The 144,179-nt window shown below is 36.1% G+C and overlaps 13 protein-coding genes, 1 long non-coding RNA gene and 1 pseudogene across 17 annotated transcripts in view; 8 read left to right on the top strand and 7 right to left on the bottom strand.

Moving 5' to 3' along the window:
- HPR (hydroxypyruvate reductase) overlaps window positions 1–1,190 on the bottom strand; it is a 3,080-nt gene extending 1,890 nt beyond the window's left edge. Inside the window, exons 1-4 of the mRNA XM_022048022.2 lie at window positions 905–1,190; window positions 714–797; window positions 482–622; window positions 63–184 (exon numbers count right to left, since the gene is read on the bottom strand). Of these exons, the coding sequence (XP_021903714.1) occupies window positions 63–184; window positions 482–622; window positions 714–797; window positions 905–1,027 (470 nt within the window). The 5' untranslated portion in view covers window positions 1,028–1,190. The remainder of the gene's footprint in view (window positions 1–62; window positions 185–481; window positions 623–713; window positions 798–904) is intronic.
- Window positions 1,191–4,800: 3,610 nt separating this feature from the next.
- LOC110819070 (uncharacterized) lies at window positions 4,801–7,305 on the top strand. The gene is made up of 2 exons (XM_022048151.2): window positions 4,801–5,451; window positions 6,374–7,305. The coding sequence occupies exons 1-2, from the start codon at window positions 4,801–4,803 to the stop codon at window positions 7,160–7,162; spliced, it is 1,440 nt and encodes a 479-aa protein (XP_021903843.2). The 3' UTR covers window positions 7,163–7,305.
- Window positions 7,306–11,486: 4,181 nt separating this feature from the next.
- Window positions 11,487–13,632, top strand: LOC110819067 (uncharacterized). The gene is made up of 2 exons (XM_088222024.1): window positions 11,487–12,305; window positions 12,624–13,632. Exons 1-2 carry the CDS (start codon window positions 11,641–11,643, stop codon window positions 13,375–13,377), a joined length of 1,419 nt encoding a protein of 472 aa, XP_088078150.1. The 5' UTR covers window positions 11,487–11,640; the 3' UTR covers window positions 13,378–13,632.
- A 520-nt stretch (window positions 13,633–14,152) lies between these two features.
- LOC110819066 (uncharacterized) lies at window positions 14,153–17,634 on the bottom strand. Of its 2 annotated transcripts, none has more exons than XM_088222023.1 (2): window positions 17,471–17,634; window positions 14,153–16,099 (listed from the first exon to the last, which is right to left on the bottom strand). In XM_088222023.1, the coding sequence occupies exon 2, from the start codon at window positions 15,996–15,998 to the stop codon at window positions 14,316–14,318; it is 1,683 nt and encodes a 560-aa protein (XP_088078149.1). In that variant the 5' UTR covers window positions 15,999–16,099; window positions 17,471–17,634; the 3' UTR covers window positions 14,153–14,315. The 2 variants fall into 2 exon arrangements, with proteins under 2 accessions (XP_088078149.1, XP_021903840.2); XM_022048148.2 differs by having other exon boundaries at window positions 14,153–16,068; window positions 17,471–17,633.
- Window positions 17,635–28,139: 10,505 nt separating this feature from the next.
- Window positions 28,140–29,705, top strand: XTH10 (xyloglucan endotransglucosylase/hydrolase 10). Its single transcript, XM_022056222.2, has 4 exons — window positions 28,140–28,555; window positions 28,664–28,764; window positions 28,876–29,069; window positions 29,251–29,705. The coding sequence occupies exons 1-4, from the start codon at window positions 28,351–28,353 to the stop codon at window positions 29,651–29,653; spliced, it is 903 nt and encodes a 300-aa protein (XP_021911914.1). The 5' UTR covers window positions 28,140–28,350; the 3' UTR covers window positions 29,654–29,705.
- Window positions 29,706–30,311: 606 nt separating this feature from the next.
- On the top strand, window positions 30,312–32,717 carry LOC110825730 (uncharacterized). The gene is made up of 5 exons (XM_022056217.2): window positions 30,312–30,640; window positions 30,748–30,849; window positions 31,949–32,019; window positions 32,117–32,179; window positions 32,273–32,717. Exons 1-5 carry the CDS (start codon window positions 30,577–30,579, stop codon window positions 32,573–32,575), a joined length of 603 nt encoding a protein of 200 aa, XP_021911909.1. The 5' UTR covers window positions 30,312–30,576; the 3' UTR covers window positions 32,576–32,717.
- Window positions 32,718–33,151: 434 nt separating this feature from the next.
- LOC110825731 (tail-anchored protein insertion receptor WRB-like protein) lies at window positions 33,152–37,023 on the bottom strand. Its single transcript, XM_022056220.2, has 7 exons — window positions 36,381–37,023; window positions 36,204–36,283; window positions 35,807–35,877; window positions 34,130–34,200; window positions 33,955–34,036; window positions 33,631–33,680; window positions 33,152–33,469 (listed from the first exon to the last, which is right to left on the bottom strand). The coding sequence occupies exons 1-7, from the start codon at window positions 36,495–36,497 to the stop codon at window positions 33,401–33,403; spliced, it is 540 nt and encodes a 179-aa protein (XP_021911912.1). The 5' UTR covers window positions 36,498–37,023; the 3' UTR covers window positions 33,152–33,400.
- A 354-nt stretch (window positions 37,024–37,377) lies between these two features.
- On the bottom strand, window positions 37,378–38,126 carry LOC110825732 (pathogenesis-related protein 1-like). Its single transcript, XM_022056221.2, has one exon. The coding sequence runs from the start codon at window positions 38,079–38,081 to the stop codon at window positions 37,569–37,571; it is 513 nt and encodes a 170-aa protein (XP_021911913.1). The 5' UTR covers window positions 38,082–38,126; the 3' UTR covers window positions 37,378–37,568.
- Window positions 38,127–70,773: 32,647 nt separating this feature from the next.
- LOC110819020 (basic form of pathogenesis-related protein 1) lies at window positions 70,774–71,265 on the top strand. The gene has a single exon (XM_022048103.2). The coding sequence runs from the start codon at window positions 70,820–70,822 to the stop codon at window positions 71,249–71,251; it is 432 nt and encodes a 143-aa protein (XP_021903795.1). The 5' UTR covers window positions 70,774–70,819; the 3' UTR covers window positions 71,252–71,265.
- Window positions 71,266–75,512: 4,247 nt separating this feature from the next.
- LOC110818978 (pathogenesis-related protein 1) lies at window positions 75,513–76,230 on the bottom strand. Its single transcript, XM_022048043.2, has one exon. It carries the CDS (start codon window positions 76,185–76,187, stop codon window positions 75,696–75,698), a length of 492 nt encoding a protein of 163 aa, XP_021903735.1. The 5' UTR covers window positions 76,188–76,230; the 3' UTR covers window positions 75,513–75,695.
- Window positions 76,231–82,396: 6,166 nt separating this feature from the next.
- Window positions 82,397–93,843, top strand: LOC148253272 (uncharacterized). 2 transcript variants are annotated; one of them, XR_015821613.1, is made up of 3 exons: window positions 82,510–82,948; window positions 83,018–83,546; window positions 93,744–93,843. It is a non-coding gene; the product is annotated as an uncharacterized LOC148253272 (long non-coding RNA). The 2 variants fall into 2 exon arrangements; XR_015821612.1 differs by lacking the exon at window positions 93,744–93,843 and having other exon boundaries at window positions 82,397–82,948; window positions 83,018–83,387.
- Window positions 93,844–96,288: 2,445 nt separating this feature from the next.
- On the top strand, window positions 96,289–98,124 carry LOC110818989 (branched-chain-amino-acid aminotransferase 2, chloroplastic-like). Its single transcript, XM_022048057.2, has 8 exons — window positions 96,289–96,396; window positions 96,562–96,738; window positions 96,845–96,976; window positions 97,150–97,245; window positions 97,339–97,455; window positions 97,568–97,663; window positions 97,754–97,866; window positions 97,950–98,124. The coding sequence occupies exons 1-8, from the start codon at window positions 96,289–96,291 to the stop codon at window positions 98,062–98,064; spliced, it is 954 nt and encodes a 317-aa protein (XP_021903749.1). The 3' UTR covers window positions 98,065–98,124.
- A 4,713-nt stretch (window positions 98,125–102,837) lies between these two features.
- LOC110819065 (branched-chain-amino-acid aminotransferase 6-like) lies at window positions 102,838–120,787 on the top strand (annotated as a pseudogene). The gene is made up of 6 exons (XR_015821425.1): window positions 102,838–102,880; window positions 119,674–119,819; window positions 119,922–120,053; window positions 120,162–120,257; window positions 120,437–120,555; window positions 120,641–120,787. The product of XR_015821425.1 is annotated as a branched-chain-amino-acid aminotransferase 6-like (transcript).
- Window positions 120,788–130,023: 9,236 nt separating this feature from the next.
- On the bottom strand, window positions 130,024–136,385 carry TBL13 (TRICHOME BIREFRINGENCE-LIKE 13). The gene is made up of 6 exons (XM_088222031.1): window positions 135,317–136,385; window positions 134,315–134,492; window positions 132,185–132,325; window positions 131,799–131,919; window positions 130,612–130,746; window positions 130,024–130,456 (listed from the first exon to the last, which is right to left on the bottom strand). The coding sequence occupies exons 1-6, from the start codon at window positions 135,732–135,734 to the stop codon at window positions 130,193–130,195; spliced, it is 1,257 nt and encodes a 418-aa protein (XP_088078157.1). The 5' UTR covers window positions 135,735–136,385; the 3' UTR covers window positions 130,024–130,192.
- A 309-nt stretch (window positions 136,386–136,694) lies between these two features.
- LOC110818954 (putative pectin methylesterase CGR2) lies at window positions 136,695–143,978 on the bottom strand. The gene is made up of 7 exons (XM_022048005.2): window positions 143,579–143,978; window positions 141,359–141,506; window positions 141,129–141,168; window positions 140,929–140,970; window positions 138,427–138,801; window positions 138,247–138,302; window positions 136,695–137,121 (listed from the first exon to the last, which is right to left on the bottom strand). The coding sequence occupies exons 2-7, from the start codon at window positions 141,485–141,487 to the stop codon at window positions 136,969–136,971; spliced, it is 795 nt and encodes a 264-aa protein (XP_021903697.1). The 5' UTR covers window positions 141,488–141,506; window positions 143,579–143,978; the 3' UTR covers window positions 136,695–136,968.
- Window positions 143,979–144,179: the final 201 nt, after the last annotated feature.

Below are 144,179 nucleotides of genomic sequence, written 5' to 3'. Positions count from 1 at the left end.
AAACTACAACATGAACTAAATCAATAAAGTAATAGCTTCTGAAATTATATTGTAACTCATACAGATGAGGAAGCCATCCATCATATAATCCTGCTCTCATAAACTCATCTGCTTCAACTATCCTTCTTGCTGCTGATAAAGACAGTGAAGCTGCCAACTCTGCCGTCGTCTCAGTGAGCACTCCCTACAAACGCATGCGGACTGGATTATACCATCATCTTTTTCTAACTATACAAAATGGATCTCCATATGCACCAAACTGAGAACCTATACTCAATAGTGGGTATGACTACGTGTGATATAACTTATATATAAACTACCCATCAACGTATAGAAACTTGTTAATATCAAAATGTCTCTGAGACATTTGATCAAACGTGTCATATTCATCCATTTCTCTTTTCCCGGCTACCCAGCTGATAGACATAATTACAAGAAATAAACATAGAATTATTGATATCCCACGAGAAAAAGAACTTACAGGAGTGTTACCAATCGCAACACCATACTTGTTTGCAGCATTAACATCGACATTGTTGTAGCCAACTGCCATGTTACTAAAAGCTTTGCCTCCAGCTCTACTCAGTGCCGCAAACAAAGTCTCTCCCCAATCCTCCGTTAGCTGAATTTAATACATAATCGGAAAACTTCTCATAAACACAAAGGAAGAAGATTCACAAAGCGATTTGACCAAAACAGTCATAGCTGATTACCTGTCCAATTACTCCATCGCATCTATCACCGATCAAAGCAATGATATCCTCAACGGACAATATTGTTTTCTTTTGCGTGCATATCTGAAAATGTAAAGAAGAAAAGGAAACAAAACCCAACTTTACAGAGCTTGTTCAACGAAAAGAAACAACAACGGAGTGCATGAGCTCAGGAGAATAAGAGAATTTACTTCAACGCGACAATCTTGTTCGATCAACAGATTGATCCAGCGAGTTCCGGGCATAGGCTTGGTGCTGACAACTCTGTATTTCCCGTTTGGGTTCCAGACTTCAATAGAGACTGGTTTCGCCATGATAGCGAGGGCGTTCAAGTTACACAGAGTACGTTGCAAGAAAGCAGAGGAAAGGGAGCCTTTAAAATTTTCCGGTTTTTGCGTTTGACTACGCTGTGCCAGTGCACAGGATAGAAGAAAAGCTTCAGCTAATCACATGTTTCGGTTGAATTTAACTGTTGACTCAGAGGAGTTGACTGGCTCGTCTTAAGAGATGCAGATTTATCAAATGAATCCGTTTGTAGCTTGGGTTTGATCCTTCAAGATAGCGCGTGACTGTTTAAGAGCTTACGTGGCTTGCAGCGAAATGTGGTGTTTCTGGACCTCTTATTAGGAATAAGATAATGGTGACGTGGCTTCTTGTATGAGAGCCACGTATGAAACATCTATCTATTTGTTAAATGACGAGAAAGGGCATTAGTCCTTTGGATAAAATGAATCTATTGGGTTTTATAGGGACATTTTCGTAAATTTAGGGAGCAATCTTGAAGTCTTGCTTAACAAGGGGAAGGTAAAGATTAGGTTCGAACCAGGGATGGTCTAAGGCCGTCTTGAGCCCAATTGGGCCCATGGATCGGATCAAGTTCACGGGTTGTTCCAGCCCATCCACGACTGAACCTTTCTCAATTGGCACGGCTAGCATGCCAAATTATGAAACCATTTTCTAAATTTTATATTATCTTTTTACACTAATGAAGTTAGAAGTTATTCTTGAGATTTATATCAAACTCTTGGGAGGAGAAATCATCACATGCCAGCTAGGGATGACAATTTCAACATGTCATCTTTTTTTATTGAATAGTGGATTTCGGATTGAATTCGGATTTATTCTACTAAAATTTGTCCTAACATACCTCAATATATGTATGACTATATTGAATTTTTTTATAAATATAAATATATTTTTATTTTTATTAATAAATAAATTTGTATTAAAAAAAAATTGTACTGTTAAACCATATGTGATACAAGAGTTAAAAAAATTTTGAACTTGTCATGTTTTCATCTTTATCCACCAATTAATTACACTTAATTTAAGTTATAAATTTTATAAAATTATATAAATTTAGAAAGGAATAAGCTAATTCATTTGTTATTAATAATGAATAAGATTTTGATAATCCTTGTAATCATGAATATTATTTTATTAGCTTTGAAATAAAAACACATATAGTAATTCTTTAAAACTTACGAGATTTTGACTTTAAACTCACTTTTTATTACATGTAATAACAAACAAATCTCGCCATAGCTTGTTGACACAAATGCTTCTTTAATTGCTAAGAGTTCAACAATCTTAGAATTAACAATCTCAATCATCTTTGAAACAGTACATCTTATTCACAATTTCATTTTTTTTAAAAAAAAACACAAAAGCATATATAGGATCTAGTTTGTCTAGAACCAAATTACCATTGTCAATTTTCAATAAGTTTTCTCTAAGTGAAACAAGTCATAAGTAGGCTAAATAATAGTTATCTCTATTCAACTCGATCATTATTAAGAATATAATTAATAATGAAAGTATTTTTATAAATAACTAGATTACCTGAAATTCAAACCACCTTAACATCATATTATAGATATATGAACTTTTTCTTAAACACAATCATATTCATAGTTAATCAAAAAACACAAAAAGAAAAGAAAAACAAAAAATTTTCCCTTATTGTCTCATTTATACATAAAAGCCTCAAGACATAAAATTTCAAAGGACTTGGTCCTTGCCCATTTTGCCCCTACCACGATAAGCAACTAAATGAAACTAATCAAATCCACTTATTTACGAGATAGTAGAATATGAGAAGTTGTTTTCTCTTTACAAAAAAGACACCTATGATGAACAACTAACTTAATTGAAAATTATGAAAATAACTTAACATACACATGCAACTTTTTAAGGTTTGCCATATAAAAATATTTTTTTTGAAAAGTCTTGGTTTGCTAACACCTAATCCGTTTATTGGATTAACACCTTGGTAATTGACCATACCTAAGCCTAAAACCAATTAATTGACCATGTTTAACACCTTCGTAAGTGAACAATTCTTGGAAACAAAATTTTCAAAAACACATACATTTAATTTGCCAATTTTTTAATAATTTAGCTCTCATCTAATACCTACACAAAATTGACATTTAACCTCAATAATTACACTATGTAAAATATATAACCTTCTTAATCTTAGTAATACTCCTCGTGTCCTGAATGTTATACTTAGAACAACATATAGAGAAAAAAAATTTTAGAAGAATCACACCCATAAAAGTCACATATTAACTCTTTTCACTAAAAATCTCCTTCATTGTAAACCTTTAAAGCCACTTATGCAAAAACTTTTTATTTAAATCCAAATTTATTATCCAAATATTTGTTAGTATATACTACTTACAAATTTGTAAAGTAAATCCTCTTAACCCCTCTTTATCACCCCGTAGAAAAGCTTATCATCACACATTCTACCCTTTTGGCTACTCCTTTTTGGTATCATAAGCAATAATATTAAATAAATTGAAAAAACACTCATCACCTAGGTTTATCAACGTCACTCTTACTTTAGTTGATAGGTGACCACCTTACATATAGCTAATCTACTCCTCAACCTATCAAATATCAGTTGTCATGTCTCAGTTGAAGTTAAGTTTACCGCCAAGAGAGGTCACTAGTAAACCTAATACCTAAGTTTCATTTTATTTTCATAAAAGTTAACATTTAAAATTATATTGGCTCTTAAACACTTTAAGAAGTCTTAATGGTTACTAACTCTATTTTCCTAATCCTTGCAAAACAAAATAAAGTTCTATAAAAAAAAAAAAAAAAATCCCTCCAAGTTGCACATTACTCAACACTCTCAAACTTACCATCTTTTAAACCATAACTATTAAACATTTGATAACTATATTAAATTAGGAATAAGCAATTGTTCTAAATTATATTGAAATTGAACTTAAGAAAAATTTATGACTGAAGATTATATTGTACTAGACTGCGTTGTTCAAATATTTTATTTTTGTATATCTTTTCGTACTTATTTTGATTTTTACGTATTAGTTGATAAGATATGTATATCATTACGAAATAAACTTTAATTTCTTAATTAAGAACATGTAGTTAATCTTACACAATGCAAATAAAGTTTTTTTTTTTTGTAATTTTATAACATATAATTGAAGAATAAAATTTATTGCTTAATATATCTGGTCTTAATGACGGTACATATGTTATTCATAGTGTTCTTGCACCGGTCTTTACAATCTCTTTCTGCAAATAATTACTACATAAATGGATTGAGTAATTTATCGGAAATACATTATGGTAATTATGAGTAATTTTTTATGCTCATGAAATGTAAGCATATCATATATTCATATAGATATATATACACACACACATATATAGTAAAACATATATTTCGAGGCTCTAGCTATAGTAAAGATCTTTCCTCTTCAAACATTAACACAATATTTTTACAAATATTGGTAATTAAATTGATTAATCATAACCAAGAAAACGTCCAAAGGTGAACCATATAATCTGCAATTAGTTTTCATATAGAAATTATAATCATGCATTTACATAAACAGATTTTATAACTTACATATCTTGGATTAATCACATACATAAAATAATAGAGAATTAAAACACAATTATTAGTGCCAACCTAACTAGTTAATTTTAATTCAATGAATGGAAATTTAGCCCCCTCTATAAATACTTGCACATACATGTTTCCTCTACACCCATCACAAACACCAAAATAATCATACACAGTGGACCCGACTCTGCAAAAAAAATGGCGAAGAAGACGGCAAGCATGGGACGCCAGAGAATCCCAATAGCCAAAATAGCAAAGAAAAGCCATCGACAAGTCACCTTCTCGAAACGGCGAGCAGGGCTTTTCAAGAAAGCAAGTGAGCTTTGCACACTTTGTGGAGCCGAGATTGCCATTGTTGTCTTCTCACCAGCATGCAAGGCCTTCTCTTTCGGCCATCCAGAAGTGGAATCTATTGTTGATCGCTTCCTCACTAAAAACCCACCACCAAATCAACCCACTAATGCAGCCCATCAACTTGTTGAAGCTCATCGAAACGCCAACGTCTTGGAGCTCAATTCCCATTTAACTCGGCTTCTAGGCCTGTTAGCAGCGGAGAAAAAGAGGGGAGAAGAGCTTGAGCTTGCGAAGAATGCTAGCCGGAGACATTGCTGGTGGGAGAATCCGGTGGAAGAATTAGGGTTGAATCAGCTGCAACAGCTGAAGAATGCGTTGGAGGAGCTAAAGAAAAATGTGGGAAGACAAGCTAACAGGATTTTGGTTCAGTCTGCAAATCCTTCGGCGTCGATGGCAATGGAGGTCAATGATAATAGTAATCATTATGAGTACAAAGTGAATGAGATGAATCAGAAGATGATGAATAATATTAATGGTGGTTCAACATTTTCTCATGTCTATAATTTTGGTTATGGACATGGGTTTTATGGTTGATCTAAATCAAGAGCTATAGCTAGTATCTCACTAGTAATTTTTTTTTCTTTCTTCTAGTTTTTATTATAATTTAATAATATTAATAATGAGTTAAGAAATATTAAGGTTAATTATTTTATTAACGATAATTTATTAAATTGGTTAATATGTTGGGATCTCATCATAATAAGGGAGATAATACATATAATAAAAGCCATTATAATTTTAAATATATTATTCACTCTAAAAAATAATTAGAAATGGAAAAGTTACTCTAACAATTATTTAATCAAATTTAGTGTACATGTACACTTTTGTACACATTTGTAATAAAATATAATGATTTTATTGTAATTATGATTGTAAAATGGTAGTCTGTTTTCATCATTCTTCCTCTTTTTGCCAAAACTTACAAAATGTGCTTATCAATTATATGTAGATATGTAATATAATCATATATGTGGTGTGTGTATATTATATTATATTTTAATTATACATCAAAACTATGTTATTTGATTTATTATTAGGAGAAATCAACATTAAAAATAAAAAATAAAAAAATTAAATCCAAGTAAAATCTTATACTTTTTATGTTATAGTTTCCTTTTACTAATTATGGGCCGGACTCAATATTTAGAAACCTAAAAAATGTATGGTTTTATTCTGACTATATTTGGAAATATCATACTTTCTAATGATTATATATATATATATATATATAATTGAATCAAGGAGATATGAAAATAATTAATACAGAGTTGAATAAGTTATTGAAATTAAATTAAATCTTAATTTTAGTTACTGATTGATTGATTTAATTTCTTAATTAATGGGTGTTATTAATTACTAAAATTCTCTCCTTTTTTATGTTATATTATTTGCATGCAAAAATTAGAAACAACTAAACTTTTCCTTCTTCTTCTCTTCCGCATTGAATTTGATCAGTACTGCTGATTCTACCAATATGAAGAAAATCATCAGCAACAACAACAACAACAACAAAATCAAGACAAGCAAAGGTCGGCAAAAGATCGAAATAAAGGAGCTACAAAACAAGAACGCAAGACAAGTCACCTTCTCCAAACGCCGCACCGGTCTTTTCAAGAAAGCCAGCGAGTTGTGTGTTCTCTGCGGCGCCGAGATCGCCATAATCGCTTTCTCCCCCAACGACAAGCCCTTCACGTTCGGCCATCCCAATGTTGACTCTATCGTAGACCGCTACCTCGCCGACAACAACCACACCGATGATGATTATAACCAGTCGGAGGGCCAAGAAATTAGTGAGACGATGACCCTTGATCCGTCTCTTCAAGAACTGAACAGAGAGTATGAAGAGGCGATGGAAGAGTTGAAGGAGGAAAAGAAGCGGGCGAAGAAGATAGAGGAGGTGAAGAAAGAGAGTGGCGAAGGGTTTTGGTGGGATGAGAGTGTTGATGGACTAGAGTTAGATGAGCTTGAGGAATACGTGAAGGCATTAGAGGAGTTGAGGAAGAAAGTGATAAACAGAGGTAAAGAGCTAGTGATGATGGAGGATATGGCGGTGGCAGGGATAGGGAGTAGTACGGATGTTGTTGTTGATCACCAGCAGATGAGCACTGGTTGCGGGAGCAGCAGTGTTATTGATGATGGCTGCAGTAATAATGGTGGTTTTCATGGATTTAGTTTTGGTTTTGGAGACATTATGAAATTCTGAATAATCTGTCTGCAAATTTCGTTGTCTTCCAAAATAAAATGTTTTGTCTATCTATGGGGTGTTATTAGTTAACTTCATCAACAGAAATAAGACATTTACGACTTGTTACAAATGTGCGCGCGCGCGAGAGTTTATATATACATATGCGTAGTTATACACGTGTGGATTATTTCCCTTTAAGTTTTTAAACTAAAATCGAAAATTCAAGTATTTATGAAATTTAAACATTTTTTAAAAATAAATATTCAGTATTTTGTGTGTATGTAAAGAAAAATGTAAATTCATATGTATATATTGAAAATAATATCTTTAAAAACAATCTTCTCAACTATAGAAAGTAAGTAAATCGGACCAAATTGAAATTAATTTGTTCGGTTTGATTTATAATCTAATATCTTTATATAAAAAAAAATTATATATATATTTTTTTATTTAAAGATTTTTTAAACTTTAAAAAAATGACAAAATACTATTTAATATGTCTAATATGACTTATGAAATATGTGAGATATACAAATTATATCTTTTCATTTTTAAATTTATTGACATGGTGTCCATGTTGGCATCCATGTGCATGACATACCAGATTTTTTAACCCATTTCGCACCTCTTTTCTGTTGTCTATAATCTCTCCCTTAATTTTCATTCTTCTTCTAAATGTCTCCTTGACTTTACCATCATAAGTCACGAGTCCTTCCTTCTTCCTCCTACTCTAAAAATCTAAAAAATAAAATAAAATTGTAGAGCAGTTGAAGAAAGTGCTAAAATGGCTACAGTCACTGCCAAACTTGCTCTTAATAAACGCACACATGCCTCCCTCCTTTGCGTAAACTGTCCTTATTCACGAAATCATTCCATAGACCAAGAATCTAAATACATCCCAACAATCTCATAACAAATTATCTTAAATGCTTTAAAAAAATTATTCGTTAAAGAATATCAAATAGGAGCATATATTTGATTCAGATCATTTTTATTGAAAAGAAAGTTAACTACATTAAGATTAAGAAACACATATTTTTTTACCACCTACTAGTACTAATTCTCATCATTAACATGTGCCTGTGAAGGTTCCTTTTTCTATCTACCTCACCCAATTTTGCCTCTAACTTCACATGTTTTTTATTGACTCTTTTTTTTAAAAAAAAAAAAAAATCTTCCCTCTTTCACGATTTCGTCCCCTTTTCATTCTAGATTTTGACACTCCTCCAAATCTTTCAACTCTTCTTTTTTTAAAAGACCTAATGCCTCAATTTTATTTAGTAAATTCTAAATAGAGAACCTTTGTTTCTTATTCTAGTCTCTATAAAAATCTAATAGTGACTTTTTTTTTCCACTTTTCTCTCTCATCTCCCCCTTAGAATACAAGTTGCAATCTTCAATGCCATTGACAGGCGAACACTCACGATCTTGGTCATATGTTCTAAATCTTCACGAGGTTCTCATAAACTCACAAATTATGCGTATATCACGAATTCAAGATTCCTCGACCACAATCTTTGTCCTTACTCGTATAAAGCCAGCTCATGTTGTTGTCAACCTTCTATTTCTTCTCAAGCTCTCTTGTTGCAACAATAAATTTTTTCTCTTTGTTTCGTGCCTTTTTTTCTCTTGTGCATTTGTGAAGAATGAAGTTTTTTTTTTTTTTTCTTTAATTTAAGGCAAGGAGGAGAAGGAACGCTTTGAGATGGCATGGCCTTATAAGAGGTAAAAAAAATTGACATAATGCACATCTTATTACCAATATGGCCATATTGTTAAGAAGTTGTGGAGTTCATTTAGTTTATAATAGCTTATTTTCTTACTTGAGTTATAGTTAGATAATAAAATTATATGAGTCGTAAAAGTAATTGGGTATTGCTAAAGCTTTGACAACAAAAAATTATTTATGAATTAGATTCAATGTACACTTTTGCTTTTTTTTTTTTTTTTTTTTTTAACGTGTGTTTGATGCTTAAGTATTTATAACACATTCATTTTTTTTTTTATTATCTAACAATATTAATTTTCATTTTTGGATTTGTTAAGAATTTTTGAGTAATGTAAAGATTACAGATAATGGAGCTCATGTTGTAAATTTTAAGTTTTGAGTTGAAACTTTTTATATAAATATAATGATGTAGTTAACTTTCAGTAAAAATTTATTCTCACTTTAAATTCAATTTAATAATATTATAAATGAACTTATAAATTTTATAAAATTTATGCATTTTAATTATATTTACCATTTTACATTCATAATCCTTTGTTTTAATGATTAAAGTAATTATGTTTATGATTTAATTAATAGTATAAATATAATATTTAAATTTTATACTGCTAGTAGACACTTGGGATAGAAACGAAAAAGAACAATTACCATCATTTATAGATCCAATATATACTAATGGAAAAATCATTGATATGAGTGAATGATTTTTACTAATAGATTCTTTTATTTTTTTTTTACGTCCGAATATTTATTTCGATGGTCTATATAATCATTAGTATAAATTTTGTGAATAAAATGGAGGAAATTTTAGTTGGTATAGTTTCAGGTTAATTACTTTTAACTAAAATCTAATATCATAAGTGACCAAGTTAATTTTAACCTAAGGTGTACTTTTTATTTATTTTTACCAAGTCTTATATTTGCTAGTTTATTTACAAAATTGAATTGATTAAGTGATTTATTGATATTGGATCAGTTAATTGTCTACTTCAGTTCAATTTTAATAAGAATAATGCTATACAGCAGGTATAAAAATTTCACACAAAAAAAATCATTTAAAATATGAATTTTTAATTTAATTTAATTTTTCTTAAATAAAAAATGCCAGATTTTTCAATTTAAAATATTCATCTGACATAAAGGTTGGAATCCCTGCATAATTAAAGAAATTAAATTTTAATTAAAACGGGTAATTATGATTAGTGGGTCCCTTCAAGTCTAAAACACATAAATAAATCCAACGGGTGGTTAAAAGTTTATTTGGGTCAGCCGCGACGTGGTCACAGCTGTTAACCATTTGGGAACTGACAGCTTTGCTTTTAGATTGCGTTGTAAACAGTACGAGTGATTATCTATCAACTTCTTTCCTGAAAACGGAAATTTAATTAAAAAGTCCCTCTACTATTTAAATTTATTTATATTGGTCCCTCTATTTTTCTTCTTATTCAAATACAAGTTTTAATTCGCGTATAAAAAAAATTACTGATGTAATAGACACGTTACATTCAAATTATTAATATATATATATATATATTATGCTAACGTGGCTGCCCGCATGGATATAACAATGACAGTGTTAATTTTAAGGACTAATCCACGTTAATTTTGAAAATTTAAAGATGCACTTCAATTTAAAAAAAATAAATAAAAATAATTTTAAGTAGTACGTGGGCTTTTTCATTATTTTCTAAAAGTAAATTATTATTACTTATAAACAAAGCGTACGTGGGGGTTAACTAGAAACGACAAAGGGTATATAAGGAAACGACACGAGGCCAGAATAATTTTTGACGTTGATGCTTCGTTCGCTGGAAACTGTTGTACGTGCGCCAACTTTGGTGCCAGCTCACCTGCTTTTGTATCCATCCGACGCCGTAGAAGACACCATGACTCGATTCTATTATTAGTCTAAGCGGACCCACCTTATCATCATCGCCATGATCGAAGCATGATTCATTTTGGTGAAAACAATTTCCGTCTCTGATCATTCAAAGTATTAAATAAAGTTTCCAACTGTAAATTTTAAATTGTTTCATTTCTTCCAAAAATTATTTTTGTTGTAGTCGGCTCATAATGTAAGAAATAAAAAAGTAGAGTTGAAAATGATACATGTGTCTCTTGTATTTGGTTTTTATATTTGTCACAATTTCGAAGTTTAATATTAATTAATAATTTAATAATATTTAAAATTACAGTTTAATAATAATAAATTGAATTAATAAAAATTATTGTGTTATATAATACTTTTAATAACAAGGAAGAAAATTGATATTTGTTGCAAAAGAATATTTTTATATATAAATGATAAATTAGATTTTATGATTAACCTTATTAATTTATATCTTTATTTATTTTTATAAAATTTGGGTCAACCGAATTCAAATGCTGCCAATTTGACAATTTATATATATATATATATATATATATATTTTTTTTGGGCAATAAATTTTTAAAATATCTTAGACAGTGAGCGTATTGGTGGCAAGTGAAACTGACCTCACCATATCATCTCTCGTCTATCTATCAGATGCTACGCACACGCCAGCTGGCATTACAGCCTGTTTTTCCTAATCTCTCTCTCTCTCTTGTTATGGAATCCAGTTTATATTTTCCATCTTACTGCTTTTAAAGTTGGTAAACTTAATCTCTTCAAAACCCAAAAACCCCATACCAGATCCTCACTCCTCCCTTGCTCCACATCTCTTCACAAGAACTAGATCACGTCAATACTCCCCTTACCCAGATTCTGAAACCATACCGGACATCCATGGATCCGTGCCCTTTTGTACGGGTCCTCGTCGGTAACTTAGCCCTTAAGTTTCCTGTTTCCTCCTCTAAACCCTCTCTCTCGAGGATTCACCCATCTTCAACCCCATGTTTCTGCAAAATCAAGCTCAAAACTTTCCCCGATCAGATGGCCACCATACCTCTAGTCCAGCAGCAACAGTTAGACCATGATCAATCCCACATCCAAAGCCATGAATCTTTCAGCGCCTCCAATCCCATCTCTCTCGCCGCCTGCTTCACTTTCAACAAGACCCAGACCGACAAGTTCGTTGAGAAGCAAGTTGTGTCCAATAAACACCCGGTTCTGTCAATTGATGTCTACTCTGCTCCCGATGGCGCGTCTTGCGGGATTCCATCTGGGAAGTTGCTGGGGAAGGTCTACGTGCCGCTGGATCTTCGAGGGGCGGAGTCCAGGGCTTGTGTGGTGCACAATGGTTGGGTCACTTTGGGCGCAAGCAAGAAGGGGTCATCGGCGGAAATGCATTTTACCGTTAAGGTTGAACCAGACCCAAGGTTTGTTTTCCAGTTTGGTGGAGAGCCTGAATGCAGTCCTCAGGTTTTTCAGGTTCAGGGCAGTGCTAAGCAAGCTGTTTTCACTTGCAAGTTTGGGTTCCGGAACGCAGGTGATCGAAATTTGAGGTCCAGGTTGGTGCCTTCTATGGATATTCATGTTCTTTTGTAAGTTTTAGTATTGTTTGGATGATGGGAAACTTGTGGAATGATAACCAAAGCCACTAAGACTGTTTAATCTTGTCATTAAGGATATATAACTTTCTTATTATGCTTAATCCTTCTAAAATAGTAGAAAGTAGCAATTTTGAAACACACAACTCAAGATTGAAACTGAAAAGTCTCTACTTTTTTTTTGGGGGGGGGGGGGGGGAGGTTTGAGAAATCTTCTTTTAAGTTGCTAATTTGTTGAAAACTAGTCTTTCTAACTGGGGACTCTTAAAATATATGCAGTTTATCAATGTCGGAACCAAGCACTTCAAGGAGCTGGCTATCGTCTCTCACAACCGAAAAAGATCAAACTTCTAAAGAGAGAAAAGGATGGTCTATTACCATCCACGACCTCTCGGGCTCCCCTGTTGCTATGGCATCAATGGTGACCCCCTTTGTCCCCTCACCCGGATCAGATCGAGTCAGTCGGTCGAACCCAGGTGCGTGGCTGATCCTCCGCCCTGGTGACTGCACCTGGAAGCCATGGGGTCGCCTCGAGGCCTGGCGCGAGCCTGGCCGCGCAGATGCTTTAGGATACAGATTTGAACTTTTTCACGGCACGGTTCTCACCAGTAGCACAACAATGACCGTCGCTAATTCAACCATCAGCGCAAAAAATGGCGGAAAGTTCACGATAGACATGACCAACAATATTAACACGACGCCCACCCCTCTGAGCAGCCCACATGGGAGCTTCGATTTCGGGTCGGGATCGTGGTCAATATCGGGTTCCGGGTCAAGACCGGGATCAGGGTCAGGTTCAGATTTCTGGTTCTTGCCACAAGCAGTACGTAGAGGGTTCGTAATGTCATCAACGGTGGAAGGTGTGGGGAAGTGCAGCAAGCCAGAGGTGGAGGTGGGGGTGCAGCACGTGACGTGCACGGAGGATGCGGCAGCTTTTGTGGCGCTGGCAGCAGCCATGGACCTGAGCATGGATGCTTGTAGGCTGTTTTCTCAACGGCTAAGGAAAGAGCTGAGACAGCAGTTTGTCGTTTAATGTGTAAATGGTTTGTCGTATAGGGGAAGGGGGGATGAGTCGGTGGTGGTGGTGGGTAACTGATTGACTGATTAATTGGTTAGGCGTTGGATTCTTTTTGGCTTCTGGCAACTAACAGCAGTTTTTGAGTTGGATCATCTTTTTTTATTGTTTTTTTTTTTTTAAATTATTTTTGTGTACAGAGTGAGAGAATTACAGAGCACCAGAATTCTTTTTCCTCATTTTATTTATTTATACTCTTTATTGGGATCTCTATATTACTGCATTTTGAGAATCCTATGTTCTTGGGAAATATCCATCAACATAACAACCCAAAAACAGTAATTACTCTGATTAAGTTTGCACAGAAAAAAATGTGATATAAATCCTACAATGTACACCTCTACATATAGATATATAAATATATATCAGCTACAAGATGAAACACCCCGGACTGTTTTGGCATGTGGGCAAAAGTCAAAGACTTTCCACACACTTTCTATTTGCCTTCTTTTTAGGCTGCAAGGGAAGATCTGAGATTCAGAATGGTATAACACCTTCATTTGTTTCAAGCCAAATATATAAATAAAAGTCAACAATATCAAAACCCTCTTTTTCCTTTTCAGCCATGTTTAGAACATTCGCATCCCCAATTCCCAATTCACTTCTCATCTGATCCTAGTAAATTTCACATCAGTTCATATACCTCCAAATTTCCTACAGAGTTATTCGGTATGAAGGCCGACCTCACACAATGAGTGAAGGAAAAAACAAAAGAACAAACGACAAAAAAACATCAAGAAAAATATGGACATCAAGGATGGAGAAGTTAATGTACAGATTTCATCTTTTGATCATATTAAATTGCCTATGTTCTTGATATAGTAACACCACTGGTGTGAAAACAGAAGGATAGTGTAAACCTTTGAAACACTACTCAAACAAACAACTCTAATATCTCATTCTGCTGCAGCATCTTCATTTTCATCACCTTCTGTTCTTATATCTGGCAATGTATCCAGATCTGTGCGAGCCTCTTTCTCCTCTATAGGGATGGTAGTATCAGATGAATCAATTGGATCGTGTTGAACAGCATCTGTTGTCTCCTCTGCTGCATAAGAGGGGACCAAGCTGTCATCTGCACTGCCTGATTCTTTGTCACTGTGTTCCTTCTCATTATTTGTTAAATTGGTAGTCTCCTCAGTAGCTGAAGACTTAGAACTCTCATCCCCTTCAGCTGTTTCATTTGACCTTGTACTCTCTTCTAACATAACAGACCCTGAATTGGTGGTTGAATTTGATAATTCTCCGGTTATTGCATCTGGATTTCTGGATTCTGTGGAACTTGTTGAATTGGCATCAGTTAGATTGTTATTAGCCTCAGTCTTATTCAGTTTACTCATTTGCAAGTTGTCCTCCACAGAAGTTGCACCAACTTGTGTTGTATTTAGAGCTTGAGTTGCATCCAACAAAGTTTCAGCTCCACCGTGTGCTGAACCAGATGTTCCTGTACTGGATCCTGTTGAGTTCCTGTCATTTTCAGTACTCAGTTCAGTCACGTTACTTCTTGAATCAGAATGGTTATTGGATTGAGTTGTCTCTGTCAAATTCAGAAGCAAGTTGTTCTTAGAGTCAGATGATTTATTACTGTGATCCTTCTCTTCAGTGTTCATTGTGTTCAAAGAACTGCTATTTTCACCATCATCCACTTTTAACTCTGAGTTGTTCTGGTCCTTCCTATTTTCCTCGGTGTTGTTAGATGCATTCTCCTGTTTTAGAATATCAAATTCCATGTTCTGCTTAGAATCCTCTGAACTTTTTTCCTCAGTTTCATTTTCATTCTTCACTTGTGTATCATGGGACACTGCACTAGAAGCATCATCCGCCTTGTAATGTTCTTCTCGAGCCTCGTGAGTATTTCTACCACCTCCATCTTGATCATCATTCTCTGATGTATTCTCATTCTCATTCTGCCCCTCTTTGTCTTCACTTTCTTTTTCATCTTCCTCCCCTTCTCTCTCTTTCTCTTCTTCCATAAAATCATCTTCACGATCAGTTCCTCCCATTTCCTCTTGATCATGTTCGATAACATCTTCCTCTCCACCAACTCCTGCCTCATCTTCCATCTCATCAACCTTATTTTCTTCTTCCACTTCTTCTTCTTGGTTTTCTTCTCCATTATTTTTTCCTACTTGCTCTTCTTCCTCGTTCTTGCTTGCTCCTTCTTGGTCCTCCTCTTCATGTTTGTTTTCTTCTTCTTGCTCCTCCTCTTCATGTTTGTTCCCTTCTTCATGTTCCTCTTCTTCACGCTTGGTTTCTTCTTCATCCTGCTCTTCTAGTTCATGCTTATTGCCTATTCTAATTACAGTTTCTTCTTCCTCTTCCTCCTCATGCTCGTCATTTTTGGATACTCCGTGCACATGAGGGAGGTCCTTCCTCCCAAACTTTGGAATCCTGTCTTCACCTAGTGACCTGACCGAGGCTTTCACATCTTTCTCATCAAATTCCTTCTTCTTATCATGGGAATGCTTGACTTGATAGATTAACCAGAAGCAGACCCCAAGTAACAGACAAATTTGCAGTGCATGTTTTAGCTTGATTCCTTTGGATCTTTGGTTTCTACTTGGTGATTTCTTGATCATGATGCCTTTAACTGAATCCTCTTTCTTTATATGCTTCCAATGTGTATTATAACTGCAGCTAGCCTACTTGCTAGCAATTATTAAGAAACAAAACGTGATTCCTAAATCAGTAGACGAATCAAGCAATTTAAATTAATAAAAAGGTTCCATGTTTCATCTGTTGTCCAACTAACTAACTTACATAAACATCTCATAGCTAACCCATCTCAAGAGCAAAGTAACTTAACCAAAATTCTAATATTTTCTACACCAAAATTCGAATTTTTTCTACCAAGAGAAAGACGATTCTGCATTTGAAGATCATCAAAGACCTTAGTTGATTATCCAGGCAACGACTACACATTGAAAATAAAACCTCATTTGATAACAGTACCCTGTTAATTTATTTCCCTATTCCCTTTTTCCATCCAAAAAAAAAGCTGAAGCAGCGTGAAAAATAGATTAAGAAATTAGCCTATTTTAACGTGAGCCATTTTGAAATGATTTTCTACAAAGTTACCAAAATGGAAAAGACTGAGAATTTATTTATTAAAAAATATATTCACAACTCTCTCTTGTTGTTACATCATTGAAGGAGATTGATCACCCGTATATCCCTCTTTAAGTTTCTATAAGTAACTAAGACATTTGACATCCCAAAGACTAACATTAACACTCAGCAATTGAAACGAACTAAGATTGTAAGCATTAAGAATAGCAACAAGATGGCATGTTTCTGGAGACAGGTCTTCTTTATTCCTCGAAAGACACTGTTTCGACTAACTTTCCTCAAGACTTGCCATTCAAAAAACATAAAACTTTTGTTCTGTGTCATTTTTACTATTTCCTCCTTATATAGATAGTGATCAATAACAGTAAAGGAGTTTTAATTCTTGTAGTATTCTCAGTTTCTCACTCCACCGGAGAGATTTAGAACCTTAAAACAACAATTTCACGATAAAAAAAATTCCTTTGCTACCAAACACAAGACCATCAATCCAGCACATCTTAGTATTAGAAAAAGGAGTAATGTTCACGCAAGCAAGGGAAAATTGGAAACACAAAGGTAAAATTAATCTGAAGTGGAGGCAATCCTACATCCGTCATTCCAAATTGCCCGAAACGAAAGAAAATACTTTTAGAGCAACTTAAGGAGAGTACGGAAACAGAAGGAAAAAAACGCGGTAAAGCGAGATTCTATAATCAACAAACAAGCAAACCCTAGAAATGCACAAACCACAGTCAAGACGAAAGCTCCACAACACTTTAAATAATCAGCCACAGAACCTGATAAAGTAAGTATCGGAAACGAAAATCCATCTTTCAAAATAGATTATTAGCACAGTATGGAGGAAACAACACAGAGACGAAACAGTGAACCCGCATGGTAACGGTAAACAGATATACGCAAGAGTTGGAGACCAGATTTGATAGAGTAAGTGAAAACGTGGAAGCGACGGTCAATGATGAGGTTTATAAAGCAGAGAAAATACCTGGAAGTTCTCTGAGTTGTGTAGTTGGAGAGAAGAAAATGCAGTGGGTCTGCACAGTTTCTTTCTTCCTAAGAGTGATGGGATCGGGATACAATTCGAAAAGCGGAGTATATCAGATGACTCGCGTACAGTATAATAATCTACTCGCCCCTTCATTAGTTGACGGTCTTCAGTTTTACACGGTCAAAGGGAAATCTTTACATGGGAGAAAATGTTACCGAGTTGAAGTCCTCTTTTTCGTTTAGGGTGTGTTCCCCCGCACTCCCCTTTTTTGTTGTCCCCTCAAAAAAAGCCTATATTCAAAAATTTATTGGAATTTTATTTTAACTTGGATGATATAATTTTTATTAAAAATAATACTAAATTTTATATAAATTTATCATGAAATTATTTTATTAAAAAATAACAAAATTTTTCAAATAAATTAGCTTAATTCATTCTATTAATATGTTTTTTTTTTCTTTCTAAACAACAATGTAGAAATAAAATCTAAAACATAATTATCAATCATGTTTAAAGCTATGTAGAGTTTAATTTTAAAAAATCAAATCGAAATTGACTGTTCGGAATAGAAAAGTTTTGTTTAGATAAATTATAATTTAGTTTTTAATTTTATATTTTTAAGAACAAAATTTTTGATTTAAATCCATTCAAATTGAGTAAACTAATATATAAAAAATTAATAATGTTATGAATAAAAAATTTTGAAAATGATAGAAAGAATATTTTATTAACAATAAAAGATATTTTTTAAAAAATAAATAAAATAGTTAATTGTAATTAGTGTTATAAAAAGATTATTGAAATGATTATTCATTTAATAAGCGCTGTGTTGATTAATTACAAATGAGGAAACATGTATCAATTAAAATTTAAATGAAAATAGGAAAGACATGAATGTCAGCCAGCCAGCTCTTTGATGTTTGTATTTAGTGACATCTCGTTTGAGTTCGGACAAAAGCTGTGATGTCGATGTGCTTCTCTTTCTAATAAGGATATATCAAATTGTCAATTATTTAATATGCTTATATACATGTATGTATGTATGTATGTATATATATATATATATATATATACATAAACATATATTGGTAATTCTTTTTAGCCGAAAAAGGAAATCAATATGATAAATCAAAACATGAGAATTTTAAGGATATTGAAGAGTGGCTAAAAAGAAGGTTCTCAAAACAAATAAGAATTTAACAAGTATTATCAATGCTTTCCTAATTAAGGGCTGAATAATTTTATTGCCAATTAAAATTTATTCACATTAAATGAGTTTTTTACATAAAATATTAAAATACTAAATATATATTTTTAACATTTAAAATAAAAAAATTAATATATAAATAATATATTTAAAAATTAATTTTCTTTTTTTAGCAAATTCTAATCCACTTAGGTCCAAGACCGGATTGAATCAAAACTTTTTGATTTAGTCCCTTCTGGATAAATTATATCAGTTCAATCATTGGTTTAAGAAATTTTTTCTATTCAATTTTTGGTCGATCTGATTTTCAGATCAATGTTCATGCTTACCTTCTAACGCGGGAGGGTATAAAAAGGATCGAATCAACTACTTAAATTTACTCAACGTATGCAATACCGAAACTATAACCGTTAGAATAACTTCTCCCTCTAATTGAATTTACAATCTTAAAAGGAAAGTAAAAACAAAGACTCAAAAAAATAAATAAGAAAATGACAAACATCACAGACTTACCGACAAGTTGATTCTCGCTTTTTGGCTCAATAGGACTTCTGAAGACTCCTGCTTCCCGAAAAACTTAAGAAGAAAAGCTGAAGCTCACAAGAATTCTCTCAAATTTATTCTCAAAAGATTTTGTTTACATCATAGAACAAATGTCTATTTATACCATTTTTCGGATAATTTAGACGAGTAAAAAATTTTGAGATAATTAATAAAATAATAACCTAAATAAAATCATATCTTAATCTATGATAATTATATAATAAAAATAATTATTCTATCCTAAATAAATTAATTAAATAATCCTAAAGGATATAATTACAGTAAAATATTAATTAAAATAAACTTATATTTATCTAATATAAAATCCATTTTAAACATACGTAGAAATTAATTTTAAAACATGGATAATTTAAAAAGAGGGTCCCAAGCTTTTTAAAAATATTTTAAAATAATAAAATAAGTAAATATTAAATAATTTAAAAAGGAAAAAAGGGTGCCGGCCAGTTTGGGCTACCTGGATGGGCTCAGCCAGGCCAGTCTGTGTGGGTTGCGCGGGAGAAGGCCCACGAGAGTCGCAGACTGGGATTGGGCTGTTTGGGCCATCCACGGACCCGTCCGCATGGTTGGTTCCGCGTGGGCATAGAGGGCCACGTGCGTAGGTGCTCCCGGGTGCTTGTGCGTGCGGTTCATGCGGGCACGCGTGCGTGTTCGTGGGCCGCGCGGGCTGGGCCACATATCTGACACATATTTGGGCCTCATTGCTTGTGTGAGGGTCTTTAGGACTCTACATCGAAAAAGTTGCTTGTCTCCGATTTTTCTACAGGACATAAAGTCACCTTGGCTGTTTTTCCACGGAATCGAGGAACACCGGCAGAGGTGTGGGCTAAGTATCCCATACATGCATAGCAACACATGTGTGCCTTACGGGAACCCAACCCAAACTACATTTGGGCTTTCTTTTTGGGGTGAGATTCTCGGACCGAGCCATTCCTTCTCGGTAAAGCTCGTTACCCTTTGGGTTTTTGACATCTTATGGTGTCATTTCTTCCGTGGCCGGGAAGTCTATTTGTTGGATTTAGTCTTACTATTTAATACTTGGTCTGGAATAGAGTAACTTAGAGTATTACTACCCTGTAATTATTTTCTCTCGTTTCCTAGAAGTTCATCTACACTTGCTATAACAGCCCCGAAATTTAAATGAAGATGTATGTATTAAAAATCTTAAATGCGGAAGCGTAATAAAAATTTTGATTAACATTCGTTACACAATAACAAAAAACATACTCAAAACATAAAAGAATAAGCTAATTAAAAGAGATACTCAAAATAAAAATTATAAATAGAGCTATAAAGTCCTTAGGCGTCTAACTCGCCGTCTTCCTGCGGAACGGGCTCGGGAACTACGTCTTCCTGATCTGAAATGGTTAAGTAAGGAATGAGCTACACTAGCCCAGTAAAGACATTACACTATCTCACTGCCACAGAAGTAAAGGTCGGTAGAAAATAAAAATGACCAATGGAGCATAATTTATAACAAACTCATTTATTAACATTAAAACCTTTACTGTCCACTTACCTCGGTGAGATTCATAAAAATAACCTATGAAAACAATAACATGATAATCATCATAAAATCATATACACTTTGTAACAGAACACATGTCCTACTTTTTCACTTCAATAATCAGACAATAAATTTCCTCTTCTACCAGCCTACTAGTATCCATGGGGATCCGTAGGGGGTTCCCCCTACACGTGAACCATTAACATTAATAACCTGATTCCAGGGTCGTCCCCATACCCCGTCCAGTATGGGCACCAAAATCATAAACCTCAATACCCCGTCCGGTATGAGGGTGAAACGGGCCATCCCCATACCCCGTCCAGTATAGGTGCCAAAACATATAAGGTCTCCATACCCCGTCCGGTATGAGAGACCACGTTCTAGGTAGGGTTCCCTACGGACCCGGTCCGTCCACGATCTCCCAAGATATCTAGTCAGACTGTCCATATTATCCACTTATCAATTCACATAACCTTTTTGTCATTTTCTTTGGTCTCAATCATCCAATCATACACAAACATGTAAACCAGTAATTGACACCAAACAAGATAACACAGTATCGGGTTCACCATAATACAAACCATAATAAAAAAAACCACGATTCATGCATAAGAGACCATAAAATAATTACATCAAATATCATACTGTATTTAATACTGAAAAATAGATCAACCAACAACTGACCAATAATGTACCAGATTCGGGCTCCATTAGCAACCTTAATCAATTATACATCTATAAAGTCTCAAAATACCGTTTAATTATTTATTAAGCTTTAATACCGTGATAGGAGGTAGGGTGAGAGATCCTTACTTGTTTCGGGGTTTGAAATCCACTCTACAGTGCGCCTACGGGCTGTCCCTAATTTTCTTGAATTTTTTTTTCTGGAAAACTAAAACGTACTACCGGTACCTGCACGTGTCCCAAAAAATTCCAAATCAGACCTAGGGCCCCTTTCGGCCAATATCGGAATTCCGGCACGGCGGCGGCGACCCGCCTCGTGGTGGCCGTTTTTGACCGAATTCGGCCAAACTTGCATTGATTCCTGTGATAAAACAACCCTAGGGCCCTCGGTGGGCCAAAAAATCATGAAAAACCGAGACTTACTGGAGGCGGTACTCTCGGGTGCAGCGGCTTCTCCGGCGTGAGTCGCGTTTTGATATTTTGCTCCAGTCAACCTGTAGAGAAAAGAACGGTGATCACAGTGGTATAAAAATTGCATCGAACGGAGATCGGGAAGGGGCTCATCGGAGGCAGAAACAGAGGGAAGTCGCGACGGTGCCGCTGGACTTCAGCGGGGTTTTCCGGCCAATTGGCCGGTGGTTTTGCTCCGGTTTGGCCATAGGCGGATTCAGCATCGAAAAATGAGCCGGGGGAGAAAATTGACCTCGATTGGTGGTCGGAAAATTCTCCGGTGCGGCGGCGGCCGGCTCTTTCGGCGTCTGGTTCTTTTACTCCAGCGAGGCACTGACGGCTAGGGTTTTGTGGTCGGGTGTGAGTGATGTTATTTATACCATTCGCCTTTTAATCTCAACCGTCCATCAAGATTAAATCTGAACCGTCCGATTACGATTTATTTGGGATTAAATCTGGACCGTCCATCGCGATGCGATCTGGACTGTCCATGCCTGATTGAATCTGGACCGTCCGTACGTGTGAGATCTGGACCGTCCGTGCACGCGGGAACGGATCTGGACTGTCCGATCGCGAGCACGCAGATCGCCCACGTGGCCCGTCCTGTGTCAGCGTTTCCTTGCCATGCGGCGTGTCCTGGTTGGTCGGGGCTACTTACCGGGCTGCTGACGTGGCACAACTTTTTCAAATTACGTTTTGACCTCCGGTTTCTGATTTTTTTTTTCAAAAATACCCCTAGAATCCAAATTTTCACCATTTTTTTCCAAAATCAATTTCAATTAAATCCAAAAAATAATTTTACCCTATTTTATCATTATTATTATTTTTATTTTCATTAAATTAAATTAAATTAAATTAAATTCAATTGAATTAAAATCTTATAAATTAAATATATAAAAAAATTAAACTAAAATTCAAATACAAAAATAAAAATAATAAAAATAATAATTTGGGTATTACACTTGCCCACTTTTTGCACTCATCTAGTTTAGGTGTGTTATCAGTGGGTATCGTGTCATCCCCCCTTTTTGAGAGGATTCATCCTTGAATCTGTAAAGATTATAAATATTTCATCTAAAGTCAATAAGAACTGAAGATTTACTAAACATTCGACCGGATGCTCGGGTCGTTCTTGAATGAAGAGGCAACTTTGGTCCAGATCTGGATTGTGGTCCTTCTTCGCCTGTCTCTTAGTGAATTCCTCGTATGATTTTTTTAATTTTTACCTGATCCTCATAAGCGTCCCTTCTTGGCAAAGGTGTTTAAACATAGGTGCAGTTACCAATTCGGATAAAGTACTGATTCTTTTTGTCGGCATAGTTGACATCACGGTCATATTGCTATGGCCTTCCTAGCAACAGGTGTCCTGTTTGCATGGGAACTACATCGCACAATATCTCATTCGTGTAGTCACCAATAGAGAATGAGACACATATCTGCTGGGTGATGTCAATCTTTTTGTTATCATCCAATCAGTGCAATTTGTAGAGAATAAGGTGTTGTTTGCACGTCAACCTACTCGATCCACCAGCAAGGTACTGGCAATGTTAGCATAACTACCTCCGTCAACTATCACACTACAGACTTTTCCGTTAACCAAGCACCTAAAGTGAAAAATAGTCTTCCTTTAACTGTTGCCTTTAGGCTTAACCTGTATGTTTAGTGCTTGTTGAGCTACAAATACATCTTCCTGTACTGGTCGAGCTATACTCTCTGCATCCACTAATGATAGATCTTCCTATTCATCATTGTTTTCGTGGTCATTGACGATATCTCCATCATCTCAGATAATCATGACATGCTGATTAAGACATTGGGATGCAATATGCCCCAATCCTAAAGACTTGAAACATTTAACAGTGCTTTGCCAAATGGTTGGTGCCTTAAAATTAACTGTTAGATTGTCAGGGGGTTATTTACCCTTACTGTCGTCCACTTTCTTATTTTCATCTTTTCGAGTATATCTTTGGTATCCCTAGAGAACATTACTAGCATAAACTTGATTAGGTCCTCTACTATTCAATTGCCTTTCAATCTTGGTGGCCTTCTGCACCATCACGTCCAAGTCGACATAGTTTTGGAGTTTAAGGATGTTGGCGATATTCTTGGTTAGACCCTCAAAAAATCGAGCCATTGTGGCCTCCGGCCGCTGGTCAACTCAGGCGTTAATCGTGGTTTTTTCCATTTCCTTATAATATTCTTTCGTCGACTTAGAACCTTAGGTTAGGTGTTGCAATCTTAGTTCATATTCTTGTCTAAATGAGCTAGCATAAATTGCTTCCTCATGATGGATCTCACTTTTCGTCATGTGGTGATATGTAAGTCTTCATCTCGTTCCTAGAGAAGAGCTAATTGATCTCACCATACTGAAGCATAATCGATAAACTCAAGGGTGGCTAACTTGAGCTGTTTCTCTTCACTGCAGTTGCAATAACTGAAAATATGATCGACCTTCTATTTCCACTCGAGGTAGACTTCGGGGTCATTCTTCCCTTGAAAGGCTTATATCTAGAACTTGAAGTCATGAAGGTCTCCGTCTGCCTTTTTGCAACGGCCTCCCTGTTTGTCATTAACATTGTCGCCACACGATCTTGTCTCGTCACAAACTATTTGGTGTCTGGTGCGATTGCGATGTTTGCCTTGCTCCTGGTGATCCATATAGGCGGCCATGTTTCCCAATCAAACATTTAACTGGACGAACATGTCCATAATTCTCTTTTCTAAGGTGACTAGTTTGCTGTTGGCGCTTTGGTGAGATATTGCGAAGTTCCAACAAAGATAAGAGTTAGTAAAAACAATATCTTTCCCTCACATTCGCTTGTGTTTACCTCGCAATCCCTCGATTGACAACTTCGTCTATCAAGTTGAGTGTTCGTTATTAGAATCACTTAAATCAGGTTTGCACATTAGTTCTTATGACACAACAGGGAGCCCTAAAGGATTCTAATTTCTATAGAAGCTTAGAAATAAGCACAAAGAAAAAGGAATGGTGTTCTTTGCGCGTTAAGCAACTAATAACCATTAGTCGCATAATTATGTAACAAAATAATTGTGAAATAAAGAACGAGATATAGATCACAAAGAATGACAAGTTATATTGATGCGTAAGGATCCGACCAATCCCGATGGATAGAATCAGTAGGTGTATCTTCCTATACTAACCCAAATTTGTCGACTACGCTCTACGATTGGTTAAGTTTCTTTATGCAACATTGATGCATATTACATAAATGCAATTCGAAAATTAAATGTAAATAGTGTGCGGAATGAAAATAAAAGTTTTCACTCACATCAGTTAGGCAATGTACTTTGTCTTTGATTTCTCAAAGGATTTCCGTTCACCAATTAGGTGGTTATTCTGCTTTTGTGATACAAAATACAAATAATGTGCCAATTGCCTTATGAGGTGCAATTTAAATATTTTTTGGTATTTTTGGTATATAATTTTTTTTGACTAACAATATAAACTACTTGAATTGAACGGATAGATATGAATTCAAGTAGGATGCAATATGAACAAATAAAAAATTAATGTGAATTGTTAATAAACAAAATATTAAAGCAAATAAAGATAGATTTAAGTTTCTAGAAGCCAAAACTCTAATACCATATGATGTGGAAGGATTTGAGGAGGATCGAATTAACTCTTAAAACTCACTCATCGTATGCAATACCAAAATTATAAACACTAGAATAACCCCTCCCTTTAATTGAATCTACAATTCTAAAAGGAAAGCAAAAACAAAGATTTGGAAAAAAAAACAAGGAAAGAAAAAAAACCATGTACTTATCAACAAGCTGATCCCTGTTCCTTAGCTCAACAAGACTTCTAAGACTCCTGCTTCCTGAAGAACTTGAAGCTATTTTTAGCAAAAATACTAAAAAGAAGAAAAGTCGAAGCTCTCAAGAATTTTATTAAATTTATTCTCAAAAGTTTATGTTTACATCCTAGAGACAAATGTCTATTTATAACCTTTTTCGAACAATCTAAATGAGTATAAAATCTTGAGACGATTAATAAAATAATAACTTAAATAAAAAATATAGGATAATTACAAAATAAAAATAATTATTCTATTCTAATTAAATTAATTAAATAATCTTAAATGATAGAATTATAATAAAATATTAATTAAAATAAACTCATATTTATCTCATGTGAAATTCATTTTAAACACATGTGAAAATTAATTTTAAAATATAGGTAATTTGAAAAGTGGGTCCTAAGCCTTTTTAAAAAATTTTAAAATAATAAAATAAGTAAATATTAAATAATTTAAAAAGGGAAAAAGGAGGTCAACCGGTCTGTGCGGGTTGCGTGGGAGAAGGCTCGCGAGAGTCGTGGGTTAGGCTTGGGCCGTCCGTCGGCCTATCCGCATGGGATGTGTGTGCGCGGTTGGTTTCGTACGAGCTTAGAGGGTCGCGTGCATGAGCACTCCCAGGCGCTCGTGTGCGCAGTCCGTGTGGGCATGCATGCGTGTTCGTGGGCCATGCGGGCTAGGCTGCATATCCAACACACGTGGGGGCCTCCTTGCTTGTGTGAGGGCCTTTAGGTCTTTGCGCCAAGAAAGTTGCCAGTCTTCGATTTTCCTGCAAGGTATAAGGTCGCCTTGGCTGCTTCTCTACGGAATCGAGGAACACTGGTGGAAATGTGGGTCAACTATCCCGCATGTGCATTGCAACACGTGTACCCTTTGGGTACCCAAACCCAAACTACATTTGGGCTTTTTTCTTGGGATGGGATTCTTAGACCGAACTGTTCCTTTGCGGTAAGACCCATTATCCTTTGGGTTTTTAGCACCTTTTGGTGTCATTTCTTCCTAGTCCAAGAGCTCTGTTTGTTAGATTTGACCTCACTATTTGATATTTTGGTCGTGAATAGAGTAACTTAGAGAATTACTATTCTATAATTGTTTTCTCTCGTTTTCCGAAAGTTCATCTACATTTGCTTGCTTCTTCTACTACTCTGATTTAAGTGTGTTGTCAGCGGGTATCGCGTCACCTTATATCACAATACCTATAAGAGCAATTTGGTTTTTTCCTTAATTCATAAATGAAAACCATAATTTTACTTATTCCGCATAAATGAGTTTAGAAATTCTCCTTATTTGTAATTAATGTGGTTTAAAATAGATGGAAAAAAAAGGGTTATAAATTTAAAATAAATTTAAAACGTGTATGCATTTAAAGATGTACTTGCACTTTACTTCCTCGCACTGTCCTATCCTTTATATAATTAATAAAATTTTATTTTTATTTTTAATTATACTTAAATTAATCAAATTTTGATTAATAAATATTTAATATTTTACAATTATAATATTATTTTATATTTTTATTGAATAAATTATGTTTGGAATTTATTTTAAATGTCATTTTTGTTTTAACCAGAACTTACATTTTTAATTTTAACTTATATAAATATTTTAAGAGATTAAAAAAAAAAAAAAAAGATAAATGAGGCGGGTGGTGGTAGAAAATTTTACCTGCTGGATAGGTAACAAATTAAAAATTTTATTAACAGAGCGATTGGTGGGTAAGTAAATTTTTTAAATAGACATATCCACCCATGCCCATTTTTTTACCTAAGCTGGGGACCAAATTTTCTTGTCCAAGCATCCTACGTTTCTTAAGCTTGCTTTCAAAGACAGTTAATCATGATGATCAGATACATATACATATACATATATATATATATATAGTTAGGAGGGGAAAAGTTAATTAAAGTTAATTTAAATTTTCAAAGGAATCTACCATATGGATTATTTTAACTTGTTGAAATTATCTTAATTAATCACCCACTTTATATAAGCTGTGTATATGAACAACTACTGAATAAATATTCTGGCCCTCCAAAAACAAAGAGAACTTATTAATTAGTAAACATTAACAAGCCATGAAACTGTTTTTGGGTTGGACTGAAGCATATACATTATATATATATATATATATATATATACAAGCCTGCCAAAAGGAGGGAAAGAATAAACTCAAGTCCTCCTTAGATGAAAGATCAAGTTATTCTAAAAAACAAATGAACAATTAGAAGAAAGTTCTTTGTCAGTTGATCACTTTCCTTAACTTTCTGCTGGCTCAGACAGCAGTGAAAGGCTCTTGTTGAGAAAAGCCTAGCTTGCTGAAGGGTATTCTCAAAGCTTGGCATATAACATAATGACATATGTACATGTATATATATACCAAATAATATAGTTGGTTACATATATTAATGCTAAAGGGTATTCTCAAAGTTCTGAAGGACCAATAAATTTCTGCAAGAAGCTAAATTAATTATTTATTCCTTTACTTCCCCCTAAAGATATTCTTGCTTAAACAAACAAATCATACTAATTCCATTCACATCATTATTCAGTACATATATATAACTATATATATATATATATATATATATTTCCACCAAAGACCCAATCACATGCACTCTTTCAGTCTTTTTTAGATTTAACAGAAACCATGAACAATAATATTAATTTTCGATATTTCAAATCCATGTTCTTCCCCATCAGCCTCCTTGTCATGATTTCATCTCATATGTCAAAAGCTTCTGTTGTCTCCACCGGAGATTTCAATACGGATTTCTTCATCACATGGTCTCCTAGTCATGTGAATACTTCTGCTGACGGCAAATCAAGAAGCTTGATGCTCGACCAACAATCTGGTATACCTCATAATTTTTACATATTAATTATATATATCTATATATACATCAAATATAAGTTAATCAATGCATTTGTTTCTTCCTAATTATCTGATTAATAACTTGTAGGAGCTGGTTTTGCTTCAAACCAGATGTTCTTATTCGGGCAGATTGACATGCAAATTAAGCTAGTTCCTGGTCATTCTGCAGGAACTGTCGTGGCTTATTATGTAAGTGATAGTAAACTTTTCTTCTTAATTTTTACACATTGATCAAATTACATGAACATGGATATATATTCACTGATGTTATATATATATATATATGTATGTGGAATTCAGTTGACATCAGACCAGCCCAATCGAGATGAGATAGACTTTGAATTCCTGGGAAATGTGAGTGGCCAGCCATACATCCTTCAGACCAATGTTTTTGCCGATGGGTTTGATAACCGTGAAGAAAGGATTTATCTTTGGTTTGATCCAACCAAGGACTTCCATACTTATTCTATACTCTGGAACCTTCACCAGATTGTGTAAGTCAATCTTACATGTACGCATATACAATTAACTATTACATTGGTGCAACCAAGTTAGACTTTTGTTGTTTTCTTTCCCCAATTTGAGCTTGTGAGTTTGAATCAGTCTCGTCGTTAGATAATTATGTTGTGATTGATGTATATGAGTAAGTTAATTGAAAACTATACATTCGTGTAGATTCATGGTAGATACGATACCTATAAGAGTATACAGAAATCATGCGGACAAGGGAGCTGGATATCCGAGGTGGCAGCCAATGAGCATAAAGATCAGCCTATGGAACGGAGACAGCTGGGCGACACGCGGTGGACACGACAAAATTGATTGGTCCAAGGGACCTTTTATTGCTTCATTCAGAAACTACAAGATAGATGGGTGTGTGTGGGAAGGAAATCCAAGGTTCTGCAGAGGAGGAAGCAATAGGAATTGGTGGAATAAAGAAAGGTTCAGCAGCCTTACAAGGATACAGAAGAGATGGTTTAAATGGGTTAGAAGGTATCATATGATATATGATTATTGCCAAGATAATAAAAGATTCCAAGACAAACTACCCACAGAGTGTTCTCTTCCCAAGTATTAAAGAAAATTATTTGTCTTATTATATATATATATATATATAATCTTTTTAGTTATTAACCAGTATTTGTATGCATGGGATGTATAAATATTCCAGTGGGTAATTCTTGTTTTATATATATATATATATATAGATAAAAGAATATCGTAACCACCTTTTGTTTTAAATCTAATCACATCTTTTTACATTTATATTATAGAATTTTATTTTTATAACTGATAATATTTATCTGTCAGTGTTAAATAACTTAAAATTTTAATTTAAATTAAAACTTATTACATAATAGTTAAAGTAAAAAAAAAAAAAAAAAAATTAAATTTATTCTAAAAAATTATACTGATTTCATATCCATTGTAGAAAATCCACAATTAAATTAAGATTGATTCCAACATATTCTTTATTAGAGACAGTGGAAAATATTCACTACGTATTTAAGTACAAGATAATTTTATTTTGATGCATATATATTTTTAAATATAAATTAATTATGACTCAACATAATATAACTTTAAATGAAAATTTAGGTTATTATATGTAATATAATATGATATATATTATGATTTATTTAATTTTAAAACCATTATTTAATTTAGATATATATAGGGACTAAATTTTAAATTAAAAAAAAAAATATATATATATAAAATAGTGAGTGAAAGTAAATTATTCATGCGCGGGGCTGGAGTAGAGAAGTATTCTAACCCCTAATTCTAATATTCGACTGATGAGTTGCAGCGCCGCAGGGACTGAAACTCGAGACCGTCACTCGCCCTAATTTTCAAATCTCCGCATTGGTATCGGAATTGCGGTGATTAATTTGTATTTCAAACGGTTGTTTTGCTAACTTCTATCTGTTTACGGCTTCATCTTCTCCGTTCACTACGCGCGTCCATTCTAGTTTCCAGCAGAGGAGCAGAGCTGCAACCATGGAACCTACAAGCAAAGATCTACTGCACTTAGAGCATAAGAATTCTTCCTCTTTACCTCTTGGTACTCTTTTTTTTTTTTTTTTTTTCTCTCTGTACGTCAAATTTTAATTTCTCGGAACAATAGAATTTATGAACTATAACTCTCACTCTTTGTTTTTGTTTGTACAGAATCAACCCTTCTTGTTTGTAATAAGAAAAATTCAATTTCACGGTCCAATAAACCAGTCTCTGATAACAGGCCAACCATCTCTTCCGTTCCCAAAAGTCAAGGTAACCCATCTCAGTTTTGTTTCTCTCTTTATTTGAATCCTCGAATTGTCGTATATGCCTTGTTTACCTTCCTCTTTTTATTTGAAAAGTGCTTGAATCAAGTTTCCTTAATATATACATATAACTAAGTTCTCGTCAAAAGAAATTACTGGGTTGAGCAAAGAATTTAGAAATCGAATTCACATGAGGAGGTTCTCAATTGTTGAGTTGCTTTGTTTTTAACATAATGGTTTCTATGATAGTATATTTTGCCAAAGGAATGGTTTGTAGTTGTTCAATTTATTGAGCTGAGGTTCAGTATTGAAAGCACATGAAAACAAGTGTGCTCACTCTGAATCCATGTTCTATGTGAATCTATAGAATAACATTTTGTTTTTTTTGCTCGCAGCAAATGTAAGATCTGTTTGACTTATTTGGACAAAGTAGTTTCTGTGTCTTAACTTTGTGTATATAGGATGTGATTGATACTATAAAGTTTGAACTGCCATTCGTTCGTATGAAATCTATTCCTTTTTTTTTTGTGGGTGTTGCTATGGCACCTCCTAGGCACTGTGACTAGTAAGTTAGTAATTCTTTGTACTAATAACTAATGTTCGTAGTCAGAAAATTAACAAGAAGACCTGATGCCTTCAAGGCAGCATAGGATTTATTTCTCTTCTTTGATACTCTTGTGAGAAATAGGTCCCTCTTCCTCTAGAGATTTCTTTGTTTCTCATGAAATAAGTTCCTTTTCGGGGACGAGAAAGCAAGTTGTGAAAGAATATGGTTTCATCTTCTGCTTTTTATATAAAAAGAAAGAAAAGAAAATGTTCTGATATGTCGTTAGTTTAAATTTCCTGGGTGGTCAAAACATTTGAGAAATTATTATTCTTGGAGAAAATGCTAGATGCACTACAGGCAGTGTGGAAAAAACGCAAACGTGAATAAGAGATTTAAGGTAAAACTCTTCATCTGTGTTGTTGCATGTATGATGATAATTACTAGCCATTTCTCACTGAACTAGATTTCCAATTCTTGCCTAAAACAAAAAGAAACAGTATAAGATGGATGTTAAAAATATATTTGTTGGTAACTAATAAATTTTCTGCAATATTTGCAGTTCTTGATAGAGTAAAAGATTTCTTGGGAGTTATGAAGGAAGCTAATAGAAGGCTGGAACTTGGTGCAAAGGTTTGTGGGTGACAGTATATTACCTGAAGGTAGACCTTAGTCTGCTTTTCAACGATATGCTTATAACTTCATATTTGCTATGTCTCCTGAAATTTAGGATAACTCTGAGGCCTATGACATTGAAGTGCTTTCTGGAACTGAATCTGGAGTCATTGAAATGGTAATATAACCTTCCTTGGACCAACCATGTCCCCATTTATAGTGACAGCTAATTGCTGGGATCCATTTAATATGGATACATTGTCAATAACAGGATTTGATGCTGGGTGTAGCTGATCTTCATACCCCTGAGGCTGTGGCTGCTGCAGAATCAGCAATAGCTGATTCTCATCCAGTGATTTCTTTCCCTGCTTGCAGTAGTGAAACGGAATCAGATGATAGCAGTGATGATAATGACGACTGTGAGGACAGTGATAATGATGGTGGTGGAAACAGTAAAGAGAGGGGTTCACCTGCGAATGGCAAAAGCGTGCTGGCAGGCGAAGTTGATTCCTCGAAAAAAGCTGCAGGAGACAGACGGTCGAAAAAGCGGCCGAAGATTGTCGAACTCTCATGAAACCGATTTAGTTGAAAGAAGTTAGTTAGGAAATCCAGTTTTGGTTGAAAATAAAAAAATGTTTGGAGAAAATGAGTATCCATGGTATCATTAACAAATTGTGAGATGTTAGACACGTAACAAGAAATGAATTATTTTCTTATGGTGGTGTTTTTTTCCTGTGTGTATTGTGTTATTTCTACTACGCCTGGGAGGCATGGTGCCTCTGCAGTATGTTGTTTGCTAATTTTAAACAACTGCAAGAGTCAAGATTGTAAAGGGCTTAATTATAACTCTGGTCTTCATTTGAGATACTGAGCGAAATATATAATACTTCCCATAAACTTTACAACGACAACAACTTAAACCTCTTGACTAGGCTATTAATCCTGGTGTAGTTTTAACAGCATTAAACTTTTTCTTTCTTTTGGTAAGCATTGCATTTTTGTTTTAAAATGAAAGAGCAACAAATGGAAGAACAAATTTTGTTCTTAGCTTTAAAAAATTACATACTTTCAAATAGCGTGGTCAATTCTGTTGGTGCTTCTAATAGTTATTTCAGGTTCTTCACAAAATTAAACACGGACAATATCCACATAACAAAGCGCAGCCACACCATAATTTTATGCTTCATTTTATTCTCATCTTCTTCCCAAATAATTAACAAGAATTTTACAAACTGACAACAAAAGAAAAACGAATCTTGTAGATTTGGTTGAAGAAATCACTTGTTTTTCCCTTTTCAAACATCAAGAAAAAGAGAAGAAAACTATCAATGCTGCTCCTGCTTATCAACGTCAGTAATTCTCTTCATGGTGAAGATTAGCAGATTTTTGCAGTCTTTTACTATTTGCAGAGTTGGCTCAAAAATTTGCTAACTCTAGTAGACAATATCAACCACGGTATGATCCCAACCTGCAAGTTATACGAAATAACTACACTTTGAAAAGAGGAAAACTCCTTAGTGGATCACCTTTTTAAGCTGCTTCTTTATAAGAGGCATACTACAAGAATAACTAAATAACTCCATCTCATTAGAGCATGAAACTAAAAAAAAGTGTTTCAATTGTGTTTACCATGACATAGTCGTTCAGCGAACCTCCAGCTCCCCAAGATAACACGTGCCCTGCAGAAAAGAAACATATATTGCATTATTGAACAATGAAATTACAGTAACTCTCTTCCCTATTTTATCTTACACATAATCGTTGTGCTTATTTGTAAAACCAGACACCACAGCATGCAAAAATAATTGCAGGATTTCGGCACATCTTGACACATTATTGTATGGCCACACACCGAAACATAGGAAAAGATTAAAAATCTAACAACAATGAAAGACTCTGAATTAAACCAAAAAAGAAACTACAATGAAAGATTTGGTGCCAATTGTACATTACCAAAGGGTTGCACCAATTGCCGAGATATGGCAGCAACAGGAGCCCTCCAAAACCAGTAAACCAACACAATATATGTTACAACCTATACAAGCAAATGAAGAAATTGCTTCAAGATATCACCAAAGGAAACAAAGCCAAATTATACCTAAAAAATTTTCAATATAAATGGGATTACCTTTGAAATAAACAGGATTTTCAGAGACAAGTCATAGGACCCTTTGATTACTTGGGTATGTACTTGCTGACCTGGAATTCCAGTAAATGTTTAGAAGCTTCCATCAATATGCATAAAAAAAATATACAAGTTATTGGCTTCATAATTGCTGATAAACAGATAGAAACTCATGTTCATAATGGATCAAAACCTTCTCTATACAAACTTATCCCTCAAAGTCCCTCCACTTAATATTCAGAACTGAAGCATACAATTCATTTGTAATATAGAGTTCTCATTGCCCTTCATATTTTAATGCAAAGAGATTTTGAAGTTTAATTCTAATCAATATGCATATATAGCTAAAACAATATTATCAAACTTATAAAATCTTGCAAAAAAATTAAACTCTGATTCTTGACACTGGTTGCAGATTTCATTCTGGATATGTTCATTTTTTATGAGCTATTATACCTGCTGGTTCTTTTACTTTTAGATAGTACCAACATTACTCAAACACCCTCCCACTAAAATTTTGAACTGGTTCGTGGTGTGTGTTCACTTGGATTCATTTTAGTTCAGTCTGGATCTCAAACATGGAACCCAAATTAAGAAGAACTCAGACAAGTTGGTTGACTAGGATTCTAAATATAGGGAGAGCAAAAGGATTCGGAAAGGGAGACTGAAAAGTTTATATTTTAACAATTTTTTCTTTCAAAAATGAGATTAATTATAGGTAAAGTGGAACAGGCATTTGTCCATGTAAAGAGTAAGAGTCCATCAAACAAAATTTTCTTTCTTGGAACTTAAAAAATACATTGTTTATCTTCTTCAGAGACATATAGTACATTTACTCGGTTCTTTAAGAATTTAGAACATGAGTATTGATATTCTTGTTATAGCTACAAAAAGGATTTAAATCCTGTATTTGATCCAATACAACAGAATGTATTACTAAACTATTATTTAACAACCAAATAAAGAACCTAATAAGTGGTTCACCAATACTTGAGACCAAATAACGTAGAGACTAAGCCTACGTCTTTCAAGCACAAATTTAGTATCTAATCCTATGTAGTACCTACACTTAGCATCTATAGTATTTCGTACCAATACCCTGCACCACAATCCGGACATACCATATTTTTATCTCAAACAAAAAACAATCCAGACATACCACAGTTTAGGTAATTGTACTTTTAGAAAATACAGCCAATAATTACAAAGGTATGCTAAACAAATTATTGGAAAGAAAGCTATAACCAGCTGCATGTCTGTCATCTGCGTTAGTTGTATTTTTACTTTCTGATTTTAATTAGTTCACAGTACTCTCCAAAGAAATAGACTCTCTTCTAACTTCTTTCTCTAAACTTTTTCTTTTGAAACAGAAAAGAAAATATGAAGGCAAATAAGTATAGTCCTTTCTCCCATTATGTACCCAGCGCAATTTTCACGGTAAAAAAGCTTAACAAAAAATTAGCTTCTAGAACCTAACAATCACATAAAAAATAAATGATATAATAGTTTCTGCAATCATAAGAAAGTACCTGTCAATCAATGATTTTTCTTCAAACATTTCCATAAATCCAAAACAACCAAGTAGATTGTGCAATAAACCAGAAAAAAACATTAGCTTCTAAAATATATATAAACATCTTGTGCGGGCTAATGTATACTTGTGAATGCAAACAAACTTACAGTTTGCAAGTTCCTTCTCCTTAGCAGCTGCTATCCTCCTAAGTTTTGCAGCTTGTGCAAATGTTGATGGCCTGGAATCAACAGGGAAAAGAATGCATCTCTTTCGTCATTCCATATTATAATGCTACCACCATTTTCAGGAGCTCAAAATTTAAACCAAATGAAGCTACTGTGTCAACATAATTTTCCATAAGTGATATTCCGGACAATATTATTAAAGTTAACGTAATAATAACATCCATAATTAGGAATAGGTGATACTTCAGGCAACATAATTTGGCAAAAATAAATATATCCAAATAGATGCTTTAGATATCATAATACCTACTAAAATCAGTAGCGCATGCATGTTATTAAGATGAAATGAAAATGAAATTCAAGTCAAGAAATGACTCACTGTGACAAGGAGCTTGCCTCTATCAGGAGTTGCTTTATCTCTGCACGCAACTGGATTTCCGTTTCATTCTTTGATCCCCTCTGCCGAGGAAGCCAGAGTCAAATCAAATGAAAGTAATTTCTAAACACGATTCATCTAATCAGAATGATTAATTTGACAAGAACATGGCCAAATTACCTTCTTCAATTGCTCGAGCCACCTGGAGAGGAAATGGAAGACAAGAACGATGAGGAAGACGAGAGGTGCCGCAAGAGAGCTTCGACGTTGTTCTACGGTTTCTCCTTCCTCTCCCATGCTTACGTACGTGAGATTGCTCTAGGTATGTGTGAACGGTCTGTAATTCCTCCTGGGGCTTGTTTGCTCGTCCTTACACAGACAACGGAGATCTAAGACCGACCGACTGGGGGAATGATATCGGGTTTGGGTCGGGTGGACTCTACTCGATTATAAATTGGGCCGAATCGGGTGGAGTCGGCCCATAGGTTCGTCGAGTATAAAGACCCATTACAAGAAAATTGATACGAAATCACTTCAAAATTATTACTATATGTTAAAGTCCGTTGATAAGTCCCTTACGAACTTGACCAAATATATATATATATATATATATATATATATAGAGGTTAGGTTTAATTTTGGCAGAATAGGACAAAAGATTGATTGCAATATTCCAAGTTTGGCAGCATATATACCATGTTAGTTTTTTCTTTTGACGAAATGTCAATTATTACATCTCATCAAAATCCAAATTCATTTTTATTAATCTTCTTGAATGTGTATATATATGCACTAACATCTCTATCAAAGAAATATATCTGTGCATCCCCGAAGAAATCAAGACCTACATATATATATATATATATATCTTACTTAGAAAACAAGAACCTAATACATATATATATATATATACCTGTCACTATTTTCATAACATTACTAAAAGGTTTTAATTCACATGCAAATTAATTACTACTTAATTAGGAATTGTGTCCCTCTTTGTTAATTATGCTTTCATAAAAATGTATATATAATTCAAAGAGATAAAAGTTAGGTTAAATTTAAATAATTTTGATAAAAATTTATATATTTTAATAATTAAGTTACACAAAATACACAATTTAACTTAAATTTACACTCTTATAAATAATAAAAGTGCAATAAAATTAACCCGTTAAACTAATAATAATTCATCACCGAAAAGTTGAATTTATGGTATATAAACATACAAGTCAAGAATCTAGTAAAATTACAACATTAAAAAATAGTAGTTGTTCGTTACACACACATGATTTATTAAATAATACACGTACAACTTTATCTTAAATTTTAAAGATCTCAGACTTATTCAGGTTCATTTACTTAAATCATTTAAACTACACTCTTCAAATTACTCAAGTCCAAGAAACCAAAAGGACGTTGACCATTAAAATTACCAGGAGGATCATAGTTGCAGCTGATGATAGTTCCGCCATTGTTGCACCTAGCCCTAGCGCACCCAAGACGAACGGAGTTACGCCACACCACTTGAGTGTAGTGGCCACAAACCTTGCCAGGAGCACAAGTGTTTGAATTATAATCGTAGAAAGGTTTCTCATCCACCCACATCTTTACAGCAGCCGTGCCGGCGAGATCAGGGCTGCCCCACGCCAGGTTCTCGCCGTAGGGACCGCTGGAATGCACGAGCCTGCAGGTTGATTTGAGTTGGTTGACGTAGTTTTGAGCAAAAGCCGCCACTTTGTTGTCCCATCTCATGGGTCCAACACCGTCCCTGGCACGAGCCGCGTTGTGGGCGTTGAGGAAATCTTGTGGTGAGTTTTGGGCATGGCAGATGTTAATCGTGGCTAACAAGGCTACAACTAGTGGAACATACATGATCGCCATTGTTTGTTTCTTTGTTGTGTGGTTAATGTTATTGGTTAGGTGTCTATTTATATATGTATAATAGCAATATGTTGTGAATTATTTATTAGTTTTTTGATGGCTAGATATATAACCCATGAAGCCGCCCATATGGGTGCGTGAATTACTTGCTCATCATCATCTGGTATACGTATTACTATTTTTTATTCAATTAATCGATGACTTCGCTTTTATTATATTACCTACTGACGGAAAATAGGACCACGTTCACTGCATAATCTACAATCTCGTGCATAGAAAATACAAAGTAGCGAACTTACGTATGATTAATTTGACCATATACATGGTTATTCTTTACTTGTGTAACTTTCTCCTAATTATTAGTTATAATTAATTAAGGATTTTGTTTGTCTCAATATTATAAACACGAGAATCGTCATTGTCATTTTACAACCACTTAGAAATTCCGCATATACTGCACATCATTCATACAATAAGTTCATAATATATATATATATGCATAATTCAAAATTTATCATATAACCTAACATCCCATGTAATAAATATGGTAATTATATATATAGAATATGAAGTCAAAATTTAGAGTTCAATAAAATAAAACAAAATATACATGCACATGAACTCTTTTACAGGTTCTGCTTGTCTGGTAGCGGTTCTTCCTATTCTTTCTCATTTAAAAAATATCAGAGTGAAATTTAATGAGTTTCACCAATTCAATAAGTATTTCCGTTCTTTCAACCCAGATAAGATTTAATGCAAAATACAAAATATGAGACAAATACAATAGGAATATTTTTAATGCAAAATTTTATTTATTATTTTCACTATTTTCATATGTTTTGGATCGGATTTCTGAATTTTACTCGAATATCATTTACAATCCTCGAAGTATATCCACATACTCTCGAAAGAACATATATACACTCGAATATCAATTATAATCTCAAAATAAAACCACATACACACGAAAGATCATATATACACTTGAAATCTTATTTTTAAGGTTTAATTGCGTGATGCTATTTATGTCGTCATCGATGAGAGGCAAAATGGATTCCCCCATCGTATGGATAACACACATACATATAATTTCACAATGGTCACAACAGTTACATTTGCTAGGTGACTCATAGTCACAAACACCTATCCACGTCTGCATTAGATTTCAAACTCTATCCATGTGTAGGTTCACTATGCCCGCTGAACTCCAACCACACACACACACACTCTCTCTCTCCTCATCAACTCGAAGATGTTCAGGGTCCGTACCCTATTCACTCACATTATCTCATTTCTAAATTCTTATTTACTTCCCTTTCCTTATAATTTCCTCTTAATTTTTATTTAAATTGATCATTTCACAACCATAATTATTCCTTCAATTTTATCTATTTCCTTGCAGTATTTTATTTTCTCTTTTTCTCGAATTTTTGTTTTATTGGTGATTTTTTTATTTTAATTTATTTCTTATCACACTTCAATTATTCTTTAGTCTTGAGTTTGTTTTCTAGTTCCATCTCCTCATAAATTTCAATAGCTTAGGGTTCACTTGTCATAAGTTCGGGTTTTGTTCTTCATCAAAAATTGAGTCAGTATCCGTTCTAATTTTATAAATACATACAAAATTAATAAAATACATGCATAATTCCAAAATCCTAATATAGGTTCAGAATCAGAAATACTTACAACTCCTTTACGCAATAGTCTTCCCAGATCTGCCTGAACGTCCTAATTTCCTGTACACGCATGACACAAATTAATTACTGTAATTTAAATACTAAACATAAGCTAATTTCAATCATAATAACTGGTTTCAATGACAACCCAATGGGATGCCTGGCTCACCGCATAAGGGTGAGCAATTCACTTCCTTAGATTTTCGGTTTCCTAACCCAGAAATATCGGGTTCCGTACTTGAGGAAGACTCTTCGATTTTTTGTGTGGTGAATCGGATTTTCATACCCGAGGAAGACTCTTTAGCTTCCCGAATGGGTGAATCAGGTTTCTATTCCTAAGGAAGACCCCTCGGCTTCCACTAGTGGGTCGGTTTCCCCACACCTGAGGAAGGCTCCTCAGTTCCCAAGCGAGTGGGTTACGAAGCCGAGTTCGCGCGACCAGCCCGACACCGACTGCCCGCCTCTCGTCGTTCAACAACCAACCAAACATAGAAAAAAAGATTACCTTCTCGGCGTGGTGCGATTCGACCTTGATTTTGACTCTGAATGATTTCTCTCGGTTACCCCGTGACTTTCTTTGCTTGCTTTAGATTTAGATGACAAATTTCATGCCTAAAAATCGGTTAGTGTAAAATAGGAAAAGATTGAAGGAAAATAGGGGAAGAAAGATGAAAAAGATAAAACTTTTTACCTTACTTGCCTCAGTCTCTACCGTTACACGACGTCTCTGCTCGATTTCTTTTCCTTCTTCTTCTTTTCAGCTTCGGCTTCCACCACTCTCTTTTCTTATTTTCTTCCCTTGCGGTGGCCATTCTTGGCTCCCCTTTCACTCTCCCGCTTAGCTACTCTTCTTATCCTCTCCCTTTTTCTCCAGCCACCCTCTTCCTTTCCTCTATTTCTCTCTTCCTCTCGGCTCCACCGCTCTCTCACCTCTTATCTTCTCTCGCACCTCCTTTCTCTCTTTTTCGACTTCTCTCTCAAATGAAGAAAAATCATAAATTTTTTCCTTTTATACCCGTCCTTGCCAGCCATTGGATCTCACAAGCTCAATCTGAGTCGTTTATCTTCAGTAAAACTTTAACTGTTTGATCTTCTCAGATGGTTCGATCAGGACTGTCTATTCCCTGATTTGTTTTTGCCCCCTTTCACTTCCGCTTATTTACATTATTACCCCCCCTTTTCTTACTTGTTTTCATTTAAATTCTTAAAATTAAATAAAACTCCCAAAAATTTAAAATTTCCTTCATTTAAATCCTAATTCTTATTTTATTTATTTACATTTATTTTATTGATTTAGACTGAATGTTACAATTCTTCCCTCTTTACAAAAATTTAGTCCTCCAAATTTGCTATATCTCTAAAGCAAGTGAGGATATTGAGCTCGTATCGAGTCCTCAATCTCCCAAGTAGCTTCCGCTGGTGAATGATGTTGCCAGAGTACGTTGACCATTGAAAAAGTCTTGTTCATCAATACTCGCTCTTGCTTATCCAATATGTCTAGGGGTATCTCTTAATAGGACATCTTTTTCAATAGGAATATCTTCATGTTGAATTACATGCGACAGATCAGGATGATATTTACATAACATGGATACATGAAATACATAATTGACGTTAGCCAACTCTGGTGGCAATGCTAATTGGTAAGCAGTAGTTTTAATTCTCTATAGTATTTTGAATGGTCTAATGGGTTCAATTTGTTTTTTGATTTTTTTCGACCAACTGAGGCCCCTTAACATATTTTTTTCGCAGTGATGGGTATAAAATCGGTCGAAACCGATCAAAATTGGCTAAAAACGGCCAGGCTGAGGCAAACCGCCACTGCGGGCGGCGGTGCCGCCGTGCCAGAATTTTAAAATTGGCTGAGAAATGTTTTTAACATTGATTTTGGATTTTTTGGGGTATTTTAAGGTACGTGAAGCGTGTTTTAATCTCTGCAGAAAAATTCAAGAAACTCAGGGACCACCAGTAGGCGCAGCTGAAAGTTTGGTATTTTAGACACTGATTCGAGTAAGAATTCATCGCCTTATTCTCTGTTATAGAATTAAAGTTTAGTAATTGATAATATGCTATTTTGTGTAATTTAGAAGACTTTGAGAATAATTATAGGTTACCAATAGGGCCAAAAATCGGTTAGTCATTTATTTGTTGTTATGTTTAACTGATAGTTGAATTTATAGTTTTAAATACACAATGATATACTGAAATGATTAATTGATTCAATTGTACTTTTTTGATATATATTGCTTGTCTTGCGTGATTTATGATTGATTTGTAAAATTGGTAATTAATATACAAATAAAAAATTAATCGGTAACGTGAATTAATGAATGGTAGCTTTACTGGATATTCTGAGAGATGGTGGACAGACCAGATACATAAGGAACCCCTACCATGAACGTTGTGTCATACTTGATGGGATATCGAGAATTGGTATTTTTGGCGCTCATACCGGACGAGATATGGGAACGACCCGTTTCATCCTCATACCGGATATAGTATTGAGAGATGATATTTTTAGCGTTCGTACCGGACAGGTAGTTGACAATGTTGACTATTAGTTCACGCGTAGTAGGACATCCCTATGGGCCTTCAAGATACCAGTAGGCAAATAAAAAAGGAAAGTTATTGTTCTTGCTAACTTAAATATAAGATTGGAATGTTATTTAAGTTATTGTTTCTATAGGTCGATTTTGAAAATCTCACAACGATAAGTATATGCAATAAATTATTTTCATTATGATAAATGAATTTACTTAAATCAAGAGCTTTATTGGTTGTTTTTATGATTTTTACGAACTTTTAGTTTATGTATCGGTGAGCAGTGTGATATTTTTACTGAGCTAGTATAGCTCACCATTTCATTAACTATTTCAGATCAAGAGAATCAACACCCAGATCCCGATCAATAAGAGGGTTATGAATAATTCACCACTTGGACTCCCTTCAAAAGCTAGTGAAGGTCGTGCTAGAATACTCAGCATATTGCTTTTTATTTATTTCCTTAATTTTGTTTTTTTTTTAGAAAGTTCATTCCCGTATCCCTATTGGAAATTTTAAATTATTGTGTAAGGAATGTAAACTCTAAGCTTTATTGTTTCGCTTCCGTATTTAATTCATGACTTTATTTTCTTTTAAGTTTCGGGTCTTTATAATTGCTCGAGCCCCTTCTACGATTGTTTGCATAACTCTTCTGTCTACTTTGGGCAATTTAAAGATTTTTCTTAATTAGGATAATTTTTGATGTAGTTTCTTCGACTAGTTCAGGTCCAATTAATTTTCTATCTCTGATATCTTCGCAACATATAGGAGATCTACAAGGTCTGCCATAAAGTGCTTCATATGGAGCTGGACTAATATTAGACTGTTAACTGTTATTATAAGCAAATTTGATTAATGACTGAGGATCATCCCAATTTCCTCTCATCTATAGTATAGAAGCCGTAAGCATATCTTCTAATGTCTGGATGATTCTTTCTATTTGGCCATTTTTTATGGGTGAAAAGTACTGAAAGATAATGTGGTGCCTAGCGCCTGTTGAAGACTTGTCCAAAATTTAGAGGTGAAACAAGCATCTCGATCTGAAACTATATACACCGGAATGCCATGAAGTCTAATAACTTCTTTAATATATAGCCTGACAAGTTTTTCTAAAGGGTATGTAGCTTTTATTGGTATAAAATGTGCTGATTTCGTTAATCTGTCCACTATCACCCAAATAGTATCATGGTTCAACCTGGTTATAGGAAAACCCATCACAAAGTCTATAGTGATGTGTTCCCACTTCCATTCTAGGATTGGTTGAGGTTGAAGTAATCCCCCTAGCTTTTGATGTTTAGTTTTGATCCTCTGATAAGTGAGACATTTATTAACAAATTCATAAATGTCTTTCTTCATTCCTTTCCACCAATATTAAGGTCACAAATTCTGATACATCTTGGGGATGCCTGGGTGTATGATAAATCTAGAATTATGTGCTCCATCTAAGATGAATCTCTTCAAGTTTGGGTCATCAGGAATGCACAGTCTTCCTATGAATTAAAATAATCCACCATCATGAACTCTGAAGCTAGGTCTTAAACCCTGTTCAGTTTCTTTCCTCAAGGTTCCTATAACAGAGTCAGTTTCTTGAACATCTTAACTATCTGAATCAACTCTGGCTTGATTCTCAAGCTGGATATATACATTCCTAATTTCTGAACACCCCATTATAATTCTTGTAAAATCTCTAGAGTTTTTCATTAAGAAGCTATTAGTTTTACGATCATACCGAAGGTGCTGCGACTCAGTGCATCAGCCACCACATTTCTTTTCTCTAGATGGTCGGATATCTTGCAATCATAGTTTTTAAGAAGATCCATCCATCTACGTTGGCTCATGTTCAGTTTTCTCTGTATGAAGAGATATTTAAAACTCTTGTGATCAGTATAAATCTCAAATGTCTCTCCATACAGATAATAATGCTAAATCTTAAGGGTATATACAATTACAGCTAATTCTAAGTCATGAATCGAGAAATTTCGTTCATGGTTCTTAAATTGTCTTGACCTATGAGCGATGACTCTACGATATTGCACCAAAACACCATTCTATTATGAAGTAAAAATTCATTTATTAGGGACATTAAATACAACCTTTTTGTTACGATAGTCTAAAGCCGCATAATGAGCTGTTAGCTAATCTATTCCTATAATTACATCAAAATTCCTCACATCTAGAAGTACTAAGTCTATCTTGAGTTCCTTACTAGCTATCTCTATTGTACAATTTTTATATATAACATCAGAAAGTAATACATTTGTGTCTGGTGTGGATATCATCAAGATATGTTTCAAATAAACAGGTGTAACACTCAATTATGGTGCAAAAGTATGTGACATGAATGAGTGTGTGGAACCAGGATCTATTAACATCCTAGATAAGTTTTTAGAGACAAGATACATACCTTGAACGACGTCTGAATTTGCTTTAGCATCTGATGCAGTAAGGGTATACACTCGTCCCCGTTTTGGAGCTTATGTCTATTCCTTCATAAGTGGGCAGTTACGAATAAGATGTTGTTAGCCACCACACTTGAAACAAGACTGAGTGACATGGTGACACGGCTGATTATCATGATTTTTCCTGCAAGTATGACAAATCGACAAGGTGCCGATGGTGGTCTAGGAGATATTTCTGTTATCATTCTAGACCTTTTATCTTGTGAAACAAACACTAGAGTCAGCCTTATCAGAGGTACAACAGGTCTAGAACTACCCACTCTTAAGGATGAACCCCTAAGTCTACTTTCTACTATCGCGGCTTTTGCCAAGGCTTCATCATAAGTATTCAGCTTTAAAATTGCAAGAGAATCTTGAATTTCTAGGCATAGCCCCCACTAAAACTTTCTTGCCCTTTGTCCTTCATCAGTTAGAATTATCGGAGCAAAATGAGTCAATTCAGTGAATCTCCAAGCATACTCAACTACTAACAAGTTCTCATAAGTTATCTATATAAATTCTAACTCCTTATGATGTGTAAGTCGTGCAGGAAAATATTCGATGTTCAATGCCCCCAGAAACCATTCCCAGGTGATGGGAGTAGGTAAGGTGGTCTGTCTGAATTCCTACTAATGATCAGTTTTTCCTACAAGAAGGTATGTAGCAAGGATCACCTTCTGTTCAGTACTCACCCTCAAAACTCGGAATGTTTTTTCAACTGCCTTCAACCATCCTTAGCTTCAATAAAATTCTTTATACCAGCAATGGTAGGAGGATTAAGTCTAATAAACTTCCTAATGATCCATAACGGGTAGTTCTGGATTATGTGGAACCAGTACTAGGAGAGGACCAAGTATCCCTTCCCTAGGTTGATTGGGAAGCTCCTCTACCATGTGAAACAACCGATCAATTTGTTCCTATAAAGACATAATTGGGAGTTTGCCCTGGTGGAGGTTGTCTACGTCTTATTTTATAACCCTACATCTAAAAAAGAATGGATTAAAACATTCTAATATAACCTTTCCTGCTCCTCAACATCCCAATAGTTGTAAGAAACCACATTTAACTCTACAACCTCATGCATAAGGGATGATTCTAGGAATGTGGGCTATAATACCACCTTTAACACCCAAAACTCGATATGAGGCGTAATTTCTACTTATGCCATTTTTATACAATGGACCCATAAAATATGCATATGTATAGCTCAAAATTTATCATACAACCTAACATTCCATATTATATATACAGTAATTATATATACAGAACATGAGGTCAAAATTTAGAGTTTAACAAAATAAAATAAAAAGTTCTTGAATATGCGCAAAATATACATGAACAGGAACCCTTTTATAGGTTCTACTCATCTAGCAGCTGTTCTACATTTTCTTTCTCATCTGAAAAATATTAGGGTAAAATTTAATGAGTTTTATCAACTTAATAAGTATTTATGTTCTTTCAATCCAGATAAGATTTTGTGCAAAACACACAATATGAGATAAATGCAATAGTAATATTTTCAATGTAAAATTTTATTTATTATTTTCACTATTTTCACATGTTTCGAATCGAATTTCTGAATTTCACTTGAATATCATTTACAATCCTTAAAGTTTATCCACATACTCTCGAAAGAATATATATACACTCGAATATCAATCATAACTTTAAAATATAACCACATACACACGAAAGATCATACATACACTCAAAATGTCTTTTCTAAGGTTTCATTGTGCGATGCCGTTTATGTTGTCATCGATGAGAGACGAAATGTAACGGCCCCGGAAAATATTAAAAAAGAAATGAGTATTTAAATATATCGAATGCGGAAGCGAGATCAAAATTTCAGTTAACATCCCTTACACGAAAAAAAACCCAAAAAAACGTACTTAAAATATAAAAGGTTAAACTAACTAAGAAAGAAAACTCGAAAATAAACTATGCGTATGACTACAGAGTCTCTAGGCATCCCCTTCGTCGTCCTCCTGCGGAACGGGCTCGGGAACCATGTCTTCCTGATCTGAAATGGTTAATTAAGGAGTGAGCTACACTAGCCCAGTAAGAACATCACGATATCTCACCGTCACGGAGATAAAGGTGGGTAGAAAACCACAAAAAGACCAATGGAGCATAATTTACAATAAACTCGTTTATTAACATGAAAACATTTACCATCCACTTACCTCGGTGGAATTTATGAAAACAATATAAGAAAAATAATAACATTATCACAATCATGGAATAATATAAGCTGTAAAACATAGCACTTATCACGCCTTTTATAATTCAATCATTATACAACATATCCTTTTCTCATTTACCAGCCTACTAGTATCCATGGGGGTCCCTAGGGGTCCCGCTACCCGTTAACCTTTAACATTCATAATCAGTTTCCAGGGCCGTCCCCATACCCCGTCCGGTATGGGCGCCAAAACCATAAACCTCAATACCCCGTCCGGTATGAGGGTGAAACGGGCCGTCCCCATACCCCGTCCGGTATGGGCGCCAAAACCATAAGATCTCCATGCTCCGTCCGGCATGTGAGACCACAATCCCGGTAGGGTTCCCTACGGACCCGGTCCGTCCACCATCTCCCAGGATATCTAGTCAGGCTGTCCCCATCATACAATTATCAGTCTATACAATGTTTCATTTCCCTTTTTCCTCAATAAGCATCATCAATTCACATTTAAACAAGCAAATCGTAATTCATGCCGAACAGACAACATACAGTATCAGTTCTTCAGTCATTCAACCCATAATTAATAAAACAGTAATATATGCATTCGAAATTATAAAATGAACACATCAAACCCCATAATGCATTTAAAGCTGTAAAACAGTGTAAAACATGCCAAACAACAGTAAATCATTAATCACACTAGACTCGGGCTCCATTAGCAACCTTAAGCAATTTCACACATGCGTTAATTCAAGAAATACCGTTTTATCATTTTGAACTTTAATACCGTGATAGGAAATAGGGTGAGGGGTCCTTACTTGTTTTCGGGATCCGAATACGATTCACAGTGCGCCTGCAGGCTGTCCCTAATTTTCTCTGAATTTTTCCCGGGGAACTGAAACACGCTAACAGTACCTGCACGTGTTCCAAAAAAAATCCAAATTAGGCCCAGGGCCTCTTTCGGCCCAAATCGCAACTCCGGCACGGCGGCTCCGCCGTGCTCCGGCGACGGCGCCGCCGCTGGCGGCGGCGAGTCGCCTCGGGTTGACTGTTTTCGGCCGTTTTTGGCCGAATTCGGCCACACTCGCATTGGTCCTTGTCAGAAAACAACCCTAGGGCCCTCGGGGGGCCAAAAAATCACGGAAAAGCGGAGCTTACCGGCGGCGGCGCTCTCGGGTACGGCGACTCTCCGGCGAAGTTCGTGTTTTGGTGATTTGGCTTTGGTCAACCTGTAGAGAAAAGAATGGTGATCACGGTGATATAAAAATTGCATCGAACGGAGGCCGGGAAGGGCCTCGTCGGAGGCAAAAATCGAGAGGGGGCGCGGTGGCGCCGCTGGGCTTCGGCCGCGTATTCCGGCCGTTTGGCCGGGATTTCGGCTTCGATTTGGCCATAGGAGGAATCAGTGGGGAAAAACGAGTCGGGGGTATGAAATTTACCTCGATCGGCGGTCGAAAATTTCCCTGGTGCGGCGGCGAGTGGCGGCGGGTGGCGGCGGTCGGCCTCTGGTTCGTCTTCTCCGGCGAGCGGCTGGCGGCTAGGGTTTTTGGTCTGGTGTGGGGGTTCTATTTATAACCCCTTGCCTTTTGATCACAGCCGTTCGTTTCGTTTTAATCTGGGCTGTTTGTTTTTGATTGAATCTGGGCTGTCCGTGCGTTTGAATCTGGGCCGTCCGATCGCGTGATTGATCTGGGCCGTCGGATCGCACCCACGCGGATCGCCAACGTGGCTCCTTTCAGAGTGACGCGATCTTTCCACGTGGCAGGCCCCGGTTGGCCGGGACTGCTGACCGGGCCTGCTGACGTGGCTGCTGACGTGGCCCCCCCCCCCCTTTTTTTTTTTTTTTTTTTTTTTTTTTTTTTTTCCTCCTCCTTTCCGGGTGCTACAACTCTCCCCCCCATAAAGAAATTTGGTCCCCAAATTTGCCTCATTACTCTTGATCAAACAGATGAGGATATTGGGCCCTAAATTCTGATTCCAGCTCCCAAGTCGCCTCCCTAGGCGTGTGGTTCTGCCACAAGACTTTTACAAATGATATTTCCCGGTTACGGAGTATTCTGCTTTCTCGGTCCGTGATACTGACCGGTACTTCTTCATAAGACAAGTCCTCTCGGAGTGAAAGCGGTTCATGAGCCACGACATGAGAAGGGTCCGGATTGTACTTGCGCAGCATAGATACATGAAACACATTGTGAACCCGGGAGAGCTCAGGGGGCAGTGCAAGTCTGTAGGCAGTGGTACCAATCTTGTCTAAGATTTCAAAGGGTCCAATGTATCTGGGGTTTAATTTTCCCCTTCTGCCGAACCTACTAATTCCCTTGAAGGGGGTGACTTTAAGAAACACCCGGTCACCTTTCTCAAAGGCCAGGTCTCTCCTCCGGGTATCAGCATAGCTCTTTTGCCTACTCTGAGCTGTCTGGATGTTCTTCTTGATCTTAACTATCTTGGACGTGGTTTCTTCCACTAAATCCGGGCCAAACAATCTTCTATCGCCCACTTCCTCCCAACAAATCGGTGACCTGCACGGACGCCCGTATAGCGCCTCGTATGGGGCCATGCCGATGCTTGCTTGGTAACTGTTGTTGTAGGCAAACTCTATCAGGGGTAGATGGTCGTCCCAATGGCCTCCGGAGTCAAGGACACAAGCTCGGAGCATATCCTCCAGCGTACGGATTGTCCTATCTGATTGTCCATCGGTTTGGGGGTGGAAGGCAGTACTGAGGGACAGCTTTGTTCCCATAGCTTGCTGGAAACTATTCCAAAACCGAGAAGTGAATCTGGGATCCCTGTCGGATACCACTGTTACTGGGACCCCATGCAGTCTGACTATTTCCCGGACATACATTCTTGCCAACTTGTCCAACGAATCAGTCATTCTGATGGCCAGGAAGTGGGAAGACTTAGTGAGTCGGTCAACAATTACCCATATGGCATCGTGTCCCGATCGTGCCTTGGGTAGTCCCGATACGAAGTCCATGGTGATGTGTTCCCACTTCCATTCTGGAATCGGTAAAGGCTGAAGCAACCCCCCTGGGCGTTGATGTTCTGCTTTGACCTGCTGATATACCAAGCACTTAGATACAAAGTCGGCTATATCTCTCTTCATCCCATTCCACCAGAATCGGGGTCGCATGGTTTGGTACATTTTTGTACTTCCTGGATGCATGGCGAACCTTGAACTATGGGACTCTGTCATGATGTCTCTTTTTAATTCATTGTCGTCTGGGACACACATTCTGTCCTTGAAACGAATCAATCCGTCGGCAGAGATCTGAAATTCTGAGTTCACTCCCTGTTCTGCATCCTTCTTGCGGTTTACTAGGGCGTGGTCGATTGACTGGGCTTCCTTTATTCTTTGGATTAGCTCGGGTTGGACTGCTAGGTGGCTCAAACATGTGGCCCTCTTCAGATCTTGCAGTCGAACCTGCTGCGTAGCCCCAATGGACCTGCATTCCGAAACCATCAGATGGGCTAGGGTGCCTGCACTCTTCCTACTGAGGGCATCGGCTACTACGTTGCCCTTACCTGGATGGTATAGGATGTCACAATCATAGTCCTTGAGGAGTTCCATCCACATTCTCTGACGCATGTTGAGATCCTTCTGAGTGAAGATGTGCTTCAAGCTCTTATGATCGGTGTAGATCTGAAAGGTCTCTCCATACAAATAATGGCGCCAGATTTTCAAGGCGTGTATGATTGCGGCAAGCTCCAAATCATGGGTAGGATAGTTCTTCTCATGATTCTTTAGCTGTCTAGACCCATATGCTATAACCTTTCCATGCTGCATCAGGACACAACCCAGGCCCAGATAGGAGGCATCACTATAAACTGTATACCCTCCTGATCCACTCGGTAGAGCCAGCACGGGTGCAGTAGTCAGTCGCTTCTTCAATTCTGAAAAACTCCTTTCGCAGTTCTCATTCCAATCAAACTTTGCATTCTTCTTTGTGAGTCGGGTTAGAGGGGCCGCTAGACTGGAGAACCCTTCGACAAACCGGCGGTAATAACCCGCCATCCCTAGGAAACTGCGAATTTCCTTAACTGTTGTCAGCCTTTTCCAACCAAGTACCGCTTCAACCTTTTCGGGGTTCACCGACACCCCTTCCTTCGATATAACATGTCCTAGGAAGGCGGTTTGCTCGAGCCAAAATCCACACTTGCTCAACTTTGCATACAACTTCTTTTCCCTGAGTACCTGGAGGACTTGGGCAAGATGATGAGCATGTTCTTCTCTACTTTTTGAGTAGACTAAGATATCATCGATGAACACGATGACAAATTTATCCAAGAAGTCTCTGAAGATTCTGTTCATTAGATCCATAAAGATGGCCGGGGCGTTGGTTAGCCCAAACGGCATAACCAGGAACTCATAGTGTCCGTACCTGGTTCGGAATGCCGTCTTGGGGATGTCTTCTGCTCTCACTTTTACCTGATGGTAACCTGATCGTAGATCTATTTTAGAAAAGACCTGTGCACCCTGCAACTGATCGAAAAGGTCATCAATCCGGGGGAGAGGGTACTTGTTTTTAATTGTTACCTTGTTTATCCTTCTATAATCAATACACAGTCTCAACGTTCCATCTCCTTTCTTTGCAAAAGTAACCCCGGCACCCCATGGGGAAATGCTGTGTCTAATGAAGCCACTGTTTTGTAGCTCAGTGATTTGTTTCCTTAGCTCTTCCATCTCGATGCGGCTCATTTGGTAAGGAGCTACCGAGATGGGTTGGGTTCCTGGCTGTAAGTCTATGGTGAACTCGACCTCTCTGTCCCCTGGTAGACCGGGCAGTTCATCCGGAAATACGTCTGGAAAGTCTCGGACTACTGGAATCTCTTGGATACAAACTTCCTTCTTGGGTTTACCTAGTTAGGGAAAATACAATATCAACGCACTGGGAATTAAGAAGAAAAGAATTTGTCATTAGGGAGAATCAGTACCGAATAATTTTATTAACTTGTAAATGGCTCCTCGTTGGGAGGATTAAATACAATCTTTTTATTAAAGCAGTCTATGGTGGCGTGATACGCCGCCAGCCAATCCATTCCTAGGATTACATCAAAATCCCCTGTGTCTAACCCTATCAGGTCTACCCTCAATTTCCTATCTGCTATCTCCACGGCACATGCCCTGTAGACAACCTCTCCTAGTAATGTCTCCCCCCCAGCGGTAGATACAAACAATAATGAATCAAGTCTATCAGGTGGTACACAAATTTTGGAAGCAAGAACATGTGAAATAAAAGAATGTGATGCACCAGTATCAAACAAAATATGAGCAATGTGGCCAGAGATAGTATACATACCATGTACCACGTCCGGGTCTGCATCGGCATCCTTCTGGGTAAGGTTGTAAACTCTGCCCTGGATTGGAGGCGTCCCTTGATTCTGGTTCCTGGGACACTCCCTCGCATAGTGCTGGGCACTGCCGCATATGTGACAGGTGTTGTTGAGGCGGTAGCAGGGTCGGTCCCCATGATCCCTGCCGCAGTACTGGCAGATCTTCCCACGAGCTGCCCCCATAGCCTGAGGAGGGCCCTGAACGGCAGGCCTGGGTCTCTTACTGGGTTGGACAGGCATGGTAGGCGCTGGCCTGCGGAGCGGGGCTGAAGGTCGGGAACTTCCCGTTAGCTGAGGGCGGGTGTCGAAGCTCCTTTCTATGATCTGCGCCTTTGCCAGGACTGCCGAATATGTCTCGAGCTCCATCACCAACAAGTGCTGTCTGATCGCCGGGCGGAGACCCCACTGGAATTTCCTGGCCTTTCGGCCCTCATCCAACAATGTCTCCGGGGCATGTCGGCCCAGCTCCAGGAACTTGCGGGCATACTCCGACACTGTCATATTACCCTGGACCAACTGAGCAAATTCAATTTCCTTTAAATGTTGGATGTGCTTAGGGAGATACTCCGCATGGAAAGCCGCTAGGAACTGCTCCCAAGTAACTGGTACAGGCAGGGTGGCCCGCTTGAGCTCCCACCAGCGTACTGCTTCCCCTACCAGCATGTAGGAGGCAATGGCAGCCCTCTGCTCAGGAATTACTCCCAAGGTCTCAAAGGCTCTCTCAGTCTCCGCCAGCCAGTATTGGGCCTCTTCAAAAGAGGATCCCCCCGAAAAAGTAGAAGGGTTCAGTCTCCTGTACCTCTCTATGAAGCCAGGGTCGATCAAGGAGGGAGCGGGGTCCCGAGGTAGAGGGACTGGGGCCGGCTGAGGGTGAACTGGGGGACCCTGTGGTGGCGCCTGCTGATGGGGTGGGGGCACTGGAATGTGCTGTGGCGGTACCTGTTGGTACCGTGGCTGTGGTACCGGGTCGTACCGCGGCTGTGGTGCCGGGTGGTACTGTGGAGGAACAGACTCCTGCCGGGGTGGCTCGGGATCAGCCTGCTGTAACGGGGGCTCAACCTGCGCTAGCGGAGGAGGTCCGGGTAACTCCCTTCTCTCCTCTTGCCTTCGCTGAGCAGCTACGAGAGCTTCCACCATCTCATATAATCTGTCCAAATCCTCCCGAAGCGAATTATCTTGGGCCGCTCGGTTTAGTGGGGGCCTTCCTCTCCTCATTTCTGTGTACCTGCATTTACAAGGAATGGTTGAGTAACGACCAATCGGTGAGTATTTCTTTAAAGGACTATAGTGTAAGGGCTGGGTCCGAGGAAATGCGGCTCTGATACCAACTGTAACGGCCCCGGAAAATATTAAAAAAGAAATGAGTATTTAAATATATCGAATGCGGAAGCGAGATCAAAATTTCAGTTAACATCCCTTACACGAAAAAAAACCCAAAAAAACGTACTTAAAATATAAAAGGTTAAACTAACTAAGAAAGAAAACTCGAAAATAAACTATGCGTATGACTACAGAGTCTCTAGGCATCCCCTTCGTCGTCCTCCTGCGGAACGGGCTCGGGAACCATGTCTTCCTGATCTGAAATGGTTAATTAAGGAGTGAGCTACACTAGCCCAGTAAGAACATCACGATATCTCACCGTCACGGAGATAAAGGTGGGTAGAAAACCACAAAAAGACCAATGGAGCATAATTTACAATAAACTCGTTTATTAACATGAAAACATTTACCATCCACTTACCTCGGTGGAATTTATGAAAACAATATAAGAAAAATAATAACATTATAACAATCATGGAATAATATAAGCTGTAAAACATAGCACTTATCACGCCTTTTATAATTCAATAATTATACAACATATCCTTTTCTCATTTACCAGCCTACTAGTATCCATGGGGGTCCCTAGGGGTCCCGCTACCCGTTAACCTTTAACATTCATAATCAGTTTCCAGGGCCGTCCCCATACCCCGTCCGGTATGGGCGCCAAAACCATAAACCTCAATACCCCGTCCGGTATGAGGGTGAAACGGGCCGTCCCCATACCCCGTCCGGTATGGGCGCCAAAACCATAAGATCTCCATGCCCCGTCCGGCATGTGAGACCACAATCCCGGTAAGGTTCCCTACGGACCCGGTCCGTCCACCATCTCCCAGGATATCTAGTCAGGCTGTCCCCATCATACAATTATCAGTCTATACAATGTTTCATTTCCCTTTTTCCTCAATAAGCATCATCAATTCACATTTAAACAAGCAAATCGTAATTCATGCCGAACAGACAACATACAGTATCAGTTCTTCAGTCATTCAACCCATAATTAATAAAACAGTAATATATGCATTCGAAATTATAAAATGAACACATCAAACCCCATAATGCATTTAAAGCTGTAAAACAGTGTAAAACATGCCAAACAACAGTAAATCATTAATCACACTAGACTCGGGCTCCATTAGCAACCTTAAGCAATTTCACACATGCGTTAATTCAAGAAATACCGTTTTATCATTTTGAACTTTAATACCGTGATAGGAAATAGGGTGAGGGGTCCTTACTTGTTTTCGGGATCCGAATACGATTCACAGTGCGCCTGCAGGCTGTCCCTAATTTTCTCTGAATTTTTCCCGGGGAACTGAAACACGCTAACAGTACCTGCACGTGTTCCAAAAAAAATCCAAATTAGGCCCAGGGCCTCTTTCGGCCCAAATCGCAACTCCGGCACGGCGGCTCCGCCGTGCTCCGGCGACGGCGCCGCCGCTGGCGGCGGCGAGTCGCCTCGGGTTGACTGTTTTCGGCCGTTTTTGGCCGAATTCGGCCACACTCGCATTGGTCCTTGTCAGAAAACAACCCTAGGGCCCTCGGGGGGCCAAAAAATCACGGAAAAGCGGAGCTTACCGGCGGCGGCGCTCTCGGGTACGGCGACTCTCCGGCGAAGTTCGTGTTTTGGTGATTTGGCTTCGGTCAACCTGTAGAGAAAAGAATGGTGATCACGGTGATATAAAAATTGCATCGAACGGAGGCCGGGAAGGGCCTCGTCGGAGGCAAAAATCGAGAGGGGGCGCGGCGGCGCCGCTGGGCTTCGGCCGCGTATTCCGGCCGTTTGGCCGGGATTTCGGCTTCGATTTGGCCATAGGAGGAATCAGTGGGGAAAAACGAGTCGGGGGTATGAAATTTACCTCGATCGGCGGTCGGAAATTTCCCCGGTGCGGCGGCGAGTGGCGGCGGGTGGCGGCGGTCGGCCTCTGGTTCGTCTTCTCCGGCGAGCGGCTGGCGGCTAGGGTTTTTGGTCTGGTGTGGGGGTTCTATTTATAACCCCTTGCCTTTTGATCACAGCCGTTCGTTTCGTTTTAATCTGGGCCGTTCGTTTTTGATTGAATCTGGGCCGTCCGTGCGTTTGAATCTGGGCCGTCCGATCGCGTGATTGATCTGGGCCGTCGGATCGCACCCACGCGGATCGCCAACGTGGCTCCTTTCGGAGTGACGCGATCTTGCCACGTGGCAGGCCCCGGTTGGCCGGGACTGCTGACGTGGCCCCCCCCCCCTTTTTTTTTTTTTTTTTTTTTTTTTTTTTTTTTCCTCCTCCTTTCCGGGTGCTACACGAAATGGATCCTCCCATCGCATGGATAACACACACACGCACACAGAATCTCACAATGGCCACAGTAGTTACGTTTGCTAAGTGATCCACACTCATAAACACTTATTCACGTCTGGAGTAAATTTTAAACTCTATCTATGTGCAGGTTCACCATGCCCATTAAACTTTAAGCACACACACACATTCCCCTCTTCGACTCGGACTAAACGAGAAGGTGTTCAGGGTCCGTACCCTATTCACTCACATAATCTCATTTCAAAATTCTTATTTACTTCCTTTTCATTCTAATTTCCTCTTAATTTTTATTTAAATTGATTGTTTCACAATCATAATTATTCCCTTCAATTTTTATTTATTTCCTTGTGGTATTTTATTTTCTCTTTTTCTCGAATTTTCATTTTATTGGTGATTCTTTTTAATTTAAGTTTATTTTTTTTATCACAATTCAATTATTTCTCAGTCTTGGGTTTGTTTTCTGCTTCCATCTCCTCATAAATTTTAATAGCTTAGGGTTCATTATCATAATTCCGGGTTCTGTTCTTCATAAAAAATTGGGTCAATATTTGTTCTAATTTTAAAATACACATAAAATTAATAAAATAAATGCATAATTCCAAAATCCTAATCTAGGTTCAGGATTAGAAATACTTACAACTCCTTTATGCAACAATCTTTCTGGATCCACATGAACGTCCTAATTCCCTATACACGTACGACACAAATTAATTACTATAACTTAAACACTAAACAGAAGCTAATTTCAATCGTAATTACGAGTTTCAATGACAACCCGATGGGATGCCTGACTCACCGTGTAAGGGTGAGTAATTCGCTTCTTTACAATTTCGGTTCCCTAACCTAGAAATATCGGGTTCTGTACTTGAGGAAGACTCTTCGACTTCCCGTGTGGTGAATTGGATTCCCGTACCCGAGGATGACTCTTTGGCTTCTCGAATGGGTGAATCAGGTTCCCATTCCTGAGGAATACCCCTTGGCTTCCATTGGTGGGTCGGTTTCCCCACACCCGAGGAAGGCTCCTCAGTTCTCGAGCGGGTGGGTGACCAAGCTGAGCTCATTTGGCCAGCCAAACACTGATCACTCACCTCCCATCGCTCAATAGCCAACTAAACACAAAAAAAAAGATTACCTTCCCGGCGTGGTGCGATTCGGCCTCAATTTTGACTATGGATAGCTCTCTCGGCTACCCTGAGACTCTCTTTGCTTGCTTGAGATTTGGATGAAAAATTTCACGCCTAAAAATTAGTTAGTGTAAAATAGAAAAAAAAAAGATTGAAGGAAAATAGGGGAAGAAAGATGAAAAAGATGAAATCTTTTACCTTGCTTGCCTCGGTCTCCGCCATCACACGGCTTCTCAGCCCGATTTCTCTTCCTTTCTTCTTCTTTTTAGCTTCAGCTTCCACCATTCTTCCGTCTCCGCCACTCTCTTTTCTTCTTTTTTTCCCTTGTGGCGGCCGTTCTCGGCTCCCCCTTTACTCTCCCGCTCAGCTACTCTTCTTTTCATCTCCCTTCTTTTTCTTCGACCTTCCTCTTCATTTCTTCTCTTTCTCTCTTCCTCTCGGCTCCCCCGCTCGACATATCTCCTCTCTTCTCTCTCACATTCTCACTCTCTTTTTCGGCTTGTCTCCCAAATGAAGAAAAATCCTAAATTTTTCCTTTTTATACCTGTCTTCCCCAGTTATTGGATTTCACAAGCTCGATTTGGGCCATTTATCTTCAATAAAACCTCAACCGTTTGATCTTATCAAATAGTTCAATCAGAACTATCCATTCTCTGATTTCTTTTTACCCCATTTCACTTCCACTTATTTATGTTTTTATCTATTAAGACTAATTAATAAATTAGTTAATTACACTGTAACCGTTTTTATTTTTTTTTCTTTTGTTTTCTTCTGCTACAGTACAACACAAGTATATATGTATTCCTGTAAATAGCAACTTCTTTTGTTTTCTTCTGCTACAGTACAACACAAGTGGCAATATATGTATTCCTGTAAGCAGCAAAACATTATTCAGAAGGAAACATTTTTCTTTGTCATTCTGCTCTTTCTTTGTTCTATTTTTGCTCTTTCTTCTTTTCTATCATGGTATCAGAGCAATGAATATTTAACCAACTTTTTTTAGCTCAGTGATTAAGCTGCAAAACATTTGATCTCCAATGGCTAGAGATCAGTTCGATGACCCCCAAAACCCGTTCTTCCTTCACAGTGCCGACCACCCCGGTTTAGTTTTAGTGTCCAATCTTCTCAATGGCAACAACTACAACACATGGGAGAGAGCAATCAGGATAGCACTGACCGCCAAAAATAAATTGGGATTCATAGACGAAACCTACGATCAACCGAATAACAAGACTCCCATGAAAGTGCACAATCCATCTGGACTGATTTGCAGCTCCGTTATCAGCAGAGCAATGCACCGCGTATCTACCAACTGAAATAGAGCATGAACAACCTTGCTCAAGGGTCACTCAGCATCAACACATACTACACACGAATGAAAATAATCTGGGACGAACTCAAAACTTTTCAACCAGCTCCAACCTGTCAGTGCGGAAACATGAAGGTGTGGAATGATTATCAGGAACAAGAGTTTGTCATGACTTTCTTAATGTGATTAAATCCCTCCTATGCTGCTTTAGAGCCCAAATTTTGATGATGGAATGCTCTTCGTCCATTTTGAAAGTCTTCTCGCTGGTGGTGCAGGAAGAATGGCACCGTGCAATCGGGTTAGACACACACGCAGAAACGGGTCACAGTTCCGGATCCTCTGTTGCCCTAACTCAAGGAAGAAGAAGACCCACCTGTTCACACTGTGGACTTGTGGGCCACATTGTGGACAGGTGTTACTGCCTGCATGGCTACCCACCAGGCCTCAAGCCTAAGCCCAAAATATATTTTAATGATGGACCTGTCCAAGTCCAAAACCGGACCCGCAATGCTTCAGCTGTTTTTAATGAGGGGTAAGTCCAAACGCAGGCCCAAACCCGCAACCCTCCAACTATCTCTCGGCCCACTCCTGGAACCAGGTCTCTCAACTCAACTGGCCCCCAATCCAGGCCCGGGTTCTTCTCTGCCAACAAAGCCTTGGCCCATGAAGGTTTTTTTTTTTCAGAACACGCTTCTTCTTCCTCCTCGGGCACGCACTCGATTGCAAGACCAGTGCAGAATTTCATTAATTCCTCCGCCTCTGTCAACGACTGCTTACCAGTATCTAATTCCACTACTTCTGTCGATGACTTAAGCACATCGCAAATTCAAAACATTATTGCTTACCTAAGTGCACGTCTTCACCAACCGAACTCCGTCATCTCTCCGGACAACCTATCTCTCTCCACAAGTCACGCCACTCCTGATCCTCACGCGGCAGGTATATCCTACACACCCTTTTCCCTTTCCAACTTCACACACACATTTACCTCTAGATGCTGGATCATTGACTCTGGAGCCACACATCACATTTGTTGCACACCCACCCTTTTCACAAACCTTAAAAATGTGCATCCTATCCCAGTCACTTTACCAAATGGTAGTTCAGTGTTAGTCAATCAAGTTGGAAGTATACTCCTCACTGACACTCTAACTCTACATGATGTTCTCTTTGTCCCTCATTTTTCCTTTAACCTTGTCAATGTCAGCATGTTGACCACTACCCACAACTGCACAATTAATTTTTCTCTTCATTCTTGTGTCATCCAGGACCGCACTCGGGACTTGTTGATTGGGAAGAGTATATGCATTGGCAACCTCTACTACTTAACGACTAGATGTTTTCCTTTTCCTACTGTTCATTATGTTTCCACTAACTCTAAAAGTAGCCTATGACACTTTAGATTGGGTCATTCTTCCCATGTAAAACTTTAGTATATTAATGAAGACTTACAAATTTCGAATATTTCTCATTGTAAAATTTGTCATTTAGCTAAACAACATAAATTGTCTTTCGTTTCCAACAATAGATTATCTGACCATCCATTTGATCTAATCCACATCGACATTTGGGGTCTCTTCTCTCCATCCACTATCGAAGGGTACAAATATTTTCTTACAATTGTTGATGATTGCACTAGGACTACTTGGGTGTATCTCCTTTGTCAAAAGTCCGACGTTCTTACCATTTTTCCTGAATTTTATACTCTCATACTTATACAATATAATATTTTCATTAAATCTGTGCGATCTGACAATGCGCACGAGTTAAATTTTCATTCATTTTTCAAGTTAAAAGGTATTGTTTCTTATCATTCTTGTGTTGAGACTCCCCAACAAAACTCTGTTGTTGAACGAAAATATCAACACATTTTGAATGTGGCACGTGTTTTACTGTTTCAATCCCATGTTCCCCTTGTGTATTGGGGCAATTCCATCTTGACTGTTGTTTACCTAATCAACCGTACACCTTCCCCCTTATTATATAATAAAACTCCATTTGAACTATTAACTCAAACAAAACCTTCCTATGATCACTTGCGTATCTTTGGTTGTTTGTGCTACTGCTCAACTATTGATGGTCATCGCCATAAATTTTCACCTCGTTCTAGGGCTTGTGACTTCCTTGGTTACCCTTCGGGTTACAAAGGATATAAACTTCTCGACATCGAGAGCAACCAAATTTTCATCTCACGTAACGTCATTTTTCATGAACATATCTTTCCGTTTCTTTCATCTCACTCACCAGATCCCATTCATAATGATTTTTTTTCATGCTCGTGTTTTGCCTCTTCCTCTCCATACGTCTACACACTCCTCAGGTTCTCTTAATACACCTGTTCGCTCACAACATGAGTCCTCCCAAACACTTTCATCTCGCCCACTATGTATAACACGACCACCTTCTTATTTGTCTGACTATCACTGCTACTATACAGATACACATGCACTTTATCCCATTTCTTCGTTCCTTACTCATACCAAACTTACACCCCAATATCACAGCTTTATTTGTGTCATTTCATCCCACACTGAGCCTACCAAGGCTAACCAGTCCGATGTTTGGATGAATACTATGAACGTGGAGCTACGTGCCTTAGAGAATAATAACACTTGGTCCATTGTTTCCCTCCCTCATGGGAAGAAATCCGTTGATTGCAAGTGGGTTTACAAAGTTAAATATCAAGCTAATGGGACCGTAGAAAGACACAAAGCCCGTCTGGTTGCTAAGGGCTACACACAACAATTTAGCATAGATTTCCTTGACACCTTCTCTCTTGTTTCCAAATTGGTTACTGTTAAGATTTTGCTTTCACTAGCTGCTATACATGGTTGGCGCCTGACTCAGTTGGACGTCACCAACGCTTTCCTTCATGGTGACCTTCACGAAGAGGCTTATATGACTATTCCTCTAGGCTATTCTCCTCGAGAGGGGGAGACTTTTCCACATCAACCTGTTTGCTGCCTACACAAGTCAATCTATGGGTTGAGACAGGCTTCCCGACAGTGGTTTCATAACTTCTCACAATTATTACTTCAAGAAGGCTTCCATCAGTCACAATGTGACCATTCCCTATTTGTCAGGCAACAAGGTAAAGCCTTCCTAACATTGTTGGTGTATGTCGATGACATTGTTATTGCTAGTAATGACGATTAGACTGTCGAAGAGCTCAAAACTACACTCAGACAAAAATTCAAAATGAAAGATTTGGGGACTCTTCGATATTTTCTTGGACTTGAAATTGCAAGAAATGACACTGGAATCACCTTATGCCAAAGAAAATATACGTTGGATCTATTAACTGAGACTGGATATCTTTGTTGTAAACCCTCATCTATTCCTATAGATCCTAATATCAAGATGTCTAAAGATGATGGCGAACTTCTGAGTGATATCACCAACTATCGATGACTGATTGAAAAATTGTTGTACTTGACCATCTTTCGCCCTGACATATGCTACTCTGTCAATAGATTGAGTCAGTTTCTGGCTGCTCCTAGAACCAGTCACCTTCAAGCCGCTTTACGGATTCTCCAGTATATCAAGAGGACACTTAGACAAGGTCTTTTCTTTCCTTTATCATCCACCATTCAGATTAAGACCTTTTCTGATGCTGATTGGGGCACACGTCTTGACACTTGAAGATCCCTCACTGGTTATTGTGTTTTTTTTTGGGTCTTTATTAGTCTCATGGAAATCAGAGAAACAGCAAGTCGTTTCTCGGTCATCTGCTAAAGCCGAGTATCGCTCCATGGTCAACACTACTTGTGAAATCGTTTGGATTCTGAAATTATTACGAGATTTAAAGGTGCAACACCAAGGTCCTGCATTACTTTACTGTGATAATCAGGCAGCTCTACACATTGCTTCAAATCCAATGTATCATGAAAGAATAAAACACATTGAACTTGACTGTCATTTTCTTCGTGAGAAGATTCAAGATGGTACCTTGAAGATGATGCACATATCCACTCGAAATCAACTGGCAGATTTAATGACAAAGATCCTTCATCCTACGCAGTTCGACAATTTGTTGAGCAAGATGGGTACAATAAATTTGTACTCTCCATCTTGAGGGGAAGTATTAAGACTACTTAATAAATTAGTTAATTACACTGTAATCGTTTTTATTTTTTTTCTTTTGTTTTCTTCTGCTACAGTACAACACAAGTATATATGTATTCCTGGAAGCAACAACTTCTTTTGTTTTCTTCTACTACAGTACAACACAAGTGGCAATATATGTATTCCTGTAAGTAGCAAAACATTATTAAGAAGGAAACATTTTTTTTTGTCATTCTGCCCTTTCTTTGTTCCATTTTTGCTCTTCCTTCTTTCTATCATTATCCTCATTTTTCTTACTTATTTTTATTAAGGTCATTGAAATTAAATAAAAACCCCCCAAAATTTTGTTAATTTAAATCCTAATTCTAATTTTATTTATTTATTTACATTTCTTTTATTGATTTAGGCTGAATTTTGCATTGTTTCATATCTTAAACCCAAATCTTTAATGAACTTTTTAAGTTCATATACCAACTTAGGAATAGTTGCATCTTCGAGAAGTAAGTCAACCAAAAATTCAAGTAACATACCAAATAACTTACTATCCCATCCATTCATACCATTCATTCATATTGAACAAATGAACATTACATGATAATTTTCAGAATTTTGTGCACTCTATACTTCTTGGTTCACATCTTGAAGTAATTAGTAAAACTTAGTTGCCTTTGAATTAGGTTCTTGGTTTTCAGTTTGTTGAATATTTTCTTCCATAAATTGTGGACTGAAATCTATACAATTTTATAGTGGTGGACTATTTTATCTCTTTCCAATAATTGTTTATATGTCCATGTAATAATTGAATATAATTTCACGCTGAAGCTTGGAGCATTTATGGCAAGGGCACTTTTGACAGAAATAAATTTCCGGACACAGATTGAAGCTGACATAAGGTCATTTAGAGGTCTGCTTCTTGGGTTGTTTTTTGTAACTACAGGTACTTCCATTGACATGCGAGTAGTTTTAGGTTCCTACTTAATCCCTAATCAATATCTAGTGCTAATTTTGCATTGCTTTGAATATAATTTGTTGTGTTTGAGTTAACACTACTCCTACCTTGAACTTCTGATGGTTGGAATTCAATTTGTATTTTTTGTTAAGTTAAAAATGAGAATTCAACCTAGCCTCTGCTGGGTGGATTATATGGGAGTTTGTTACAAAAGTATTCTTATACCAAAAAATGTGATTTGCCAAATTGAAGGATGGATTTTTCACAGAAAACTTCTGAGTTGGGTGAGTTTTGATGGTAGTGAACCAGTTGAAATGGGACAGGTACATTTGCATCAACTTTGTGCTAGAATTTTTCATCTTTCACTTTGAGCAGTATCTATTTTTCGAATTTGATTTTCCTACATTTACATGCAAGTCCTTGCTAATTTTTTGTCCACTCCATTGGCTTCTGGAATAGACAGTAAGCTTGTGGGATGGCCTTATGTGGCATTTGATCTTAATCCTTCTGTCATGAAGGTTAAACTTTCACATGAAAACTATGCTTTCACTTTCCTTTTTGTCTGATTGGAAAATCACACCTAAATATGGATCATTTGTTGAAATAAGCTTACAAGGCAGCGATTTTGCATGCACTTTCCAAACATATCGATAGTCATTATTGTATGTCAAGTTCTTCAAGTTTAATGTACTCTTGAAAAATTTTATGCTCTTTTCCCCAGCTGATGGTCGTAGGAGTCACGAAAACAACTTAGAAGTGCTTGTTGCTTTAAGCACATTTCATTCAGCAACGCAAACACTCTGTAGAGAACACAAATGAAATCTGTTTTTGACTTCAGTTAGTCCGAGAAACTGATCCAACCTAAATTGTGCACATCCTTTTGAATGTCAATTGAGTGAGCTTTAAGCCCTCTTGATACTAGTCAACTAATATGAATCAAGCTGGATCTCTCTTAATTTCTTTATACAGTGTTTTTCATCACATATTGAGAAGTTGGATGCATGTAACTATTAATTCTTACCTTGTTTTCTGTTTTCTCTCTCTCGATTGGGCTGGTGATTCATGTTGAGTGACCCCAGATCCCAATTTATGCTAGAGTTCAGGATCATGTGCACCTTTCGGACCACAAAAGTTCTGGTGCAATAGATGCTATTTTGGAAAATGCAGAGGTACTAATACAAATCTATTCAACAAAATCTTAATTTTGTACTAATTGAAGTTGGGTATATGATTGAACAACATATTCTTTTCCTCCATTTTTCTTTAGCTAAGTGATTTCTGATATGAAATTCAATTATATATTCACTTACAAGATTTATGCTCAGTTTTGGGTCAATAAATTTTAGGTTGTAGGTTATTTAAATCTGATTATATTGGATCTATTTCTTGTACATTTCTTCTCATTCCCTTATATCTTCCCCTTTATTTTATATAGCCATTAATGGAGGGTGAATTAGATGAGGGATAATGGTGCTTGAAATTCCCATTATTTCCAATTTAAGAAAAATAACCCTTACAAGTAAAACAATCAACAAAACATGAAGAAAAATAAACACAAATATTTTAACGTGGTTCGGCACTAAGACCTACATCCACGGGCGAAGATGGTGAATAACTTTACTATATCAAGAGAAATAGTTACAAAAGTATCTAAATACCTCACTTCACAAATTCTAGATACACCCAAAATCACATTTTTCTTAATTTTTTTAGAATCTCTATTTTTCCTTTTTTTTTTTTTTAATACAGTTTCTTTTTTTTTTTCTTTTCAGAATTTCTCTTTTTTTCTCTATATTTGTTTTTCTCCACTGCTGCAAAATTTTTTAGAGAATTCTTCTTCAATTCAAAATCTCTCAAATTTATCATTCTTCTTGGTAAATTTTGCACTGTAAGTACATAGTATTCATTAGTTTATGGGATTAGACATCACAACAAATGCAAACAAAAAGTATAAAATAATTAGAATTAAGCAAACTACGATACCTTCTCCTCTCCTCCTTCTAGATATCTTTGAAATTGGATACCATGCATTTAATATCTCCATCATTATAATCAGCCTTCATATAACTATTTTTTTGTATAAATCATATATAATTCAGCCAATGAAAAAATGTGTTTCTTGAATCAAATATTATAGAAAAATAACATTTAACCGTGTAAAATAAAAAATGGATAATATGAAAATTAAACAATCTTACCTAGTTAATTTTTGGAGAATCGATTTCATTTGAGACTCAATATACTCTTCATCAACAATGGAAGACTTAGGCTGTTTAAGTTGCCAAACCACAAATGAAAACAAGTCAAAAAATCATGTGTGCATTTATATGCTTATACTTGTGAGAGAGAGAAATAGATTTATCTCATATCTTTCAATAAGTATCAGCTTCTCCATGGTTGCTTGGTTGGAGGCTGCAAACTCTAAAAAAGCACTTTAGAATGAATCGATGGGCTATGAGCATTTACATCCTTATCATAGAGAGATAAAGAGTTTCACTTCATGTGTTTGAATAAGCTTGGGCTTTCCCATGCCGTGCCCTATTGGAGGCTGCAATTTTGGAAAGGTAATTCAAAATAAACGAATTGAGACACAACTTGAGCCCAATTACTAGAAATTTCTTTTGCCTATGTGCATTCACATGCTTATACTTGAGAGTATATAGAGTTTAACATTAGGTCTTTGAATAAGTTTCGGCTTTCTCATGTCATGCCTTGTTGGAGGATGCAATTTTTGGAAATGTGCTACAGAATGAACGAATTGAGACACAACTTGAGCCCAATTACCAGAAATTTCTTTTGCATATATGCATTTACATGCTTATACTTGATAGACAAAGAGCTTCACCTCAGCTCTTTGAATAAGCTTGGGTTTTCCCATGCCATGCCCTATTGGAGACTGCAATTTTGGAAAAGTGATTTAGAATGAACGAACTGAGACACAGCTTGAGCCCAGTTACTAGAAATATTTTTTGCCTATACATATTCACATGCTTATACTTAGAGCGGCAAAAAGCTTCACCTCAAGTCTTTGAATAAGTTTCGACTTCCCTATGCCATGCCTTGTTGGAGGTTGCAATTTTTGCAAATGTACTTTAGAATGAATTAATTATAACACAACTTAAGCACAATTACCAGATATTTCTTTTGCCTATGTGCATTCATGTGTTTATACATGAGACAAAGAGCTTTACCTTTTGTCTTTGGATAAGTTTCGGCTTTCCCATGCCATGCTTTGTTGGAGGTTGCAATTTTTGTAAAGGTACTTTAGAATGAATTAATTAGGACATAACTTAAGCCTGATTACCAGTGATTTTCTTTGTCTATGTGCATCTAAACTCTTATAATTGAGAGATAAAGAGCTTATCTTGACCTCGTATTTTTTAATAAGCTTCGGGTTGCACATGCGTTGTCCTGGTGGAAGCTGCAATTCTTGCCAAGATGCTTTAGACTGATTTAGAATTTAATGATTGAAACGTGACGTAATCCTGATTATCAAAGGTTTTTTAAGTTGCTCCAATCGAGGCTCCATTCTAAGTTATGAGTTTGACAAAGAAGCTTTCTTTTCATCACCTAAATGAAGAACTAAAAAGAACGTATTTTAGGTTGTTTGAGAATAAACAATAAGAACAATAAACCAGATGCATTCTCACATATAAAGAGTCACAAAATACCGAATTAGTAGAAAACTTTAACAAGTTTAGGCTTTTTTGTAGGTAGTGTAGGAAGTTCACAATCTGGGGTGAATAGGAAAGAGTAATCTCGAGATTCTCTAATCATTTGACATTTTGTATTCCGATCAAGAAGACTAATTGAGTTAGTTTTCTCGTGGAGATGGTAATTAAAAGATTATTATTTTAATAAAAGTAGAAAATTTAAATTGAACATTATGTTATGATTTGAACGTTCATACATGCAGGAGTGAAATGATGATACTTACAATTTTCATGGGTTTTACAACCTTGGTTGCCAACTGCTGCTGCACTAATTTTCTTCCTTTCATCACTCTTTTTACACTAGGTTAGGAGGAGCCAAAAATAAAGAAGGAACCACATATACTGTAAAGAAAAAGCCTAATAGATTAGATATTAGGGAAATTCAAAGCTTGAAACTATTACAGCTTTAAGGTATAAATCATAAGGTAATCAAAAATCAATAACTCTTTGGAAGTTCTTACATAAAAAGACATGATAAATATTAAATAAAATTAATCTTCTTCTCATGAAAAAGATACTCAATGTTTTTTCTTTAGAAAATAAATTGCAGAAGGTAAGGAACCTTGTACTGAATCCCATATACATGTTCTCCTTAAGGAAAGGAGAGAGGTAAATATCAATAGCGAGCATCGTGTTTTTCGAATTTCTCCAACCTCAAACTACTAAAGAACAAATTCAAGATTCCCATGTCGTACGATTATAACCAAAGATAAAATCCGTTCGAGGCTTGATCAAAATTAGAAATCTTAATTGGTATCCAAACCAACATAATTCTCTATTATTCTTGGTCAACTGGGAGGAATTGACCTGGTCTGTCGAGGGTCTAGTTATTGGGAGAGAGGAAGAAGGCCAAGTCATCACCATAACCTATGAACAGTACATGGTGGCTGATTCTTGGTCCAAGAACTGAACTAAGTAAGACTCTCTGGGAGTCCTACGACGCTATTTCAGAGGTGAGAGTGTTGTGGAGCGTGAAAGAAGAGACATTCTCCACAAGAACTCCTTTATTCTTCTTCAGTTCCAAGAAAAAGAAATGCCAAAAGAAATCTTGATCGATATCCAAACCAACACGATTCTTTCTCGTTCTTAGTCAACTAAGAGGAATTGACCTGGTCTATCGAGGGTCTGGTTATCAGGAGACAAGAAGAAGGCCAAGCTGTCACCATAACCTGTGAAAAGTATGTGGTGGCCGATTCTTGGTCCAAGAACTGAACTAGTTAAGACTCTCTGGGAGTCCTATAATGTTGTTTCATAGGTGAGAGTGTTGCGAAGCGTGAAAGAAGAGACATTCTCCATAAGAACTCTATTCTCCTTTGATTCCAAAAAAAAGAAATCCAAAAAAAAAAATCTTGATTAGTATCCAAACCAACTTGATTCTCTCTCGTTCTTGGTCAACTGGAAGGAATTGACATGGTCTGTCGAGGGTTTGGTTATTAGGAGAGAGAAAGAGGGCAAGCCGTCACCATAGCCTGTGAAAAGTATGTGGTGACTGATTCTTGGTCCAAGAACTGAACTGGGTAAGACTCTCTAGGAGTCCTATGATGCTATTTTAGAGGTGAGAGTGTGGCGAAGCGTGAGAGAAGAGAAATTGAAGCACACGTTTTCCACAAGAAATCCTCTGTCTTCCTTCGACTCCAAAAGAAAGAAATGCAAAAAGAACTCCAAAGGGATAAAATCACTTACTTGTTATGCTTTTCCTTCCTCATATTCTTTTGATGATTGTCAGATGATTGAATCTGATTTGACATTACAGGTGAAATTTGTCAAAAATTTTTATTTTTACTTGATTTTAGATTTTGTTTTACCTGTTCTCTATTTCACTCTAAAAAAGAAAGAAAAATATTCTGGCTCTCTCTCTCTCTCTCTCTCTCTGTGTTTATGAAAGAAGAGGGAGAAAAGTTTATGAACACCCTGTTTAGATCGTAATAAATGATATGATTTTAATATATGGTATTCTACGGATGTGAGAAAATCATGTTTGTTTCAACTTTCAATTGTAACAAACGGTATCTGATTGATAAATTTTGGATAAATTTTAAAACCACCGAATTGGTGATATGTAACTGACATGTTATTTTTTTTCTTTTTATACCCCCATATAATATATTTAATTCTATTTTGATCATCACAATTTATTATTTATTTGATTAAATATACAAATTTAATTTGTATATTTTATTTATTTAAATACAAATATAATTATATTGGTAAATAATTTAATTTTTTTATTATATATTTTTTATATACCATGTACTATTACATAAATATGTAAGGGTAAATTAGTAATTTGATTGAAAATACAACTATACCATGCTATCATCCAAACAAAAATATGTCATTAACATATATTAATATATAATCATCCAAATATATAAAAAAATTTTTTATCACTTTCATGTTATGTTATTATTATCTAATTACTGTCATTATCATACATTAATTAATTATCACTAAAATTTAACCAAACATGATGGAAGTGGCTAATTTATAGGCTTAGGGCTGAAGAAGAAGCATTTTGGTAATTTCGAGCGCGGTTAGTTTCTTGTTTAGGCTTGCCCCTTGCGAAGAAAAGGAAGAGAGAAATAAATGGGGGGAGGATGGGTTAGATTAAATGAGAAGGGGTTTATCTGGGTTTTGTGCCTAAAAGACTAAAAGGGATAAATTGGATGGGGGGACAACACCCACAACGATGTCGTTTTGGGTGGTTAAGGAAGATGGGCTTTTGGGTTTTATTGCCTAAGGTTCGAAAATGTTTTAAAGCATGTCCAATGAGAATTTGGCTTATGAATTTAGTGGAAATGAATTTTAAAATGAGTGAGAATTGAGAAAATATCTGAGTTTTTTTTTTGTTTTTTTTCTTTATTTTTATTTTGATCTTTGAAAGATAAATAGTAGTAGTAGTAATAATAATAATAATAATACTTCTAATCTATTAAAAATTAATAAATATAAAAACAATTCAAATAAGATTAAGGTATTATATCTGGTAATTAATTCATCTTATTTGGATCAAGGAAATAAATGGGGTATATTAGGTTGACAGAATATATATATATATATATATATATATATATGTAACATACAAAAGTGCAGAGGTCAAGTGAAGAAGAGGCTCATCAACAAACGGGAGGAAGCATTTCAGAGATTATTCGAGATGTTTTGTTATAACAAAGCAGTATAAATTTATAATATTTTAGTTGTTAATTATAGTTGGACCGAGTATAAATTTTTAAATAAATTACATGTACTTATAATAAAGAATTTGTTATTACTAGCAAAAAATTGCAACTTGGATCCAGATAATATATTTTAATTTTTATCACATCATAGAAAAAAAAAAAGAAATTATCATGCAAAAGTATTTTAAATATAACTAGGCTTAATCGTATATATTTTTAAATAAAAATAGAAATATTATTCATACTCATTCTAAATATAACCTACAAAAAAAAAAAAAAAAAAAAAATCTATCTAACAGCTAGTTGTTCATAATTCATACCCTAAATGACTTGGATAAGTAATAATCATTTACTCCTAATATAATGCAGATAACCGTTACAATCCTAATTATAGTTTTATTGATAATGAAGCATTGAAATTTCTAACATTTAATTTCTAAATTTAATCAAATCATTAATATATTGATCTCTTTAAATACCCATTAGGCATCTCTATCAATATCTATCCAACATCACAAAAGAAAAGAAGAAAGCAATTCAAAAATAATGAAGAACTACTACCCACTCTATCAATTAGCCTCTGTAGGTTGTATTATTATAAGCAACATAATGCGCTTGTCCGATGCACAAGACTCACACCAAGACTTCCTTGACGCCCATAACGCGGCTCGTGATGAAGTAGGCGTTGAGCCATTGGCTTGGGACAATACTGTGGCAGCATATGCACAACACTATGCCAACAAACGCATTCATGATTGTCAATTGGTGCATTCAGGTGGCCCTTACGGCGAGAACTTAGCTTGGGGCATCCCTGATCTCTCGGCTGTTGATGCCTCCAAAATGTGGGTCATCGAGAAGCCTAATTATGATTATGATTCTAATTCATGTGTTGCTGGCCAAATGTGTTTGCACTATACTCAAGTTGTCTGGCGAAATTCACGTTTAATAGGGTGTGGTAAGGCCAAGTGCAACAACGGTGCTACCTTCATTGTTTGCAATTATGATCCTCCTGGCAATTTTATTGGAGAAACGCCTTACTAATTACCAATCTTTTTTATTACATCTCCAAATATTTGATAATATCATAATAGATACTTAGTAGAGAATACAACACTAATGTAAAATCAGTGTTCCATCATTATGTATAATTATATATTAATTAAATGATTAAAAGAGGTCACTCATTTCTTAGTTAAATGGTTGGTACTTCTTTCTTTTTCTATAAAGTAAGAGTTCAAATTTGATTACTCATCTCTTATGTCTTCATTTGAAAGATGTATTTTATTTGTGTGCATGTGTTACGTAATTAATTAAATGTATGAATTTTTAGTTTAAAATTATTAAACAAAATATAGTAACTCGATCAATTTTGATGAATCAAATAAACTTATTTTTCACTAATGATGTCTTATTAATTGTTGAGATAACAGGAAATATTTGACTCAACAAGAGAAATAAATTAAAACAGAAGCATCAAGAGATGACAAACAACTGAAGATCAAAGAGTAAAATATTTAGAATTATTTATCTTATTTGTAAAATTAGGGATCTCATGGTTTAATGCTTGAGAAGTTCTTTCCTTCCAAAGTATTCCTTTAAGAATCTCTTCAAAGCTACCAGTGTTTTTCTTAAAGAAAGTTAAATTCTCAACATTTTTAAAGAGATTTGTAAAAATGATTTTTGAAATTATTTTTAAAACAAGATTTAGATGATGAAGGAATCTAAAAAAATAAATATTTTATGACTTTATGTACCTATATGATAGTGGATGTGATTTAACAAATTACCTCTAAATGCTTAAAGAATATCGCTTTAGAGGCCAAAATCACCTCTAGAGATTCATCGTAACATAACTCAATGTGTAACAGTCCTTGAAATCCAAAAGAAAATATATATAATAATTTAAGTGCGGAAGCGAAATGAAAGGTTAAGATTTATATCCCTTACACAATGACTTAAAAATACTAAACAAACATTACTGAATGAATCATCTGAAAGAAACACGAGAAATACGAAAAATAATAGAAAGTATAAAGTATCTAGCATCTACTCACAATCTTCATGCAGATCGGGCTTTGGAACCAGGTCATCTTGATATGAAATTGTTAAATAAAGGATGTGATACACTAGCCTAGTAAGGATATCACACTATATCACTGGCACAGAAACAATGATTTGTAGAAAATCAAAACAACTAATGGAGCACTAAATTTAGCAAATTCGTTTATCAATTGTAAAATTATTTACTATTTTACTTACCATTGGAGAATTTATGAAAATAAATTATAGAGGCAATAATATCATACAGATCATAACTTCATGCACGATCAGCAACATATAACATATTATAAATTCGCATTTATTAACAATAAAGTAAATCGTAACCGTTTCTCGTTTCACCAGCCTATTAGTATCCATGGGGATCCATAGGGGTGTCCCTGCTATACGTAAACCCTTTCCCTTAACAGTCTTAATTACATAGCCGACCTCATACCCTGTCCGGTATGAGCGCCAAGATATTAAACCTCAATACCCCGTCCAATATGAGGGTGAAGTGGGCTGTTCCTATACTCCGTCCGGTATGAGCGCCAAATTACCAAGTCTCTATATCCCGTTGGGTATAAGACAACGTTCATAGTAAGGTTCCCTATGAACCCAGTCCATCCATCATCTCCTAGGATATCTAGTAAGGCTGTCTTCTTATCTGTTTATTAGATTACATCATTTTTCTATTTTTCCTTAGTCTCTGTTACCAAATCAAACATAATTACATAAACAAAAAACATGCATCCAGCAATGCAATCATATCTTAGATCCCAAAATCAGACAGTGGTCAAGTAAGCCAATAATACATGCATTTAAATCACAAAATATATAAACCAGATACCATCATGCTTTTAGACTATAAAATCAATCAATAAAGATCAACAGAGAACAATGTCCAATTCAGGTTGCATTAGCAATCCGTAATTAATTATGCACATCTATTTAATTTGTACAAAATACCGTGTTATTATTTATTCAAACTTTGATTCCATAATAGGAAATAAGGTAAGGGGTCCTTATTTGATTTGACACTAAAAAGTTAAATGGTTACTGCGCCTACGGGCGGTCCTTGGATTCCCTGAATTTTTCTTTGGAAACTGAAACACACTTACAGTATCTACAAATATCCAAAATAAACCCAAAAATCAGTCTCAGGGCCTACTCGGCCAATTTCAAAAATCTGGATAGCGACTCTGCCGTGCTCCGGTGACAACGCCGCCGCCCTTGGCGGCAATCTGCCTCAAGTTGGCTATTTTTTACCGTTTTCGGCTGAATTTTGCCAAATTTGCATAGGTTCCTGCGAGAAAATACACTTAGGGCCCTCGAATGGCCGAAAAAATATAAAAAATCGAAACTCACTGGCGGTGGGGCTCTCCGGTGCGGCAGCTCCTCCGGCTCATGTTGCGGTTGGGTGTTTTGCTCTGGTTAACCTGTAGATAAGGAAAAGGTGATCACAACGGTGGAAAAATTACATCGAACGGAAATCGGAAAGGGCCTCATTGGAGGCCCTTTCCGAAATACCCCGCGGCAGCGCCGTCAGACTTTGCCAGCATTTTTCAGCCAATCGGCCGGTCTTTTTGCTCCAATTTGGTTATCGGTGTGTTTAAAATTAAATTTTGAGAAAGGGGTAAAATTTTTACCTCGTTGGTCGGTCGGAAATTGCTCCGGTGCGGCAGCGGGTGGCGGCGGTCGGCTTCCTAGCAGCTGGGTTGTCTTCTCCGGCGAGGGGTTCTGGCGGCTAGAGTTAGGGTTTGGGTGCGGATGAGGTTATTTATTCCCATCCGCTTTTGATCTGAGCCGTCCATCGCTTTTGATCTGGACCGTCAGATCACAATTAAATAGGGTGTGAATCTGGACTGTTCATCGCTATTCAATCTGCGCCATCCGTGCGTGATTTAATCTGGGCCGTCCATGTGCGATTCAAGCTTGGCCGTCCGTGTGCGATCTCAATCTGGGCCGTCCGTGCGCACGGAAACTAACCTCAGCCGTTCGATCGCGTGCACGTGGATCGCCCACGTGCCCCCTCCCACACCCCACCGTGTGGCCTCCTGCGTTAGTGCCTCTGCCACCTGGTGCGTCTTGCTTGGTCGGGGCTGCTGATTGGGCATCTGACGTGGTGTAATTTTTTTAAATTGTGTTTTAACCCCTATTTTTTGATTTCTTCTTTAAAAATATCCACATAACCTAAATTTTTATCCATTTTCACCAAATTGTTTTTAATTTCACCCCCCATCTATTTTTCTTCATTTTTATACAAAATAAATTAAAAAATTACTTTTATTAATTTTAATTTTAATTTATTTTGGGGTGTTACACAAAGTACATAGAAAAATATAGTTATAATGTTACATGTAATTTTATTATATCATAATTTAAATCACAACGATATTCGAGTAAAATATTAGTTTAAATATTAAAAGTTTTAAAAAAGTTCAATTCATATGTTTTAAAGAAAACAACATACTATTAGGAAAAAATAATGTTCAGTTAGGATAATTTTTTTTATAGTTAACTATCATTTTAAGGGAACTAATAAGCTAATTCTAATAATTCCTAACTTAATAGAAGATAACCAAATATATATATATATATATATATATATGAGAGTGAAAAAGAGCTTTTAGTTATTTCTTTCCAAATTTATACAGTTCATAAAATAAATCATAGAAAAATTAAATAAAATTATTACATTGTAATTATTTTTAAAGACCCAGATATAGTATTCTAATTAATTATAATTTATAAAACAAAATTCAATATGTACATAAATAAAATTGAAAAATCAAGAAAATTAATAAGTAGCCATTTATGCCGAATATATGTTCTTAAGTAGATACAGCTTGTTTGCAATTAAAAGGTTTTGTTTTTTTTGAACATAAAATTAAAATCTAGAAGCTATATATATATATAATTAAGAAATTAACTAAAAGGCATATAAATTTAATTAATTAATTCGTAAAATGCATCGGCATCACTATTCATGTATTAAATATAAGGATTAATACTATGCCTGCATTACTAATTACAAAGTGATTGACCGAAAATGTAAGTAGTTATCAGGTGATTAGGCATCCTTAGAAAGTGTGCAAAGTTATCATTTTTTAGGATTAGTCATTAATTTAACCTCCACAAATGATTAATTTTATACAATATCTTTAACTTTTGGACATAGTCATATAATATCAATGTATAAGGGGTAATACGTAATTAAATTTTTAATTATGTAAGATCCAAATTTATTTATTTGTGCAATATATTAAACAAGATGCAAACTACTGATTCATTTCACTAATTAGATGTTATCAAAGGAGGGCGTAAGAACAAAGCACTCGTCTTTATGTAATTATTTGAGAATATTATATGCATATCTATATAACTAATATTTATCTCTGGATTATTGGGAAACTTTTATTGATAATATATAGATAGGAATGGTAGGTTAGTAAGGCTTCTGGCCAATAAAGTTGCCTGGAGGATCATAGTTGCAAGTGATGAAAGTTCCACCATTGTTGCACGTCACTTTTGCACACCCTAAACGAACCGAGTTTTTCCACACAACTTGAGTATAATGCCCACAAACTTTTCCAGGAGCGCATGTATTTGAATTATAATCATAATTAGCTTTCTCCGCAACCCACATGTTGACAGCGTCCATGCCGGACAAGTTGGCGCTGCCCCATGCAATGTTCTCGCCGTAAGGACCACCGGAGTGTCGCAAAGCGCAGTCAGCTTTGCGTTGGTTGGCGTAGTTCTGCGCGATGCCGGCGACAGTGGTGTCCCAAGTGAGAGGCGGAAGAGCAGCGCTGACGGCTGCACGAGCTGCGTTATGGGCGCTCAGGAAATCTTGGGGGGAGTCCTGTGCATGGCTGCCTAACACCATGCACGAGATCAAAGCAATTGCTACTGCTACTGAAACTTTAACCTTCATCATCTTTTTCTTTTTGATTTGAGTTAACTGATTTGATGAGGCGTTTTAACTTGAAGGGGTATTTATAGAGGAAATTAGTATGTGATTTTGATTTGAGTTTGAGAGTTGAATGTTCAAAACAATGCATGCAATGCAGGTCACGGGGGTTGGAAAATTCTTCAGTTTTAATTTATTTGAAAAAGTAATTAATTTGTTTTTGTTTTCCAATTTTTTTTTTTTTTTTAAAAAAAGATATATAAGATTAGGAGGAAAGTAAAGACTTTATGGGTAAGCTTACTTTAGAAAAGGTTAATTTCTTCTATACCAAGTAAAAACTTGCATTGAATTAAACGTTGATTTCCAAACATGGCGTTAATTATTATTGTAATAATTAATTAAATGTAAATGACTTCTAAACTTGCCCCTTGACTTAAGGAGGAAAGAAAACGAAGAACATGCATGTTGCTTATATATATATATATATATTTCTAGGAGAGAGCAATTAGCGCAATAAATCTCTTCAGGTCTGATAATATTAGAGTATTTAATGCTTATTATATACACACACATATATATATCTGTGTGTGTGACGGGATTGAGATACAATCTAAATAATGAATTCTTCTGACACGATGCATGTAGTGCTTTATAATAATCATAATACAGAATCGAAGAGGGATTTATTAATTCCCCTAATTAATGTGTTGTGTCCATTTGTAAAGCTCAGTCAGTAATTAAAATTTAATTAAGGGAATGTTGGAGCATAAAAATACGATATCCGATTAATTAATTACCTTGACTTGAAACATTTTCCACGCTTAACCCTCAAACTAGACTAGTATATGATACTCATCTTCCTAATTAAGCCAAATTCATGACTAATTCAATGTTAATTTTCTTTTTATAAACTAAAATATAATACTAAATGTATATATATATATATATATATGTTTATACAGAAATTAAAGATAATAAAAGCCAGGAAGACACGTCAATCAAGTAAAATAAGATAACGACGAAGACCATACATAGCTAGCCATCCTCATGTTCTTTCGTTTTCTGAACCCAAGATAATTTGATTCGTTCATACCAAACAAACTTGAATTAAATTAAATTGCGTATTACAAGTAAATTGCATGTAACCTTCTACTTCTCCGGTCAAATTAAGCAGAAGCTGCGTTTTTGTTTGAACACGTTTTTAGGTTTAAAGTGCAGTGTATGGTCGCGGAGAGAAGGGGATAAGATCCCTAATTAGTTTATCGATAATCACCGCAAGTTATATAAGCGTTTATATATGCTGTTATTTCATTCAACCTTTTATAAATTTTTTTTTTAATTTAAATTAAACTAAGTAGAATTTTTGAAGATTATTGGATTAAATTAATTTTTTTAACGAATTTTAAATTGTAATTTTGGAATCTAATTTTTATTTAACTAAAATAATTCCGCTAGAAATTTATAACAATGAAAAAGATATATAATTATATTTATATTAAAAAATTATGCATATATTTATTAATATATGCATAATATGTTATATTTATATACGTTAATAAAACTAAATAAATATATATATACACATAGAGGATCGAGTTTCAATGAGTTTCGTAGGATCAAACCTGACCTCGTCCTTTTTTTCCCATTAACCCAAATCCAACTCAATCTAAATCCACATTTTAATTTTAAAAAAAAAAATACACACCGAGGTTATTAGTCTTTGTCCTTTTTTTAAAAAATACATTTTTTGTTAATGTTGAACTATTATAATTTATCTTGGTCTTTGGAAATTATATTTTTCTTACCAAGAAAAAGACAATTATGAAAAAAAAAAGTGCTTATGTTATCTCATTTTCTTACTTTGACCATTCAAATTTGTAAGTGATCTCATTTCTTAGTTAATTTATTAGTTTTTTTTTTATTAAGAGCAGAGTTCTTCTTGTAATTGAATATTGTAAAGGTTCGAAATCTTAAGAAAATAAATATATATTAAAATAATAGAAATAAACAATAATTAGGGTTTACATTCTTTACATAGTAAATTAAAATGCTTAGTTAATTTATTAGTTTTTTTTTATTGATAGCAGAGTTCTTATTGTAATCGAACATTATAAAGACTCGAGCCTTTAAGAAAATAAATATATATTAAAATAATAAAAATAAATAATAATTAAAATTTGTATTATTTACACAATAAATTATAATGCTCAATAGAATTATAGAATTATTATTTTATTACAACAATATAAATATAATTATATTTATATTAAAAAATTTAAATATATTTATTAATATATGCATAATATGTTATATTTATATATATTAATAAAAATAAATATATATATACACACACACATAGAGGATTGAGTTTCAGTGACTTTTGGAGGATCAAACTTGACCTCATTCTTTTTTCCCCATTAATCCAAACTCAACTCAATCTAAATCCACACTTTAATTTTGAAAAAAAAAAAAAAAATCGGGATTATTAGTCTTTATCCCTTTTTAAAAAAACACATTTTTTGTTAATGTTGAACTATTATAGTTTGTCGTGGTTTTTGGAAATTATGCTTTTCTTACCAAGAAAAAGACAATTATGAAAAAAAAAGTGATCATGTTATCTCATTTTCTTAGTTTGATCGTTTAAGTTTGTAAGTCATCTCATTTTCTTAGTTAATTTATTAATATTTTTTTTATTGATAGCAGAGTTCTTGTTGTAATCGAACATTATAAAGACTCGAGACTTTAAGAAAATAAATATATATTAAAATAATAAAAATAAATAATAATTAAGATTTACATTATTTACACAATAAATTATAATACTCAATAGGGTTATAGAAATATCCCAAAATTATTAATTAATTTTTTTATACTATATTGAATTTACTAATTATTCGATTTGAATTTCACCTTATTATTTTATTACAACAATATAAATATAATTATATTTATATTAAAAAATTTAAATATATTTATTAATATATGCATAATATGTTATATTTATATATATTAATAAAAATAAATATATATATATATACACATACACACATAGAGATTTGAGTTTCAATGACTTTTGGAGGATCAAACTTGACCTCATTCTTTTTTCCCCATTAATCCAAACCCAACTCAATCTAAATCCACACTTTAATTTTGAAAAAAAAAAAATCAAGATTATTAGTCTTTGTCCCTTTTTAAAAAAACACATTTTTTTGTTAATATTAAACCATTATAATTTGTCGTAGTCTTTGGAAATTATATTTTTCTTACTAAGGAAAAGACAATTATGAAAAAGAAAGTGATTATGTTATCTCATTTTCTTAGTTTGATCATTTAAGTTTGTAAGTCATCTCATTTTATTAGTTAATTTATTAGTATTTTTTTATTAATAGCAGAATTTTTGTTATAATCGAGCATTGTAAAGACTTGAGACTTTAAAAAAAATAAATGTTTATTAAAATAACAAAAACAAACAATAATTAGAGTTTACATTTCTTACACAGTAGATTAGAATACTCAATCGGATTACGAAAATATCCTAAAAATAATAATTAATTTTTTTTTTCATACTATACTGAATTTACTGATTATTTGACTTAAATTTTATCTCATTATTTTATTACAATAATATAAATATAATTATATTTATATTAAAAAATTTAAATATATTTATTAATATATGCATAATATGTTATATTTATATATTAAAAAAATAAATAAATATATATATACATATAGAGGATCGAGTTTCAATGAGTTTTGGAGGATCAAACTTGACCTCATCCTTTTTTTCCCCATTAATCCGAACCCAACTCAATTTAAATCCAAACTTTAATTTTTTTTTAAAAACACATCGAGATTATTAGTTTTTGTCTTTTTAAAAAAAATACATTTTTTGTTAATGTTGAACCATTATGATTTGTCGTGGTCTTTGGAAATTATGTTTTTCTTACCAAGAAAAAGACAATTATGAAAAACAAAGTGATAATGTTATCTCGTTATCTTAGTTTGATCATTTAAATTTGTAAGTCATCTCATTTTCTCAGTTAATTTATTAGTATTTTTTATTTATTAAGAACAGAATTCTTGTTATAATTGAGTAAAAAAAATCTATGATATATTACCTACAAATGGATATTAGCACCCTTAGAATCAAAGGCTCTTTGGTGAAATTCATGGGATATATACTTCAAATATTCTTTTACTAATTAAAAAGTCTAAATAATTATCTGTATTTCGTAATATCTATGTGAAAAACCTTTTACACCCAAATATATATAATTAATAAAAATAAAATAGCTATTTAATACAAAATGTAAATAAATAAATTTGAACATGTTAAAAAAAACTGAGGACCCATTTATGCAAATGTATATTCTTAATTGATCGAGTATGAGTTCCAAAGAAGTGGATTGATATCAAGTTCTGCACAGACAATGTTGTGGACGTCAAGAAAATATTGCGGCGAGTCTTGGGCGCGAGAGAAAAGAACATGTTGCCAAAAGCAATGCAACCCACAAAACATAGATACAACTACATGATCTTTGATTGCCTAATTTTACATATATATATATATATTTCAAAATACTGTTGATTTATATAGATGATTGGCTACTTTTAATAAATGGATACTTAAAGTGATTCATTGCTTAATTAAATTTATAAATTTAGTGTTCAAGATTGAAATACTTTATTGTTTAAACTCTATTTAAATGTATCACAATGAAAGATAGTAGTACTACACGTACATTGCTAATTGCTAAGTAACTTTTAGGTAATTACTAAAAAAGAGAAGTAATTATTACGAGACAAGGCATCTACGAAAAATATAAGAGTCGTGGTTTTTAGGATTAAGGAGATTTGGTCTGATCAATACAAAATATATAATATCCTAACTTTGATAGGATGTGAACGTATGATGTGTCATCTTAAATTTTTTTGATTATATAAGGCTTGAAAGGGAGAAAAAGGCCCACGACAGTAAACAAAGGTGGGAGGAGATTAACGACATAGGCAATGAGAAATCTCAAGTCCTTAATGATGAAATTAGCTTGTAGAAAGAGAAAGTCAATAAGTGTTCATGACAGTTTGGTATTGCTTGATACGAGAAGTCTCTAACTTAGAGAATCATGAAGTCTGGAATTGTGAATGAAAATGACATTATTATAAGAGAACTAGAAGAAATTTAGACTTTAAGTGAGCAAATGGACTAGTCATTTGCAATGCATAAAGGAAGAGGCAATAAGGTATTTCATAGAAGTGGGATATGAGGGACCAAGTTGAGGCAAAAAAAGAAAAGTGAGGTATGTTTTTTTTTTTAGAATATTGTGTTTCTTATTTTGATATATGTTATTTATGTGTTTTACGAATGTATTATGATACTTATTACGTGGAATGTTAGTGGTTTTTAAAGAAGAGATAAGATAAAAATCGTTTATGTGCAGATTAAGAGAAAAAAAATCAATTATGTAGATTATATATGAGAAGACACTAGAGATGGTGGATTAGTTAGTATTTCTTTTGTTAAACATAATTATGGTCTTTTTAATCGATTTTTCTATTCAACAAATAACTGAAAATTTTGCGTATCAATATCAAGAAAATTATGAAATTTTAGTTAACTTCATTTTTGTTTTTCAGGTTAAAGTAGTGAAAAATGGCCTACTTTGCATGTGGAATAGGAAAGTATTTAAGGGGTGATATAAGGAGGATAGACTAAAATTTATAATTTTAAAGAGAATGATATGTCTTGTAGATATGTTAACATATGTGAAGTAATAACCTAAACTGATGAATATTTTAATACGGGTCTAATAAAAATTGAAATGTCAAGCACGAGAGATCTAGTGGGGAGGGACGAGATTTTGGCGGAATTGGTTAAGTCTTTGGGGTTGATTTATATACCAACAAGCGATGGATTATTCACTTGGTGAAATAATAGAATTATATCATCATCAAATAAGCTGGATAATTTTTAATTAATAGTGAATTTCAAGATTTCTTTATGAGTTACAAAATAATTTAGGATAAAAAACTCAACATGTAATCATTATCCAGATACTCTGTCTTTAATGAAAGTAGATAGAGACAATAAGTCATTGAGCATTATTGTAACATCCACTCCTAAATAAATAAAAAAATGAATAAAATTAGAAATTAGATTTAAATAAGAGTTTTAAGAATTTTGGGGGTTTATTTAAATTGAATGACTTAAATGAAAATAAATGAGAAAAAAAAGGGGGTAAAAACATAAATAAGAGGAAGTAGATGGGGGAAAGGAAATAAAAAAAATGGACGGTCCAGATCAGACCGTTAGAAAAGATAAGATGGAGGAGATTTAAAAGTAAACGAACGGTCCAGATCGAGCTTGTGAGATCCAACGGCTGAGGGAACATGTATAAAAGGGAAAGAGATTAGGGTTTTCTTCATTTGGGAGAGAAGTTGAAAAAGAGAGAGGGAGAAGGAGAGAGGGGCGATCGGGAGAAGGAAGAGAAGGTGTTGCGCAGGGAAGCCGAGAGAGAGAAAAGAGAGGAATGAAGAGAAAGGCCGAAAATGAAGAAGGGAAGGGAGAAGAAAAGAAAGGAAGGGAAGAAAAAGAGTGTGGCTGAGTGGGAAGAAGAGGAAAGTTGAGAACGGCAACGCAAAGTAAGGGGGAGGAGAAGAGAGAGAGTCGCGAAGGTGGAAAGCCAAAAAAAATGGGAAGGAAAGGAAATCATGGTCGAGGAGCACTGTATGACGGAAAAATCTAAAACTGAGGCTATTCGGGTTTTTGAGCATCGCACCCGAGCCAGGTGCGTTCTTTTTCTTCTTTTAGTGTGTGTTTTGACCAAACGAGTATTCATGTGTGTGTGTGTGTGTAGGTTTGGAAGCTACATAGTTGTGAGTGACCAAGAGAAAACGACTAGGAGCCAAGCCGAGGCTGAGTCACTCGCACTGAAGGTAAAACCATTATGTTTTCATATTTTGGTGGTGGTTTGAGCAGCTGTGGAGTGAGACTGGTGTCGAGCTGGTTGCGTGGGCTCGGCCAGGCCACCCACTCGCATAGGAACCGAGGAGGCTCCTTTTGGGAATAGGGAAACCCACCCACCGTAGAAGCTGAAGGGTCTTCCGCAAGAATGGAGGCTAGAATCATCCTTTTGGGATTCCGATTCGCCTTTCGAAAAGCTGAAAAGTCTTTCTCGAAAAACAGAAATTCGATCTGCCAAACAGGAAGCTGAAAGGTTTTTTCGGGTATGAATCCTGATAATTTCGGATATTTCATTGGGTGGTTGTTGGAACCTGTTATTTAATTTAATTAATTTTTAGTATTTCAAAGTATATTAATTAATTCATATCGTATGTACAGAAAAATTAAGACATTCAAGCGGATCCGAGAATATGCATAGGAGTGTAAGTATTTCAAAATCTCAACCAGGTTTGAATGTCGAAAAAATGCATGCATTACATTAAATTATGAATTTTGAAATTTGAATAGACACTAACCCAATTTTCGATGAAAAACAGAACCTAAACCTATAACCAATGGACCTAAGCAATTGGAAATTATAAGGAGACGAAACTAAAAACAAACCCAAAAGACTAAAGAATACTTGGACTGTGATGAGATATGAATTGAGAAAAAGAAACAATTATGGTTATGAAACGATTAGTTAAATAAAATTTCAAAGAAACTAGAATAAGAGTAAAATAAATAAGAAATCAGAAATGAGGAGTTGTGAATAATTGAAGTATGGACCTTGAATGCCCTTTCGTTTAGTTCGAATCAAGGAGGGGAGTGTGTGTGTGAGGCTGAAGTTCAGCGATCATGGTAAACCTGTACATGGATAGCGTCTGAAACTTAGTCCAGACATGGATAGTTATTTGTGTGTATGGGTTACCTAACAAACGTACTTGTTATGGTCATTGCAATATTTGTGTGTGTGCTATCCATACGATTGGGGGATCCATTTCGCCTCTTCTTAATGACGACATAAACAACATCGTACGATGAAACCTTAGAAATGACCTTTCGAGTGTATATGTTGTAAAAGCCTGAAATCTTAAAGGAAAATAAATTCATAAAAATAAATGCGTAGACGATTAATAGAGTTAGGGTTTACATTCCTTACACAATAATTTAGAATACCCAATAAAGCTACGGGAATGTCCATTCTAAAAGACAAATGATAATTAAAGAAAAGAAAAGAAGAACGAATATAAAAGCATCTTAGGACAACCTTCACTAGCACTTAAGGGGAGTCTGGGTGGTGAACTACTCACAACCCTCTTGCTGATTGAGATCTGGATTATAGTCCTCTTGATTTGAAATGGTTAATGAAACAGTGAGCTGTAAGAATATCACACTAATCACAGATACGGAAAACTGAAGATTGGTAAAAATAAAAAAAATAACTAATAGAGCCCTTGCTTTATTTAAATACCTTTAAACTTGAAGATGTTTGTTTGATATTTACTATAACGAGTTTACCAAAAACAACCTATGAAGACTCATATCTATACCACTTTTCAATTTCACGCATAAGAGAACAAGAGATTATAACTTTCTTTTCTTATTTGCTTACTGGTATCCCTGGGGGTCCACAGGGATGCCCTCATACTTGTAAACCCAATATCTAATTTTACAATTAATTGTTCGTCTCCATACCCCGTCTAGTAATGGGCACCAAACATTCTATCGCCTCAATGCCCCATCCGGTATGAGGGTGAACCATATCTCCAAAATATTTCTGGTAAGAGACTTCCTAGTCACGTTTGACTGAGGTAAGATTCACGATAGGGTTCCTTATGTACCGAGTCCATCTGCCCTTTCCTTAGGTACCCAATAAGTCTTTTACATACAGATTTACATCAAGAAACAATTAACAAATGCATACCAATATCTCATATTACATTTGTAAATTAATTAAACTACATTCATGCTAACGTTATATAACTAAAATAACTAAATAAATTGATAAGACCATTGAAACTATAAATTAAGAACATGTACTATATGAAAATCAAGCAAGTATGACAGTACAAGAAAATAAACAGGAAATCAAGACAATTATGAACTAACCGATTCTAGCTCCACTAATAACCTGTAATTATTTTTAGAATTTTTTATAAAAATACAAAATTATACATCATTAAACCCCGTAATGGAGAATAGGGTGAGGGATCATTACCCAGATTAATGTTTCGAGACATCGCGTTATCTACCACACCTCCTAACGGGTACCAGATTCCTTGAATTTTTTCTGTAAAATTTAAAACACTTGTCATGTACTTAAAAATACCTAAAAAATTAAAAATCGGTGTCCAAAACTCTTTCCAGCTAATTTTAGGGTTCCAACACGGCAGCGCCGCCGTGCTCCAACACTGGTTTCGCCGTCCACGATGGTGGTCTGTCTCGACCAGGCTGGTTTGGCAAGTTTTGGCTGGCTTTAGACATATCCTGGTGAAAAAACACGTTAGGGGACCTCAGTTAACTAAAAAATCACCAAAACAGCGAACCTACCGGCGGGGGGTCACCGAGTGCAGCGGCTCTGCTGATCCTCCTTCGTGTCTGGAGTTCCTTCTTTGACTAATATGTACATAAAAGGACAGTGAACATACTGATTGAAAAATTGCGTGAAACAAGAATTGGGAAGGGGCTCATCAGAGGAATTTTGAAATTTTGGTTGCGGTGGCTCTGCCTAGTTTTGCTTGCAGTTTTCAACTCACCCACCATCCCTCTTGCTCCGATTTGACCACAGAGGTGCTTGGAATCAAATTTCGAGTGGGTAGGGAGAATTTTTATCTTTTTTGGTGGCCGACGATGGCTCCGGTGCGGCGGCGATTGGCGATCGGTGGTCAACCTCCTTCTCTGACTCCTGGTTCTTCTTCTTCGACGAGGGCTGGCGGCTATGGTTTGGGTACCTATATGACGTGAAGTATTTATACCCAATCTGTGTCAATCTGGATTATCCATCGTGATTGATCTCGGTCGTCCGATCAGGCCTAAGGGAGAAATAAATCTGGACCTTCCACACGCGGGGGATCGATCCTGGGCCGTCCAAATCGCCAGACGTGTAGATCGCCCGCGTGGCCTCCCACGTGGGACTGACATCACTGTGCCTTGCCATGCGGTGTACTACGGTTCGTAGGGGCTGCCGACTGGGCGGTCCTACGGGGTTGAACTTTTTCTATTTGCACTTCGACCCCTTGTTTCTAATTTTTTTTTCAAAAATACTCCCCAAATTTAAAGTTTTACCTGTTTCTTCCAAAATTATTTTCAATTATATTCATAACCTATTTTTTTCAATTAATTACTAAAATTAAGTTTAAATTGATTTAAAAATAATTATTTATTTATTTTTTGATATTAAAATTTGATTTCGGGCCAAATTTCGAGCTCGGATATTAGAACTCTCCCCCCCCTTAAGAAGAAATTTAGTTCCTCAAATTTGTCACCCTCTCACTAGTCAAATAATTGGGGATACTAGGCTCTGAAGTCTAATTATAGCTCCCATGTGGCATCTTTCTATGTGTGATTCTGCCATAGGACATTGACAAAGAAAATTTTTCTGTTGCAGAGCACTTCTCATAGGATAGATTCTCCTAAAATGAAGGAGGCTCATGGGATAAGATGTGTGAGGGGTTCGAGTTGTACTTGCGTAACATGGACACATGAAACACATTATGAATCCTGGATAGCTCTGGAGGTAGTGCTAGTTTGTAGGTAATCGTATCAATCCGGTCTAAGATCTCAAATGGCCAAATGAACTGGAGATTTAATTTCTCCCTCTTGCTAAACTTACTGATTTCCTTGAAAGGGGTGACCTTGAGGAATACTCGATCACCTTTTTTAAATTTTAAATCCCTCATCCGGGTGTCCGCATAACTCTTCTTCCTACTCTGAGCTGTTTAGATGTTCTTTCTGATCTTAACTATCTTGACTGTAGCCTCCTCCACAAGATCTAAGCCGAACAATTTTCTATCACCCACCTTTTCCCAATAGATTGGCTAGTTGCAGGGGCAGCCCTACAATGCCTCGTACGGAGCTATGCCGATGCTTATTTGGTAGCTGTTATTGTAGACGAACTTTATCAAAGATATGTGATCATCCCAATGGTTCACGAAGTCTATAACACAAGCTCGAAGCATATCCTCTAGTGTGCATATCATCTTCTCTGATTATCTATTGGTTTGAGGGTAGAATACGGTAGTAAAGGACATATTCGTTCCCATAGTTTGCTGAAAATTAGACCAAAATTGAGAAGTGAATCTGGGGTACCTATCGGATACTACTATCACAAGAACTCTATATAGTCTTACTATCTCTTAGATATACGTTCTTTTTACCTTATCTAAAGGGTCGATCATCTTGATAGCCAAGAAGTAAGAGGACTTGGTGAGTCGGTCAATAATTACCTAGATAGGATCATGCCTCGTGCGTGCCTTAGGCAATTCTGTTATGAAGTCCATTGTGATATGTTCCTAATTTCACTCAAGGATCAATAATGGCTGAAGTAACCTGTCTGGTCGTTGATGCTAAGCCTTAACCTGTTGACATACCAGATACTTGGAGACAGAGTCGGCTCTCTCTTTTCATTCTTCTCTACTAAAATCGGGATCGTATACTTTGATATATTTTAGTACTTTCGAAATGTATGGTGAACCTTGAGCTATGAGCCTTTGTCAGGATGTCCTTTTTCAGTTCACTGTCACCCCGAACACACACCCTGTCCTGAAATCTGAGCAATCCATTGGCAGAGACTCAGAATTCTGAATTTACTCCATGTTCTGCATCCTTCTTGAGAGTTGCTAGGGTGGAAGCGGTGGATTGAGCTTCTTTTATTCCCTGGATCAATTCGGGTTGGACAGTTAGGTGGACCAAGCATGGAACTCTCTTCAAGTCTTGAAGTCGTGTCTGTTGTGCGGTCCCTATTACCCTACATTTAGAAATTATTAGGTGAGCTAACATACCTACACTTTTTTTACTGAACGTGTTAGCTACTACATTACTTTAGTCCGAGTGATACAAAATATCACAATTGTAGTCCTTGAGGAGCTCTATCCAATACCTCTGACTCATGTTGAGGTCCTTCTGAATGAATATATGCTTCAAGCTCTTATGATCAGTATAGATCTCAAAAATCTCCCCATACAGGTAGTGGCACTAAGTTTTCAAAGCATGGATAATGACGGCAAGTCCTCAGTCGTGGGTGGGATAATTTATTTTTATGACTCTTCAACTATCTGAACCCATAGGCTATGGCATTGCTATATTGTATTAGAATACAACCCAACCTCAGGTAAAAGACATCACTATACACTGTATATCTATATGTCCCACTCGGAAAAGCCAATATGGATGCAGTAGTCAACCGCTTCTTAAGTTTTGTAAAACTTCTTTCGCAGTCCTCGTTCCATTCAAACTTAACATTCTTCTTTGTGAGTTGGGTCAAATGAGCAGTTAGGCTGGAAAATCCTTCCACAAACCTCCGGTAATAACCTGTCATTCCTAAGAAGCTATGAATCTCCTTAACCGATGTCAATTTCTCCAAACTAAGCACTGCTTCAACCTTTTTGGAGTTCACTGATATTCCATCACTTGATATGATATGTTTTAGAAAGGTAGTCTACTCAAGCCAGAATCCACACTTACTCAATTTTGCGTATAGTTTCTTCTCCCTGAGAACCTGTAAAACTTGATTAAGTGGTGAACGTATTCCTCTTTACTCTTTGAATAAACCAAGATATCATCGATAAATACAATAATGAACTGATCTAGAAATTGTCTAAAAACTTTGTTCATCCAAACCATAAAAATGGCTGGTGCGTTGGTTAGTCCAAAAGGCATGATCAAGAACTCATAATGTCTGTGCCTGGTTTTAAAAGTTGTCTTGGAAATGTCCTTTGCCCTGATCTTTACCTGGTGGTAACGCGAACGCAAATCTATTTTGGAAAAGACCTGGGCACCCTGCAAGTGGTCAAAAAGGTCATCAATTCTGGAGATGGGTAACTTGTTTTTTATTGTGACTCTGTTCAATCTCCTGTAGTTAATACACGATCATAACATCTCATCCTCTTTTTTTGTAAATGTAACTCCCGCACCCCAAGGAGATACACTATATCAGAAGAACCCACTATCCTACAATTCAATTATCTATTTTCTTAGTTATTCTATCTCGATATAGCTCATGCTGTAAGGGGCCACTGAGATAGGTTGGGTGTCAGGCTGAAGATCTATGGTGAACTCAACTTTTCTGTCCACCGGTAGTTCGGGTAGTTCGTCAATAAATATATCTGAGAAGTCTCGGACTACTAGAATCTCTTGAATGCAAATTTCTTTCTTAGGTTTACCTAATATAGAGAAGACAATAGAGTTAGAGCACTATGTAATTAGGAAATTACAATGAGAAAATGATATTTAAAATTTTCATTAACTTATAAATAGCTCTTCGTTATGAGGGTTGAATACAAGTTTTTTGTTGAAATAAGCTACGGTGGCATGGATGCTGCTAACTAGTTCATTATCGAGATTACATCAAAATCCTCCGTGTCAATCTTTATCAGGTCCACACTCAATTTTTTATCTACTATGTCTATGATACAAGCTTTGTATATAAGCTCCCTTAGTAGTATTTTACTTTTAAGCGTAAATACAAACAATATAGAATCAAGTCTTTCCAGTGATATATTTAAGTTTTGTGTAAAAGTGCTAGTCTGTAGTGTAAAACTGGGGGGGTCTGGGATTCTCCACTACTAAAAGAAAGATGCAAAGGTTCCTCTTCACTAGTTGTGCCTTAGCCACAACAGTTGAGTAGGCAATTGAGCTCAAATTTGTATAATTGTCGTATGATCTTAGGGCGGAGGCCTCACTCAAACTTTCTTACCTTCCTACCTTCATCCATCATGCTCTCAGGGGAATACTGGTCCAACTCTAGGAACCTTCGGGTATAGTTCAACACAATCATATCACCTTAGACCAGGTGTGCAAACTCTATTTTTTTCAAATATTGGAGCTGTTTTGGGAGGTACTTTGCATTGAAAGCCATCAGAAATTGTTCCTAAGTGACTGAAACGAGTAGGGTAGCCTATTTGAGCTGCCACCAGCGGCCTACCTCTCCCACAAACATAAAGGTGGCAAGTACAACTTTCTGTTTGAGAACCACCCCAAAAGTCGCGAAGGCCTTCTCTGTCTCAGCTAACTAATACTCGGCATCTTCAAAAGAGAATGCCCATACAAAGGTAGATGAGTTTAATCTTTTATACATTTCAATGTAGCATGGGTCCATCATGGGTAGAATTGGGTCCCGTGGAAGAGAAACTGAATTGTACTGGGAAAGGACAGGGTGGCCCTGTGGTGGTGTCGGATGATACAGTGGAGGCACCGGGTTGTACTGTGGCGATACCAGATGATGCGATGGAATTACTGGATTGTACTGTGGTGGTGCCATATGGTACAGTGGAGGAGCAAGATTGTACTATAGTGGTTCTAGATCTTCTCGCTGCAAGGGTGGCTCAAATTATGGCAGCGAGGGAGGGTCAGACAGCTCCCTCCTTTCCTCCCAGACCTGCTGGGCAGAGATGAGTCTCTCCAATATCTCAAAGAGTCGGTTAACATCCTCTTAAAGTGATTCATTCCGGGCTGTTCAATTTAGTGGGGGTCTTCCTCTCCTAATTTTCTTGTACCTGGATTTCACAATGAAGGGTTAAGCGATAATTTGTATTTGGTGTAGTTTATATTTGGTGTTTTTAAGTCTTTATTTAAGAGATAATTCCGAGGAACACGACTTCGATACCAATTGTAAAAGCTTGAAATTTTAAAGAGAAATGAATTCATAAAATTAAATGCAAAAGCAATTAATAGAGTTAGGGTTTACATTCTTTAGACAATAGTTTAAAACGTCTAATAGGGCTACGAGAATGTCCATACTAAAAGACAAACGGTAATTAAAGAAATAAAAAGAAGAACGAATATAAAAGTACCATAGAACAACCTTCACTAGCACTTGAAGGAAGTCCGAGTGGTGAACTACTCACAACCCTCTTGCTGATCAGGATCAGGATCTTAGTCTTCTTGATCTAAAGTAGTTAATGAAAGGGTGAGCTATACTAGCCCAGTAAGAATATCACACTAATCACATATACAAAAAACTGAAGATTGGTAAAAATCAGAAAAATAACTAATGGAGCCTCTGCTTTATTTAAATACCTTTAAACTTGAAGACGTTTGTTTGATACTTACCATAACGAGTTTGGCAAAAAAAAAACCTATGAAAACCCATATTCATACCATTTTTCACTTTCACACATAAAAAAATAAGAGATAATAACTTTACTTTCTTACTTGCTTACTGGTACCCTTGGGGGTTCATAGGGATGTCCCCCTACTCGTGAACCCAATATTTAATTTTAGAATTAACCGATCGTCTCCATACCCCGTTCGATAATGGACGCCAAATATTTCATCATCTCGATACCCCGTCCGGTAAGATGGTGAACCATATTTTTCAAACCTTTCTAGTAAGAGACTTTCCAACCCTGTCCGACTAAGATTTTTTTCACGGTAGGATTCTCTATGTACTGGGCCTGTCTGCCCTTTTCCTATGTACCCAATAAGTCTTTCACATACAGATTTCCAATAACAAACAACCAACAAACGCATACCAATATCTCATATTATATTTACAGATTAATTAAACTACATTCATGCTGACGGTATATAACCAAAATAACCAGAAAAATCAATAAGACCATTGAAACTATAAATTAAGAACATGTACTATATGAAAATTAAGTAAGTAGAACAGTACAGGAAAATAAAAAGAAAATCAAGACAATTGTGAACTAATCGATTTCGGCTCCACTAGTAACTAGTAATTATTTTTAAGATTTTCTAACTTTTCATAAAAATACGAAATTATAGATTATTAATCCTCAATTTACCGTAATGAAGAATAAGATAAGGAATTCTTAACCAAATCGGTGTTCTTAGACGTCGTGTTGTCTACCATGTCTCCTAACAAATACTGGGTTCCCTGAATTTTTTTTGTGAAATTCAAAACACTTATCACGTACCTAAAAATACCTCAAAAATCTAAATTGGTGTCCAAGACTCTTTTCTGCCCATTTTGGGGTTTCGGTATTGCGGCGTCGCCGTGCTCCACACTAGCTCCGCTACCCACGGTGGCAGTTCGCCTCGGCCAGGACAATTTTGGTTGGCTTTACATTTATCCCCGTGAAAAAAATATGTTAAGAGAGCCTCAGTTGGCCAGAAAATTACCAAAAACACCGAACCTACCGATGGAGGGTAACCGAGTGCGGTGGCTCCACTAGTCCTCTTTCGTGGCTGGAGTTCCTTCTTAGGGTAACCTGCATAGAAAAGGATGGTGAACATAATGATTAAAAAATCCCGTAAAACGGGAATCAAGAAAGGGCTCATCGGAGAGATTTTGCAGTTTTGGCCGTGACGGCTTCACCGTGCTTTGCCCCCAATTTTTGGGTCATTCATCGTCTCTCTTGCTCCGATATGGCCACAGAGGTGCTTGAAATCAAATTTCAGGCAGGTAGGAAGAATTTTTACCTTTTTTCGCGACCGATGGTGGCTTCGGTGCAACGGCGGTCGGTGGTCGGCGGTCGGCCTCCTTCTCTAGCGTCTGGTTCTTCTTCTCCGGCGAGGGCTAGTGGCTAGGGTTTAGATTCCCACGTGACGCGAAGTATTTATACTCATCCCGTATTGATCTACACCATCCATCGCGATTGATCTTGTCCATCAGATCACACATAAGGAGGAAACGAATCTGAACTATCCATCGTGATTAATCTCGACAGTCCAATCACGTCTAAGGAGGAAACAAATTCGGGTCATCCACGTGCGGGGGATCGATCCTAGGCCATCCAACTCGGGGCACGTAGATCACTTGCGTGACCTCCCGCGTGGCACCGACGTCAGCGTGCCTTACTACACAGCTGCTGACTAGGCGGTACTACGTGGCCGAACTTTTTCTATTTGTATTTGGACTCCTTATTTCTAATTTTTCTTTTAAAAACACATCATAAATTCAAATTTTCACATATTTCTTTCAATATTGCTTTCAATTACATTTATAACCTATTTTTTAATTAATTAATAAAATTAAGTTTAAATTGATTTTAAAATAATTTTTTATTTATTTTTTGATACTATAATTTTATTACGAGCCAAATTCCGGATCCGGGTATTACATATGTGATCTTTCGTATGTATGTGATTATGTTTCGAAATGATAATAGATATTTGAGTGTATTTATGTCTTTTGAGAGTATATGGATATACATTTGAGAATTTTATATGATATCCGAGAGAATTTAGAAATTCGATCAGAAACATGTGAAGTGGTGAAAACAATAAATGGATTTTGCATTGAAACATCACTATTGCATTTGTCTCATACTATGCATTTTTCATGAAATCTTATATGAATTGAAAGGACGGAAATACTTATTGAGTTGGTGAAACTCATTAAATTTCACCATGATACTATGCATTTTTCATGAAATTTTATATGAATTGAAATGACGGAAATACTTATTGAGTTGGTGAAACTCATTAAATTTCACTATGATATTTTTCAGATGAGAAAGAAGAGTCAGAACCACTACCAGAAAAATAGAACCTATAAAAAGGGTTCCTATTTTGTATATTTGTGGATATTCAAAAAATTTATTTTATTCTATTAAACTTTAAATTTTTTACCACATATTGTATATATATAGTTACTATATATATTACATGTAATGTTATGTTATATTATATTTTTTTATCTATGCATGTATATATTTTGTGGGCTCACTGCATGAAAATGATATGAGCAGAAATTACATCTCATATCGAGTATCGGGACGTTAGAATTATAATGTAATCATTAGAGAAAAAGAGTTTGAGGATTTTGTTTATAGAAAATGAGGGGAATTTGAGTGTAATGCGTGTTTTAAGCTTGCTTTTAAATTGAAGTTTTTGGAAACTAAGATGGGAGGATGGCAAAAAGAAAGGTTTGAGAATGTGAAATAGAAAATATATACCTTTTCAATAGTGATAATAATATAAAAATCTTTTATTAAACGATTTTAGGAAGAAGAAAGATCAATGAATTGGAATTCATCAGGAGAGAAACAAAAACATTAATAAGTTATCTTATCAAAATTAAAGGAATTAATTAACCGTTAATTGTAATAATTTTTAACTCAATTGAATTTTTTTAAAAAAATAATAAAATATTAAGAAATAGGAGCTCAAATGGAGAGTGACAAGTAGGAGCATCTGGTATATGAAGTGTTTCATGGTAAGGGATTCAAGAAGATCCAGAAAAAAAGGTTTAAAACACATGAAAGTGTTACTGCTGGGGTCGAGGAATGGTTTAGAAAAGTAAAAATAATTTTATTGAAATGAAAAATATATATACAAACAAAACTATCATTTATCCCGTATCCACACGAGATATACACACACATACACGCAGCAATACGTAAGACATCCAAGTACTTCTCAATCTAGAAGTTATTTAAACCTTATTAGTATGTAATAATGAAGTTGCGGTCAATTACGTAGTTTAGTACAAAGATTAGTGTGTGTGTGTGTATGTATTGAGCCACCGTCGATAAGGGCGTTGACCCCGTATGTTTCCCGGCTGATCATAACGGCACTTAACTTTGGCGCTCCCAAGATGAAGTGACTTCTGCCAAATACCGGAGTATAACGCAGGCACTCGTGGTCCATGCATGAGTTAGAGGTGTAGACGTAGTTACGGCCTACGCGAAGGCAGCAACGGCGCCGTTCCATCTGACAGGTTCAACACGGCAGGAACACGGCCACCAGTCCTCTAGTCATTTCCTTTTTCCAAGTTTATATTAGTTGAAAAAGAAAATTATATTTTTTTTGCATAATATTATCAGAGGTGTAGGCATAATAAATCAATATAAGATATATCAACTTATTCATATATAATTACCAAACCATGTAATGATGTAATTATTAACATATACCTGGAATTTTTTTATGTAAACTAAAAATGAAATTTTGTATAATATTTAATAATTAGGAGACATAACTTAATCTGATTATTTTTAAATTTTCTTAGGGTATCAATATTAGTATTTATAGGAGACAAGTGAAGTAGAACTTTGTTTAACAGAACTTCGTGTCTTAAGAATTATATGTATCATCTTCAGAAAATGAAACAATATTTAAAACAAATTTGTAAATTATAATATTATAAAATTGTGTAGATATCTGTTATGTATATATATATATGTAGAGAGAGAGAGAGAGAGAGAGAGAGAGAGCCATATCGTTGGGTTTGTTAAAATGACAACCTCTCTGTCGTCTAGACAACAAAAGAAACAAAAAAAATTGTTTTAGCAGCTTGGCATGCAATGTAATCTTCCTGTACTGGTTAATTTGTCTATAAATATTAATTTTAACTGTTTTTCCAGTACTAGCTAGTTTTGGCTCCTTTTTCGGGTGTCAATTACAGCCCAGATTTCTAAATTTAAGAGAATTCAGGAGTTACATTGATAAGGTGCTTGCATTATATGCATATATATACATGTGTGTGTGTGTATACGCACACCACGAGTTCTTCGATAAACTTCAACCTTATAACTCGGGAATTACTGCATCTCTCGACCTTTAAATAAACCCAGTTCTTTCATCATTTTCTCTAATACTCTCTCTCTCTCTCTCTCTCTCTCTGTATATGTTTAACACATAAGTATATATATACACACACACACGTGCGAGCGCACAACTTCGTAAACTTTGCTCGAATCTTTTTTTGTAAGGTGTGTCATCCTATCACTGTTTATCGATCTTGTATTTTTATGGTAAGGCTTTGAAGGTTATTATAAAAATTAAAGCTCCTGTTAAATATGTAAACAATATAATTATTTTTATTTTATTTTAAACTCAGTTAGTTCAGATGTTTAATTGATTAATTAGGAGACTTAATTAATGGTTTATTAAGAAAGTAGTGATTACTTAATCATGTCTCCGATTTAATTACAGTAATTTCCAAGAAGCAAAGTCTTCCTCAGGCAAAAGCTAGCATTGATGGCACCTCAAGAATCCTCTTTTAATTTCGACTGGAATAAACTTGGATTCAATTTGAATCCAGCAGATTATATGTATATTATGAATTGCCGTAGTGGAGAAAACTTCTCACAAGGAAAGCTTGTACCTTACGGAAACATAGAGATTAGCCCTTCTGCATCAATCTTAAATTATGGACAGGTAAACATAATAATTATTAACAACCTCCCTTAATTTTGATTACTTATGAATAAAAACCAAATATTTATAAAAACACAGACATAGTAATTATTAACATTGTCAATTTTATATATATTCTGAAAGAAATGATGAAGATTGATTGTTCTGGTCTCATGTCGGGTTTAGGGATTGTTTGAAGGGTTAAAAGCATATCGAAAAGAAAATGGTGAAATTCTACTGTTTCGGCCAGATCAAAATGCTCTACGGATGCAAATGGGTGCCAAGAGATTGTACATGCCATCACCATCTGTCCAGCAATTTATTGATGCTGTAAAACAAATGGTTCTTGCCAACAAGCACTGGGTATAAACATGTATATGCTTTTATTTATATCCATGTTTGTATATGTGTATACGTATACAAAAAATAAATTGAAGTTATGAAATGTATGATGAATTATAACAAGCAGGTGCCTCCCCATGGAAAAGGGACACTCTACCTTAGACCTTTACTAATGGGAACTGGATCAGTTTTTGGCATTGCACCTGCACCTGAATATACTTTTCTGATATTTGCTTCTCCTATTGCCAACCATTACAAGGTATATACATATATATGTACACTTAGATTCTTGCTGGATTATATAAGCAAGTTAAGTACTATCCTTTAATTTGTTTAATTACTTTACTGCATGTAAAATTTAATTTTGACAAATGCAGCCTAGCTAGCCACTAATCATCTTCAATTCTATGGATTTATGATCTTGTTGAACAGGGGCAAAGTTCTTTCAACTTGTTTATCAACGATGAGGTCCACCGCGCCTGTCCAGGTGGAGGCGGAGACGTGAAGAGTATCACCAATTATGCACCTGTAAGCATTAAATACATACATGATCTTTAGTGAGTGCAAGATATATAGATTCAACTTCATCACTGATATCTTTAATTACAATATTTGATGCAGGTTTTCGAAGCTGTAAATCAAGCAAAAGCCAATGGATACTCTGATATTTTATTCTTAGATGCATCAACTGGAAAATACATTGAGGAGGTCTCCTCTTGCAATATATTCATTGTCAAGGTATATACAAATACATATAAATCAATAACCTCACAATATAAACAGATTTGAGAGTAGTAGTATCTATACATAAAATGTTTTTAAAAGTTTAAAACTTTCTTTTTCTTTGTAGGGAAATGTTATTTCAACCCCAACATTGAAAGGGACTATTCTACCTGGAATCACAAGAAAAAGCGTCCTAGAAATTGCTCTTGATTTGGGTTATCAGGTAATTAAGTTTTCCTTTTATATATACTGTATGTGTATATAAATATAGGTAGTAATAATATATACATATGTAATACATTTGGTAATGCAGGTGAAGGAATGTGACATTTCTGTGGAGGAATTAATGGATGCTGAAGAAGTATTTACCAGTGGAACTGCTGTGATTATCACTCCAGTTAGTAGTGTCACCTATAATGAGAAAAAGTAAGTGTAGCTAAAAATAATACCAACACTTATTTTTATTTTTTAGTAAAATTCTAAGAAATTCTGAAAAACATAAAATGCAGGGTTGAGTATAAAAGAGGAGAAGATACAGTCTCTTATAAACTACGCATTTTGCTTACTGGGATTCAAACAGGCATTCTTGAAGACAATAAGGGATGGACCCTCCCAGTTGATTAAATCAGAGTCGTATATAAATTTTATCCTTCAACACCTTGTACTTCTTTTAATTTTTATAATACATTTTTAATTGTATCAGTGATTATTTCTGTAAATCTTAAAAAATAATATTAGTATTTTTAGTTGTATAAATAATTATTTAGGTATCATCTCCATATATTCTGTTGCAGATATATTATCAATGAAAATCACAAAATTTTACCAATTAGCCTAGCAAAATGATTTCAGCATTGAAGATTCCGTATAGATTGAAAATTAAGGCAACTTAGTAAAAATATTAGATTTTTATCCAAAGATTATAAATTATTCATAAACCCATTCACAACTTAATTTACTCTAGATAAAAATATATAATATAAAAAAAAAAAAAAAAGAAAAAGCAATTAATTAAATCCAAAGCCCTAACCCACTCTCCCTTTACCTTCTTTTTCTCTTTTTCCTTTTCTAGCCAGACCTAAAATGGGCAACGTTTAGGGAAATTGTTGAATTTTTCACCCAAGCATCGCGGTTTTAGGAAGATTTTTAAAAATCCTTCTCTTTCCCTTATGCGTCAACAAACAGACAGGCCTAGGACTTACAGTTTTTTCTTTTCCAGTTTCCCCCCTAGCATGGTGATGGCGAGGCTGAGGCATGATGATGATAAGTTAAGATGATGACGACTGATGGGAGATGATGAAGACAGAGAAAGGAGGAAGCACGAAGTCGTCGGTTGCATGCTTGAGTCGAAAACGGCTGTAACACCCGAGCTGAAAAATTTGTACCGGGATAATTTTACATTGATAAGTTAATTTATTTAAAATAACTTACTCTTTTATTTTTATGAAATTTTTTGAGAAAAATGAATTTGGGGATGAAATTGAAAACAATTTTGAAAAAATTGGAGAAATTGTAAATAAGGGGGGGTGTTTTTGAAAGGAAAATTAAAACAAGGGGTCAAATTGCAAAAAGGTAGGACGGCCACGTCAACAACAACGATGAGTCAAAATGCATCACATGGCAAACATGCTGACATTAGTTACACGCAAGAGGTCGCGCGGCTGATCCACGTATCAGCAAATCCAATGGCCCACATTGCATCCAACGCGCACGGACGATCCAGATGCATTTTTTCTTCAACCGCGATTGAACAGCTGGATTTGATCAGGTCGTGCGGCCCAAATTAATTTCCCAAATAAAAGAGATCTAACGGTTGATGATGGACCACGTTGCCTTAAATAGACGACTCAGATTTAATGAACAAGAGTATTTAAACTCCTTTTCGCAGGGAACCAAAACCCTAGTTGAAAGAAAGATGATCGGAGAAGAAGAAGAGGGGCGGCCGGGAAGTAAACCAGATGCCGAAGAAGGAGACTGGCCATTGTCGCTGCTACACCGGAGCCATCGCCGATGCCAAGAAGGCAAGATTTTTCTCCCATCCACTCAAAATTAAATCTCGAGCATCCCTATGCCCCTATCGAAGCTGAAAAACTGATGGGTGAGCTGAAAACTGCAAGCGAAATTCGATCGAGCCGTTGCGATCAAAACTGAAAACCTCATTTGATAAGCCCTTTCCATTTTTCGTTTCTCTCGATTTTTTACCATTGTGTTCCTCATTTCTTTCTAGTGCATGTTAGTCGAATGAAAACCCCAACCGCAATGCTGCACCAGGAGACCTCTCTGCCGGTAGAGTCTCGATTTTTCCCTTTTCTGGCTGACAGAGGCCCCTTGATCTTGTTTTTTGCAGGTTTCCATGCAAAATAAGCCAAAATTAGCTAAAACCAGCCAAAAACAGTCAGGCCGAAAGGAACCATCGTCGTGCTGGAACCCTAAATTGGCCAAAAAAGTTCAAAAATATTTATTTTGGCATTCTTGCGGTATTTTTGAATACGTGACGAGTATTTTTAATTTTCGCAGAAAAAACCCAGGAAACCCAAGAACCGTCAAGAGGCACAGTGAAAAGTACGATATTTTGAACACAGATCCAAGGTAAGAATCTCTCAATCTCTTTCCCGTTATGGTAAATTAAAATTTAATAATAAATAATGTTGTGTTTTGTGAAAATTAAAAAATTCTAAAATTAATTACAATTAACCAGTGGAGCTAGTAACTGGTCAGTAAAAAATTATCCATTTTGTCAATACTATTTATCTATTAGTAGGATATATTTGTTGGTTTATCTCGTGCACTTTTATTTATAGATTTATTGCCCTCTCATTATTGATTGTCTAACTGTTTCTCGTATTTGTCGATTGATTGAAATAAATGTTTCAATCATATTTTTTTTATTTAAGTATTGTCTATTTACATAACTTACTGTTGATTGGTAAAAATGAGAAATTGGTATGTGATTAGTGATTGGTTAATGATGTGGATCTATGAATGAAAGGCTTATTAGAAACTCTGGAGAATGATGTATGGACCCGATACATAAAAAAAACCATACCGTGAACACTATCTGAGTTGAATGGGACTGAGAAGTCCCATACCAGAAAGAGTTAGGAGGTATAATTCACTCTCATACCAAACGAGATATTGAGGTGGTGGTATGTTTGGCATTCATTACCGAACAGGGTATGGGGACAGTCGGTTAATTGATAATTTAGATATTGGGTCTACACGTAAAGGAGGATCCCTATGGACCCTTAGAGGTACTAGGTAGTAGGTAAGAAGGTAAGTTATTATTGTTGCTCATTTGAATATGAAATCATAATGTTATTCACGTTATTGTCTTCATAGGTCAGTTTTAGAAACTCATAAGAGTAAGTATGAAATAACGATTTTTAAATTAAACGAATTTGTTTAAAAAGAAATAATGGCTCCATTAGTTGTTTGATAATTTTTACCAATATTTAATTTTTCGTATCGGTGTTAAATGTGATATTCTTACTAGAATAGCATAGTTCATCCCCCTTATCTAACCATTTCAGATCAAGAAGATATATATCTAGATTCTGAACAGTAAAAAGATTGTAAATAAAAGTTGCCTCCTGATTTCCATCAGAGTTGTCCAGTAGAGGTTAATCTTATAGGATTTTTAGTTACATTTCATTTTATTTACTTATTTCATTATTTGAACATCTTTAAAAAATACATTTCATTAGCCGTGTTGGATACCCTAATTTACTGTGTAAGGAATATAAATCCTAAACTTCAAAATTACTTCCGTTTATAATTGATATAATATGATATTTTTATTTTCTTAAGTTTTAGACTATTACAGTTGGTATCAGAGTCGCATTCTTCAGAACCATTCATTGCACAGAGATTCGAATCATTCAAATACAACCCAACAATCAACCCTTTTTTGCATAATGAAGGAACAAAGATATGAGAAGAGGAAGGCCCCACTAAACCAAGTAGCCTGGGATGGGTCACTTCAAGAGGATGTCGATCGACTCTTTAAGATGCTCAAAAGACTTATCTCCGCCCAGCAGGTCCGGAAAGAGATGAGGGAGCTACTTGACCCTCCACCATTGCCACAGAGTGAGCCACCTCTGCAACGAAAAGATCCAGTGCAACCTTGATACGGCCCTGTGCCTCCATCGTATCATCTGGCATCACTGCAGTATGATCCGCTGCCTCCACCATACAACTAAGTGTTGCTACAGGGCCACTTGATCCCTCCCCAACATAATTTAGTCCCTCTTCAACAGGACCCAGCTCTGCCATGATGGACCCAAACTATATTGAGAGGTATAAGAGACTTAACTTATCTACCTTTGCAGGAACATCCTCATTTGAGAGGACGAGTACTGGTTAGCAGAGATAGAGAAGAGTTTCGTAACTCTTGGGGTGCTAGAGTCACGTTTGCAAGAAAAGGGTATGGGTCCCTGAGATTGTGTATTGACTACAGAGAATTGAATAAAGTCACTATCAAGAACAAATATCCCCTCCCGAGGATTGATAATCTTTTTAATTAGTGCCCAGGTTTTCTCCAAATTTAACTTACATTCAGATTACCATCAAATAGAGATCAAGGTACAGAACATTCCCAAGACGACCTTCAGAACCCAGTATGGACACTATGAGTTCCTAGATCAATTCGTCATAGTATTTATTGATGATATCCTAGTTTATTCGAAGAGTAGAGACGAACACGTTCAGTACCTAGCTCAAATTTTGCAGGTTTTTTAAGGAAAAGAAGTTGTATGCAAAATTGAGTGTGGATTTTGGCTTGAAGAGACTACCTTCTAATGGAACATAATATCGAAAGATTGGGTGTCAGTGAATCCTGAAAAGATTGAGGTGATACTAGGTTCGGAAAAATTGACCTCAGTTAAGGAGATTCGTAACTTTTTAGGAATGACAAGTTATTACCCCAAGTTTGCAGAACGGTTTTCAAGCCTAGCCACTCATTTGACCCGGCTTACAAAAAATAATGTTAAGTTTAAGTGGAATAAAAACTGTGAAAGGAGTTTTACAGAACTTAAGAAGTGGTTGACTACCGCACTAGTTTTGGCTTTGCCGAGTGGGACAGGTGGGTACACAGTGTATAATAATGCTTCCTAACAACGGTTGGGTTATGTTCTGATACAGTACTGAAAGGTCATAGCCTATGGGTTCATGCAATTAAAAAGTCATGAAAAGAATTACCCCACCCACGACTTAGAACTTGTCGCTATTATCCGCGTCTTAAAGATCTAACGCCACTACTTGTATGGGGAGACTTTTAAGGTTTATACAGACTATAAGAGCTTGAAGTATATATTCACCTAAAAAGATCTCAATATGCGTCAAATGTATTAGATAGAGTTTCTCAAGTACTACGATTGTAAAATCTTATATCACTAGGACATGGGCAATATGGTAGTCGATTCGCTCAATATAAAAAGTATAGGTATGTTAGGTCACTTAATGGTTTTTGAATGTAGGGTAATAGAGGCTGCATAATAGATACAACTTCAGAATTTGAAAGGGGCTACATGTCTAGTCATCTAGCTATTTAACTCGAACTTATTTAGAGAATAAAGAAAGTCCAATTGACTGATTCTACCCTAGTAGCTTTTAGGAATGATACAGAATAGGATATAAATTCAATATTTTGAGTCTCTGTTGATGGATTGCTTAAATTCCAGGACAGGGTATGTGTCCAAGCTGACAGTGAACTAATAAGGGATATTATGACAAAGGCCAATAGTTCAAAGTTCATCATGCATCCCAGAAGTATTAGGATATATCAAAACATACCAATTTTAGTGGAGTGAGATGAAAAGGAAAATTGTCGATTTTCTCTCCAAGTGCCTTATATGTCAACAAGTTAAGGCAAAACATCAACGTCCAAGCAGGCTACTTCAGCCATTACCAATCCCAGAGCGAAAATAGGAGCATATCACGATGGATTTTATAATAAGGTTACCTAAGGATGCTCGGAGCATGATGTCATCTGGGTAATTGTTGATCAACTCATCAAGTCCTCTCATTTCTTAGTCATCAAAATGACTGATCCTTTAGATAAGGTAGTAAGAATTTATATCTGGGAGATAGTTAAACTACATGGAGTTTCGATGACAGTGGTATCCAATAGAGACCTCAGGTTCACCTCTCTGTTTTGGTCAAGTTTTCAACAAGCAATGGGAAAGAAATTGTCTCTTAACACAGCATTCCACTCTCAAACAGATTGACAATTAGAACGAACCATTCGCACACTAGAGGAAATGCTCAGAGCTTATGTTATGGACTTTAGGGGACATTGGGATGATCACCTACCTCTAATAGAGTTTGCCTACAATAATAGTTACCAAGCAAGTATCGGTATAGCCCCCCATATGAGGTATTGTATGGTTGACCCTATAGGTCACCGATCTGTTAGAAAGAGATGAGTGATAAGAAATTGTTTAGCTCAGACATTGTACAGAAGATCACAACTAAAATAGTTAAAATCAGGAAGAATATCCAAACAGCTCAAAGTAGGCAGAAGAGTTATGCGAACACCCTTTAAGAGAGATTCAGAATTTCAGAAAGGCAACCAAGTATTTCTTAAAGTCACTCCCTTTAAGAGTATCAGTAAGTTTGGAAAGAAGAGAAAATTAAACTCTCAGTTCATCGAACTATTCGAGATCTTAGACAAGGTTGGTACATCTGCCTACAGACTAGCACTACCTCTAAAGTTATCTAGAATCCATAATGTATTCTATATATTTACGCTACGCAAGTACAACCCAGACCCCTTACATATCTTGTCTCATTAGCCAATTTTACTTCAGGAGGATCTATCCTATGAGGAGTTACCAATAAGTATTTTGACCTAGGAAAACAGAGTGTTTTGCAACAGAGAAATCTCCTTCGTCAGGGTCTTATGGCATAATCACACGAAGGACGAGGCTAGTTGTAAGATAGAACTGGACTTTAGAGCCTAGTATCCCCAACTGTTTGATTAGTGAGAAGGCAAAAAATTTGAGAGATCAGATTTCTTCTCATGGGAGAGAGAGTTGTAACACCGGAGCCTAAAAATTTAATTCGAGATAATTTTACATTAATAAGATAATGTATTTAAAATAATTTAATTTTTTATTTTTATGAAATATTTGGAGAAAAATGGATTTGGGGATAAAATTGAAAACAATTTTGAAAAAACAAGGAAAAACTATAAATAAAGGGGGTATTTTTTAAAGAAAAAATTAAAACAGGGGTCAAATTATAAAAAAATAAAATACGACCACTTGGAAGGGCTACATCAGCAGCAACAACGATTCAGAACGCGCTGCGTGACAGACACACTGACACTAGTTCCACACAGGCGATCTGCGTATTAATAAATCCAACAGCCCAAATCGCATCCCGCGTGCATGGATAGTCCAGGTGCATTTCCTCTTCAGGTGTGATCGAACAGCTAGATTTGATCAGATCGTGCAGGCCAGATTAATTTTTCAAATAAGAGAGATACAACGGCTGAGAATGGGTCACGTCAGCTCAAACGGACAGTCCAGATTTAATGAAGAGAAGTATTTAAATTCCTCTTCATAGGGAACCAAAACCCTAACCGACAGAAGGGTGATTGGAGAAGAAGAAGAGGGGCGCCAGGAAGTGAACCAGACACTAGAGAAGGAGATCGGCCATCGTCACACCGCACTGGAGCACTAGCCGATGCTAAAAAGATAAGATTTTTTGTACCATGCCCTTATCAGAGCTGAAAGGCCGATGAGTGAGCCAAAAAAATACAAGTGGAGTGTGACCGAGCTGCAGTGGCCAAAACCCGAAACCTCCTCCGATGAACCCCTTTCTGTTTCCTGTTTTTCTTTTTTTTTTGCCATCATGTTCCTCGTTTCTTTCTGGTGCAGGGTAGCTAAAGGAAAACCCTGACCACAGAGAAGGAACAGTAGAGCTGCCGCACCGAGAGACCTCTCCGACGGTAAGATCTCGATTTTCTCCTTTTTCAGCTGACAAAGGCCCATGTTTTTTGCAGGTTTCCACAAAAAAAGGCCAAAATTGACCTAAACCAGCTGAAAATGGTCAGGTCGAGAGGAACTGCCGCTGTAGGCAACGGAGCCAGTGCCGGAGCACGACGACACCATGGTGCTAGAACCCTAAATTGGTTGAAAAAGTTCAAAAATACTTATTTTGACCTTTTTAATGTATTTTTGGATACGTGACGTGTATTTTTTATTTTCACATAAAAAATCTAGGAAATCCGAGAATAGCTAGGAGATGTAGTGAAAAGTATAATGTTTCAAACACCGATCTAGGACAAGAATCCATCACCTTTTTTTCTCGTTATGGTAAATTGAAGTTTAATAATCAATAACGTTGTGTTTTGTGAAAATTGAAAATTTTAAAATTAATTACATGTCACTAGTGGAGTCAGTAATTAGTTAGTACAAAATTACTTATTTTGTTAGTACTGTTTATCTATTAGTATGATATATTTATTGGTTTGACGTATGCACTTTTATTTATGATTTATTATCCTCTCGTTATTGATTGTCTAACTGTTTCTCTTATTTACCGATTGATTGAAATAAATGTCTCAATCATATTTTCTTGATTTACGTGTTAATTATTTACATAACTTACTATTGATTGGTAAAAATGAGATGTTGGTATATGATTGGTGATTGGTTGATGATGTGGATCTACGTACAAAAAGCTTATTGAGTACCCTGAGAAATGGTGTACGGACCCGGTACATAGAAAAAATTTTACCGTGGGCATTACCTCAATCAAACGAGACTGAGAAGTCCTATATCGGAAGGGTTTGGGAGGTATGATTCACCTTTATACCGGACGGGGTATTGAGGCGGTGGTATGTTTGGTGCTCATTACTAGACGGGGTATGAGGACGACTGGTTAATTGTAAATTGGATATTAGATTCACGAGTAAAGGGGACATCCCTATGGACTCTCAAGGGTACCAGTAAACAGGTAAGAAAGTGAAAAGTGGTATGGATATAGATCTTCATAGGTTGTCTTTGAAAAACTCATTATGGTAAGTATTAAACAAATGTCTTCAAGTTTAAATGTATTTAAATAAAGTAATAGCTCCATTAGTTATTTTTCTTATTTTTTTACCAATCTTAGTTTTTTGTATCTGTTATTAATGTAATATTATTATTAAGGTAGTGTGCCTCATCTTTTCATTAATTATTTCAGATCAAGAAGAGCTAGATCTAGATCCTGATCAACAAGAGGGTTGTGAGTAGTTCACTATCTGTACTCCCTTCAAGTGCTAGTGAACTTGTCCTAAAATGCTTAGTTATTCACTTTTCATTTTATTTTTTTAATTACCGTTTATCTTTTAAAATGGACTTCCTGTAACCCTTCAAAATTATTGTGTAAGGAATGTAAATCCTAATTCTATTAATCGCTTTCGCATTTAATTTATGAATTTATTTTTATTTAAATTCTGGATCTTTACAATTAAAATAATTAGTCTATATTAGAGATTACATGTTTTTCATTTTCTTATTCTGTATAATTTTATTTGAATTTTTACTAAAGTATCAATATATTAATTAGTATTTGATCATAATTTCAATAGAATTAATGGCAACCCTTTTTAATGTGAAAAAAAGTTTCTAAAATATTTAAAAAGTGATATTTTTTTATAGAATTTTATGTTTTATTGTTTTAATAATAAATAATAACTATGCAAGTATTATTTTATCATTTCCCCCTTTTTTTGGGTTAATTCACTTTAATTTTTCATAAATCAAATTTTGTTGATTTCAAGAGGAGGAAGAATATTCTCACTTGACACATAATTTTTTTCTAAATAATTAAATAAATTAATTTTTTATATATGTGACTGCTGCCAACTATCTTGTTACACCATCACATTTTATTAACTACATTTCAATCTTATAAACCTTGGAACCAAATATAATAATAAATTCTTAGTAGCATGCTTTTATTATGAATCAAAGATAATATAATTACATTTTCATTATAATTTTATTATTTTTCCTTAACAAACTCTATTACAGTTTTATTTTATTTTTTTTAAAAAAAGCATCTATTAATTTTGAAATATAAGGATTAAATATATGTTAAATGTTATAACTAAAATTCTTTAGGAATGAAAAGTTAATTTAGTTTAATATCATATTTAGGTAATTGATAGTTTATTATTTCTTTATAATTTTATCATTTCTTGCATGCACGTGATGATCTCTGCCAACAAATAATTTTTGGTTAGGGATTTTGAAAGAAAAATTAGAAACTGGAGGATCAAAATGCAATTTAGAAAATTTTAGCCACGTCAGCTTCTTGGTCAGCAGCCCCGACCAACCAGGACGCGCCAGGTGGCAGAGGCGCTGACGGGGGAGGCCACGCGGGGGGAGCTGCGTGGACGATCCGCGTGCGCGCGATCGAACGGCTGAGATCCATTCCCGCGCGCACAGACGACCCAGATCGAAAATATGCATGGATGGCGCAGATTGCATCGCGCACGGACGACCTAGATTGAATCGCGCACGAACGGTTCAAATTGAATCGCGATTAACAGTCCATATTTACTCCCTATTTAATCGCGATCGGACGGTCCAAATTAAAAGCGATGGACGACCCAGATCAAAAGCGGATGGGTATAAATAACCCCATCCACACCCAAACCCTAACCCTAGCCGCCAGAGCCCCTAACCGGAGAAGATAGCCCAGCCCCCAGGGAGCCGACCGCCGCCACCCGCCGCCGTACCGGAGTAATTTCTGATCGCCAAACGAGGTAAAAAAATTTCTTATTACACGAAATTCAATTTTAAACCCACCCATGGCCAAATCAGAGTGAAAGAACTGGCCAATTGGCCGGAAAACACTACCGAAGCTCGCCAGCGCCACCGCGGGGTGTTTCGAAAAACGCCTCTAATGAGGCCCTTCTCGATTCCCTTTCGATGTAATTTTTTCACCGTTGTGACCAATGTTTCCTTCTCTACAGGTTGACCGAAGCAAAACACCCAACCGCAATATGAGCCGGAGGAGCCGCCGCACTAGAGAGCCCCACCGCAGGTGAGTTTCGATTTTTTGTATATTTTCGGCCCACCGAGGGTCGTAAGTGTGTTTTCTCGCAGGAAACAGTACAAGTTTGGCTGAACTCGGCCAAAAACAGTCAAAAACAGCTAACCCGAGGCGGATCAGTGCTACAGGCGGTGGCGGCACCGTGCCGAAATTCTGAAATTGGCCGAGTAGGCCCTTGGTTTGATTTTTGGGTTTATTTGGGATACTTGTAGGTACCGTAAGCACGTTTCAGTTCCCGAAGAAAAATTTATGTAACTTAGGGACCGCTCGTAGGCGCAGTAACCATCTAGTTTTCGGCGTCGAGTCAAGTAAGGATCCCTCACCCTATTTTCTATCATGGAATTAAAGTTCAAATAAATAATAATATGGTCCTTTGTACAAATTAAATGGATGTGCTAGATTAATTACAAATTGTTAATGGAGTCCAAATCGGACATTATTTTTTGTCGATTACTGTTGATTTATTGTACAGTCTAAAAGCATGATGATATCTAGTTTATATATTATATGGTTTAAATGCATGTATTACTGTCTTACTTGACTACTGTTTGATTTTGGGAATCTAAAATATGATTGCATTATTGGATGCATGTTACTTATTTATGTATTTATGTTTGATTTGGTGACAGAGACTAAGAACAAACAGGAATGGGATGTGATCTGATAAATGGATAAGGTGACAGCTTCACTAGATATCCTGAGATATGGTAGACGGATCGGGTTCATAGAAAACCCTACCGTGAACGTTGTCTCATACCGGATGGGGTATGGAGACAGCCCGCTTCACCCTCATACTAGACGGGGTATTGAGATTTAATGTGTTTGCGCTCATATCGGACAGGGTATGGGGACGGCCCTCGAATAAGATTGTTAAGGAAAAAATTTCACGTGTAATGATGATACTCCTATGGATCCCCATGGATACTAGTAAGCTGGCGAAACGAGAAGCGATAATGATTAATTATTGTTATGAATACAAACTTATGATATGTTCTATGTTACTGATTATGCATGAAATTTTGATCTGTATGATATTATTGCTTCTATAAATTATTTTCATAAATTCCACAGTGGTAAGTGAGCTGTAAATGATTTTATTTACAATAAACGAATCTATTTAAATCTACTGTTCCATTTGTTGTTTTGATTTTCTACCAACATTTGCTTCTGTGACGGTGATATAGTGTGATGTTTTTACTGGGCTAGTGTAGCTCACCCCTTATTTAACCATTTCAGATCAGGAGGACCCGGTTCCTGAGTCCGATCCGCAAGAAGGCTACGAGTAGATGCTAGATACTTTATAGTTTTCTTTATTTTTTTCATTTTTCGTATTTCTTTCAGAGAATTTGTTCTGTGATATTTGTTAATACTTTTGAGTATCGTGTAAGGGATGTTAACCTTAACATTTGTTTCGCTTCCGCACTCAAATTATTATATGCATTTCTTTTTAAATTTTCGGAGTCATTACAGTTGGTATCAGAACTGCGTTCCTCGGACCCGTCTCTTACACAATAATACTTAGAGAAATACCAAACAATGAATTATCACTCAACTCTTCTTTGTGAAATGCAGGTACAGAGAGATGAAAAGAGGAAGACCCCCACTAAACCGAGCATCCCGGGAGGGTTCGCTCAGGGAAGACGTGGACAGGATATTTGAGATGTTAGAAAGACTCATTGCGGCCCAGCAAGGCCAATAGGAGAGGAGGGAGCTACCTGACCCTCCCCCGCTGCCACAGGTTGAGTCACCACTGCAGCGAGAGGATCCTGAGCCACCCTGGTATAACCTTGCTCCTCTACAGTATCACCCAGTACCACCGCCACAGTATAATTCGGTGCCCCCACCGTATCAATAAGTACCACCACAGGGCTCCCCAGTCTACCATCAGCCTAGCCCAGTCCCTTTTCCATAGGACCCAGTTCCTCCACGATTAACCCGAGCTACATAGAGAGGTACAAGAGACTAAACCCGTCCACTTTTACAGGGAGATCTTCTTTTGAAGATGCTAATTACTAGTTGGCAAAAACAGAGAAGGCCTTCAAGACCTTAAGGGTGACTTCTGAGCAGAAGGTCACCCTTGCTACTTATATGGTAGTGGGAGAAGCAGACCGCTGGTGGGAACTCAAGCAGACCACCCTGCCCGTTCTAGTTACTTGGGAACAGTTCATATCAGCCTTTCATGCAGAGTACCTCCCAGAGCATCTCCAATATTTAAAGGAGATGGAGTTCGTCCACTTGATCCAGGGGAATATGACTGTGTCAGAATATGCTCGTAAGTTCCTAGAGTTGGGCCGATACTCCCCTGAGACGCTGTTGGATGAGGGCAGGAAGGATAGGAGATTCCACTAGGGCCTCAGCCCAGAGATCAGGCAGCATTTGTTCGTGCTGGAGCTCAAGACCTATTCGGTCGTTCTGGCCAAGGCACAGCTGGTGGAGAGGAGCTTCCACACCCTCCCTTAAGCAGCAGGGAACTTTAGACCCTCAGCTGCACCCTGCAGATCAGCACCCACTGTGTCTGTCCAACAGAACAAAAGGCCCAAGCCGGTGATCCAGGCTCCCCCTCAAGCTCCAGTGGTAGGACGTAGTAAGATCTGTCAGTATTGCGGCAGGGATCACGGGGACCGACCCTGCAATCGTCTCAACAACACCTGTTGCATATGTGGTAGTGCCCAACATTATGCGAGAGAGTGCCCAAGGAACCAAAATCAAGGCAGACCTCCTATTCAGGGCAAAGCTTACAACCTTACCCAGCAGAATGCCGAAGCCGACCCGGACGTGGTACATGGTATGTTCACTATCTGTAACCATCTTGCTCATATTTTGATTGACACTAGTGCATTGCATTCATTTGTTTTACCTATTTTTGCATCAAAATTTAATGTGTTACCTGATAAACTTGATTCAATGTTATTTGTGTCTACTGTTGGGAGTGTAACACTATTGGGAGAAGTTGTCTATAAGGCTTGTGTCGTAGAGATAGCAAATAGAAAACTGAGTGTAGACCTAATAGAATTAGACACGAGGGATTTTGATGTAATTTTAGGGATGAATTGGCTAGCGATGTATCACGCCACTGTAGATTGTTTTAGCAAGAAGGTTGTATTCAATCCTCCAATGATGAGCCATTTATAAATTAATAAAATCATTTAGTATTTATTCCTTGATGGCAAGTTTTCTTATTCGTCGAGTATCTTAACCTTGCTGTTTTCTCTAACTAGACAAACCCAAGAAAGAAAATTGTATTCAAGAGATTCCGGTAGTCCGAGACTTTTCATATATGTTTTCAGATGAACTACCCGGACTGCTAGTGGATAGGGAAGTCGAGTTCACCATAGATCTACAGCTAGGCACCTAGCTTATTTTGGTTGCTCCTTACTGCATAAGCCACGTTGAGATGGAGGAGTTGAGGAAACAGATCACTGAATTGCAAGACAGTAATTTTATCAAACATAGTATATCCCCTTGGGGTGCCGGAGTCACTTTTGCTAGAAAGGGAGATAGAACGTTGAGACTATATATTGATTACAGATGATTGAACAGGATCACAATCAAGAACAAGTATCCCCTTCCCATGATTGATGACCTCTTCGATCAGTTGCAGGGTGTGCAGGTCTTCTCCAAAATAGACCTGCGATCAAGTTACCATCAGGTAAAAATAAGGATAGAAGACATCCTCAAGACGACTTTTTGAACCAGGTACGGACACTATGAGTTCCTCGTCATGCCATTTGGGCTAACTAACGCCCCAACCATCTTCATAGATCTGATGAACAAGGTCTTCAGACAATTCTTAAATCAATTTGTTATCGTGTTCATCGATAACATCTTGTTCTATTCAAAAAGCAGAGAGGAACGTGTTCACCATCTAGCTCAGGTTTTGCAGGTCCTCAGAAGAAAGAAGTTGTATGCAAAGTTGAGTAAGTGTGAATTTTGACTTGAGCAGACCACCTTCCTGGGACACATCATATCAAAGAATAGAGTATCAGTGAATCTTGAAAAGGTTGAAGCTGTGCTCGGCTGGGAGAAATTGACATCAGTTAAAAAAATTCGTAACTTTTTGGGAATGGCGGGCTATTACTGCAGGTTCGTTGAAGGATTTTCTAGTCTAGCTGCTCTCCTAACCCGACTCATAAAGAAGAATGCCAAATTTGAGTGGAATGAGGACAGTGAAAGAAGTTTTTCAGAACTAAAGAAGCGGCTGACTACTGCACCTGTGCTAGCCTTACCGAGTGGATCGGGGAGATATACAGTTTACAATAATGCCTCCTATCTAGGCCTGAGTTGTGTTCTAATGCAGTATGGGAAGGTCATAGCCTATGGGTCCAGACAGTTAAAGAGTCATGAGAAAAATTATCCCACCCATGACTTAGAGCTTGCCGCAATCATACACGCCTTGAAGACTTGGTATCATTATTTATATAGAGAGACCTTTCAGATCTATACCGATCATAAGAGTTTGAAATACATATTCACTCAAAAGGATCTCAACATGCATCAGAGAAGGTGGATAAAACTTCTTAAGGACTATAATTATGACATCTGACCGTCCAGCCTGAGGTAATTTAGAGAATAAGAGAAACTCAGTCAGCTGATCCTGCCCTAGTAGCCCTCAAGAACGATGCAGAATATGGAGTTAGCTCAGAATTTTGAGTCTCCGTCGATGGGTTACTCCGATTCCAGAACAGGGTGTGTGTTCTAGGTGACAGTGAGTTAAAAAGAGACATCATGACAAAAGCTCATAGTTCAAAGTTTGCCATGCATCCCAGAAGCACTAAAATGTACCAAAATATGCGACCCCGGTTTTGGTGGAATGGTATGAAAAGAGACATAGCTGACTTTGTGTCTAAATGCTTGGTATGTCAGCAGGTCAAGGCAGAGCATCAGCACCCATGTGGGTTACTTCAGCCATTACCGATCCCATAGTGGAAATAAGAACATATCACCATGGACTTCGTGACAGGGTTACCCAAGACACGCTCAGGACATGATGTCATCTGAGTAATTATTGACCAGCTTACCAAGTTTTCTCACTTCTTGGCCATCAGGATGATCGATCCCTTGGACAAGTTAGCAAGAATGTATATCCAAAAATTAGTCAGGTTGCATCGAGTCCCAAGGACAGTGATGTCTGATAGAGACCCCAGGTTCACTTCTCGATTTTAGAGTAGTTTTCAGCAAGCCATGGGAACAAAGCTGTCCCTCAGTACTGCCTTCCACCCTCAGAGTGATTGACTGTCAGAAAGGACAATCTGTACACTTGAGGATATGCTCCGAGCTTGTATCTTTAACTTCGGGGCTATTGGGACGACCATCTACCCCTGATAGAGTTCGCCTACAACAACAGCTACCAAGCGAGTATTGGCATGGCTCCGTATGAGGCATTATATGAGTGCCCATGTAGATCCCCAATTTTTTGGGAAGAAGTATGCGATAGAAAATTGTTTGGCACAGAGCTGGTAAAGGAGACTACATCCAAAATAGTTAAGATCAAGAAGAATATTCAGACGGCTCAGAGCAGGCAGAAGAGTTATGCGGACACTCAGAGAAGAGATTTAGCGTTTGAGGAAGGCGACCGCGTGTTCCTTAAGGTCACTCCTTTTAAGGGAATCAGTAGGTTCGGAAAGAGGAGAAAACTAAACCTCCGATTTATTGGACCATTTGAAGTCTTAAACTGGATTGGTACTGCCGCCTACAAACTAGTACTGCCTCCAAAACTTTCTAAGGTCCACAATGTGTTTCATGTGTTCATGCTACGCAAGTACAACCCAGACCCCTCTCATGTCTTGACCCATGAACTTCTTCCACTCTAAGAGGATTTATCCTACGAGGAAGTACCAATCGGCATTATAGATCGAAAGAGCAGATTACTCTGTAACCGGGAGATATCCTTTGTAAAGGTCATATGGCAGAACCATAGACCAAGGGAGGCCACATGGAAGCTAGAATCAGACTTTAAAGCTAAGTATCCTCAGCTGTTCGATCGAGAATAAAAGGCAAATTTGATGGACCAAATTTCTTTTAAGGGGGGGAGAGTTGTAACACCCAACATTTAATTATTTTTATTTTTATTTAATTATTATTTTTTATATAAATATAATTATTATTTATATGATTTTAATTTATTTTATTTTATTTTATTTTAATTTGATTTAATGAAAATAATAATAATAATAATGGTAAAAAATTAGTTAGGAATTTAATTGAAAATAATTTTGGAAAAAATGGATGAAAATTTGAGTTCTGTAGGTATTTTTGAAAGAAAAATCAGAAACCGATGGTCAAAACGCAATTTAGAAAAGTCCCACCACGTCAGCTGCCGATCAGCTATCCCGACCAATCAGGACACGCCAGGTGGCAGAGGCGCTGACGCGGGATGTAACGGCTCAGGAAATTTAAATGAAATGTATGTATTAAAAATCTCAAATGCGGAAGCGTAATAAAAATTTGATTAACATCCCTTACACAATAACCAAAACGTACTCAAAATATGAAAGAACAAACTAACTAAAAGATATACTCGAAATAAGAACTATAAATATAACTATGAAGTCTTTAGGCGTCCCCTTCGCCGTCTTCCTGCGGAACGGGCTCGGGAATAACGTCTTCCTCATCTGAAATGGTTAAATAAGGAATGAGCTACACCAACCCAGTAAAGACATCACACTATCTCACCGTCACGGAAGTAAAGGTGGGTAGAAAATAAAAATGACCAATGGAGCATAATTTATAACAAACTCGTTTATTAACATAAAAACCTTTACTGTCCACTTACCTCGGTGAGATCCATGAAAACAACATATGAAAACAATAACATTATCATCATCATGAAATCATATAGACTTTATAACATAACACTTACCACACCTTTGCATTTCAATCATTAAACAATATATTTTCCTCTTTTACCAGTCTACTAGTATCTATGGGGATCCATAGGGGATCCCCGCTACCCGTAAACCATTAACATTACAACCTGATTCCAGGGTCGTCCCCATACCCCGTCCAGTATAGGCGCCAAAACCATGAACCTCAATACCCCGTCCGGTATGAGGGTGAAACGGGCCATCCCCATACCCCGTCCGGTATGGGTGCCAAAACACATAAGGTCTCCATACCCCGTCCGGTATGAGAGACCACGTTCCCGGTAGGGTTCCCTACGGACCCGGTCTGTTCACCATCTCTCAGGATATCTAGTCAGGCTACCACATTATCCAATTATCAATTCACATAGCCTTTTTGCTCTTTTTCTTGGTCTCAATCATCCAATCATACACAAATATGTAAACCAACAATTGACACCAAATAAGACAACACAGTATCGGGTTCACCATAATGCAAACCATAATAAAAGAAAACATGATTCATGCATATGAGACCATAAAATAATTACATCAAATATTATAGTGCATTTAATACAGAAAAATAGATCAAACAATAACTGACCAATAATGTATCATATTCGGGCTCCATTGGCAACCTCAATCAATTATACACATCCATTAATTCATGAAAATATTGTTTTATCATTTATTGAACTTTAATACCATGATAGGAGGTAGGGTGAGAGATCCTTACTTGTTTCGGGGTCTGAAACCGACTCTACAGTGCGCCTACGGGCTATCCCTAATTTCTCTGAATTTTTTCTGGAAAATTGAAACGCACTACCGATACCTGCACGTGTCCCAAAAAAATCTCAAATCAGACATAGGGCCCTTTTCGACCAATATTAGAATTCCGGCACGGCGCCTCCGCCATGCTCCAGCGACGGCGCTGCCGCCTGTGATGGCGATCCGCCTCGGGTTGGCCGTTTTCGGCCGTTTTCGATCGAATTCAGCCAAATTTGCATCGGTCCCTGTGATAAAACAACCCTAAGGCCCTCGGTGGGCCAAAAAATAATGAAAAATTGAGATTTACCGACGACGGTGCTCTCGGGTGCGGCGGCTCCTCCTACATGAGTCGCGTTTTGATATTTGGCTCCGATCAACCTGTAGAGAAAAGAACGGTGATCATATTGGTATAAAATTTGCATCGAACGGAGGCCGGGAAGGGCCTCATCGGAGGCAAAAACAGAGGGGGGTCGCGGTGGTGCCGCTGGACTTCGGCTGGGTTTTCCAACCGTTTGGTCGGTGGTTTGGCTCCGGTTTGGCCATAAGCAAACTCAGCATCAAAAAACGAGCCAGGGGAAGAAAATTTACCTCGATTGGCGGTCGAAAACTTCCCCGGTGCGGCAGCGGCTGGCGGCGGCTGGCTCCTCCGGCATCTGGTTCTTCTTCTCCGGCGAGGAACTTGCGGCTAGGGTTTTGTGGTCAGGTGTGGGTGGGGTTATTTATACCCTTTGCCTTTTAATCTCAACCGTCCATCAAGATTAAATCTGGACCGTCTGATCGCAATTTAATTGGGATTAAATCTAAGCCATCCGTGCCTTATTGAATCTACACCGTCCGTACGCGTGAATCTGGGCCGTCCGTGCGCACGTTTGATCTGGGCCGTCCGTGCGCGCGGGAACGGATCTAGGCCGTCCGATCGCGCGCACGCGGATCGCCGCCGTGGCCCGTCACGTGTCAGCATTTCCTTGCCACGCGGCGTGTCCTAGTTGGTCGGGGCTGCTGACCGGGCCGCTGACGTGGCTGCTGACGTGGCACAACTTTTTTAAATTACGTTTTGACCATCGGTTTCCGATTTTCTTTTCAAAAACACCCCCAGAGTCCAAATTTTCACCCCTTTTTCCCAAAATCAATTTCAATTAAATTCAAATAATATTTTTACCCAATTTTATCATTATTATTATTTTTATTTTCATTAAATTAAATTAAATTAAAATCTAAAAAATTCAAATAAATAAAAATAATAGGATAAAATAAGAAAAAAAGAACACTTGGGTGTTAGACGGGAGGCCACGCGGGGGGAGCCACGTCGGTGATCCGCGTGCGCGCGATTGAACGACTGAGATCCGTTCCCGCGCGCACGGAAGGCCTAGATCGAAAACAGATGGGTATAAATAACCCCATTCGCACCCAAACCCTAACCCTAGCCGCCAGAGCCCCTCACCAGAGAAGACAGCCCAGCCGTCGGGGAGTTGACCGCTGCCACCTGCCTTCCGTACCGGAGTAATTTTTGACCGCTAAATGAGGTAAAAATTTCTCCTCTTACACGAAATTTAATTTTAAACCTACTCATGGCCAAATCAAAGTGAAAGAACTGGCTAATTGGTCAGAAAACGTCGCCGAAGCTCGATGGTGCCGCCGCGGGATTTTTTGAAAAATATTTCCAATGAGGCCCTTTCCGATTCCCATTCGATGTGATTTTTTTACCGTTGTGACCACCGTTTCCTTCTCTACAGTTTGACCGAAATAAAACACCCAACCGCAACGTGAGCCAGAGGAGCCGCCGCACTGGAGAGCCCCACCGCCAGTGAGTTTTAGTTTTCCGCGTATTTTCAGCTCACCGAGGGCCCTAAGTGTGTTTTCTCGCAGGAACCGGTGCAAATTCGGCTGAATTTGGCCGAAAACAGCCAACCCGAGGCAGATCGGCGCTGTGCTAAAATTCTGAAATTGGCCGAGTAGGCCCTGAGTTTGATTTTTGGGTTTATTTGGGACACTTGTAGGTACCGTAAATGCGTTTCAGTTCCTGAAGAAAAATTCAGGGAACCCAGGGACTGCTCGTAGGTGCAGTAACCATTTAGTTTTCGGTGTTGAATCAAGTAAGAACCCCTCACCCTATTTCCTATCATGAAATTAAAGTTCAAATAAATAATAATATGGTCCTTTGTACAAATTAAATGGATGTGTTAGATTAATTACGGATTGCTAATGGAGCCCAAATCGGAAATTATTTTCTGTCGATTACTATTGATTTATTGTACAGTCTAAAAGTATGATGATATCTGGTTTATATATTGTATGGTTTAAATGCATGTATTACTGTCTTACTTGACTACTGTTTGATTTTGGGAATCTAAAATATGATTGCATTGTTGGATGCATGTTACTTATTTATGTATTTATGTTTGATTTGGTGACGGAGACTAAGGACAAATAGGAATGGGATGTGATCTGATAAATGGATAAGGTGACAGCCTCACTAGATATCCTGAGATATGGTGAACGGATCGGGTTCATAGAGAACCCTACCATGAACGTTGTCTCATATCGGACGGGGTATGGAGACTTGGTCATTTGGTGCTCATACCGGACGAGGTATGGAGACGGCCCGCTTCACTCTCATACCAGACGGGGTATTGAGGGTTAATGTCTTGGCGCTCATACCGGACAGGGTATGGGGATGGCCTTGGAATTAATATTGTTAAGGAAAATGGTTCACGTGCAGCGAGGACACCCCTATGGATCCCCATAGATACTAGTAGGCTGGTGAAACAAGAAACGTTGATGATTAATTATTGTTAATGAATACAAACTTATGATATGTTCTATGTTACTGATTATGCATAAAATTGTGATTCGTATGATATTATTGCTTCTATAAATTGTTTTTATAAATTCCACAGTGGTAAGTGAGCTGTAAATGATTTTATTTATGATAAACGAATCTATTTAAATCTACTGCTCTATTGGTTGTTTTGATTTTCTACCAACCTTTACTTCTGTAACGGTGATATAATATGATGTACTTACTGGTTTAGTGTAGCTCACCCCTTATTTAACCATTTCAGATCAGAAAGACCCGGTTCCCGAGTCCGATCTAAAAAAAGACTACGAGTAGATGTTAGATATTTTATAGTTTCCTTTATTTTTTTTATTTTTCGTATTTTTTTCAGAGAATTTGTTCTGTAATGTTTGTTAGTACTTTTGAGTATCGTGTAAGAGATGTTAACCTTAACCTTTATTTCGCTTCCACACTCAAATTATTATATGCATTTCTTTTTAAATTTATGGGGTCATTACACTATATTCTTTCAAAAGTTTATTAAGAAATATTTAGTATAAATTAAGTATTTGTAATTTCATCAAAATGTGTTTCAATAAATTATAATAAAATATTGAGATACCATTCCTTATGGCAATATTGAGATAAGCCCTTGTTCAGGAATTCTCAACTACGGGCAGGTGATTTTTTTTTTTTTACAAATATGCTTTAATTAACTTTGTAATGCACATGATCATAGTAAGAATCACTGAGAACCCACACCGACTGATGTATAACATGGTAAATAGGGATTGCTTTAAGGGTTAAAGGCATACAGGGGAGAAGATGGGAGGATTCTGCTGTTCAGGCCTGAAGAAAATGCAATGAGGATGAAGATGGGTGCACAAGGAATGTGTGAGCAATTCATTGAAGCTGTGAAGCAATCTGTGCTTGCCAACAAGCGCTGGGTATTTTATCTTTGTTTAGACTAAATTGCTTCATTCTTCTCTTTCATTTTTTTATGAATAACAAATGTTTTGTCTTTTGTTTGAATTAAAATTTGGAAACAGGTGCCTCCTCCAGGAAAAGGGTCACTCTATATTAGGCCTTTGCTGATGGGGACTGGTCCTGTTCTGGGTGTTGGTCCAGCATCTGAATATACTTTCCTGGTTTATGTCACTCCAGTTGGCAATTACCACAAGGTTAACTATGATCAGATTTTCAACAAAAATGTTTCAACAATGGCAAATAAATTATTATAATAACTTAGAATACTGTTTAGTTTGATTGCTACTGGTTGGTTATATCAGGATCGGTCAGCCTTGAACCTCTTGGTGGAGGAGAAGCTTCATCGAGCTACGGTTGGTGGAACTGGTGGTGTAAAAAGTGTCACTGATTATTCTCCTGTAAGTATATGGAATTCACTTTTATCACAGACTTTCTCTTTATATAGTTTTACTACACAAATTATTGGAATTAAACCCATCTACGATTGGATTTTAATCTGAGTCCACCGTAGTGGACAAATATTTATGCTAATTGAAATCCTTCTCTACTTTTCCTTTCTGTTTGGTTAATATTATAGGTGATGAAATCAGTAACAGAAGCGCAAAGTTCAAAGGATTGTGTGATGTGTTATTCCTGGATGCAGCAACCAGAGAGAACATCGAAGAGGTTTCTGCTTGTAACATTTTCATAGTTAAGGTGATTGCCTAAGTTTCAAGCTGTTAGCCCTCTAGGATTATATTAATTAAAAGATCAATGAAGTTGATTGTTTATATGAATTTTTTATCTTGCATTGATAAGTAGAATTGAATGTAATAAAACTGAAGAAGAGACGGTGTCCCACAAGCTCTATGAAATAATAACAGGCATCCAAACTGGTCGGATTGAGGACAAAAGAGGATGGTGTTTGGAGATCGATGGTTGTAAATAAATAAAAACCATTGTAAACAATAATAAAAAATTCTGCTTATGTTTATTATCTAATTAATCTATTAGTTATATGTTATATGTAAAATGAAATAGTATATAAAAATGAAAATTAGAAACTCTCATATATTAAATTTTTTATTTTTAAAATAATTATTTATCTAATATGCTAATAAATATAAAATAATTATTTATTTATTTTAGATTTGCTGAATATTTAAGTATAATTTAATTTTTGATGAATATAGATTATGTACTAAATAATTTTACATATTAAACAAAATTAATCCATGAAAATCACAATTATGTAAGTCAATCAAAAAGGAAATTGTAGTAATTTTTAATCTTAAATCATAATCAATTATGGTACTCACATTAGAGAAGACCATTTTTTAGTCTCTCTAACTTGAAAATTTAATTCATCAATTTAAAATATACTTATTTTTATTATTATATTATCTAGTTCATAGTATAATCTAATGCAATATATATTCTAATTGTAATGTCCAAATTTAATTTAATGTAAATTGAATTAATTTATAAATGTAATTTTTTAATTTTTTAATTTTAATATAGTGTAAAAATGAAAGAAATTTGATGTATGATGAAATCGGAAACAATTTTAGAAAAAAATGGTGAAAATTTGGGTTTTATGTGTATTTTTGAAAGAAAAATAAGAAATTATGGGTCAAAATGCAATTAAGAGAAGTTGTGCCACGTGGGATGCCCGGTCAGTAGCCCCGACGAACCAAGACGCGCCGCGTGGCAACGGATGCTGACGCAATACCACACAGGGGCCCACGTGGGTGATCCGCATGCCCGCGATCGAACAACCCATATTCGCCCCCGCACGAACGTACTGCCCAGATCCGTTCCCTATTTAAACGCAATCAGACAGTCTAGATTGGATCACGATGAACGGTCCAGATTCACTCCCTATTTAATTGCGATCGGACAGTTCAGATCAAATGCGATGAACGGCACAAATCAAAAGAGGATGAGTATAAATAACCCCCTTCACACCAAACCCTAATCCTAGCCATCAAACCCCCCTCGCCGGAGAAGAAGATCCAGCTGCTGGGAAGGAGGTTACCGCCACACCAGAGCCCTTTCCGACCGTCAAAAGAGGTAAAATTTTCTCCTTTATTCAGAATTTAATTTTAAACACCCCCATGGTAAAATTGGAGTAAAAATATTGACGGATTGGCTGGAAATCACGGGCAAAGCCCGACGGCACCGCATGAAATTTCACAAAACGCCTCTGATAGGTCCCTTTTCGATTCTCGTTCTGCGTAATTTTTTAACCATTGTGATCACCGTTTCTTTTTCTATATGTTGACCGGAGCAAAACACCCATCTGCAACATGAGCCGGAGGAGCCACCGCACCGAAGAGCCCCGCCACTAGTGAGTTTCGGTTTTTGTATTTTTTCGGCTAACCGATGCTTCTTAACGTATTTTCTCGCAGGGATTGATGCAAAATCGACTGAATTCGGTCGAAAACAGCCGACCCAAGGCGACCACCGCTGCGGGCGGCAGCACCAACGCCGGAGCACAGGGGAGCCACCATGCCAAAATTCCAGAATTAGCCAAAAATGGGTCCTGAGACTGATTTTGGGTTTTTGGACATTTGTAAGTACTTATAGCGCTCCTCGGAAAAAAATTCAAGAAACCCAGGGACCGCCAGTAGGCGCAGTCAATAGCTCAGCTTTTCGAGCATCAAATTGTGTAAGAATATCTCACCCTATTCTCTGTTATGGAATTGAAGTCTAAATAAATAATAATACGGTATTTTGTATAATTTAGAAAATATTCATAATTAATTACGAGTTACTAATAGAGCCAGAACCAGAAATTGTCTATTATTGATTCTGTTGAATTATTTTACAGTTAATTGCATGATAGTATTTCATGATCGATTTTATAGTTTTGAATGCATGTATTGTTTAATTTATATGATTACCATTGAATTGAAAAATGGAGACTAAAGAAAAACGAAAAATTGTGTGATTAAGTGAATGGATGAAACGGCAGCCTTACTGGATATTCTGAGAGATAGTGGACGGACCGTATACAATAGAAAACCCTACCGTGAATGTTGTCTTATACCAGACAGGATATCGAGCTTGGTAATTTGACGCTCATATCAGACGGGGTATGGAACGGCTCGTTTCACTCTCATACCGGACATGGTATTGAGATTTAGTAATTTGGTGCTCATATTAGATGGGGTATGAGAACGGCCCGTTAATTAAGAATGTTAAAAAAAATATTCCACGCATAGCGGGGACATCCCTATGAACCCCCATGGATACTAGCAGGCTGATGGAAAGGAGCAGTTGTTGTTTGATTTATTAAATATGGATTTATAATGTGCGTATATTACCGATTGCATATGAAATTATGATAACTGCTATGTTATTGTCTCTATAGGTTGTTTTTATAAACCTCGCTGCGGTAAGTGGACGGTAAAAAGTTTTATTATTAATAAATGCATTTGTTTAATTAAGTGCTCCATTAGTTGTTTTGATTTTCTACCAACCTTCATTTCTGGACTATTATAACTCATTTCTTATTTAATGATTTCATATAAAGAGGACCAGGATCTAGAGCCTAATCCACAAGAGGGTTGCGAGTAGGATGCTAGTTTTATTTATTTTCCGCTTATTTTCTTTTTTTTTTTTTTTTGTATTTCTTTCAAAAAGGTAATTCCTGTAACACTATTCGGTACTTTAAGTTATTGTGTAAGGAATGTAAACTTTAACCGTTCATTTTGCTTCCGCGCTTAATTTATAATTTATTTTCTTTGGACATTTCGGGGTCGTTACAATTGGTATTAGAGCTGCGTTCTTTGGAATCATTCCTTACACAAAATCCTTAGGAAACACCAAAACCAATGAATTGTCACTCAACCATTTTTTGTGAAATGCAGGTACAAATAGATGAGAATAGGAAAACCCCCACTGAACCGAGCAGTCTGAGAGGGTTCACTTAGAGAGAATGTTGACTGGTTATTTAAGATGGTGGAGAGACTCATTGCTGCCCAGCGAGCCCGGGAGGAAATGAGAGAGCTACCTAACCCTCTCTCGCTGCCATAGGTTGAGCCACCCCTTGCAGCAGGAGGATCCCGATCAACCCTGATATAACCCTGCACCACCACAGTATGGTCTGGTGCCCCAGCCACTGCATCACCCGAGATCACCACAGTACAATCCGGTGCCTCTACCGTATCATCAAGTACCACTACAGGGCCATTCAGTCCATCCTCAGCTCAGTCCAGTCCCTCACCCACGGGACCCAGCTCCTCTCATGATGGACTCAAACCACATAGAAATGTATAAAAGACTAAATCCATCTACTTTTGCAGGGGGATCCTCCTTTGAAGAGGTTGAGTTCGGGTTAGCTAAGACAGAGAATGCCTTCAAGATCCTTGAGGTGATTACCAAACAGAATGTCATCTTTACTACCTATATGCTAATGAGAGAAGTAGATCGCCGGTGGCAACTCAAGCAAACCACCCTGCCCTTTCTAGTAACTTGGGAACAGTTCCTAACGGCCTTTCATGCAAAGTACTTCCTAGAGCATCTCTGACATCTAAAGGAGATAGAGTTTGCACACTTAGTACAGGGAAATATGATTGTATCATAATATGTTCGTAAGTTCCTAGAGTTGGGTCGATATTCTCCTGAGAGCATGATAGATGAAGGCAGGAAGGCTAAAAGGTTCGAGTGGGGTCTCTGTCCTGAGATCAGACAGTAGTTGTTTGTGCTCAAACTCAGTACTTATTCGGCTGTTCTGGTTAAGACACAGTTAGTGGAGAGGAGTCTTCGCACCTTCTCTCAAGCAGTAGGGAACCTCAGGTCCTCAGCCCCACATCGCAGACCATCACCTACTGTACCTGTTCAACAGAACAAGAGACCTAGACCGATTACTCAAACTCCCCCTCAAGTTCCAGCAGCAGGCCGCGGCAAAATCTGTCAGCATTGTGGCAAGGATCATAGGGACCAACCTTGCTATCGCTTCAACAACACCTGTCGCATATGTGGTAACGCCCAACATTATGCAAAGAAGTGCCCGAGGAACCAGAACCAGAACCAGACTAGACCTCCTATCTAGAGCAGAGCTTACAATCTCACTCAGCATGATGCAAAAGCCAACCCGAACGTGGTATAGGGAAAACGTAAGAAACAAATTTGTATTCAAGAGATTTTGGTAGTCTGAGACTTTTCATATGTATTTACAGATGAACTACCTGAACTGCCAGTAGACAGAGAAATCGAATTCACCATAGACCTTCAGTCAGACACTAAGACTACTTCGGTTGCTCCTTACTGCATGAGTCGTGTTAAGATGGAGAAACTGAGAAAACAGATCACTGAATTGCAGGATAGTGAATTCATCCAACATAATGTGTCTCCTTAGAGTGTCGGAGTCACATTTACAAAAAAATGAGATGGGACGTTGAGGTTATGTATTGATTACAGATGTCTGAATAGGATCATGACCAAGAACAAGTATCCCCTCCTTAAGATCGATAACCTCTTTGATCAGTTGCAGGGTGCCCAGATTTTCTCCAAGATAGACCTGCGTTTAGGTTACCATTAGATAAAGAGCAGAAGACATTCCTAAAACAGCCTTTCGAAACAGGTACGGACACTATGAGTTCCTGGTTATGCCATTTGGACTAAGCAAACCATCTTCATGGACTTGATGAACTGGATTTTCAGACAATTTCTGGATCAATTTGTCATTGTGTTCATCGATGATATCTTGATTTATTTAAAAAGTAGAGAAGAACACGCTCACCATCTGATTCAAGTTTTGCAGGTTCTTAGAGAGAATAAGTTGTATGCAAAGTTGAGTAAGTGTAGGTTCTGGCTTGAGCAGACTACCTTCATGGGACACATCATATCAAAGAATAGAGTGTCAGTGAACCCCGAAAAAGTTGAAACAGTGCTCGGCTGAGAAAAATTAACCTCGGTTAGGGAGATCCGTAGCTTTCTGGGGATGGTAAGTTATTACCGCAGGTTTGTGGAAGGGTTTTCTAGTCTAGCTGCTCCTCTGACTCAGCTCACAAAGAAGATTGTCAAATTTGAGTGGAACAAGGACTGTGAAAGAAGTTGGAACTAAAGAAGTGGCTAATTACTGCACCTGTGTTAACCTTGTTGAGCGGATCGGGTGGATATACAGTTTACAGTGATGCCTCCTACCTAAGGTTGGGTTGTGTTTTGATGCAGTATGGGAAGGTTATAGCGTACGGGTTTAAACAATTGAAGAGTCATGAGAAAAACTACCCCACCCATGACTTAGAACTTGCCGCAATTATCCATGCCTTGAAGACTTGGTACCATTATTTGTATGGGGAGACCTTTCAGATTTATGCCGATCATAAGAGTCTGAAACACATATTCACTCAAAAGGATCTTAACATGCATCAAAAAAGGTGGATAGAACTCCTTAAAACTATGATTGTGACATCATGTATCATCTGGGTAGGGACAACGTGGTAGCCGACGCACTCAGCAAGAAAAGTGCAGGTATATTAGCTCATCTGATGGTTTCAGAATGCAGGCAGATGGGAGCCGCACAACATATACGGCTTCAGGACCTGAAGAGAGTCACATGTTTGGGCCACCTAACTGTTCAGCCGGAGTTAATCCAGAGAATAAAATAACCTCCGTCCGCCAATTCCACCCTAGCAGCCCTCAAGAAAGATGCATAACAGGGAGTTAACTCAGAATTTCGAGTCTCTACCAATGAGTTGCTTAGATTTCAAGATAGAGTGTGTGTTTCAGATGACAGTGAGTTGAAAAATGACATCATGATAGATGCTCATAGCTCAAAATTTTTCATGCATCCCGAAAGTACTAAGATGTATCAAAGTATGCGACCCCGATTTCGGTGAAACAGAATGAAAAGAGATATACCTAACTTTATTTATAAGTATTTGGTATGTCAGCAGGTCAAAGCAGAGCATCAATACCCAGGTGGGCTACTTCAACCATTACCAATTCTAAAGTGGAAGTGGGAACATATCACCATGAATTTTGTGACAGAATTGTCTAAGGCACGCTCAGGACATGATGTTATTTGGGTAATTGTTGACCGGCTTACCAAGTCTTCCCACTTCTTATCCATCAGGATAACCGATCCCTTAGACAAGTTGGCAAAAATGTACATCCAAAAAATAGTCATATTACATGGAGTGCCAGTGACAGTAGTGTCCGACAGGGATCCCAGATTCACTTCTCAATTCTGGTCTAGCTTTCAGCAAGCCATGGGAACGAAACTGTCCCTTAGTACTGCATTTCACCCTCAGACTAATGGACAGTCAGAAAGAACGATCCGCACCCTTGAGGATATGCTCCAAGCTCGCATTCTTGACTTCAGAGGCCATTAGGATGACCATCTACCCCTGATAGAGTTTGCCTACAACAACAACTACCAAGCAAGTATTGGTATGGCTCCGTACGAGACATTGTATGGTCGCCCATGCAGATCACTGATCTGTTAGGAAGAAGTGGGTGATAGAAAATTATTCGGCTCAAACCTTGTAGAGGAGACTACAACCAAAGTAGTTAAGATCAAGAAGAATATTTAGACGACTCAGAGTAAGCAGAAGAGTTATGCGGACACTCGGAAGAGGGATTTAGAATTTGAGAAAGGTGATCGTGTGTTTCTTAAGGTCACTTCTTTCAAGAAAATCAGTAGGTTATTAATGGAGTCAGGACCGGAAATTATCTATTGTTGATTCTATTGAATTATTTTGTAGTTAATTGCATGATAGTATTTCATGATCAATTTTATAGTTTTGAATGCATGTATTATTTGATTTATGTGATTACCATTGAATTGGAAAATTAAGACTAAAAGAAAACGGAAAATTGTGTGATTAAGTGAATGGATGAAACGACAGCCTTACTAGATATCCTGGGAGATGGTGGACGGACCGTGTACAATAGGGAATCCTACCGTGAATGTTGTCTTATACCGGACGGGGTATTGAGACTTGGTAATTTGACGCTCATACCGAACGGGGTATGGGGACGACCCGTTTCACTCTCAAATCATCTTTTACTCTCAATTTAAATTGACTCTCACATTTTGTTTCCTTCAAATTTGTTAGTTATATTCTGCTAATTCCTAAATTTATAAATTCTTATTTATAAGTATCTCTTTTAGAGAAAATTTTACACAAAAAAAAACTAAAAAATTGTAATTATTTATAATTAATTAATTATTTGTCCCTGCGTTTTGTGCAGTTTGCCTACATACCGCTGACAAATAATTGTTGGCTGAGTATGTACGAAATTTAAAATTTTACTTAAATTTTAATATGTCTTTATAAGATATTTTTTTTTATTTATAAAAATTATATAAATAATTTATTTTATTTTAATTTTAATAAATTTTTTTAAAAAAAAATAAATTATAAATGAAATTAAAAATAATTTTAAAAAAATTGATGAAATTTGAAATTCGATGAATATTTTTTTAAAAAAATTAAAAAATAAAAAATTAAATCATAAAAATAAAAAATTTATTAATAAAATTTAACTTTTAAATTATTTATTTATTTTTATTTACGCTTCGTTATAAAAAGTACATTTTTTATAATTCTATTAAACGTTTTAATTTATTGTGTAATAAATGTAAACCCTAATATTATTGTTTGATTTTGTATTTAAAATATAAATTTATGTCTTTTAAATTTCGATTCTCTATAATCTATAACAAAAATTTTATTTTATTTTTAAAAAATAAAATTTTCAAACCTTTAAAGAATGCGACCAAAAGAAGTAATATACAAAGGGCACATGTTTTAGTGCTGCTAAACCCGATTAACGTGTGTGATAAGCCTAATCAAAGTTTCTTTTCCTCATAATGGAATCTGCAGTAACAGATTATATATATTAAGCACAAAATACATTGTAATGCATAACCGTATCAAAAATTACATATTTAATTATTAATTATTAAAAAATATGAATTTTTAAAAATTATTCGAAAAAAAAAAAGAAAAAAGAAACTCGTGCAAATTGTTGGATTGTTATATATTCACAAGAGATCACTACATACTAATCTCTTTGAAATAAAGCTGTGGCTTCCTTTGATTTCTGCATCAGCTCTAGTTGTTATGGCTCCATCTCTCCCATCAACTGCTGACCCTGCAATCAACATTTCCTCATTGCTCTCTTCATCAACTTAACTTATGGGTTTGCTTTATATAAAAAAAAAAATTTGAAGTATTTTGTTAACAAATTTATAATTTATTTATTTATTTTTGTATCCACTAATAAATAGAATTGAATATAAAAACGAAGAAAATTCAGTATCCTACAAACTATTTAAAATAATAACGAACATCTAAATTGGTTGTATTCGAGAATAATGAGAACTCTTAAAAATAAGAATATAATATTGTTGCATATTTATGTTCTAATAAATCTATTATCTATTACTAGAAAATTGCCATGTCAATTTATTTATTTTTTATTATATGATAATATATATATATATATATAAAAGAACTATTTAATTTAATTTTTAAAATATAATTTAATTTTTTTACTTGACTGCACATTTATGTACTAAATAATTTTTATATATTAAAATAAAAACAGTTGTTATTTATTTAAATTTTTTTATAATTTAATTTTTAATTTTTAATTTATGATGAATGCACTAAATAGAATTTAATTTGTAAAAATACAGAACATATGAACTCATGACAATTTATTTCTCCACCTACACTCCATTTATTGTGCAAAATTTTTCTTTTAAAAATTAACATATGATATATCACAAACATATTATAATTTAATATAATGTTCTCAATTTTCTTCTGTTTTTATTTTTACTTTTTTACTAAAAAAAATATACTAGTTTTATTATGAATAATGACAATACAATTTCATTTTCTCAATTAAAAAATTAATCTCTGTGTTTGGATAATTTTGTTACATTTTCATTATAAACTTTTCTGCCTTTATATAATTTTTATGTTATTTTTACAACTATAAAAAAGAAAGTTTTATTTTTTGCAGTACACGTTATAAACCCAGTTTCTGTTAATGCCTATTTCATTTACATCAAAGACAGGTTACTGGATTTGGTTCAATTGTTTATCATGCCATCTATTTGTGCTTCTTGAAAGTTTAGAGGCCAAACACAAACACCCATTACTTCAAATCTAATTTGTGCTTCTGCTTGTTCCAGTCCCATGATAAGTAAACCTTGACTCGGCCAACCAACAAAACCTTTCCATCATTTTACTCACAAATCTCCCTGCACCGGAAAGTACCAATTACATATGGGGAGAGAGCAAAAAGATCTAATTGAATGAGAAGACAATAACACAACAGTTTCAAGTACAATTTCGTGCTCAAAAGAAATCAAATTGATAGTACATCAGTTTCTATGTTTAATACTGTTCAGGTGAGCTACAAACATGTCATTCCATGTGTCGGTAAGGCCCGGTAGGCACCAGTGCATGCAATCATCATGTTTTTTGCCACCAGCACTGGCTGGATGGGCATCTGCTCTAAACTCACTCATACGGGTAATATCCAGAACATGGAAATCAGAGCCTTTCAGGGCCTTGTACAGATGTTCATTCACCAAACGACACTCCACATTTGTTCCATTATTTCTCAAAGAGAAGAGATCTTCAACCTTAGGATAAGAAAAAGAATCAAATTCTTTAGGTCCAAAGCAATATTGCAGCAGGAAATATACGACATAATTGACACTGACAGATAATTCATCCAAAGTCAGGTAGCATTGAACAATTACAAATGATCAATATTGACACAAATGTTGAACATTACCTGATTCGGTAATAAAGGCTGCAGCCGCTGACAAGAACCACCTTGGTCCCAGTCACCTCCCTCAAAATGTCTGGGTGATTGGGTTCGGAAAAACTTGATTGCACCTGATCGCACAGTTTTCCCCATAAATAGTATCTATGTCATGAAAAATGAAAAAGAATACCAATAAATAAACATCTTATACAACATGCCTATTGAACAATATACTGAGCATTTTCATTAACCATGAAATTAATCATTGCCTAGAAAATCTTTAGAAAATCTATTTCACGAAGCACACGACAAGCTAAATATAAAACAAATTACATAAAATACCGAATATTATCTCAAAACAGGACCTAAAATACTTCTAATTGTATATTTTTATAATTTGAACTTTTTAAATGTATCAAAAGTAGGACTTACCAGTCTGTGTTTTTATAAGTTGAGCTGAAAATTGATGTAACTTGTACTTCTTCATACACATGTTAATCTAATCATTGTTAGTTAGAAACTAAAAATCAAGCTTATTAATCATTCCAGGGAAATGTGTGAAGGATGTGAAAGTCATTGTCAAAAGTTACTGATCCTAATTTGGGACATTTAAAAATTATAGGTCCTAAAAGATACAATTGAAAACATGGATCTTAGGTCAAGACATAATAAATATACGTGGCATGTTATGAAATCTACCCTAAAATAAAATATGAATTCAAACAGTTAAATTCATATTATCTCCCTATAATTCAAATTCTGCATGTTCTATAATTTTATATAGATAATCACAATGACTTAAAGCCAATTCCAAGTCTATTGCTTTTCAAGGCTCACATAAATACTCTTAACACCTGAAATACAAAAAAACAAATATAAACAAGTAAAATAAAACATAATGGCAGCATTTTTTCAGATACAGATCTATCAAACAGTGTTACTGATAATAATGCTAATATATAGATAGTCTGGATAAAGCTTTGCAACTAAAGAAGACCATCTTCCCATCTTTTTTTAGTTCACAATTGTGCTTTCTCATGAAGTTCTTTTAGCACACATCATTACATCATGCATCCAAACATATGATATTCTATGTAACTTTTTCCAATTAAAGATTCTAATCTTGATCTATCAAAAACTTCCAATACAAGATCTTATCAAGGGACTCCAAGAAAAAAACAGTTCAAAATAAAAAAGAAAACTGCATCTCATACCATGTGGTTTAAGACCTTATCAAGGCCAGCGTCAGGGGGTATAGGAGGGATCACAGGCTGACCATTTTCAAAGAAAAGCATGGGTGACTTTACTGGGTCAAATTTTGAAGGAGCCCACCACCTATTAATAAGACAACACCAAAAACAGTTATCCCCAAACAAAAGAACTAGAAAACAGCCTTTAGATAATTGTACGTGTGAGAAAAACAAAGGAACGATGATTGCATTATCAAGAATCCATAGTCCAAGCTGTTTACAACTGAAGAATCAAGCTAAACAGAAATGTTTTCAACTATCGTGTAGCCAAAAGAGCAATAAACAAACATCACAAATTTTGGAAGATGCCATCAACAATTTAGATTTTCAAAATATAAAGTAAAATTTACCAGTGTCCTGTGTTTATGATAAGTATATCATGGAAACTTGGAGCCTTTGCCCAGGTGCTTTCTGGAATGTCAACATCAACTCTATAACCCTCTCTATATCCTAGAGCTTCCAGCTTACCACCATCAGCATTGGCTGACCACCTGCATCATAGAAGAACATAGCAAATCTAGGTTCAGTGTAATTCAAGCAAACACTGAACAGATGCTGAACTTTGCTTCTGCTGATGAATATTGTTTAAGATGTTAATAGAGATAGAGTTGTTACTTGGATCACATCAAGCATTGATACCCACCATTTAAAAACTAGAGATTCTTGTATCAAATTTTTTTTGAAATAAAAAGTATACCAAGTATATTAAAATAAAGACACCACGGGAGTACCACCTATTTATAAGATATTTATAATTCAATTAGTATGTATATGACATTCCCAAAATCCTCCAACTTATAAATATCATGATCCAACATCAATGAGTCAAAATAATGTAACCATCTATCCCTAATTTTAAACATCTCACTTTCTATCCCCCTCAAAAGGTCTACTATTTCTCTCTATCCAGATCACTCAAAAAATAGTTGACGGAATAAGTTTTACAAATTTTTTCTTTTTATATAATCCCTCAAAGCCCAAATATCATCCTTCACCGTACCTACCATAACCCAGTTTATTTGCAACAAACCATAAACCATTGTCCATAAGTCATATGCTACCGGGCATCAAAGAAGAATATGATTGCAAGACTCAACAGCTTTCTTGCATAAATAACACCCGTTCACCATAATTTTACCCCATCTCATAAGCTTATTAATGGTCAAAATGCATTCTCTTCCAGCTTCCAATGCAAACAAAAAAAGCAATTCTTGGAGGTGCTTTCACTTTCCAAATCTGATTAGCAGGAAACTGGACTACCCCATCTACATCTCCTCCCACCAGGCGATTATAAAAAGACTTAACAGTGAACTCCCTATTCTTCTTCAGCGTCCAAACAATCTGGTCCCTATTGTCATTAACATGCACCATGGATAGAAAACGTAATAATGTTTTATATTCTTCAATATCCCAATCATTAAAGTTCCTGTTCACATTCACTATCCATTCCCTTTTTCCATTTCCCTCTCTATGTGCATGCTCAACAAAAATATTCTTCAATTCACATTCACTGTCCAGCTTCCAAACAATCTTGTATCAATTTTTAAATGCATTTGTTAATGGTTAACTTCCTCATTATCTAATATCTCAAATTATTTGTTCCCATTAATAAAAAATAACAAATAAATAATGCTAACGAGTAACGCCTTAACAGGCTCTAGAAGGGACATAAATAAGAAACATTAACAGCTTGAATCTTTGCTTGAGTGTTATATTTGGTTATTCACTAAAGTTACCTTTTGGTTGAGAATGATGGATTGTTTACATGGATGAATAGAAAGTACAACTTCATTCAGGATCTGGTATTCTACATGATTTGTTTTCATCAATAAAAACAAGAGTAAGTAAAATACGTCAATGCTCAAAGTCTTCTTTCAATAGAAAGGAATTTTAGAAAACCATCTTACTTCTCTCGGAACAAAGGAAGAAAGATTTGGAAGATACCTATATGAAGCTTACTCTTGGTGAAACCTAGCCTTCATTGGGCCCAACTATTAAATCAAGCATTTCTTTTCCAAAATATCATGAAGCAGTCTTTCAACACCATCGAATCCCAAACATCAAAGCCTAATTTGGGTCCTTCAACCTCAATTTTCCCCACAACTTCATGGGATGTTCTTTCTAGGATGACTACCACGGGAGAATAAGTTATTTTTCATATTCAACCACGCAGAGGCTAAGTATTCTATAAAGGTCGGATTCCACATCCATTATTAAATTGCCATGCAATTCTTTGATATTTTCGCAATATGAAAACCTATGTGCTCATCTCCCCTCCATATTAAGAAAGGTGATCTGAATTCAGCAGAAAAAAGAAAGTGATCTGAACCAAAATCAATGTTGCCACATGAGAGTAAAACATTAGTTACCTCATTCATGCAAAGAAATTCTCTACACCAGTTTCCATGAAACTTAGAAAATTCAGAAAAGATAATCCAGTAATAGAAGTTAATCCAACTTCCATAGCAAACCTAACTTACCTACCATATCGTGCCAGAAGATTTGTTCGATGATATGCAATGGTAAGATTGTACTGAAGAAATGTAAAACCACGATCTGCCCCGGGCGGGCGCCACTTCTTCAGTTGATCTGAAGCATGTCTCAGACTGCAGAACAGAGAAACAAACATATTCCTGTTTAAGGAATCACCAACAAATCCTGCACTGTTGAATATTCATAAGGCCTACAAATACCAGAACAACAGAGATAAACAGAAAAATATCCACTGTCGATACAAGGACAATTTGTTGAAACCACCCAAAAATGGCAGCATGGGAACTGGGAACTGAAAATTATAGCAAGTAATATACAACTAAATTACCTTTCAATCTTGCATGTTCTGACATCAAAAATAGTGAAAAATAAATCTTTTGAGGTATATTTGCAACAATAAACTATTTTTCGGAATTCATTTGGAAATTTTAATTAGTTCAAATATAAAACAATTAAATTCAATTCCAAATAAGAACAAGTGGAACTGGAACAATGTATTTCAAATTCCAAAAAAAAATGATAAAATGTGAAGATGAAATATGCGGGATTACAAGAGAAATTAGATCATTGTTTACCGCTAATGGGTATCCTACATAAAAATAACTTCATAAAACTAATGTTTTCAAATAATATCCTCCAAAATAATTCATTTGCTCCAAATATCCTCTCCCAATCTTACATAGCAACCAAACTAATACCTCAGTTTAACTTCAAAAGTAAAAAATTATCATTTAAATCCACTGAAATAAGCTTGCAGTTCAGCTGAGCTATTACTAACTGAAATCCTCAATAAAATTCATCTCCCTTTCCCCAGAAATACTCACAGCAACTTAAAAATTGAATAATTGAGCTTAATTTTTTGTTTTCAATATATCGAGGAAATCTTAGGGCTCCTTCAACAGGCTAACTTATCTATACACACATACAAACGCCCACGATCTTCAAATTGTATATAAATGGAAAGAGAGAGAGAGAGAGGGGAAGAATACCAATGCTGATATCTCTGTAAGTCTGTAGAAACTTCAGGGGATCCAACGGCGGAAGACGGCAGCCCTTAGGCTTCCAGCGCCATTTCGCGATCTCTAGTGCGTTAGATTTATTATTCAAAACGCAGTTCCATCCTTTGAATATCTCCTTACAGCTACCATCGTACCTCTGGGATCCAGTGACCGGGTCATAGATCCACGAACCATCCGAGAGGTCGCATGAGCCCGCGGGATCCTCATTCAGATCGGATCCAGCAACGTGACTGTCGGATTTGGGGCGGAAAATTTCGCGAGGACGGTTGAGGAGTAGGGAGGGGACAGAGGCGTTTCTAGAGAAGGAGAGAACGAAGAAGATGGAGATGAAGCAGAGAAGAGAGACAAGAGGGAAGAGAGAAAGCTTCTTTGCTGGCGTCGTGGCCATGTCGCTTCCTTCGCGACGCCAACGGGCCGGAGCATGAGTAGCTCAGTGGCGTCGAGGGTCCTCAGTGAGCTGTAGATATGGGGTTGTATCCCTTAGAAGTTTACAAAACCTCATATAAAGCATATGCAAACAAACATGGCTGCAACTGAATCAGCCGCTTCAGATTGGAGACGGCTAAGAAATTGGGTGTTGGGAAAGTGAAAATCTGGAACGATTAGCAACTTACAGTAGAGCCATTTAGAGAGAAGAAAGCATTTGGAAAACAAAATTCAAAATTAACAATATTACTTGTGCATCTTTATAGTAAATTCTTTTTTCTTGATGGAACGAAGACAAGAACTTAATTTCCTTTCATGAAACCTTTTGATAACGAGCTCATTTAAATTTTAATTGCTATTAATTATGATCATGCTTCAACATTTGATATGTCTGTAATTTTTATTTTTATTTTGATTCAGAAACAGCCAAAAGATAACATGAGATTGTTCACTAGACATAACTTTTTGGTTTTATTTGTTCTTTCACTTTTTGGGGCTTAAGACTCATTTTAGTAGTTCTCTCATTCTATCAATAGCCATGTGTATGAATTTTTCTTTTTTTTTTTTTTACTCTACTTTCATTTGACAACAATTAAGAAAATTATTTGTAGGGTTGGGGGAACTGGAGAGATTAAAATGTATCCTCCAATAGTCCTTTCCCTTTTCTGCCCTTCGCCCTCCATCTAAATATACCCTTAAAATATAGAAACTGTTAGATCAAGATTAGAGAAGCTCGTACAAACATCCAACTGCTGAGTGTATTGACAATGAATAATTTTTACTATAAAAGGAAGTAAAACAAAATGATATATGGTTATACCTCAAAAATTAGAAAAGGGCCTTGAGAAAGTGCTAAAAGTTCTACCTCTCTGCATCTATAAAAGATAGGGGGGAAAAAAAAAAAAAAAAAAAAAAAAAGATATGCAGGGAAAAGAGAAACCTACATTCAAAAGAATACATCACAGACTTACTCAAAAAAACAAAAAAACAAAAAAAAAAAAGGAATATATCAGGGCAGGAGTTTGCTGCCTTCTTCATTCCCTGAATAAATTTAACAGAAGGATCTACAGTCTCAAAAAGAAGCAATATAATTTACCACAATATATAATTTACCCTTCCGGTGCTGAAGATACTTGTTGGCATGCCTTTCACCAATAAGCTTGTTAACAACTTGAGAGATATGACAAGCGGGGTTCTCAACTCAAGGACTTTAGATGGAAAATTTGGCAAGCTGGCGCATATGTCTTCTTGACTGAAGCCTGTTCAAACTTCTTTCCAGCAGCTTCATTATCCTCTAACCCAGTCGAAAGAAAGTACCTTATCCACCAAGATGAGCTCCGCAATTTAGCCTATTACCAAGAAAATGAAATATTCGATTAATAAAGACAAGACAATCAAATTTGAAACTTGATTAGAAACATTCCATTACTAAAGTCCAAATCTAATAAAACGTAATATTAGCTTATTAGGCATCCAAGATCCCAGCAGGGAATGGACAAAGATTCTTAACTTCTATCGCATAACCAAGGGATTAATTGAACATTTATTAGGGTACGAAACAAGAAACATGTCCGATAAGATTGGTGCGTGGTAAGATGGTACAGAAATTACAGGCATTCCAAAGCAAGCCATGGTGGCTGATACTTAGAGAAAAGGTTATGGGATTCCACCAGCTACTAGAAAGCAAGATATGACCAATATGTAGCATAGAATCAAGAAGCAAAAAGTGATGGGTAAAGAATCAATATGTAGAATAGAAGGCAAGATATGCCCAATATGTAAAGGATATAGAATTAAACCATATGGAAGAATTAGGAGAATTAATTGATATTCTTACAGTTTTGTAAATAATTTTGTATATAGGTTGGCACCCCATAGTGCCTATACTTAATGAAACCTTTATACTTGTTATTTCAAAAAAAAAAAAAAAAATTAATATTGTATGTTCTAAAAATATTAAATTGATAAATTAGTGAAATATAAAATTAACAAATAGACTAATTAAAATATTATGCATCTCAAATAACACAAATCATATCTTATAAGCATCTATTTTCAGTTGTTTATTTTTTATTTCTCAAAAAACAAATTTTTGTTTTCCCTTAAAGGCAGTTTTATTTCTAATGTTTGATCAAACATCTGCTTTCTAAAATCAAAAACAGAAGTAAACGTAGACAGTTGGCCAAACAAACAAGTAAATTATAATGAATTCCTATATTCGGCGGCAGTTTATCAACTCAACATCAAACTACTGTAACTTATTTCCTAGCTTCCATTTTCCACTTACATGTTTTTAAGTTAAACCAACATTTTTTTTCTTTTTTTCATTGTAGGCAGGAATTAGCATTTTGATCAGATCCACTTCAGATATTCTTTTGAACCCAGTTAACTAATACAATAATGCATACACTAACCAATTATTTCACCCAACAGTAACCCTGAAATGACTTAAGTAAAATACAGCTATCACTTACTGGACGACCAAATTTGGATAGCTCCGCAACTTTGGTTCTAGTCTGACCAGGGTAACCTAGAAATGGAATGACATATCAGGAAGAAACTAATAAATGATCGCCTGGATAAATATTAACAAACAACTGAAAGAAATTTAAATGTGATATCAAATTGGAGAATTGAAATGAAAAGGCATTTACCAGCAAGTATGACAAGGCCATCAGCCGATACCCTTGCCAATTCTGGAAGAGTTTTATTAAGATACTTTGGAGACAAGTAATCCACAGCATCTGATACTATAACTAAAGAAAACGATTTTGCACGGTATGCCAGAGGGAACTTGATATCAGCCACACGCACAATGCCTTTGCGTACAAGACTCTTGCAATTCGCATCAGCATCATCTAAGTCATACGGTTCTACACCCCAGGCCTCAGTATCCTCCTCTTTTAACAGTTGTGATACCACTGAACAAGAGTCTGGACCCACATGCAATATTTTATGCATACTGTCACCATATGCCTTCTTTAAAACAGGTAATGCCCTCTGGACTTCTAGCGTGCATGATACACCACCTGTATCCATATATATAAATGAAGCAATAAAATTAAGTAGTAGATTGTAGATCTCTTTTGATAAATTTGCATGCTAATAGTAATTTTGGCAAAATAAGAATTTGAAATATAGCATAAGAGTTCCACATGAAAAAAGCTTGAAATAAAGCACATCTAAACATGTTTACAAAAAAGAAAATATATATCAATTTAAGTTCCAATCAGACAGATGGGCATACTTATGAACTTGGCACAAGAGAGCAAAGTTACAGAAGTAAACAAATTTTGATATCATTAATAACATTTTGACAATATTATGTTCATGAATATAGCGTCAAAAATTCACTATTACAGTATGCAATTTTCACTCCCTTTGTTTCCAAACTTGAAACCTACCTAAGCTGTTTCAAGAAAATTCATGTTACACTACTATATGTTAAGGCCATAATTACAAAAAGAAAAAAGACAAGATAGATACCTAAAACTCTTTCTAATGAACAAATAAGTTTTATTCTCATGGAGCATTAACATGAGAAGACAGGCACGGATTAGAAAAAAAAAGACCAAGTGGTAACCCTTTGACCTTTCTAACAGTATAATTGATTAACCATTAGAAGTCACTCATTGGACGTGGTCCATAATTGCTCACTCCTGTTTTTTTGTTTCTACTTTCATTTACTTTCATCTTTATGTAAAACCATGCAGAAAAAAGTGTCACGAAGCTATATTGGAAATTAAGATGTTCAAAATTGAAATAGTCCACAACAGAATTCATGGTAACATGACATGTATTTCTGACATAGAGTTTGTAATGGTAATAGTATCTCATTAGCTGTTTATAACATATTAGGTAGTAGTCAGCTTGCAATGGTTGTCATGTCACAGTGGTCAGGTTCAACAAACGAAGACCTAGTCTAGAATGAAAAAGAGACCCTAACAAGAGGAGAGCATACAAGCACTAAAGAATTGGAAAGACAAGGTAGAGTCTAGAAGCCTCATATAACTTTAATGGAACAAATCCTCTTGGCATACTTCATATAATATCCTTCTCCGAAAATATAACACATCTTTTTCCATATAGGATACTTTCCCGTAACCACTGTACCGAACAGGAAGAAAAATGCCTACAAGTGAACCCTCAAATTACAAGAATTAAGATAACAAATTCATAATTATTGGTTCCTTCGCAGTTGCATAACAAATAAAAGATAATCATAAGTGTAACTGGATAACCCAACTCCTTTGTACTATCAATCTGAGCAACTGCGATGACAGACTCAATTGGAAGCTATGCAAAAATGGGAACTTTTCTGTCACCTCTATGTTTAAGCACCTGGAGAATTTTCATGCTGAAATAACAATCTATTTCTTTATAAATGATCTGGAAGACAAACGCACCACCCAGAATTTCCTTTCTAGCTTGGGAAGCAACAAAAGAAAGAATATTGACTCTGGACAATCTCATGAAAAGGGGTTTTCAGTTGGCCAATAGATGCTTAATGTGCAAAATCAACTCTGAAACTTGCAGTCACCTACTACTATGGTGCCCCATCACCTACAGCCTTTGGAATGACATCTTCAGCCTTGTGGGTATTCAATGGGTAATGGCTGGTTCCATAAAAACTGAACTCCTTGCTTGGGGGGGCATTGCTTCTAAAAATAGATACTACCGTTTAGTACCGCTGACAATCTTCTGGGTCATTTGAAAGGAAATAAACAACAGATTGTTCGAGGGTATTGAAGCAAATTTTGCCAACATCAAGAATAAATGGCTACATCTTTTTGGTTCCATTTTTTTAGGGCACAACCTTGATTGTTATTACGATTTTGGTGCCATTATAGATATCTTTACTAATTTGTAATTATCTTTGTACTTGAGTGGCGCCCCCTTAGCACCTACATCAATACACTTTACACTTTTTTTTCCAAAAAAAAAAATAATAATAATAAGTGTAACTGGATAACCTTGAAAAATGGCCAACAGAATACCAGACTATTGAGAATATATTTTACATGTAACCTATTAGTAAAACCACAATTGCAAACTGTACTTGAAAGATCACAGGGGATTAGCAAATGTAACATTTCATAGACTGCAACTTTGCAAGTATTAAATTACAATAACAAAAAGAGGCAATAAATATTTACCTTCAATTTTACTTAAAGCTCCTTTTCCAACACTAAGTCCACCTGTAACAAATGCAACAAAGTAAGGCCAAGGCAGAAAAAAGGAAGACGAAGTTCTAGTGATGAAGATAGCAAAACTGTCATTTTCCATAGTGTTTTCCTCTTTTTTTTACCCCCTCTCGGCAGCACCTAAAGTTCAAGCTGAAAGACAAAAGACAAACCTGGCCCACTATATAAATATCCGATTAGAAGAATTGCACCCTGAAATTTTACCAGAAACAATCTAATCAACATTTACTACATTTAAACTTTAGAGTAACTTGATTAAGAAATTGTATCAACAATTAAATATAGACATAAATTGGGGGATCCGGCCTTTGGAAATAAAATGTTTAGTCAGCCACATATGATTATTTACAATAGAGGAGAAACAAATATGAAGCAAGAGTACCACAACTAAAAGCCCGATAGATAGTAGAGGTGATGAACGTGATTTCGAATTCATGGATCCAACAAAAGGGATGCTTCCACCATCAGAAAGCCGTCGTGTAGGATTCACTGGCCTCCGTGACATTGACATGGTTAATATTTATTTAAGTCTGCAAAATGCTGTCATATTAATTTCTTTTTTTAAAAGAAAATCCAGTCATATTAATGGAGAACATTTATATGGATGTCCCAAAATTGAAAAATCTTATTCCTTTTGAACTACTCACACTTACTCGCTTATTTCAAAGTAAAACGACTATACTATTCCATTAGAATTAACCTTGACACAAATATGTGATTATATTGAAACATAAAATCTGTCAGAAATTCCTAGAGAATAAACATATCAATAATAGGCTTCGGTGTAGGTCGTAAATAGAATAAAAATGTGTAATGCCTGCATGGGTAACAAACTTTAGACAAAAATGTCAGCCAGCTATTAAGCACCTAGTTCAATTAATTCACTTAGGAGCCTATTAAACATATCGAATTATTGGATGTCCTTTCAGGGGAGATAAATGATTAGAAAGATCGTGCTTCAGTTAACGACAGCAAAGGTTGTTTGACTTCCAAAAACACATAGGCTTATTTCACTTTAGAACTCTCCTACACATTCTTATTCCTAGATTTGAGCTCAACTAAGCTACTTCCTGGTGCAAGGTGTTTGTCTGGGTATGGATCTACTTGTGCAACTCAACAATTTCTATATTCAAAGATATGGAGATTGTCTATAAGAGTCAAGACCCAAAAAATTGGGTACAGGCACTTAGAATGTTTGATATGGAAAAAAATAAAACTAAAATAAGCCTGTAGAAAGCAAAGATGATGTTGTATATATAACAAAATAGTCTTGAGCACTAAAGAAATATATAGATTCATATTTGTAATGAAATGAAAAGAAAAGAATTGATACAAATTAATAATATTACGTGATTTTGAGTATCTATCCCCAAAAAAAAAAAAAAGAAAAATCCAAAATTTAGACATTAAAAAAAATGTTTTTTCAACTCCTAAACTAGGCGTATGAATCATTATCTTCATATTCTCATATTTCATAACCTTTAGTTCTATATCATCAAGAGTTCAACGTGCACACCAATTCTCAGACACAGACCAGATACCCATACTAATGACATGTCTTATGAAATGGGTATGACGGTAAATTCATGAGTCCAAAGAACATTGGAGCTCAATAATTTCAGGTAGCTCTTGAAGTTTACACAATTATATCAATTTGTTCTTTCAGTTTGCCAAATAAATGTGATGCGAGGAAATCTTCTTTACCGAGAGATATTGGATGTGCCTATGCTTTCCAAAACACATACATATTCCCGGCACATATCAGCATCATGGTTATGTCACTAGGACCTGAACTGATATTTTTAGATGCCATGGTCCTCTTGTCTTAAATTTGAAAGTAATGGTGGACAAACAGTGTCTAACAACTGACCGATAAAATCAACATAAGATTTCCAAGATATGATTCCATGACTTCCAAATCAAATGTCTACAATGTGGATTTACTGCACGCTCTGCTGGGAGATTGCCTACCACCCATGGGATTCAAGCAGACCTACAAGTTCCCTTGAGATTTTTCCATTATATATTTCAGCCAATGCTAAGTATGAATTATTATTCAATCCAAACTAAAGAGAACCTGAAATGACACCTGCATTCTAAAAATAAAACCCCCATACAAACTAAAACCAAGCAGCTTCTTGACCGTTCCAATCTATAATACCCACAAAATCTTCAACACCAAATATCTTTTTCCTTGGCGAGCAGAATCCAGACCAAAGCCGGATATCAGATGCCAACAATATGGAAATTGCCACTTCCATTTATTCAAGTATTTGTATTAACGCGATTTCAACTCCTTTATTAGATTCTTTAGAAAAATCAATCATTAACCCGAATGAAAAATGGTGCCAACTGAGCAGATCCATAAAACTGTGTTACGAAAGGAAACAAAAAGGAATGGTCTCTAATTTCTCGTCTTACACGCAAAGCAAATAACAAGTGAAGTAACAAACAAGGAAATCTCGAGTACAAAAGATTTCATATCAAACAAATAAAAATTATGGAAGCAATAAGTATCAAACTCCAATCAACTCTCTGCCATTAAATCGAAGCACAAAAAGGAGAAGCCGAAACAGAAAATAGCAATGTAGAAGAGACTTACTTGAAAATTGAAATCAATGATCCGCGAAACTAGAAGTTCTTGGGGCCTTTTGGAGCGCGATCCAGATCTGTCAATCGTCTTCTTCCCGCTCTTACCTTGGACAAAGTGATGTCGGATTATACCAGATTTGGTGGTTAAATTAATGTTAATCAAATTTTATATTGAAATTCTAGCTATTTTCAGTTTTGACCATATAATAATTGTGTGGATTTTTACTGCTCAGATCTTATGATCTCTCTCGCCTGTTAGAGAAGAAAGAAACTCATAATTTTTTAAAATCTTCGTACAGAGTATTTGGGGGAAAAAAAAACAAATTTCTTTTTGGTTAATTTTCCTTATTTATTGGGTGATAACGATGTCGGATTAAACATTTGATTTATTATTTGTAAATTTTGAATATATTAAAAGCAGATAATCAAATTGCAAATTCAGACAAAAAAAGAAAAAGAAGAGATTTGATTCTCAAAAAGAAATTCCCAAATCAGCTTTTGCTAAAAACTTGGAATTACATAACTGATTTTTTTTGAAATTTTCAAAAGGTTTCAATCATTTCTTTGTTTTTTTTTTTTAAACTAATTTTTTCTTTTGAATTTACCATGCA

This window comes from Carica papaya, chromosome 6, assembly GCF_054855325.1.
Source record: "Carica papaya isolate Zhongbai chromosome 6, ASM5485532v1, whole genome shotgun sequence".
In the NCBI taxonomy this organism is placed as follows: domain Eukaryota; kingdom Viridiplantae; phylum Streptophyta; class Magnoliopsida; order Brassicales; family Caricaceae; genus Carica; species Carica papaya.
This window is presented reverse-complemented; position numbering and strand designations above follow the sequence as displayed.

Bases quoted from the DNA above. Each gene is read 5' to 3' on its own strand.
- LOC110825731 (XM_022056220.2), bottom strand. From the start codon at position 36,497: ATGGGAGAGGAAGGAGAAACCGTAGAACAACGTCGAAGCTCTCTTGCG. The intron at 33,681-33,954 runs GTAATGTACAAT...TCTTTTCTGCAG, and splicing joins GCAATTGGTGCAACCCTTTG to GGCACGTGTTATCTTGGGGA. The intron at 33,470-33,630 runs GTAAACACAATT...TATAACTTGCAG, and splicing joins CGCTGAACGACTATGTCATG to GTTGGGATCATACCGTGGTT.
- LOC110825730 (XM_022056217.2), top strand. From the start codon at position 30,577: ATGGAACCTACAAGCAAAGATCTACTGCACTTAGAGCATAAGAATTCT. The intron at 30,641-30,747 runs GTACTCTTTTTT...TTGTTTGTACAG, and splicing joins TTCTTCCTCTTTACCTCTTG to AATCAACCCTTCTTGTTTGT. The intron at 32,020-32,116 runs GTTTGTGGGTGA...CCTGAAATTTAG, and splicing joins GGCTGGAACTTGGTGCAAAG to GATAACTCTGAGGCCTATGA.
- LOC110818989 (XM_022048057.2), top strand. From the start codon at position 96,289: ATGTATATTATGAATTGCCGTAGTGGAGAAAACTTCTCACAAGGAAAG. The intron at 96,397-96,561 runs GTAAACATAATA...TGTCGGGTTTAG, and splicing joins CAATCTTAAATTATGGACAG to GGATTGTTTGAAGGGTTAAA. The intron at 96,977-97,149 runs GTATATACATAT...CTTGTTGAACAG, and splicing joins CTATTGCCAACCATTACAAG to GGGCAAAGTTCTTTCAACTT.
- LOC110819070 (XM_022048151.2), top strand. From the start codon at position 4,801: ATGGCGAAGAAGACGGCAAGCATGGGACGCCAGAGAATCCCAATAGCC. The intron at 5,452-6,373 runs GTCTATAATTTT...TAGAAACAACTA, and splicing joins GTGGTTCAACATTTTCTCAT to AACTTTTCCTTCTTCTTCTC.
- TBL13 (XM_088222031.1), bottom strand. From the start codon at position 135,734: ATGGCCACGACGCCAGCAAAGAAGCTTTCTCTCTTCCCTCTTGTCTCT. The intron at 130,747-131,798 runs GTATGAGATGCA...TTCATGACATAG, and splicing joins ATAAGGTCTTAAACCACATG to ATACTATTTATGGGGAAAAC. The intron at 130,457-130,611 runs GTAATGTTCAAC...TCTTATCCTAAG, and splicing joins AGCCTTTATTACCGAATCAG to GTTGAAGATCTCTTCTCTTT.
- XTH10 (XM_022056222.2), top strand. From the start codon at position 28,351: ATGAACAATAATATTAATTTTCGATATTTCAAATCCATGTTCTTCCCC. The intron at 28,765-28,875 runs GTAAGTGATAGT...TGTGGAATTCAG, and splicing joins GAACTGTCGTGGCTTATTAT to TTGACATCAGACCAGCCCAA. The intron at 29,070-29,250 runs GTAAGTCAATCT...ACATTCGTGTAG, and splicing joins TGGAACCTTCACCAGATTGT to ATTCATGGTAGATACGATAC.
- LOC110819067 (XM_088222024.1), top strand. From the start codon at position 11,641: ATGGATCCGTGCCCTTTTGTACGGGTCCTCGTCGGTAACTTAGCCCTT. The intron at 12,306-12,623 runs GTTGGTGCCTTC...AAATATATGCAG, and splicing joins GATCGAAATTTGAGGTCCAG to TTTATCAATGTCGGAACCAA.
- LOC110819066 (XM_088222023.1), bottom strand. From the start codon at position 15,998: ATGATCAAGAAATCACCAAGTAGAAACCAAAGATCCAAAGGAATCAAG.
- LOC110818954 (XM_022048005.2), bottom strand. From the start codon at position 141,487: ATGTCAATGTCACGGAGGCCAGTGAATCCTACACGACGGCTTTCTGAT. The intron at 140,971-141,128 runs GTTTGTCTTTTG...CATTTGTTACAG, and splicing joins ATATTTATATAGTGGGCCAG to GTGGACTTAGTGTTGGAAAA. The intron at 138,802-140,928 runs GTAAATATTTAT...ATATGGATACAG, and splicing joins AGCTTTAAGTAAAATTGAAG to GTGGTGTATCATGCACGCTA.
- LOC110818978 (XM_022048043.2), bottom strand. From the start codon at position 76,187: ATGATGAAGGTTAAAGTTTCAGTAGCAGTAGCAATTGCTTTGATCTCG.
- LOC110825732 (XM_022056221.2), bottom strand. From the start codon at position 38,081: ATGGCGATCATGTATGTTCCACTAGTTGTAGCCTTGTTAGCCACGATT.
- LOC110819020 (XM_022048103.2), top strand. From the start codon at position 70,820: ATGCGCTTGTCCGATGCACAAGACTCACACCAAGACTTCCTTGACGCC.